This window comes from Pelmatolapia mariae, linkage group LG7, assembly GCF_036321145.2.
Source record: "Pelmatolapia mariae isolate MD_Pm_ZW linkage group LG7, Pm_UMD_F_2, whole genome shotgun sequence".
Taxonomy (NCBI): domain Eukaryota; kingdom Metazoa; phylum Chordata; class Actinopteri; order Cichliformes; family Cichlidae; genus Pelmatolapia; species Pelmatolapia mariae.
In genome coordinates this window covers 21,079,859-21,224,037 of record NC_086233.1, presented here as the reverse complement: position 1 = coordinate 21,224,037, position 144,179 = coordinate 21,079,859, and the positions used below count along the sequence as shown (strand labels likewise).

Genomic DNA, 144,179 nt, shown 5'->3' with positions numbered 1-144,179 from the left:
TTTGCATTTTTCACGCCCTGTTTTGTCTGTGTCCCAGCAAAGAAGAGCAGTGCTTTCCTTTGCATCACAATTCAAACTAGGATTCTTCGGCGATGGCTTCAGAAAAAAAAATGTCTGCCAGAGCAACCTTCTCACAAATAGAGATGCACACGCACGCTCCTTAATAACACCACCTGCGGTCAGCACATCTTTTGATTCTGAGCCCGATTTTCTCTTCTCACCCCATAATCTCATCTTTGTCCCACAATGCTCTTCCTGCCTCTTCACCTCATCCTGTTTCCTTTAAGCCGAGAACATCTCAGACTTGCTTTGAAATCAGGAAATGAAAGAAAGTCTCAGTATTTGGCAGAGTGAGGAACCATTCTTCCATAAACACTGTATGATAAAGGTTACAGAGTCACAGTAAGAGATAGAGCATCACTGTTTTTCAAGAAAGGGCTTATTCCCATTGGTGGATGGCTTTCTCCCACCGAGTAAAGCTCCCGGTGAATGATACGGCCTGTCTGTGTTGACAGGGTGCAGATAAGGAAGTGCCCTCAGGTATTAGTTGTCATTCCTTTTCACCAGGAAAAGGAGCTGAGAGTAGCTACCTTATTTCTTCCCCCCCCCCTTTCTCCTCGGCGGAGCACCTTTTCCTCCTCTTTTTGGATGAAAAGAGAAATTCACAACAACAAAGCCTTCCACTCTCATTAAGTCAGCGGCAAAGCCAAGCACCACCAAGGAGCACAATATCTGAGGCAGATGAGTAATCCCCCCGCTCAATCTAGAAGCTGGCACAGAATTTCAAATGTCCATAATAACTGCCGGAGAAGGAAGTTAGGGACGTAGACACACAGACACACACGCACACACGCGTACTGTGATGAAAATAAATGTGTTATTGACCATTAGCCCACTGCAGCAGAGCAGAACTAAAATGTCCTTCATTTCAGAATGTCACACTGTGAGTGTGAGTATGCGAATATTTGTGCTTCACCGAGGCCTCAAAACCCGTATCTTCAAAGACACAGACCTTCACTACTGTCAGATTTTTGACCATTTTAGCGGCCGGAGCTTTTAAGATGACATTTTAATAAACGATCGGGTCAGGCTGCTTGGACAGAATTAACTGCAGCGTAAAGAGATGACTCTGCCAGTACGGCTTCTTCTCACACAGTGTAGCGATGCATTTCGATACTCATTTTCCTAATTTTGCATATGGAACAGCAGACGGCAGCTATAGCCGGTGAGAGGACAGGGCTATTGGTAAAGCCATTTAGCTTCTGCACACTTTGGAAATATGGAGCTGGAATGCAGCGATGAGTCAGCTGTTTTCTTGCTGGAGGAATGAATCATTCATCATGGCCGCCAGCACGGTCCAGGACTGGGATGGAGGGTCGGTGGGGTGGGCGGGGGGTTGAAGGGAGGACCTGATGGCAAGTTCATCTGCTGACTCTACATGCAGCCCTTGAGGATGGTAGCAGTAACTGATGGCTCCTGAATGCAGCAGCTATGGATGGTTCAGTGATAAAGAAGGAAGCTGAATCCAAGATTGAGGTTGTTTTTTTTTCATAGTTTTTGGTATTTGCACCTTTTTTACCCCAGTTTTATGAGCAAAGGTAAATGTTTTTCCACTTACCACTGTGCAGACATACTCTTGATTTATAGAAAAAAAATCTAATTAATAATTACTAAAATAAAATATTTCAATCTTGGGAAATTAGCTAATTCCACCTCTAATGATGAGGATCAGGCACCAGTAGCCTTGAGGAAATTTAGGAAAATTAATTTCTGATCTCCTGCATGAAATTTAAATGGATCAGCTGCTCATCCATCATCCAGACCAGCACGCACTTTTCACCTTGCTATTCTGATACTGCATCCTTATTTGGCACTAAAGCTTTTGCAGTGAATGTAAATCATTGCATAAATATTCAATATGAGCATGATTTACAGGAATATTAGAATTTTAACTTCAATTACTTTTAGCACCAATTCACAGCAACAGTTGCCTGAAGGTGCTTTGGGTAAGGTGAAAACCATATTTGAGGAAAAAACCAACAAAGAGACAATATGCAAATGAGCAAACCCTTGATGAAGAGAGAAGGGAAGACCTCTGACGACCTCCAGCTGAACCAGGCTCAGGCAGTGACCAGTTAGAGGGTGATGGGAAAGAGAAAAGAAAAAAAGGACAGGAAAGAGAGACCAGGACAAAATGTAAACTATGGAAGAGAGAAGAGAAAATGGCACAAAAAACCCCAAACACATGGGGGATGAAAAGACAGAAGTGTAGGAGAAATGCTCAGAGCATAATGGAACGCCCCCCTCAGTCAACTGAGCCAATAGCAGGATAACTAAGGACAGTTTCAACTGATGTAAGCCTAAATATAAGCTTTATCAAAAAGGAAAGTTTTAAGTCTAATTTTAAAAATAGAAATGTCTCCTGAATCCAAACTAGGAGCTGGTTGCAGGGGAGAGAGACCCGATAGCTAAAAGCTCAACCACAAACAAGCATACAATCTGAGAGCAACTCTATTAGAATAATAAGGCACTATGAGGTCTTTGAGATGTGACAGGGCCTGATTAAGACCTCAAGACTTCCTATCTGAAGCAAAGGATTTTAATTCAATTTTAAAATTTAAGGAGCAAATGAACCAAAGCTAAAATGGGAGAAGTATGATCTTTCTTTCGAGTCCCTATTACTACCCTCTTTATACCGTGTAACTGGAGTGGCATGCACAGAGTCTGAAACCTTAATCTCCTTTTTTACAATGAATGGGAACAATCCAGGCTTTAAAAATCAAAATTATTACCTGACATCAACTCACCAATGAAACTCTGACTGTACGTCTTTTGCGAGTCATCACATCTGAACAAAAGCTACAGTAATGCTTGAAAGTTTGTCAATCCTTTGGTAATTTCTACATTTTTTACATAAATATGAGATTGGATCAGATTGGTTACTGTGTAGCTAAGCTTAATTAACTAAGCTAAACTTAATTATTTACTTATTGAACCATTATGATTAGCATTTTGTGAGTGTTTTTTTTTTTTTAAATTTCATTTGATATGCATGGATCAGTGAAAATCCGACCATCACAATGCGCTTGTGAAAGTGTGTCATTGCATGGAAAAAGTGCATATTTAAAGAGCTGGAAATGCTTATGAATCCAAATCCAAAAATCTAAGAGCAACACTGGTGTACGTGGCAGGTGTTTCAGTTCAGTTTGTTTACTAAATTGTAAAAGATCTACCAGTTGATATTAAATTAATTTGTTTCTATCACAGAGTATATATTTAAATATTATTTCTTATCACTGTAGTTAGCCTAAAAGTAAACATTTGTATTGCTTTAGGAATAATATTAACAAAACATTTTTATTTACTGTAGATAAACTGTAAAATCTAATTTTTACATATCAAATAACAGAAAAGTTCATGTTGTTTTTGACTCTAAACTCCGTGTTAATTAATAAAAACATGGCTATTTTTGAAACTGCAGTTTGTTTAAGCACATATGTTGTTCATATGTTCTGTTGGTGAAACATGGCGGCGGTAGTATCATGATTTTGGTCTATTTGCTTTATTGGGGAGAGGACAACTTGGATTAATTGACTGATTAAACAATGATTTCTGAATTCTAGTCGCAATTTCTAAAGGTAAATGTCAAGACATCTGTCCATTACCTGAATCCCAAGAGACACTGTATCGCAGTAAGACAGAAAGATATTTGTGATAGATTGGTTAGCACAGCGAGAAGGTCCTGGGTTTAATTCCACCATCTGGACCGGGTCTTTCTGTGAGCAGTTTGCACATCTCCCTTTGTTTATGTGGCAGCTGAGATAAGCTCCAGCCTGCAGATGACCTTGAACTGGAGAACCGGAATGAAATGGACAGATATTTGTAATAATGTGGCCAGTTCAAAGTCCTGACCTTCTAAGCTGAAAGTCCTGAAGGGAGCAATTTCTCCCAGATCCCAGTGAATGAAAAGCGTGCAAGTTAACAGTTATCAGAAATATTTAATTGCAGTTTTTGCTGCACACGGGGTCACACGAGTTACCAAAAGCTTTGTAAAAAGTGTACATACTCCTTTCTATCAGAGATATGCAATACTGATTCATTTCCATAATAAATATTTTTGTCTTAATTGTTAATTAGGTTGTCTTGACCTAAACTCTGATTATACTTTGAGCAGAAATACAAAAGTAGATTCACAAACTTTCACTTACCATTGTATTTCCGTATCATCTTAATGGTCATGGAACTAAAATGAGATCTCAAATCTCTTTTGGCAATGTAGTGTAGCCTGACGTCAATAATTTACAGCACAATATGGAAGTCTTTCAGCGTGTTCATGAATCACATCGTCCTCAGAAGAACCTGCCTGCTGCTATGTGCTTCATATCAGCTCCTTCTTTTCTCCTGAGAGAGAGAGAGAGGACAACATCACCCAGAGGGCTGGGGAGGGGAGTAAACCAAAAAAAAGGGAAAGGAAAGCAGAAGAAAGGAGACATTGGAACACAGCATATTAGGGAATATGAGGAGAGCAAAAGAGAGCCGAGTCGAGCTTAGGAGAGGCATCAAGTGACCTCCTCCCTCTCCATTGTTAAGGAACATAAGAGTGAGGCTGGCTAGAGGCCACCAAAGGGGTAGAATAAATCAGAAGGCAGAAAGAGAAAAGGAAAAACTGAGTGAGGCAGAAGTACAGAGAGCCAGTGCTTTTCATGTAGTAACAGCAAACATCAGCAAATACTGGCTGAGCTAATGCTTTTTACAAAGCCATTCAGGATGAGCTCTGTAATTGCAGCATAGGCCGAGCTGATTGTAGCGTGCGTGTCTTCAAAGGGAAGAGATTTGCTGAGGGAGGAAATGGACAGCGATGAAGAATGAGGATTAGATTTTTGAGAACAGGAAGAGGAAGTACCTCATGACAGTGGAGGAAATGCCTGGAGAGGACGGGAAACAGGTGGCAGCACCATGTGATGGAGGATGATCAACGCGTGGAGATCGGGCTCTGAGGAATTATGCTTCCAGTATCAACATGACTTAGATTACTATAGTATTATCTTCTCAATCCAGCAGTCTGGGCTTTTCCACCTGACTCTTCATTTACTGAAACCTGAGGAAGATGAATGGCCTCAATTGATTTTCAGTTTTCTTGTTAAGATTCAGCCCTTGTTTCTCTCCTCCATACTCTATAAAAATGCAGTATTGGACAACTTTGGATCTCACAAATCTATCCTTGCAGGGTATGTTTTTTGCATGTAGCTGAGCAGACGTGAAGGTTTCTCTTGCATTCACAGACCTGCAAATAATAACGTATCAACTGTAATCCTGGCTATCCTCTAATGTTAACTACATGACACCCTAGGGAGATGCTATTTATTTGATCTTACTGTAAATGATGATATTAAGCAAAGGAAGTTGATGTTGACGCCTTTTAATGCTTTTACATCCTAAACCTTAAAGTGTTTGTGAATGTGTGCAGTTGTGTGACCCCGTCTGTACCTATATCTATGACAAAAATATATACCACATTTTAACCCTGATGTAGTCCCCACACTGCAGAAAGCGTTTCTAAAATTGTTTGATCTATATTCTTATTAGATGACAGGACTCCCAAACCCTAACCAGAATCTGTTGTCAAGTGAAAAGAAATGTAAAAAACAAATAAGTATCACAGCGCACGAGTGAAAGTCCAACATTATCCCTGAACAGTCCTGTTCCATTTTTTTTTGTAAATCAGGGACTGAAAACATCCTCAAATCCTCCACCACAATCTGGTTCTAATCTCCCTCCTCCTACACCAAGGACAAGCTCCTACATGATGTGTGCACTGATGAGTGGGTGAATGGCTGTCAGCTGCCCTCCACGAAGGAGCTGCATGATGCCAGGGTGACAAAAAAGGGCAGGAGACATCACCACAGAGCCTGCACACCCAGGCAACCATCTGCTCTGAAACTCTTCCTGTGAGAGACAGAGCCTCCTCTTCACAGCCACCCCCCACCCCCCTCTGTAACTGTCTGCAAACCCACTTGTGTAACTGTTAACACGCTACTTACTGCAAACTGAAGCCTGTTTTCCAAATGCTACAGTGAAAAGCTTCGGCAGTGCGTTCAAAGTTTTGGTTTATTTGGATTTTGTCCTATTCAGTTGGACTTTTTCTTCACATTGGAGATTCCAGAAATCCATGGCTGCAACACGGCTTTACTAACTGTGCCGAAAAGCGAGGGGTTTTTGTGTATCGCCCACCACCACCATCAAACACGCTTCATCAAATCAAAAGTCTAAATGTTCTTTAGTTAGTTGCTTTTTAAAACTTTTTTTTATTAGATTAACTGAGGAAATCCAGCTCAGATGCCAATCCATCTGCTGCTGCTTATAAACCTAAATATGATTAACTCTAGTCAACATGGCTATCTTTTTTTTTGTTCTAAAAGTACTTTACTTTATACTCCGAAATGTGTCCTGAAATACTAAGGCCCTGACTATAGTGTCTTCATTTGTAGATACAATCCAGATTGCTTTTTTTAAATATTCTGCACAGCTTTTGCACCACTCCTGCTGAGCAGATGTGTTCCTCAGAAACCTGAAACTACAGAGATACATGTGAAGACAGAAAGAAAAACAAATAGAAATATCTCTCCAAGTGCCAACACATTTATGGCCACGCCGACAAAGTCTCTCATTACTTTCAGTCATCTTTTTGAAGCACTCTTTAGTTTCTCCGGATGTAATCCTTTACATCTGTGGCATGCATATTATTTTGTCCACCACAGCACGGAGCTCCCTGTGTTTTTGTCATCACACCAGAGGGAGCCCCTGTCACTGCTGCGCTCTCTTTTGTCCCCCTAAAGCTTCTAACTCTTTATCCCTTATGACAAATTAACGCCGGGTGATGATGACAGATATCACCATACCAAGGTAACCGCCATTATGGGGCAGTGATTGAGAGCCGGTCAACCGGAGCTGCTGTTTGTACTGTCACCCTTGTGTAAAGTTCTGATGTGACGCCGCTGTGATAACAAGGGTCATTAACTAGGAGAAGGTCAGTGGTGTTAAGCTGATACACTTAAGTGTGATGAAGACTAATGCCCAGCAAAAAAGACGTGAAATGTCTTAGTTCCCACCTGAAGTAGTTTTAGTAATAGCAATAACACACGCAAAAAACACACAAAGGTAATTCTTTATTTAAACCTTATCTGTTTGGCGTTCAGGCCCTAAACACCATAATGGCACTTATGAGTCTTTATAATGTAATTTCCAGCACTGAATAACTGATAAGTAGGAGAATGTATGTGTTTAATTATATAAAAGTCCACAGACAAATGTTCATTCAAGAGGGTTTTGCACTTGTTTTCTGTGTGTATAATAAGAGTACTGGACACAAGAAACCAGCTGACTGGAGTTATCTTCTAAGATAAAAATGTAAACAAAGCACCACCTGTTTGATAGCTTCCTTGATAATGGCTCATTCAGTATTTTACCTGACAGTGTTTTTTAATCAACGGGTGTTCACATATATTATATTGTGCAGATGTTGCATTGGTGCTAGATAGCAAAGAGCACGATAAAAGTGCTGCTACATAGTGGCAGAAACTGCTTAACCAACTGCTTAACATGCAGGGTTACCATGTTGTTCTTACCAAATCATTACCAGTGATCCTGAAAACAAAAAGTCCCCATTCCCAGAGTCACAGTGCTGCAACATCACAACAACAACATGGGCCAAGTGCGCTAATGGTCCCAGAGCAACAGTAACATGATGTTGTAAGAACTACATCACCACTGTGATATTAGGTACACCAACTTTTTCACTTTTATGCACCATAGTTGAAGTTGCCCTCCTAAGAACTGCCGCAGAGTTCAAATTGGAGATGTGATCATTAACTTCTCTGATGAGACAGCACAAACCTGGCCTTCATGGTCGAATTGGTTCGAGGAAACAGCTAGCGTTTAAACATTAAGTGCCGTGAATCAGGTCCAGCTCAACTTTATGCAGGATTGGCACAGTGCTGTGCTGCAGTTGACAGACGGTGCAAAGAAATGGATTCTGGTTCTTTACTAGTTGCTTCAGATGACCACTTTGTGCACCGGTGGCAAAACAGAGCACAACTGAAACTACAAAAACTTCCTCAATGGTCTTTTAACTGCCGAAGGAAGTCCTCTCTCACCGATTATTATATATTAAGGGGAAAAAGCTACATGGCCTGGTGTGAAAAGCAATTGCTCCAACTTGTTAGATCGTAAACTAACTGAGGTTAACCACATTTTTTTTGTCTGGCTGAAACCCTGCCTTTTCTCACTCTGTTGTCTTTGTGAAAACTATGACACACAACAAACGCACGGCTCCGAACGGATGGTATCTACATGTGTTTGTCCCACCATGAAGTGCGTAGGAGGAGCTGTGAGTGTCTGGGGGCTTTGCTAGTAGCACTGTTGGCAGTTTATTTTAAATTCGAGACAATGCTTAAACAGCATGGCTGCCATAATATTCTGCAGCGACACACATTCTCACCTGCATATTGTCACCATTTGTCTTTGCACAGGACAATGGCCCAGAACAGACCCTCAGGCTCTGAAAGGCCTATTTCACCAAGAAAGAGACTGATGGTTTGCGGCATCAGATTACAGGAGCCTCCACAATCACCTGACCTAAGCCTAGTTGAGAAGTGCTGGGATGAGCTGTGTGGGAAGAAAAAGCAGCCATCTATGAAACAGGTGTCAATCACATGGCAGCACCTCAGTGCATTTATATAGATAAGGAAGTTAAGATTGAACATTAGAAAGGTGATTTAGGTGACTGAACATGGCATGGTTTTTGGTGCCAAATGGGCTCATCTACTGGGATTTTGCCCCGACTACCGCAGGGAGGTTCTCTGGATGAAAATGTTTAGTTGATGCCAGATGTTAAAGGCATCAACTTTCTAGCTTTACAAAGTAAAGCTAGAATGCTTTCAGCTGCTAGTAAAGCCATAGTAACTCAAATAACCACTCACTGCAACACCACAGCCCATCTGAGTATTGTTGCTGAACATGTCAATCCCTTTATGATAACAGTGCACCCATTCTCTGATGGCTGCTTCCAGCAGGATCACACATTAACTGGTTTCTTTAACAAGTGTTCACTGTACTCAAATGACCTCTATAGTCACCAGATCCCAATCCAATAGGGCACCTTTAGGATGTGGCGGAACATGAAAGTTGCATCATGCATTAGAAATATTGAATTTTTGAGGCAGTAGTGCCATAAACCTGGATTATTTCAAATGGCCATCAGAGGGTGAATTTGTTTATTAATTTACGCTGTTTACCTTATAGTATAAAGCATCTTGAGGCAACTGTTGTGTGATTTGGTGTTATATAAATAGCCAGTGTTGGGGAGTAACGGAATACATGTACCGCCGTTACGTATTTAGAATACAAAATATGAGTAACTGTATTCCGTTACAGTTACCGTTTAAAAAGGTGGTATTCAGAATACAGTTACTTTGTTGAAATAAATGGATTACACGGCGGTACTTTCCTGTTTCATATTGTCGCGGGTCAGGATTGTTTGGGTTTGTTTGACAGCTACGCTCTGTTGTTCCAGGCGGCAGCGTTACGGTTGCCATGGTTACAGGGTGACGCTCTCTCTCTCTGCGTGGTTCCTGGGTGAGAGAGCGCTTTTTTGTTGTTGTTGTTGTGCTAAGCTAAAAGGCAGAATGCTACAGGCATGGCCCTAAAGAATGTAGCCTCATGGGCAGTGTAGTCCGTGCTGCAGCGAGAATGGACTACCATACACGTTATGTGTCTGTGAGCGAGGGAGGGAGAGAAAGGAAAAGTCCGAGCTGTCACGGAGCAAAAACGGGACCTGGAAGCATGTAAATATAATAATAACCACTGCAGCCAAGAAGAGTGCCTGACGAGCCCATTTGTAAGTAAGCTATTAAGACTCAACTGTACACTGTGTTCGTGTTTTCCTCCGGAAAAAATAAGTTCTGTTGGAGCAGCCTTTCAACGCTTCTCTCTGTCTCTGGCAAGCAAAGTTGACCCAGACAACAAAGTAAAGCTAGTTTTCAGCTACCAGCCCGACACGAACCCGACGTATTAGCCAGATGTCCCTTTACTGCGGTTCGGAGCCGCGGACCTTCAGTAACAGTAATAAATCACAGCAATAGTACATTCACGTAGTTGTAAACAGCATGATAATATATTAAGTAATCCAAAGTATTCAGAATACGTTACCCTCATTGAGTAACGTAACGGAATACGTTACAGAATACATTTTGGGGCATGTATTCGGTATTCTGTAATGAAATACATTTTAAAAGTAACCTTCCCAACACTGTAAATAGCACTATATATAAATGAAATTAAACTGAAATGATTTATATAAACAGTCAGATTGTGTAGAAGTCTACTGGAAAATGATCCTCTGCTCTATGATCTCAATGCTTGCCTGATGGGTTTAGGGTCTCAGTCAGCTGATTTAAGTGTTTAGGAATACAATATCAGTTTTTATATTATTATGACAATTACAGTGAAAAAGGAGCATAAATAATGACGGGATTTGTTGTAAGTCACAAGTGCAGTGTCCCTCAATTTCTAAATCAAACTCACCTCTCATTCCTATTTTTAAAGCAACAAGGTGGGAGGCCACAAAAACACCAAGCTTGACAGCAGGACTCAGTACCCGTGTCCATCTTTTATATACAGTCTATAGCTGAAACTTCCTTTGCATGTGGATGACTAAAGCAGAAACCTGTGGTTTAAAAAAGAAACCTGCATACGTATGGCCCGTCTAAAAATTCTTCTATGTGAAGCGTTATATTGTCTCTTTTCCCTGGTTTTGATAGTAGCATAAAGGAGTTGTTATCGATTTACAAGTTTGTTATATGCATCTAAATATGGTTCATAAGTTTGAATGAATTTGCTGGAGTTTGTAGACTTCTAGAAGAAATTCTGACCTTGTAACCCTTTCAGGAAATGCAACTGCGACTGCATGTTGTTTCAGGTGATCTACTAGTGAGGAAATGTGGCCATTGTGTGAAAAAGACAGCAGTTACACTAGAGGGTGTTAATTCGTCTGAGCGTGTAAACATGTATGAGTGTATGAGAAACAGAAAGTATGTCACATTGTAAGTTAAATATTTCAGCTGCTCAGACATCAGAGAGCCTGGAGGAGCAGAGAGCATGTGAGAAGCGATTATAGAATATATATATATAATATTTTGAGCAAAAACAAAAAGGAAAGTAAATCATCATCAAAGTTTACATTTATTCATTTGGTTTTAACCATCATCCAAGGTGGAAGTATGATACCTTAGACCTGAGACTGTTTGTAAGCCACTTTATTTCGAGGTTTGTGGTATTGTCGCTACTTGTTGCAGCAAGGTGTGCCAGAAGATGTTATTCTTTCAGAACAGGTTAGACTGCTAATGTCAGTGATATTAAACATTAGTGATGTATAATGTTCTCTAATGCAATTATGTTTGCTGTCTCAACACGAGATCAGTGTCAGGTTAGCCTAGTATCCACTATCACACAGGCCATAGAAGAGAAACCTCTGGTTAGCTAGAAGTTGGTTATAGTTAGTATATTGTCACCTGGCTTGCTAACATTAGGTGTCAGCAGAGAGTGTAACCGCACAGTGAGGACAGGAATGTTACGCGGGGGCTAAAACTGAACTCGCTGCAGAACTTGGGGCTTTATGTTGTTGTACATCAGAAAACATGAAAGTCAAGAGGCTTCTGTTAAATTCATCATACGGTTGCAGTACATAACTTCCTGTTTGTAACTCTCACACACATATTTAGTTGACTTCTGTACAGCCTCAGTTTAGTTGTTCTAATTTCTGTTTCCTTTAGATCACTGCAGCTCAAATGACATGAGTTTGACTGCATGACCTGTGCATGTGCAAAATGAAAGTTCGGTGTGTGGTGTGTGTGTGTGTGTGTGTGTGTGTGTGTGTGTGTGTGTGTGTGTGTGTGTGTGTGTGTGTGTGTGTGTCTTAAATGCAAAACTATGTTAAGGAAAGCCACAGCTGAAATCACAAAATCAAAATAGGGTTTCAAAAACCAGCATAATGATGAGGACGTTACCCAGTGGGGCCTTCTATATACTGTCTAGGCTTCTCTTTATATTGTCTTGTCCACCGTGTGTGTTTTTTTTAGGTTCACCAGTGACTCCTCATGCTTGGTATTTTGCCATGACCTCTCTCAGAGTACTCTGTATGTAACTCTTAAGGGAAAAGGAGATAAAATGTTTGCTCAGGGTAAAACCAGTGTTTAAAACAAAAGGGGTTATCTAAACATTAGTCACAGTCACTGCACACAGCATCACTAATCCAAGGTCAGAAATGGGTCTATTTGTTGTCTGCCGTTAGTCAATAAATACGTTTAAGTAAATAGTAGACTAGCAGCATGCTAAATCATAATGACCCATTTTGTATTTAAATATGTGAGATGTGGATGTAACAGCTGGGCTCCATAAACTAATATGTTGAGTAATCTGTAATATAATAATTACTGCTTAAATTAGTAGTAGATTACATTTGCTATTAAAATTGCCCAGCTAGAGTCATGATAAAAAAAAGTCTACCCTCTTTAATTTCTGAGGTTTTATGTATCAGGACATAATTAAAAGTAATTTGGTCTTTAATAGGTAAATACAAACTCAGATCACTACATATTACATCATGTCAACTAAAAGTAAGCTAAATGTAGAAGCAATGTGTTGAAACTAAGTACACTCTTATTGCTTCCACATGATAGCCACCAGTCTTTGATGATAGTACAATTAGACAAAGATTGAAAAGTGTTGTTTGGTAGAGTTGTCAGAAGAAAGCTTCTCCTCTCTAAAAAGAACATGGCAGCGTGACTTGGGTTTGCGAAGTTGCGTCTGAAGAAACCACAACACTTCTGGAACAATGTCTTTTGGACAGACAAGACCAAAGTAGAGATGTTTGGCTATAATGCACAGCAGCGTGTTTGGTATAAACCCAACACAGCATATTAGCACAAACACCTCATGGTGGTGGAGAGGTGATATATGGACTTATTTTGCAGCCAGAGGAGCTGGGCAACTTGCAGTCATTGAGTCAAACACGGATCTTTATTATTGTGTATTCTAGAGTGAAATGTGAGGTCATCTGTCAGACAGTTAAGACTTGGCTAAACCAGCATATCTACAACAGAATATCTCACTCAACTCAAAGAACTGAGGTGTTACAGTAGCCCAGTCAAAATCCAGACTGTAATCTGACCTTAAAGAGAGCTGTGCATGAATAAATGCCTGCAAAGCTCAATAAGCTGAAGCAATGTTTTTTTAAGAAAAGTGAGCCAAAATTGCTCCACGATGCTGGGAGAAAGAGATAAAATCATACAGAAAAGGTGGTTTTAAAAGCTGTTGTATCATGAGGTGCACTCATTCTGCATTTTGACTTAATTGTTGTTCGCTAAACCCAATGATTTGTCGTTCATCAGAGGTTTTAAGACCCACATTTTGACAAACCTCATTTCTTCTTATCGTTACTGTATTTCTGTGATGGTGACTAAAAAGCACTTGAATAAATAAAAGGGTGCTGAAAAAACTAAAGCTAAAAAAATCTCAGACACGGGGTTCAGACTCATCTACTGCAACAAGAAGCAACTGTTTTATTTTCGTCTTGAAGCTCAGTATTCAGCTCACAGCCCGCGCTGCCTCCATCTCGCCATCTCTTTACAATACTTCTCCTGTCTGTCATTTCCTCTCTTTTACCTTTGCTCCATGTCTTTCAATTATATTTATTCATGCATGTCTTGGTTGATATACAGTATGAATAATCTTATTAGATGCTGTTGTTGAGACTCATTTCTTTATGGAGCTCAGAATTTATATTCATGACCACAGATGCACATTTGAAGGTGTGTAATGATGGAGGAGTCATGTCCTACCACGGGAAGGCTACAGAGGGAATAATATTTGTTGTGTTTGCATCACCTGGAATGAGACTGTGTTGCACGCACAGGATGACACCTTGAATCAGATGGAGGAGAAAAAAAAAGAGAACTATATTGGATCTGTGTGACTCAGTGGTTTTTGATCATCTAGCCTCTCATGTTACGCAAGTCTAACGTAGGAGAGTTCTTTGCTGTGCAGTAATAAATGTTAGATAAATAAGGTGAGGAATAAGTTTGTTTTAGGATCTTAAACTGATCAGTGCTCTTGTGTAAACGTCATGTTATGTGCGGGTTTAACTGGGGCTGCTTGTTAGTGTTTGATAGCGATACCAGCGAACAGAAAAGAGGAGAGACAACGAGAAGGGAAGAGATGTGAGAAGAGGAAGTAAATAAGACTTCAAGTGTGGTGTTATGATTGTCCTGTTTATGACAGCCGGCAAGTAAATCAGAGAGTGCAAGTGATTCTCTGCTCGAATGACTCCTCGGATCTCGCATCTGAAATATTACATCTTTTGCCCATTTGCTATTACTGGTTACATGAAAAAATAGAACAAAATCTAGCTAGCTCACGTTCAGTAATTTCACTCAAGAAAAGGTCATTTCAGTGGAACATTATGTCCCCAGGGTTAAAAAAAAATCTTGCCCGGTCATTGAATTCAGGTGTTCCAATCACTTCCATGGCCACAGGTGTTATAATATCACTGTTTATGGTATTATAACAAAGTGGAAGTGATTGGAAATGACAGCAACTCAGTGGTAAGCTGTAAAATCACAGAGCAGGATCAGTCAATCGCTGCAGACCTCCAAACTTCATGTGGGCTTCAGATTAGCTCAAGAACAGTATGTAGTGAACTTTATGCAATGGCCGAGCAGCTGCCTTCATGCTCCTAACTTGGTGGGAGGATGAAATATTTACCAAGGTCACTTTTTATCTATTCTGTTCCAACATGACTGCGCACCAGTGCACAAAGCAAGCTCCATGAAGAAATGGATGAAGAATTTGTTGGGGAAGAATTTGACTGGGCTGCACAGAGTCCTGACCTCAACCAATTAGAACACCTTGAATTAGAGCAGAGACTGTGAGCCAGGACTTCTCGACCAAAATTGGGGTCTAACCTCGCACGTCTAGAAGAATGGTCAGTAATTCCCATAAACACACTCTTAAACCTTGTCGAAAGCCTTCACAGAAGAGTTGAAGCTGTTATAGGTGCAAAGGATGGGCTGACGTCACACTAAACCCTAGAAGAATGGGATGTCACTTTACTTCACATGCTTGTGAAAGTAGATGAGCAAATACTTCTGGCAATACAGTGTGTTTAGATATATAATTACGTGAATATAACTGCCATCCACTTGCTTCAAGAAAAAGCCTGAGTAAACCTTTCAACCATAAACCTCAACTTTTCAGTTTATCTGATTTTGAATGACGCAAATTTAAAACATTTAAAAAAAACCAAACTGTGGATCCTGCTCTTCTTATAATGCAGCTTGTGTTGCATTAGGGCCTAAGCTTGCTCCTCTGTGGGTGAGTATGCTGTCCACAACAATTTCTGCTAAAATACACCATTGCTCTTCACTATAGACTAAACTACAGCAGACACAAGGGGAACACTGCTATAGAAGCCTTTAGAAATTAGATGTATCACCATTTCTTACTCTTACAGTGGTTGTACCCTGCTGTCAAGGATGTACTCTTGTCTTTATAAAGATGATGCGTGCCAGTGATTAAGAAAGCCACGATAAGATTAGTAAAGAAAACAAGGAGCCAAAAGTAAGCATCTTTTTCTGGCTAGATGATTGCCAATATATCCTGATTTGTGTTGTGCTAACATTGCTTTTCTGATCCAGACAAATAGTATTTTTCAAGCAGCAGAGAGCACACTGCATCATTGTGGATTCAGCTGCAGCAGAGGCAGCGACAGTCTTTGTCAACAATCGTAGCGTCCATCATGGGACAGCTCGGAGCCAAACTGCGCCTACATGCAGCAATGCTAAATATCTGCTTGAATTCCTCAGATGTCTTGTTGCTCTATCCAAGAAGCAGAGCGAGAAGATGCGGGCCAAATCAGTCTTGCAGCAACATCTGGAACAACGCGAGTTTCCACTGGTCCATATTTGCTCCTTCACTGAAATCCCAAGATTCCCCAGTGAATTTCCTCAAATGAGCTTCCTTCATTTTTTTCAATTCCTGTGAGAGCGAAAGAGGTTGGACTGAGATCCATTTAAGTGAAGAAATCCTTCTCTGGGCTGTGCAGGAGTCTCAGGAACACAAGTTTTGGTTTATCATCTCACATCTGGAATATTTCAGCTTCTGAGTCACCAGGGTCAACATTTTCATGTGGAAAAAAAAAAATCACAAATGCAAATGCCATCAAACTTAAAAAGAAAAAAAGTATTTCTAACTAAGAAACTGGAAGAATGTTGAAACAGATTAACAGATATGCACCAGATAACTGATATGCATTAAATCAGTGTAGGTTAGCTCTTTATCTCTTTAAAGCCCACTCAGCGTAACCCTTCGGTCTAAGCTTTTTTTCTGAACTAAGTGGTTTCTGTCATATTTCAGACTGTATGAATGGGTGTGCATCAAAAAATATTGATCTCTGCCTATGCAGCTACCCTTGGGAAAAAGCTGGAAACTATTCTAAGGGTCATCAAACCACATCTTTAGTGATAGGTACTCATCATCAAGGGTACGGGGGAGGTCGTTAAATGTCATCTTTATGAAGGAAAGACAAAGACACCCACAAAAAAAAGATTCCATGTGAATAAATATAAGCAGTAGCTGTGAAAGAGTAAAAACTACCATGTCAAATTTTGGAAATCTGAGGGGAAAACAGCTCTTCACTTTTTGAAGAATAGATTGTCATTATGACTACCAGCTGCCGCGTAGCGACACCACGGTGACAGGTCTGAGATTGGAAATATGATTGGCTAATCCTGCAGGATGAGCTGAAAGGCTGTGCCTTTCTGAAGACCAAGGTAAACTTTGTTGAGGACGGGGAGTTAATTGAAGTGTCACTCCATTCCCAATGTGAATGACATCCAGGACAAATGAGAATCACAGTTTCCTTCTCTTGCACTCCCCTGCTCTGCATAAATCTCTGTTTGAAGGTCACTGACTCTGAAAACAGCATCTGGTCAGTTAGTTCACACCAATATTTTACTCACTCTCAGGCATAAAATGGCTGCTCGGCTTTATCTGCTGCCAGCGGGCTTGACTGACATGCATATTAGCTCTTTTCTCCCGGGACTCTGAAAACACATCATATTTTCCACAACTTTCATTTTCTCCATTCAAATTGCGGCCACATTGAGGTGTCTTGGTTGCATACTAATTGTGTGTGATGCTCACCTCTGAGAGCGAGCTAGACATCCGCGCGAGGAGCCAACTATTTTTCATTGTCTCTGTCGCAATAAAAAGTGTCATCTTAGACGGGCTGCAAAAATAGCAAAGATCTGTCATCATCTGAGGAGTGTAGATTAAAACACGGGCAGAATGTGATTGTTCGGGGACAAAAAAGAAGTCTACACGGTAATATAAACACAGCCTTTCTTCGTCTGCAAACCCTCTAAAACCACCTTTTGTTCCACTTGGCCTCTGATGATATCCTGAATCCCTACTGTCATTTCTTCCCTTTCCTGGTTCTAATGCTACAACAATCACCTTTGCTTTTGTTTCCCAGTTAAATGGCAAACACCAAACCCCTTGTTTCCCCGCTTCCCCTAAAGGATACGAGACAATTTCTTGGATGAATCTCAACTTCTTTCGGGATGATTGCGTTTAATGAAAAAAAATGAGAGTGACATGTCTACTTCTGGACTTCTGAAGAGGAAACAAATGTCTATGTATAATATGTACAGATTAACTGGTTAAATAAAATGTTTTAGAGAGCGACAGAAATTCAGAATAAATGGATCAAAGACCAAATTTAATTGCATGAGATGTCGTTATTTATTTTTTTTTTTTTTTGATAAAAAGGAGTTCCTAGCTGGCTGTTTTTTCACTGCAGTCTCACAGCGCTACAGACCTTTTCATTAAATATGGAGAAAATATCTCCAGGAGAAAGAGAGACTCAAAGAAAATGTAAATAAGCAGCGAAGAACTTCAGTAACCCTGTACTGTTGCTTTTTCTTTTTTCTGTGGAGTGTGTGATGAGATGTGACCTGAGCAGGCCTTGTATTTGGGATAAAATGAGTAAGATGCTGTGTGTGTTCGAGTGTGAGTGTGTGTGTGTGGTTTAGGATGCTATGAGTAGGATGGTGGAGCCAGAGGATGCATGAGTCGCACTAGAAGACAGCTGCTGTGGCATGAAGACAGACTTGAGCACAAGGAAACCTCCACATATAAAACCCTGGCCGTGAAACAGACAATTCTGTAAGGACATTGGCTGTGCAGTGATTTTTTTTAAAATATCAAAACAACTCAGACAACTGAGATGGTTAACAAAGAGGTCATAAAATGCATTTAACAAATGCACTATAATATAATGCAATACAATGCAGGAGCACAGCAAACTGTTCATGCAGTTAAATGAACTCCTTTCTAACCAATAAAAAAGGCAAACAAAGGGTTGGATATTAACAAGCAAAGAAACTGAGTATGTTATCAGAATATCTTGAGCAAACCAGCCCTGTTTTGCCTGCCACATTTGTTCTAGCGGGTCGCTGAGCACGAGTCAATAAAATATAACATTAAATGCCTGCTTTGCACCAGTTTCTGTAGTTGTTAGTGGTTCAGTTTAAGTTTGTGCTGAGTCTGAATGTGGCTGTAATTTCTTTTAGAAGTGCAAAGATCCATCATGAGCTCTGTCAGGTAAGTTTATCAGCAGATTTCTGAGAAGTCAAATGAGTACAAATGCAGCAAAACTGTACCTGCCCTCAGCGGTAGTTTCACACTTCTCATTCATACTGTATCACAGCCTGAGCTCAGACAAACACTGTGTCACTGCATAGCCCGTGTAAGCAAACACAGAGAATAAAACCTGACCTCCGTCAGATTTGCAAAATAGTTGAGTTGCTTTATTTGAAAATCTGAAATATTTCCGTTTATGTTGGTTTGGTTTTGGATTTTTAAATCGAAAGATGAAAATGAGCTTTTAGCCAAACCAGGTACTTGAATAAAAAGAAAATTCTGTTTATCATGATGTTTTAAATATCAGGACATTAAAACGATCATGTAAATTAAAATACATTTAAATTTAAATTAGGTCATTACAACCTCAAATGAACAGCAACACATTGCACTTATTTGGCAAAATCTAAGCTCAGATGGAAAAAGCAATGTGTGAAAAATTAAGTACACCCTTAATGCTTCCACGGGAATCAAGAGGCCAGGTAGCAGATAATCAAAAGCAATTGATTAACTGATGATCAGAGAGTGTGAGCACATAAATAAAAGCAGATGTTCTGAGGAACAGTAGTGGAGGGCAGCCTTGGGACCTGTGCACATTGCAGTCATTGAGTTGACCATGAACTGCTCTGTATACCAAAATATTCTGGAGTCAAATGTGAGGCCATCTGTCCAACAGCTGAAGCTTGGGCCAAATTAGGTCATGCAACAGCACAATGACCCCAAGCACAGCAGCGAATCTACAACAGAGTGGTTGAAATAGTGGAATGGCCCAGTCAAAGTCCCGACCCAGAGGAGTGAAATGCAGCGGTGGAACCTTAAGAGAGCTGTGAATAAACGAATCGATGCAAGCTTCAATGAAATGAAGCAACATTGCAAAGAGTGAGCCAAAATTCCTCTACAGCGATATGACAGACTGATAAAGTCACACAGAACACGATTACTTAAGTTATATCTGCTAAAGGTGGTTCTGCAAGCTACTGAATTATGTGGTGTGCTTAGTTTCACACACACTGCTTCTTCATGTTGCCTTCCATAAGTAATAACAATGTGTTTAAGTAATTTTAAGACCTACTGAGATCAGATTTTTGTTTTTCCTGATAACTGAAAGAGGGTGTGCTTTCTTTTTCACCTGATTTGTTTGTATTGTGCATTGTCCCTTTTAAATAAACTAACTTAATAAGAAAAGAAAGAAAGAAAATCAACTAAAGCACTCTATCCAGCACTCTATTTTCTCTTAAATCATTAAGTTATATTTTTGGTAAATGTTTTTGACGGTTTGTGTTTATGAGCAAATTTAGACACCAATAAGCATTTCTTACCTCACTGCATCTTAAGTGCTTCAGATCTGTTTCAGATAAATCAGTAACAAATTAAAACTGCCTAGGCAACAGAAGGAGCTAAAGTTATAAGGACTGAAAGAGGATGGGTAAATCAATGGAAGGAAACCAGAAACACAGCCCCGCTGTGAAGTGTATTTACCTGATTTTACCTCTTATATTTTTAACCCCTTCAGTAGAGCTGAAGTAGCAGCAGCTCTATAGTGTGCTCTTGTCACAGGTAAAAGCATAAGATGAGCCAGATTATTTGTGAATGACTGTGCAAACATGCAACAACATTCTCTGGCTGGTTCTCCAACACAGATGTCTGGCAGGTGCACGTTGTCAGAGCAGCAACCGAGTCTGCGAATATGAATATTAATGTACAGTAGAGAGCTGCATTATTATGCTAAAACCACTCTGTCCTTCTGTCTGGGGTAGATTCACAAATCAAAAATTCCTTGATGTGCTGCACACTTTGTCAATTTAGTCCATCAGCTGTTACTTTGAAAATATGTGAGAGGAAGAGAAGAATCGGAAGCTGCAGAAGAAGACATGAGAAACGTAAAGGCAGGATTATGTTGCAGCGTGCTTTAAAAGACATTATCATTTCTCTCTGGCCTGTTGCACAAAGCTTCCAACCCCTGCTGGCTTCATCTGACACATGATGTGTGTGTTTGTGTGTGTGCGTGTGTGCTGTGTGAGTGAAAAAGAGAGGGTGAGGGGGCCTGACAAAAGAAATGTCTGAGTGAAATGAATGGGGACTAAATCTGCCCATCAATAAGCTGCTTGGGCCTGTGCCATGAAGGCCACATGCCTCCCTGCAGATGCAGAACTTAAAAAAAAAGATACATCTGGATCTCAAACTGTGAGTGTGAGTGTGTGTGTGTGTGTGTGTGTGTGTGTGTGTGTGTGTGTGTGTGTGTGTGTGTGTGTGTGTGTGTGTGCGTGTGTGTGTGCGTGTGTGTGTGTGTGAGAATGTGTGTGCGCGTGAGCAAGCCACATGCAACTTGGTGCTCCTTCCAACAAGGATTAAACTCTCAGACATAGACTCATCTAATCACTGGTGGCCCAAATGGAGAGAGAAAATCCAATCCCCTCCCAACAAAGTGTGATCACAGGCACAGAGAGAAGCAAATGTGCACCACAAAGCATGGCTGGATGAAGAACTTCCTCTCATTTAGGCCAGCAATGTTTGGTATTTTAAGGAGTGGTTAACCCAAATCACTAAAAAAATAATAATACAGTCACTGACTACCTCTAGCCAGCAATGGGAAAATGTTTCAGAGTAAAAGTAAAAGTAGAAAAGAAGCAGCGTAAGAAGCTCTACTTGAATAAAAAAGGCCTGCTTGAGAAATTCTGCTTTGCAAAGTCCTCAATTCCTCATATTTTCCTGGGAAAAAACTGAGAATATGTGTGGGAATTTATTGCAACATGTAGAAACATGTATTGAAGTAAAAAAGTCAATATTTGGTATGACCACGTTTATTCTTCAGCGTAGCCTGAACTCTCTTAGGCAAGCTGTATTGTAATTTCCTTAAGTAGTCTTCAGGAATAGTTCTCCAGGCTTCTTGGAGGACATTCAAAGCTTTTCTTTGGATGGTGGCTGCCTTTTGTTGCGCTCTCTTTCAAGATAATGGCACACTGCTACAATAGTGTTGAGGTCCAGGCTCTGGGGAGGTCAATCCATGGCTGATAGTGATTTAATTGTTTGTTTTTCTATCCAGATATGCTTTGACTGCATTGGAAGTATGTGTGTATCAATGTATCTATTCTAGTGTAATTTGGCATACCTCTCAGGTTCTATGTCAGGAGTCAGCTGCTGGATTTTTTCTTAAATCTGAGTAAACTTGTCCAGTTTCTTCATATTTTTTGACAACACACTGCACACTATTCCAAGATATTCCAAAACCCAAGTGTTTTGACTAATAGCTCTTTGGAACTCAAAGAGTTTTGTGGCCCCTTTTCACCTTGTTAGTGAAAAAGGATCCCATAACTTTCAAACTGTGTTATTTTTGGAAATTCTAAAAAAAAGAAATGGGGAAAAATGCATTTTTAAACTGGGCTGCTAAAAATACTGTTTAAATTCCTTGCTAAAGGTTTTGTTATGTGTAGACACAAAAATCTAGGTTAGTGTTCATGGCTTAATTACTAAACAAAAAAGATCCTCTGAAAATGTCCTGAATTGAAAATGAAAAATTTGTAAAAACCTTCAGATTTCTCAAGGCTAGTTAAAAAAAACACAGATTACAGGAATGTCTGGCTCCTAGATAAGTAAAAAATTGTGCCTTAATCAGCTTGAAACTGTGACTTAAATTCAATTCAATTCAATTCAATTTTATTTATATAGCACCAAATCACAACAAAAGTCGCCTCAAGTCAGTGGTATGTAAAAGGAGGTTTGCAAAATTTTGCTCTAAATGATAACATCATGTTGTATCATTAAAAAATGAACCTATGCACCAGTTACGCCATTTTTTTTACAAGCAGTCCATCTTTTCTTCATCTTCATGAGAGTGCAACAGACTCTTGCTGTTATTGGGTCATTAGCCAACAAGCACTGAGCTATTGTGAGGTAACTCCAAGTTGAGATAAATTGAACTGAAGTTAGGATTATGAGAGGATCTTTCGAAAAAGGTTCACCATTGCAAGATTACCATGAACCTGGAGCAGCCAGGGATTGAACGTCCAACCTTCCAAACAGTAGAGGACCTGCTCTTCCTCTAAACTACAGCTACTCCTTATGAAAAATTATTAATTATTCATTTTAATTAGTTATTTAACTTCGAAAGCTAGAAACATTGCCATGAGACACGAGTGAAAGTGTGAATTATTTTATTACACACGTGTATCTCTGCAGAAATTATTCTTCCTAATTATTTCATATGGGAACATGTTTTTCAGAAAAAGAGGAATGCCACTGAAGACTGTAAATACAAATTTCTTTAAACTGATGAAAAACAAAGCAAAACCATGCTTCAGAAGAACTACACAGCAAAGCTGGTTTAAATCGTGATGATTTGTTTTAGATGCGATTTCATGTCTCACAGGAGAAGGCAGACAAAAGGTAAATATGGAAATGAAGCTACAACAAAGACATCTGCCTGGTGGAAAACAAAAAGAAAATCAATATATATATATATGTATAGCACACGCACAGATACACATATATCAACACACACAATCATACAAATGGTCAAAAACTGTTTATTGTTAGATGCTGCAACAGCACTGCTCATCTATCATTCATGCCAATAGAGCACAGTGAATTGAAGTGAAATTAAGAGAAATAGCAAGGGAGCAAAGGAAAAGGAAAAACGGAACAAATCTGACTTGGCTTTGATTGAATCCTGCACAGACAGTGGCCAGATACACCTGGGTTCCTCTGTTCATCTGAATCCAGATATTACCCCTGAATATAAAACATCAGAAGCTTGACAAGCTGCCTCCAGTGTTTCTGAGATAAGGTGGTGTTTCTTCAGAGGCAGATCAGATTTTTTTCCCTTTCTTTTTCTTTTTTGTATTTCACAAAGGTGCTGCTTTTTTTCCTGAGCTAGGTTACCATCTCATGCGATTACATGTGGAGGGAAGAAAAGTACGCACAGAAATACATGCAAAAAGCATTCACTGAAACAAGCAAATCATTTGAAATGAATGTCCCTTTCACTCTGACGAGATCAAAAGCATCTTAGGTAACTGGTAAAAGTTCTTCTGTAGCACGGCAGTCTCAATCTGGAAAAAAAAATGTTTCCATCACTACAAAATGAATGTTAACAAATGCAAACACATACAGAAGACTTCCCACTGAGGAGTGTGAGCCCACCTACACGGCTAAGATTACTTATTTAAAGCAGATATATTATCTCACAGTTCAAAAGTCACACTGTTCCCAACAGCTACTCGGAGCTGTCATTGTTGATTTACACTCATTAGTTCAAAAACTCACTGGATCATTAAGGTGTTGTTTTCATCACTGTTGCATTATTGTGGACACCCAAATGTCAATCTACTCAGCAAAAAGCACATTTCTGTGTGCTTGAAATACCTAATGGCATCCTTTCAACATTTTCAATAAATAAAGTAGCCGTGGAAAAAGGTGCACTGTCAGTAGAATATTAACAGTTGGGCATTTAAAGCATGTTTTACTGCACCTATTTTAACAAAATGGTTGGTGAAGAAGAGCCAAAACATATTTCCATGTGACCCTTCAAAATCGCTGGCATTTAAGCTCTGCAGCATATATAATCATACATTTAAAGCACCGTGCAAAAGTCTTAAGCCACCACGCCTTAAAAATAAAATAAAAAATATATTTTACAAGGAAAAGGGGCAATAGGTGATCTAAGTTATTGAAACATGTTCATAGTGTGTGTGTGTTTCTTTGTATACATTTATTGGGGGGGGGGGGGGCAGTGAGTTTGGGATCATACACGATCACCAACACCATGGCTGAAATGCAGCCTCAAACCATGACAGCCTCCACCTTGTTTACAGATGCCTGAAACACTCACTGTTGTACCTCTCTCCTGACCTCCTTTAGAATAATTCATATTATTCATATTATTGATGAATTGAACCAATATTTAAAAAAATATATTCATCACTTCATAAGACCTATTGGCACTGATTTGGCATTCCTCAGCCTTTCCTCTCCATTTCCTTTCCTTAAGAATGGCTACTTGACAACCACTGAAATACTTTCTGATGAACTTTGAAGATCTACTGAAAGGCCAGATGCATCTCTCAGGTCCTGTGTCAGGTCTTTGCTTGATTTTTTTTCCTGTTTCTTGACATGACTTTGGGATACTGTAGAAAAAACTAAAAACACAAGAAAGTCTGATTCCTTGAAGCAAGATATAAAGAAATGCGTAAGATTTTTGCACAGTGCATGACAGTTTGAAAGAACAGACTGTTCACTGTTTACTGTGGCAGTGCACCATGTTCCCTTTTTCTTTACTCTTTTCCCTTTTCAACCAACTAAAAGTTAAACTTGTGGAATTCACTGATTGCTGATCATTTTTCATAAGGTGTTGCCTGTTAACAATTGGTTCATGTGTACAATGTTGTTTGTTGCAATATTATTTTAAACTAAGACTTTTATTCATTAATTACGCAAAAAGAGAAGGGTGTTTTGTCATCCCCATTAATATACACTCAATAATCTGTCATTACTCAGTGAAAACATGTTTTTAGAAATATTTGCAAATTACTTAAAACTGAATTCATAAAATGTGCCTGAGGCTGTGCCACTTAACATTTTGGACAGGTCCGTCCTGTTGCTGTGTTTATCTTAGGACATGACTAGCTGCCTGAACTTTAACTGTGGTAAACTGAATAAAATGTTTTGAAAGACACAAACCTTTGCATATAAGAACCCACATTTAGCAGTGTATGTCAAGACAAAAACCAAGCCTCAAGTCTGCGTTGTAGTCCTACATGATAAGATTATGGACATCAGGCAAAACTGTAACAGTTTCTAAAGCTTTGAGTGTTCTGGGAGAAGAGTAGCCTCAAAAATTTCTAAATGGTTAAAATCTGAAACCACAACCACTTTCCCTACCAAATAAGTAACTGGCTGATTGGATCATGACATCATCATCTACTGATTTGTCTTGCTGACACTGACTTGGGCATTTTGTGCCCCCAGGATCACATCTGATCACAAAATGGCAGGGAAAATTTTTTGATCTGTGGATATAAAGTATAAATATAAATAAAACCACTGAAATAAATCCAGAACTGATATTGATACTTTTGAATTACATTATACATCGGGTGGGCTTGTGAAAGTCAGTGCTAATATTAGCTGTGTTATTGATGTTCTACAATAACTAAAACACTTATGAATCAGAGTCAGTTTTTTGGACTTTTGGAAGAGCATGAAACAGAAAATGGTGACATAGGCTACCACATAGCTGTCAGGTAGCTTAGCCTGGGCAAAGTGCTAAAAGGACTACAGGACCTGCAGAAATTCAAGAGTTTTAAAGGACATTCCAGAGGGCTCATAGTGTAGAATAAAAGGCAGATCTTGTATTTGCTATTGATGTGACTGTACTAATGAATTGAGTAAATACCAAATTGCAAGGCAACGGCCTATTTGCAAAATAGTAAAAGCTTTAATGAGAAACCTGCAGCTTCTTTCAATTCAGTTCAGCTCATAGAACAACATTCTCAATCACATGCCAACATTGATGGCAGGAGCCATTACAGCCCTGCACAATGAGTTTGCAAAGCAATTTGAAGACTTCAAAACAGTTGAGAGTGAAATGCACATGATTCAATATCCTTTCACTTGCAGTGTGGATAATGCATCCAGTGATGTTGAGCTTGAACTCACTGACCTGCAGTCTGATTCACTTGTTGCAGAACACTTCTAGCCAGGATCAGTCCTGTATTTTTATTCTTTTTTCAAAGAGGAGAGCTTTCCACACATTAGAAGGCATGCTCAGAAGATGTTGCTTCTCTTTGTTCTTCATATGTGAAAAAACATTCTCAGCAATGAAGTTTAACAAATACAGATGGTCTGTCAGTGATGATCACCTGTCCACTGCCCTCCACAACAGTCCCAGGCTTTCATGTGGACTCTTGGGATAACCGATTGCTCACCTCTGCCATAATGTGTGCCTCAAGGAGCTTCTACAAGGTAATGAATTGAGTGTCTGAAGGATTTGTAAATAAATAAATCCAAGTTTTACTTTTAAAGAAATGTGAAAAATAAAAAATCTGAAAACATGTTTTTACTTTGTCGTGATGTGCTACTGAGTTTAGATTTGTTTTTCACTCTAAATATAATCCTCTGACTACATAGTGCATAGTTTTTGGCGTTATGGTGCATTAAATTAAAACTAAAGAGCCTGATGCTCTGTAAAAATGACTCATTGCTGTTATATCAGCATAAAAAACAACAGCAAAATAAAAGCAAAACGAAAAAGTTGTGTTCAAAAAAGGTGGTTTAGATGTTTAGATTCACCACTAGAAAAACAAGTAGTCATGCAACAGAGCAACAGATAAAAAATAAATAAATAATAGAAAATATCCACAGAGCAGCAGTTCTCTGGGCAAAAATGCCTTGTTGATGTCAGAGATCAGAGGAGAAAGGCCAGACTGCTTCAAGCTGATAGGAAGACAACAGTAACTCAAATAACCACTTGTTACATCCAGGGTATAAAGAAGAACATCCCTGAATGCACAACATGCCAAACCTTGAAGCTGATGGGTTAGAGTAGAAAAAGATCACATCAGGTGGTCTAGAACCCAATAAAGAGGCTGGTGAGTGAATTATTTTATTATACTTCCCTTCCAGTCTTAATTCTGACAGTACCATTATAAAGTATCTCCATATGTGAAGTTAAGTTTTAATAGAATATTACTGAATTCAGAAACTCAAGAAGTGGGTAATTCAAGAAGAAGGTAAGAAGGTTTTAAGAAATCTGTCAGAATTTATTATTATTTATATACTGTCCAGTCACGACAGCAGTCACCTAGATGCACTTTATATTGTGACAATCCTACAAGAGAAAAACCTCAACAGTCATACAACTCCATATGAGCAGACAACAGTATGAAGGAAAACCTCCCTTTTAACGGGAAGAAACCTCCAGCAGAAACACGCTAAGAGAGGGAAATCCATCTTTTGCAACCTCTGCGAGTTAGAGGAGGGAGAGAAGACTAACTCATTTTAGTTCATTAGCATGACAATAAAAATTTGCTAACTGAAACTATTTTTGTGTATGTTTGAAACACATAAACAGACAAAAGATAGAGGACATATCCTGAATTTAGGTACCCTTAAAAAATAAAAAATAAAAAACTCTTTGGCTTCATATAAATGGTATATGGCATTCATACAATAATACTCAAAAAGACCAAAACTAACACAGAAACTAATAAAAGCAAAAACAAAAACATTTTTTAAGAACAATACAAACTAAACTGAAATGAGCAAACCCATTCAGTAAAATAACCCAAATTAAAACCCAGGAGTCAAAATAAATGAAGAAGTAATTAGAAAACATTAAACCATTATAACTCTAATGTGTTGTCTGTTAATGGATTTGTACACCAGCTTATTCCTTTATAATGTCCACTCTAAACAAAGGTCACGTTCTCTGTAATGTCAGTTCCCATAATTATAATGTGCTGTCTGCCTCCTGGATCATTTTTCTTTTTTTTACAAATCTGAAAAAAGAAGTATGTTCAATTTCGGTGCCTTCAAATGCTAAGAAAATTATCGCTATCTTTGCTGTGACATTCAGCACAGCCAGTCATCAAATCAATACCTCCATAATGATGCCCTGTGAGGATTTTGATAGAAATGGGAGAGGATTAGACTTCTGAAGACAGCTTCTTCAGCTCCATCTAACTGATTGAGAAGCCACAGGCAAAGACTGCAGTCATAATCCAGATTCAGGTACTGCAACATTGCAGCCATTTCTCACAGTTTTCTCTGATAAAATCTCATCCTACACTTACCTGCAGCAGCTCCTCTGTCATTTTCACCCAGTTACATCAGCAGCTCTAGGTGTTAAACCTAAAAGAGAGGCCCCTGCCACTTGGTCATGCAAAATTGATGATTGTAAAGTTCTGAATGGACATAGCAGTGTGTTTGCTGCTAAATGTGTACTGTATGGAGGCCTGCAAATGTGTCAACAGCCTGTGAAGGATCTGGATTATAGCTCTGCTTCCTCCGTCTAATGAGCGGAAACCTTAATCCACACCTAGCAGCTGCTAATTCCTGACTCACCTCCTATTTGCTTGTAAACCAGCAAGCTAGTATTGAGTAAGAGTGTGCTGGCACAGTCTCTCTATACTAAAGTTCAGTAGAAATTAAAATTCATGATAAGAGGTCAGTGTATACTGCATGTAAATTCTTGGTGTTTTGACCTGGATATTTAGGTCAGCTACCGTAAAGAAGAAGAAGAATCTAAGTTCACCTTTATGGGGGACCTACTGTGCTTGTTACCAGCTCTTGGAGTCTACTAGAGTAGCTATGCATGAGTCACATTTCAAAGAAATCCTTATTTGCCTTATTCTGGGTCTTGAGGCAGACCCTCAGTTCATCAGCTTTGAAAAATTTCTTTCTTTGCCTGAAATGACATTATTACAATTCACGATTCTCATGACATCATACAGAGAAAAAGTAGAAAAAACGGTCCAAAGCATGGCTTTCAGTTGATACAGGTTATTCATATTCATGTTGACATCATTCATTCAAAATGATTGATTGCAAATCCCCTTTATAGTATAAAATGGGTTTGTCTTTTTTTCATTTGCAGAGATGGCACTAGCATGCCTGGACAATGCTAGCATGAACCGGTGAAGACAAGCAAGTATACACACCAGCATACCCACATAGATACCTTTGCTCTCCAGCTTTGACACACATGCATGCATATATGCATCTATTTGCATATACATTTGCTATATGTTTATATTTATATATACATACATGCAGGGGAGCTGTCAGCCCATGCGAGAACGCTATAGAAGTTATCATATCATTCACCCATCCCCTTTGAAAAAGCCTGGCCACAAACACACCATTTTATTTGTCCTTATAATTTGGGCTTACTGCGGCTGACAAGTGTGATGTCCTTTTACACACCGGCTGAGGGGGGAGAAAGTGCTGACATGGACACTTGTCCCATGAATTTCGTGCCAGACGAGAATCTGCTGACGCCGCCAACTGTCTCAGGAAGAAATCTCAACAAAGAAGTGAAATTAAATGCCGACAACTTCTTCTGTGCTTCCTGGAGTTACAACCAGGCTTTAATATTTCATAGCCGCTTCCATATACTTTTATTGACATCAGACCTTTCGAGGATCATGTTTAAGGAATCAAGGCAAAGGACGACATCTGTGAATAGTATTCCTTTACGGATTATGACCACGAGTCTCGGCTTGTTTTTGCATCATGAAGAACCTTTTGATTTGTGTCAAATATTTCATGAACATTTAAATATCCATTATTTTGTATTTTGGAGAAAAATCATTTATTAGACAATGCACTATGGAATCAAGTTAATTGTTGTGAATTGCAAATTTTTTAAATTACATGGGTTACAAAAAATTTGTGTTATGTATTTTTATAAAATTTATAGCAAATCACTTTTCAAATAGCAAATCTAAAACATTAAATTTTTCTTTCTGCTGTTATATTATTGCTCTAACCCTGTTTGAGTGGTGAACAGTAAAACAGCTATAACAAATCTAGCATTTTTTTTAGATAAAGACTTGTTGTGACTCTATTAAGGATCAGAAAATGGTGCATTACCCACAATTGGTTGAACAATAACAGCAACAAGTCAGTGGAGGGAACTGGTCAAACAAGAAATATGGGTCACCACGTAGCCTGGAGCCATGGATCTGATTCACAAGATCTGGCCTGAAGGAAAAATTCACCCCAATATGAAATTCACAAATGTGGGGTCTCCCGTCTCAAACTGACATGGACATTTTCAAGCATCACTGCCAGTTTTCTGTCCTGAAATTAAAACACAAAAACAGTAATGATTAAAAAATCTGTAAAAGTGGTTATTTATATGAAATGTATGTATGTACGGTGATTTTTGCTTTTTCAACCAATTCACATATGCAGCATTTAGCTCCTCCTAAGCCCAGTGTTTGTTGTGGTTTTTCCCCCCTCAGGATGGTGCGAGATTTCCATTTATTTCTCTTGATTGCATGACATCCTTGGTGGAAAGATGTGACCTTGGAGAGACAGTGGTATTTTGTAAGCACCGTGAGTGCATCACAGATTTGCTCTTTATGTGCTGTATCCCCTCATATGATGGCACTTACAAATTCATGGCTTTAATGTACAACGTTATTCTCACTGCGCTTTCCTCTCTTTTTACTGACAGCTTACAAGAATGTAATAATATAGAATAGTTGGAATGAAATCTTGAATCTTAACAGGCAGAGGCCCTCAGAGGCTTGAGGTGGGGTATAGACACAGTTATTCAGTCAGTCTGCTCAGTATGCTTGATTCATGTGAGTTTCTCTGGCTAGGCTGTAGGCATGCATCTTATAGCAACATTTGTGCTGTTTAGTCACACTACAACTGTGTCTCCATGGATGACAGTGTCGGCATATTGAAACATCTGGTACTGCTATGCATGACTCTAAATGACTTCAATAATCCTCTGACTCTTCAGAGTGCCACCAGAAGATCGAAGTTTTTATTTTCCAGTCTAATGTTGTTGTTTTCTTACAGTCATCAACCTTAATTATTCAGAGGTAATAATGACTTAAATGTTCCTGTAACATTTAAGTCATTATTACTGTTCCTGTAACATTTAAGTCCTGCTGTTGTGTACAAATTTATTGGTTGGCAGAAATTTCTGCAGATATTTATCATTGGGTGTCTCTGAGATGCTGGTAGCTTTGACAAAAAGGCAATATTTGACACATTGTAAATGATAATGTACTGGTTTAACCTTTTTTAATATAATCAGCTGCAAAAGCTTAAAAAACATTCCCACCAGCCCTTCACTTTGTGTTTAGAACCAATTAGAAAATAGATGGTAAGTAGGATGGAACAAATAAATGTGAAAAACAAAAGCCTCTCCTTCACTAGTACCTACTCAGCTCAGTTTGACACGACTCAGCTCTACTAATTTTAATTCTAATTTTGGTTGTTTTCCATTACAACTGAGTGCCACGTAATGTGTGTGGGGTCATTACTGCAATGTGGCCAAAAGTCCCATGAGAAAAAGTCATTTCAGGCACAAGTAGTTTTTACCTTTCATGAAATCATTTTTTTCCTAATCTTTACTAGGTCTTAAATATAGGTAAATATAGCCTCAGATAAACAATAACACATGACCTATTAAATCATGTTATCATTTATTATTGTTATTTACTTAGTAAAGATTAAGGAAAAATGCAGAAGCTGGGTGAAAAACTATGTGCAGTCTTACAGAATCAAGAGGGTAGGAAGCAGTCAGCTGCTGCTAATCAAAAGCACTGGATTAAATGATCACCACCAAGTGTGAGAACCTCTATAAAAGCGGAAGGAGTTTGCTGTTCTGGAGTATTCAGGCATGTGTTAACACAAAGGCAAGCAGGAAATACAACAGCGATTATGTCTTAGAGAAACAGTTGTTGCTCCCCATCAGTCTGTAAAGGGTTATAAAAAGCCATTTCCAAGCAATTTAAAGTCCATCATTCTACAGCGAGAAAGATTATTCACAAGTGGAAAACATTCAAGGCAGTTTCGGTTTTCCCAGGAGTGGACGTCACTAAAAATTCACCCCAAGGTCAAATCATGCAAAGCTCAGGAAAACACTCAAGAGCTGCATCTTAGACTCTGCAGGCCTCAGTTAGCATGTTAAATGTTAAAGGTTCATGACAACCACCGGACCCTGGCATTTTGCAATCACTGAGTTGTCCACAAACTTCTATGTATACCAGCGTATTCTAGTCAGATATGAAGCCATCTGTCCGACAGCTAAAGCAGCAAAATCTCTTCTTTTTTTTATGTAAATCCTTTTGATTACCCCTGCTAACAAATTACCAAGCAACCATTCAAACAAAGTCTTCTGATTCATTGGAATAGAGAATGTCAGTTAATATAGCAAGTTTAAAACGAAATGAACTCCACCAAACTCCACAAAACTTCACAAATACTTCACAAATACTTTGAATTTGCTCGACTTCTATGCCATCTGCCAAGGTGCAACATTGTCCATGGTCAAATACTTTAATATATAGGCTACTCACCATAATGCGACATTGTTTTTCTGAATTATTTAGAGACTAAAGATAAAAATGTTGAGGATTATAAAGTGCTATGCAGTGTTTTGGCATCTGATAATCCATACAAAGTGACTTCATGTCTTATTTCCCACCCTGTTATGCAGCCACCTTCACCGCTTGCAGCTTCAAAAAGGTGGAAAACTATTACGTATCTCGTGTTGCAAGTGTGCTGCAGTGAAATATAAATGTCTGTGACAGCAGCATTTGAGTAGGAGCTCTTCCTTGGTTCGAAACTGAATTTCTTTGAGGTCCTCTTTACATGGAAATGCTTTTATTAATATCTTATAGTCACATTTAACTTAAAAAATGAAATTCAGTAGACCAGACAGTCTCTGAGTCAAGCACAGCCAGTGAACCTTCTTTAGTGGTGTGCAACACCTTGCGTGACACGCATCCGACTCATACTTATATAACCCAGCATAACCCTTGCAGACCACAAATTGTTGAAAGTAGCGTAGCTTGGATCCCGTGAGATTTTTGTATCTGGCAAGATAAATAAGCAGTGGCCAGCGAGCACAGTAATGGACAAGGGAGAAGCACATGTAAGGGAACCACCTAGTAACACCAAAGAGAAAGAAAATGAGAGGCTAAAGGAAGAAAAAGAGCTAAGACAAGAGCTAGAGAGGATGATGAAAGCTCCCACTGATGGTAGTAAATATGTCATTTACACTATGAAAATTGTATTGTTAATATATTGATATATTTTTATGCAGAGGCACTACATGTTCGCTAAATGAACAACAGAAAACAGTTCAGACTGAGCTTACTTCTTTGTGCCAAAAGAATTTCAGTCAATTTGAACCCTTTTTTATTAGAAAATAGATATGTTGGATGCTTTGGTGCTCTAAGGAAGGCCATCCCTTTATGTACACTCTTGACTCTCCAAAAGATAAAGATAAAAATATGAAAAGAATCATTCATCAAAAGCAAAAGTGACGAGTGTGAAGTTGAAAACATAAAACATTTCTTAGTGATTGTTTGATTGTTAGCCGTGGATGTTGGTGCCTTGTTTGTCTCTCTCCTACACTCTGAACTCTCCTTGTAGTAGCTGTGATGCTTTTAAGGAGGGCTGACAGGAAAATGGATTAAATGGGGTTTGCTGACGGAATACATATCAAATCTGAGGGCATGCAATTGTTGGCTGCGGGTTTTGCAAGGCTTATGACTCCTGCTGAGGGTGTGGATCCATCACTACTTGCCTGCTCTCCTCTTCTCCTTGCTATTCAGATGTGGAGGAAGAGAGAAAGAGGAGAGCTGGAGGGAAAAGGAAAGAGCTCTTGATCACCTGCTTTGTCTGAAGTGAGTCACCTTGCAAATATATGAATAGCAAATGCAGGAAAAGTAATCTGGTGGCGCACTGGTACATCCTCCTATTTGCATACCTGCCAGCCCTTGTAGTTAGCTCCTGCATTTCAGGACTTGGCACCTTAGATACGCTTAGGTATGCATGGATTTTCTTCCTTTTTTCAACAGCTCTGTCCATTTCTTCTTCTATTTCACCCTCCTTTGTCTCCTTCTCAGCCCCGTCCATCTTTTCTCCTCATCTATTTGCTTCTTTTCTTCTCCACCCCATCCCCCCACCTCACTCACCCTTTTCCCCTCATGTCTCCCTCAGACATCAGGGCGTATTTCCCCCCCGGCAGGATGCATGACAAGGGAGCAGGTGGAACGGAGAGCAAATGACAAATCTCTCTCTCGCCATCTCTCCCACTGTCCTGCCAGAGGCCCTCTTTGGCTGTTTCCTCCCTCCTTCCAGCACCTTTCCATCCTATCTGACCACATTGATATTCAAATCTGCCCCGGCTGCGTTCCATCTCCTCTCATCGTGAAGGTCTCACCAAACCAAAGAGAGAGGAAAAAAGTTCCCCACTTTGACTCAACAGTTGGATATATGAAATTGACTTGTGCTATGGTTTGAGCTTTGCAGACTCATTTCCATGTTACTAACCTAAGGTCACTGATTAAATCTGAAGGTGATTAATAAAACACTTTCAGACTGCTTAAGAAAAAAATGTCCAACCCCATTCTCCTCTGTATATCTCAGATCTGTGGGTATATTGTGTGTCCATATGTCTGTCTGCATGTAGCTGCTTCTGCAAACACAATTCTCAACTAGAGATGAGTTCGAAAAGACTGTTTGTGTGTCTGTTGCTGTTATTGACTTTGTCCCACGTGGCATGTGAGTGGAGCCACCGTCTCACATCTGGCCATGAGCAATCATTATCTTTGCCTTCTTCTCTCTGATGAATCTGCCCCAGCTCCTTGCTGAGGAGCTGGGCTTTATTTAATGGGCTCTTTCAGCCGTGGTTTGCTTGGCGGAAGCCTCTTACAAACCCATTTAAAGGAGGGTCTATGGATTTCATGGCTCCCCGGGCGCTCTCTCCTTCTTTCAATAAGGTGAAGTCCAAGGCTTTATCCATCAGTCAATGGGCCAGGGGAACAGTGGATGCAGCAGTTTTTAATCCCAGAGATGACACTGTCCACTATATGCTTGGCTGTTCTCTGATAGGAGGGCCTTCCTTGCGCAGCTCTCACCTGGGGACTTTAAAGTTCCTGTGGCAGAGCAGATTTATTGTTGCATAGATGGGGATAAAGACTGGGCACCTTGGACTGTGCCAGCAGACAGAAACATAGATAAAAGTACGAGGGAGCGACAGAGAAAGAAGATGCAAGCAGATTTGGGTGAAGTTGTATGCGTAGATTTTATATTGGCTGCACAAAATGTCTTTACTTTCTGCATTTGCATCATCTATCTACTGTCAATATCAATTTCTGCCAATAGTTGTATGTGTAATTGAGGTGGCCTATGAGACAAGGACAACATAATAATATAATACTAACAACAATGGAATGTATTTGTGTAACACCTCTTGCCCTTAAGATGTACCTCAAAATGATTTAAATGAAGCTACAAAGAGTCACAGACTACATAACAGACTAAAGAACGCTTTGAGTAAAAATGCTAGCTTAAACATCAGCATAGCAACATGTGATGAACATACTGATGTTTAGCAGGTATAATATTTGCTACATTACTATGTTCAGAATATTACTTTGCTTAGCAAACTTAGCATATATCTGCATGGCATGTAGAACAGTATGTGAAAGTCATGTCCTTAAGACATAGGAAAAAAATCCTACAGAGACCTGACACATAGCCTAAGAGATGCATCTGGCCCTTCTGTTGATCCATGTTGCCAGTGCATAGTAGAAGGTCAGGAGTACAGTGAGGTACAATAGTGTCTATGACCATCTGTAAATGTAAATCAGTAAAGGTTTGGGGCTGCATTTCAGCCAGTGGTGTTGTGGATCTTGTCAAAATTGATGGTATTATAAATGCAGAAAAGCAGTTTCTGATTTTTATCCAATATGCAATACTATTCAGTTTCATTTTTTCATCATGACAATGATCCCAAACACACTGCCAGTAGAGTAAAAGCACACCTGGATAGAAAAACACAGTGGAACACTAGCAGTCATGGACTGGCCTGCCCACAGCCCAGACCTTAGCACTATTGATGCAAGAGTGGGATCACTGTGACAGAGAACAGAACAAAAAGCAGCCAACATCCAAAGATGAGCTTTAAATGTCCTACAAGAACCCGGGAGAATGATTCCTGAAGACTACTTAACAAATGACAAGAAAGCATGGCTCTAAGAGCTCGGGCTGCATTGAACAGTAAAGGTGACAAATTGACTTTCAGGCGATTTAGAATTGTAGAACTGTACTTTTCAGAACTCTGCAGTCACCCTATATAGTCTATTTCCATTCATGTTTGTATGTTTCAGTAGATAACCCATTTCCCATCAAAATCTAAAGAAATAAGGGGTGGCTAAAGACGATTTCACAGTGTTGTATAATGGCTAAATATCAAGGGAATAGTTTTATGCCCTGCTCTATTGCTGTTTACAACAACAAATGGCGTATGACAAAAGGGCTTATAAAACATCAGTGAGTCTTTTATTATTACCAATTAATTTTACTCTCGTTCTTTCCATCAGCCATTGGCATACTAATGAAAGGCTTAGCAGGTGTGGACAGATCAATGCATGATTTAGTTACTTAGAGGCAAATATAGTGTAGTCAATTTTCTCCTTTGATAAATCAGGACTGAGAAAACTCCACACCTCTTTCAGAAATCAAAGTATTTTCTATTCTCAGTGGCCTGATTGTTCTCTGGAGAATTGCAGGGCAGTGGTTAATGGCATTATCAGATACAATCACTTCAGTGAGGTCAGAGAATGAGATCTTGAAAGCAATAAAATTCATCACAAAGAGAAATTAACCACCATCACCCACTCACGCACACACCCATAATGATATTTCTATTGTTCAAAAATATATAGCAACCCATCTAATCAGGTTTTAAACAATATCAAACAAAACATTTTCATTTGTGCAAAAGTGAACACAAAAAAGAAAAGACATTAGATTAAAATTGGCAAGTGCTACTATTAGCTGACCAGCTGAGTCAGCTGGTTGATAGAGACTGAATCATGTTTTTGAAATACCATTTATGAGCAAGTATTTGGGATGTTTTTTGTCCTTTAACCGATGACTTGCCTACTTGCTAATCATTTGAGAAATCGCACAGGATCTACCCGTGTGTACTGCATCCAGTCCTAATACACAGATTGTTCTTACTTCAGTGCCATCAGCGGGTCAGTCAGTCAACCATGAGGGATGTGAAGCATAAGCAAGAATGGCAGAGCAATCCTTCAGCCCTTGGAAAGGTAATATATTCACTGATAACATCAACAGATTAGGAGATCATAGCCAAATGAGTTATGGAAAGGTTATGAAAATCACTGGGCAGCAGTTCTCTGACAGTCTAATGCCAAGGTGGTTCTGTCATGTTCAGATGACAAATAAATGTCTTCTTCAAACAATGTATGTAGGTCAACATGAAAAAACTTCAATCTACTTAGATGTGTACCAAAATAAATTGCTTTATATGTATTAAATGTTAATTGAAGTAAACACATTGCATACTATTTGTCTAGTTCCTCTTACCTTTAGCATGCCATACCTTTCATATCTTTAATGAAATGTTTGCATCAGTCCATTATTTTGTCTGCTGTCAGAAATTGCTTGGAAGCACAAAATTTAATATGCTCTTAGTCACAAAGTCATGAGATCCAGATTTTTGATCCAAATACGGGATGCAAACTTAACAAAAAGTCAGTCGTTTATTGAGGCTGATCAAGATACACCAAATATTAAATGCAAAAACCAAATTCTCACAGAAACAAGGAGCGGGGGCATGGGTCACAGCTGGGGAGTATAATAGATACTCAAAAACAGAGGAGAAGACAGGACGAATGACACACAGATGAGGAATGAGACGGTGGTGAAAGTAATTAAACCACAAAACTTCTGGAACAACGTCCTTTGGACAGACCAACGTGGAGATGTTTGGCCAAAATTCACAAGCATTGTCATAGAGGGATCATCTTGCAGTTAAGGAACTGACCATGAACTCCTCAGTATACCATGAGCATAAATGCTAACACTTAACAAGAATGAGACAAAGAACCACAAAGACAAGGAGGGGAAAACTGGGGAGACTAATGCAAATACTAACCAAGATACAGTGCTGTGAAAAAGTATTTGCCCCCTTCCTGATTATTGCCGCCACGGATGATATGTTTTTGATAGTGTTTACGTGCACACTTACGTGAGAATCATTCTGTCTGAAAATACAATAAGGCAAAAGGTTTTGGAGAATTCGGATTAAACTTTGTAGGGGTGCAGAGTTGGGTCGTGTTGACAATCTATTAAAACTTGGCTTACATCCACCAAGGTCTTCAAGGTCAACTTAATAAGTTATTGGTTATCCATCCATTCGCTTCCACTTATTCTTTTTTCAGGGGCGCTGGAGCCCATCCCAGCTGTCATAGGGCGAGAGGCAGGGTACACCCTGGACAGGTCCCCAGTCTGTCGCAGGGCTAACACACAGAGACAAACAACCATTCGCACTCACATTCACACCTATGGGCAATTTAGATTGATCAATTAACCTATATGTCATTGGACTGTGGGAGTAAGCCGGAGTACCCAGGAAGAACCCACGCAAACAGGGGGAGAACATGCAAACTCCACACAGAAAGACCCCGGCCTGATGGTGGAATTGAACTCAGGACCTTCGTGCTGTGCAGCAACAGTGTTAACCACTGTGCCACCATGGTGTTACTGGTTAAAAATTTGGGGGGAAAAAAGCCTTATAACATAGAAATTATGATTTCTACACGCCTGTAATGTCAACATATAAAAAGTGTCACATAAAGATTAGAAATATCATGGTACATTTGACCTCTGACCTCTCAATAGATTGATCTAAAGTGATAATAAGGTTATACAGAGATATTTAAAAATGTTTCTTACTGCCATTACTTGTATTAACAACATGCAGGCAAATACAAAAGGGAATGATATATGGGGATTCTAAATATGACATTACTTTGGACCTCTGACCTCTTCTTCAAGGTCAAATAGGGTCAAACTTTCATAAAAAACCTATCTTTAAAATTACTTCCTGTTTGTATTAGCAACATTTAGAAAATGACATTATATGGGGATTCTAAATATCGGATTATACTTTGCATCCAAGTATCATGTCACACTTGACCTCTGACCTCACTTTTACATTTCATGTTTATCTTTCTTTCATGTGTCATAGCAACAGAAAGAGATTGAGCTGCCTAGTTAGTAAAAAATATACCGTAGTATAATATTATGTAATAAGTCCAAGTTGTTCATGGCCAGTTATTTACAAATCAATACCTATAATTCATTACTCCTACGTAAAGATTGTATACAAAATATAATACTATTCCTTTAAAATAAACACTGCCAGAAAGATGTTCAGGATTCTGGAAGAAAGTTAAACATTCACAAAAAAGTGGAGGAGCGCAACAGTTTCTGGTAATCCTTAAAAGACATAGAAAGACAGTTAAAGGGCTTAACTATATAAAATAGTAGTTCAAGCATTAATAATTCAGGATCATTTATCCATTTAGGCCTAAGCCGTGGTAATTTGCTGAATGCAACATCTCTGTCTAAAGGTCCTTGCAGGCAGCAGTTAGTGGGTTTATTTCCACTTTATACACATTGTAATGGTGTGTTTTGTAATTTAAGAGATCTATCAAAAATGCAATGACAGTTTAAAAGAAGTTATTCTGGGAAATACATACAGAAAGAAACGGTACAAATTTCTTTTTCTTTCATCATAATCTCGTACATTTAAACGGAGCAGATATTTAAAAATCTGCCCGACAACTGAAATAATTATTTCATTGCCTGCTTGATTACAAGAAAATTACGTCACGACAGAACCGGCACAAACAGTTCTTGTGCACTTTGTTGTGCTCATTGTGAACGTACGTGTGCTGTTGTGCTGTGAAAGGGGGAAAAACTGAGAATTTAAGAGGACACAGGCAGCATGTTTAGACCTGTAGCTGAAGGTAGATGTCCATGAAAAGTCCCATAACAGCAGCAATCATTTTATCCGCTTGTATCACCTCCGTCTATGTGTGGTCACATATCTAGCAATTTTTGCTGACCCAAATGCTGTAGGACTCAATTTAAGTGTTTCTGAGTTCCAAAAGACTCCTAAAAGCATTTAAGAACATATACAACACAAAATATCTGTTAAACTGATTATTTTTATTTGCAAAACTCTTAAGAAATAATTGACTGAATTAACTGAAGACCCTCGTTTTTACTTAGCAATAAATATTTACACTGAAATGGTGGCACGCTGATGTAAACGTATCCAAAAAGTCATCGGTCACCTTCTAAATCTGTACAACACCTCCTCTGCTCCCGCTCTCCCACTGCTCAGACCATCTGAATCCCTGACGACTGGTCTGTTTTTAGCTGCGCCGGGTGGAGGCCTGGCACGGTGTGAGGGGGAGGCCGGACCAGTGGGGATGTCCTGGCGCAGTCTGTCCCACGCTGCACGCTGGTCTCCTGGCCATCCCATATTAATCAGATTTGCCGCAGCAGCCATATGTCCAAGCAGCGTGATAAACCCCGGCTGCTACCTGGCACCCAAAGGACTCACTGTCAACAGAGTGTGTGTACGTCTGCGCAGGTGTGTATATTTCACAAGTCTTTTACTCCAGAGACATTCCTTCAAAGATCTGTTGAGACATCAAAAATGCTTGGCATGAATATCTTAGGCTTTTTCTGTTTGTGTGTGTGTTTCTTTTTCTTTGAGATGCTCTGACTTAAAAAGAAAATATATAACACAGGTTATGAGCAATAACCCTGAAGGAGGGGGAAGTCACTTTTGGGCCAAATGATCATTTGCCACAGTGTTTGGGAAATACATGGGGCTATGTACGTCACGGCGACAGAAGAACTGGCACAATGGAAGTGCATTAACAAAGGCCGAGTCCTGTTTCCATCTGTCACCTTATGCTTAACAGCACTGTATACATTTCATATTCGCACATGACTCAGCTCACAAGGTGTCACATTTTAGACACCACTTGTATCACACTGCTTAGTAGTGTTGTGGAGAATCTACTCGAGCACTGGCTCTGCTGACACGAGCAGCGGCGATGGTGATAGAAAGAGTGACTGAATATAATTTCCTAACCCAAGCTTTCTATTAAATTCAAGACAAAAAAAATATGCATTCCGCAATCCATAATTCATAACCGAACCTCGCAAGAGGCAACATCAACACTTGTCAAACATGATTAACTACGTCTGTATCTTACACAAATTTAATTCCTCTCTGTGTCTCTGCCTGTAAATCAGGCAACAATCACCAGTGAGCCTGCTCGCAAGATTTGTGGCTGAGGTTTTTCGTGGGTTTGAATGTCACAGGAAAGGAAAAGTTTCTGGAATCCAAACTACTTTTTTTTCTTTTTGCTTAATGAATAAAAGCTTAAAGCACACAGAACATCTCAGATCTTTGTTTGAACAATCAGGGCAGATGGGGTTTTCTGTCTTCTGTCTTGAAAAGACAAAACAACAAACAACCAATCTCCTGGTGCACATCATGTAGAGTGAAGTAATTACTCTGCGTGAGTATTAAAGAGTAATCACATCAGCCTTTAGATGAACATAGAGCAACTATTACATATACTGTACAGTATTAATAAGCATGTTTTACCACTATGTACACATATACAAGTGTCGTCAAGTAGATGCAATGAAAGGAAATTGAGTTTTATTGGGTGGTTTGTATAATGCATGGCTTACACACAGTGCTTGCACCAAAGATCTTCAACAACAAGAAGAACAAGGAGTCCTGAAACAGATGGTATTACCCCCTACCCTGTCCCCCCCCCCAACCCCCCCGGGGCCCTGATATCAACAACATGGAATCAGACTGGGATTACATGAAAAAACAGAAGCAAACGAGACAGCCTAAATCCACTGAAGAACCGCGACAAGGTCTCCAAGATACACAGAGCCACAGATCTCCATTTTTAATAAACTTTCTTAAAAATGATTTCATTTCATTTTAGGTTAACTGATAAGTAAAAACTACCAATGACAAAAGACGCTTGCTTTAAAGCAAATATTTGCAACTTCAGCCCAATTCTGCAGCTGTAACTGCATTTATGTGAAAAATCTATGTGCCTGACATCATACAAAGCTTTTAAATATTCAGACACGCAGTGTGTGACAATAAGCTGTTGCCATATCAGAAATATTGTGCAGAGATATAATGTAAACAACATCGATTTAAAAGAAAGACCATATATAACAGGTAAAAATATACATTTCTTCCCAACAAAAAGCCATCGAGGGAGACACATTTCCCCGCTCACATTGTAGTTACTCAACCACTCAAGGTAGACTCTTCTTCTCACTACCCACCCACCCATGCGTGCCCTTCCTGCCGCTCAAACCCCCACCCACTCACCCACCCACCCACCATTTACACTGACATACATCTGAGCAGGACCCAGCACCTTTTGTCTTGGGCTCCCTCCTTTGTTAGCGGCTGGTGGACACAGCAGCAGCAGCAGCCTGCATGCCGCATGTCTACAGTAACAGGGAAGTGACAGAAAACTGCATCTCATCAGCCATTTACCTATTTTTTTTTCTGACTATCAATCAAGTAAGCACAAAATATATATTAAAAAATATTAAATATAATATACATATATAGAATTATATATAATTAATCGTTTAATTTAATTTAAATAAAATACTTTGAATTCTTGATTTTTTATTATTTGGATGAAAACAATAAACCTTTTGTTTGTCAGTGACTGGGAGATGTTTTTTATATTCTATATTTTATATATATTGGGATGTGTAAAATATATAGTTTAAATTATATTTATCTTATAATATTGGGGTGTGTATAGTGAATCTGTGTATCTATGTGTCTATCTGTGTGTTTGGTTGACTTGGGAAGCAGCATCACCACCAAAGTGAACTGCAGATAACCTCATGACGTTGCAGACATGGTATGCAAGCCTATATAAAATTGACGGTGGCCGCATGTATCTGGTGGTGGTCTGCGCCGCTTGATAAGGCTTTGCAGACTATCTGACTTCAGTCTAGATGAAGGATGAGCTTCTCAGGCACAGACGTTGTCCATCCTGCTGATGCTCCCTCGTCTCATCGTAAACTCTTGTGCACCCTCTGGTGCTTGCTAGTCTCCCAAACTTCTTTGTGTAGCCTGCTTTGCAGATTGTCTTCCTTGTCTGTGTGGTTGCTCATTATTCAGAGACAGACGGATCTCAGGTCATCTGCAGCTGCAGCAAAGGAGAAGCAGGAAAGATGGCGATCATCCACTAGACCGACCGAGCGCACGCATGAAATACGGAGGACAACTTTTGGGAGGATCGCTTGAGGAGAACATTGTACCAGTGAGTTTTTTGTGTGTGTGCTCTTGCTCTATATTTCCAGTTTCGTCAAGATTTCGGCTGAGCTTTCAAGGTCTGCGAGAACGTCGGTATGGTAGATCATGGGATATAATTTGGAGAGCGCCTCGTGAATGACCTGGAAAGAGCTGATCTCCCCTCGTTTCTCCCCCTTTTTTTGTAGTCGAGGTCCATGCTACCACTGAGAAGGAAGTCGGGGCGAGATTTTCTCCTCTCTCTCTCTTTTTTAATCGGGTGGTCGCTCTTGCTGGCACCCGTGCAGCCAAAGTCAAGTGGGTCTTCTCGCTTCCCAGTTAATATCCTACCCAGCCTAGCGCTTCCTCGCTATGTCGCCTTTCGGTTTGTTGTCAAAGTGACACAAGGAAATGGACGCGGCGGTGTAAAGAGGCTCGCCTGCGTGTTTCGGCAGCACCGGAGCGCCAGTGTTTTGTTATTCTGACATGTCTGGTCAGGGGAATTATTGGCCCCGGCTGTGCGTCCCCCCCCCCTCCCTCTCTTCGGCCGTGCGTGTTGTTGCGCGTTAGCTTCATGGAGAAGCCATTGCACGGATTGCTCTCCTTTACCAACCAGCCTCCATTAGCGACACAGTGGAGCTGGCATAGCCGCTGGTCCAGTCACACACACACACACACACACACACACACACACACACCATGAAAAGCCATGTCCACTGTGAGGAGGCTATATGCGCTCTCCACCTCCCCTTGCTTCTCTCAATTTTTAAAAAGGAAACCTTAACGTGGTGGCGATTTTTGAGTCCACAGTGCTGGAGCTACTACACGTCTTGCTGGTCGTGAAATCAATTTAAAAGCGCAGTGTGGCTTCTTCTTCTGCTCTTTCTTTTTAGATGTTTTTTTTAATTCAAACGGGGTTTTTTGGTCCTTCTTTTGCTTTTCTTCTTGGGTGCTTCTTGCTACACTGTTAACCCGCATGTGCCCTTGCACTGTTTTGGATGTCTATTTGCTGTCACTGGTCTCAAGTCAGGTATGTCACACTAGTGAGGGCTTCACCATAAAATGGAGGAAGGCAGATGAGTATCCAAGGAGAGCCCTGGAGTCAGATAGGCAGGATCTCCCCCCCCCCTCACGCCAGAACAAAGGTTGTGTTTAGAAAAAGAAAGAAAGAGAGAGAGAAGGGGGGTAAAAAAAGAAAAGCTCGGCCACATCCTCTTCTTCCTCCTCTTCTGCTTCGTTTTCAGCTCGGAAGTTTTAGTCTAAGAGGAAGCAGAAGAACTCTAAAAAGTGAGGTTAGATCCTCCAGTGTGTGTGTTTGTGTGTGTGTGTGTGTGGGGGGGGGGGGGGCTTTCGAGGTTAACTTCTTTATTTTTAACCCCTGGCTTGCTTGTTTAACTCATCTTGATTTGAAAAACTTGCTTTTCAAATGTTTCTTTATTTTTGCTAGAGATGTACTGCTGAGGCTTCTGGAAAGTGTGCGCTTGTGATTGGCTGGCGGGGGGGACACATGGATGAGACAGGAATCCTAAGGCTCAATAATGCAGTGTTTTGACCATGCAAGTAGTTAATGTTCAACAAAAAGTGGTGTCAACACACACACACACACACATGCTCTCTCGCTCTCTTCTCTCTCTTCTGGTTGAGTGTGTGAGGGTGAAGTAATGACTGTCGCAAACAGTTTCTTAAAGGAAGTTCTCAAGATGATTCTCTTTTTTTTTTCTTTTTCTTTTTTTTTACTCCGTGCTCTGGTCAGACGAGGGCTCAGATACTGTCATGAATGTGCTTTAAATTTTGCTCCCTTATGGCTTCCCCATAATTTGCAAAGGACGCAGGAGCCTCCACTGTGTGCACGTTACTGCAAGGCTCTACAGACTTATTTGGGACTTATTTGAGATTTTGGGTCCTTTTGGAAAACTTATTTTAGACTTGCAATTGAGGTTGTTGGTCATTTATTAACAGCCTCTCGGTTGCAATGCGCTCCGCGTTCGCTCTGCAAGCCTTGGGTGACTTTTCACACATTATATCCAAAAGGTGTCTGTTGACCAGCCTGGCAGGAGAGTGTGGGGGGTAGGGGGGGCTTGAAAGCTGTAGTGTGTTTGTCTGTGTGTGGGTAGACGTTCTGTGTGTGTGTGTGACAGAGAAAGAGAGAGAGGGAGTGTGTGAGGTTGTGCTACGCTCTGCAGTTCCCCTGGCCACTGTGTGAAATCTTGCTGACAAGGAGACTGTGAGCTTGACACACTGTGCTGCGACAATGCCGGGGCTGAGAGGAGCAATCAAAATGGTGGCGAGGCTCCTTCTCCCCGGCGTGGCAGGGCAAACAGGTTCTCGAGGAGGAGCCAATAGAGGACAGAGACGGGCAGGAATCTGCTGCGGCGACACATTTGCCTCGCTGCAATGCAATGGATGCAGTCAGGTGGATGGTGGATGTTCTGCAGAAACAAGCCCCCGTGATCGCAGTGTTTTGTTCCGCTCGGCGTGTGCTTCTCCTTGCACTTGCAGTTCCTGTAATAACTTTCACAAGTCTCCAGCACATTCATGGCCTATTCGTACTACGCTGGTGGGTGACCTATAGTCATATACCAAAGCCCCCTGGACTCTGTGAGGGCCCCTGAAGTTCCCTGTAGGAATTTCTTTGTTATAATTTGGCAAATGACACTCATGTGTGGCAGTAACATATATATGTGCCACAAATATGAATTAAAAACTGAACAACGCAGGGTCCTTAAAGTGGCTCCTGTATTTTTACATAGCATGGAGGGCCATTATCTGTAACGCTCATCAGAAAATCAATCTCTCCTTGGGAAATATGTATTTTGTAAGTGGAAACTAGTGTGCTGGTAAACAAAATAGGCTTGGAATTTAGACTGTAAATAAGAGGAAACATCTTGTGCCCCTTTCCTGCTTGTATTTCTGAGACTAAGAATTTCACAGAGCCAGAATGCTGTACTCAAATTTGATCCTGGACTTTTCAGCTGCTCTGTTTAGTGTTTCACTCTTCTGCTCGCTGCGTGTCTTCAAACGCATTTCTCTGCTGGTGTAATCATCACCAGTGACGTACAGAAAACCTTGGGGCAGGGCTGTGTGGGAGCACATGTGGTGGGTCTTTGGGCTGCATGTTTCTGAATGATCTTCTAAGATTTAGCTGAAATCATGTGATGACACGAGCAGATGTGCACCATCGTGTTGGACTGAAAGGCTATCGCTGAATGTCCCAATGCGCATTCCCTTCTTCCTGTTGTCTCACTCTTCCTGTTTTATTCTGAAAGTCCCAACCAAAGGCCGTGACACTGTGACCTCCACTGCTCGATTACTGTTTGTTCTAAAGAGACTACACCTCCGGGACCTGTAGTAATTCCAGCGAATGTTGCCTTAATTTGCATTAAGTTTGAAGTGGAGAATGGCAGTTGGGCAGTGCTGTTGTTTGTTTAGTAATAAATGGTCTGAAAAGCAGATCAAGATCATCTCTGATTGGGTTCCCCTCTCACTTGTGACGTGGTACAGCAGACAGTAGTGTTTATTTTATTTTATTTTATTTATTTATTTATTTGATGGTCCACTTTCTGTCTGACTGAATATTTGCATATAGCGCACACTCATATCAAACTGTTTGAATTTTAGCGCGGCATAGAAAGAAAATTTTAATACTCAGTGTTACCATAGCTCAGCTTTAAGGTGGCGGGGGGAGGAATTACATAACTGGATTTGTTTGCAAGGTATTTCAGGATTATGTTAGAAAAGCTTGACAGAGAGGACAGAGGATCAAACAAGAGAGACTTCTGTGATGGTTTGAATGCTCGGAGGAAGTGGTCATGAAGCTCATCACCCCCCTCTACACACACAAACACGCATACATGCATACAGCTGCTCTCTCTCTCTGTCCTTCCCTCCCCTCCCTCCATCTCTCACTCACTCACTCACACTGGGTGATGCACGTCTCCATTCTTCTCTACCTGGGGCACTGAAGAAGGCTAGGGAGACTCACAAAAGCAAATTGAAATGCTCCAGTGAGTGCTTTCTTGACGTGATGCATGGCTCACAAGATGCAAGTGTAGCAGCAGGGCCAGGCTGCAAGTGTAGATCCAAAACACTACAGTCATCACAGCACAGCAGCAAGGGGGGGAAAAAACCCCTCACTATTTTCTCCTGACCTTCCTGCCTTCATAAGTAGCCACCACACACATGCATGCTCTTACAATATGCCCAAACCTGCTCTGCCCATCTGAATAATTTAATGCTGTTTAACTGTAGCGGGTATATTTGAAGAACTAAAAGGCAATATCATGTCAGGGTTTAAGTGGAACAAGGAAGTAGCTTCTTAGAGGTGTCATTCCAGTTTCTGTTGTCAGTTGCGACGTTATACTGCTGCAAAACTGGTTCCTCCTCTCTGCTTTCCATCAGAACATCAACAGTTCAACTGTGTCCCGAGGAAGAGAAAAAAAATGCTTGTGTAGCTCAGTGAAGCTTGCAGTTGTGCCCTACCTTTATCTAGATCTGCTGATCTTTTCAGCGTGCATATTTTAGGCGTGCGAGGGACTCGTTTTGTTGAAATTCAAGGTCTAAAGTGGCCGTGCTGAAGAGACAAGCTCGTCTGGTGGGATAAATTAAACAGTCTACACGGCGTCCTCAGGTTTCCAACCTAAATTCAGGATTTGTGCTGTTCTCTGCTAAGACACAGTGAACCAACTCTGTCAGTCTCGAGCTGCCTGTGGTGGGGAGGAAGAAAAAAAAAAAAAAAGGAGAAAAAAATTCTTTGGAGACGCCCGTTCCTTGGGCAGTGTGGTGCCACCGGACAAGGCCTTCATTGAGCAGAAACAGGAGTGGTCTTGTAGATGGGATCCACAGTGGCTCAGCCTCCGAAGCAACAGAACTGTCCAAGGACGATTAAATATTTAAGAGCTTGGAAAGGAGGTCTCAGTGGTAAGTTAATATTGATGGGTCTCATCTTTCCCTTCTCAAACTTGAGTTGACTCTTTAGCAGGTCTGGAGAGGAACCTACCTTCTTTTCTTCTTAAAAAACTTTGAACCTTCACAGAGTTTGTTTGCAGTGTTTCCTGCAGCTGACTTTTGAATTTTTCTGACGCCCCCCCCCCCCCCCCTTTTTTTTTTTCAGCTTCTTCCTGTGTCCTCTCATGGTCACTGTGAGACACTCCATCCTGGCTAGCTTGTAACCTCACCCAGTCCTTGTAACTGTAGTAACTGCCATGTCAGGCTTACAAGGAAGTCAGCATTGCAAGCTTTTCTGGCAGTTGTCCACTGAGCACTACTTACAAGAAACCCTTCAGTGCATCTTGCAGTCTTTTCATGTAATCCTTCCCCCCCCCCCCCCTTTCCTTACTTTTTTTTGTGAATTGGGCGAATAGAATACAACCAAAAGGCATTTTGATGTGTAAAATGGAAAAACAGGAGTAAAATTCCTGTTGCCTCCAGCCTCAGCCTCCAGCTGAGGGTAATTTTCCTGACAGTAAGGAGGCATTTCAGTTATACTAAACATTTCCCTCGATTGTAAAGTTTGGTACCTCAAGAGCAAAACTTCGGGGTCATTTATGGACAATTTTTGTGAGATGATGCCGAATTTATCTGAGACAGCAGCGGATTGATTTACGTCAGGAAATGGTTTCCTAGGAGAGATGGGCTTCAAGGCTGCACGGAATGCAAGGTTTCCTGGACCTAATTGTCCTTGTGGAAAAACACTTCCTGGTTTCTCTCCAAGATCTGTCCTTCACTTGCCCCACTCTTGTTTGTTTAGCCCATGAACCCTTATGTTTCACTTTGGAGAGATCTGACTCAAGCATATCTTCAGGCTCATGTGTCTGACTTATGTGTTGTGTGCAGAACAACTTTTTTTTTTCTGCTCTAGCCTACTTGTGTACACCACATCTTTTGTCAGGATTTTTTTTTTCTCTTTTAAGCTCAAGGGAAGAAACCTCTTGAGAAAACCAAAAATATCTACCTATTCCCATATAAAATTGTAAAAATAATCACGCCCGAGGCTATTAATTAAATTGTGCACTTAATCATTTTTGGATGGAATATTTAATCGTGTTGCTGAGGGTTGCCCCAAGTTTTCCTCTCTTATGCTTTTCAGTGTAGAAAAGAAGCTCTAACCTCTTTCATGGAAATCTTGATTAGACCACGTTAGGTCACCTATATAAGTATGATGTCGCTCGCAGAAGGTTCAGGACGCGACATCGCCTCTAAAGTGTACTCGACCGGGCGGTCGAAGGAGCCACGTTTTAGATGCACGACAATCAGATCTGGGATCTTGTCTTCACCCTCCGAAGAACAGCAAAAGGCAGGTTCGCAGGAGGCCATCTTTGCAGTTCACAAAACCACACTTTTCACTTCTGCTTTTCTCGCTGACTGCAATGACAGTGTGCAGAGGAACCGACAGGAGGGGAAGCAGCTTGCCCAGGTCTGCGCTCTTAAAGTTAAACACTTCCATCTGTGTAACAAGATAGCAGAGCAAGCAGAGGCAGCTCCACTCAGCTGAGCAGGACAGTCAAAGACCTTGAGGAGCACAAAATGGTGGATGGCCATACCACTGATTCTCCAGCGTGATTGGCTGCGTGTCTCCTTGGCCACTGTGGGGCTGGCTGTGTGAAATGGAGTCCTCTGTGCTGAGCGTTGGCCCAGCCTCAGCTCTGATGCAGAAGATAATTCTGTCAGCCTCGAGAGAGAGAGACGAGAGAGCAGCCAAGTGAGGTGACTATACTAAAAGAAGGCAGAGGACTCGAGCCATGTTTGTGTCTGCTTGCTTCTGTTTCTTATCTTCTAATCTGCTGTCCTACTTGATCTCCCGGGTTCTGATTTCTATTAATAGCTATTTAAAAATATATATATTTTGGTGCTTTTTAGCTTTAAACAGACCTGTAACAGGTTAGGAAGGAATCAGTTGGGATTTATGTTTTGGCTTTGTTTGTAGGAATGAAGAAAGTGGCTGTGTAAGAGTGTTCGGTATCTCGGTATCTAACCTTCACACCCAGCAGGCTCAAGCTGAGGGATTTACCAGACCCTTGTTTTGCTGCTTTCAGCCTTGAAGGTCACATAAATATCTCTCAGGCTCGTGATTAAAACGCAAATTCACGAGATTTAAAAGAGTGTCAGCGCTGCATATTAAGTGGACTTGTATTATTTTTTTTCTTATTGGTTAGTTTTCACCATGACAACCTGAAGACGGCAGCCACACAGCAGATAACCATTAATGCTTGTCCCCTCCTAATCTGCTTGGTCATTATCATCTGTGCAAAAAAAGGGCCAAATGTTACTACTGAGTGCTCTGCAGTCGTCCTCCTTTTTAGAAGGAACAATCTGAGCCCTTTGCTAAGCACAAAGGCTACCCTTGGTGCAAGGTTACTTGTACCATGATGGCCAGCTTCTTCTTCTTCTTCTTTTTTTCCTTTTTTTTTTTTGTTCCAATGCAGCTTTAGAGAGACATGGATTTGGCAAGTTGGATGTCTTTTGATTGACAAAGGGAATGTCTTGCTTTGCAAAGTAAGTCTATATAGAGGTCAGCAAGTACACTGATGTTAAATAGAAAAGGCCAAGTGACTGGTGATGGGTGATGTCAGGTAACGTGTCAGAGAGACAGGCTGATCCAGGCGCTGTCTGACCTTGTATTATACATGACTGTGACATAAACTAGAAAGTAAAAAACAGGAAGAAGAAAAAGTACGCTTGATATTTTTTTTTATTCTTATTATTGAGGTCTGCATTTGAAACTGTTTTCGTGGTTCAGTTTATGTTTACTTGTTCTTGGTCAAGCTTTTTGCTATAGATGTGCATGTGTTTTTTTTTTTCCTTCTAGTTTTGTTGAAAGAGAAAGTTGTCACATTTTTCTGGGCTCATCATAGCATTCCAACTAGGTGCCGTGTTAAAAGAATTCCAACTTTCCTCTTTTTGATGTGAGGATTTGCTTGAAGGCTTCAGTCACTCAAATACTTTGAGGTCCAGAGATCAAAATCTCTGGACTGGGGGGGGGGGTTCTGACTTTTATTACAAAGGTGGCGTGTCTTCTTTTTGTTGAATGTCTTGACCGTGTGGCGAGTTGGGACCAGATGTTGTATTCTTGAGTTTCGTCTTTCAGCACAATTTCAATATAAATGTGTAGGCCAGTATTAATAATTGTATAAAAAAAAAAAAAAAACTTTTTCCTCCAGTTTTATTGTTCAGAGTTGGTGTATTATAACTGATATGGTGCTGCTTGCAAAAAAGTTAACTAACTTGCGGTTTAGAAGTAAAACTCAGAGGGAAAATGTGAAGAAGCCACTGAATAACATCACAATTCGGGCTTTTGCAGTTTTGTAACGTTGTTTGCTCTTCTTTAGTTACACAGATATCATGCTGTATTGTGATACTATTGTAACTGCGTGCAGTGTATTGAAATAGCAATCAGTTTGAAGAGCAGTAATGATTTTCTAAATCTTTATCAACTGACACTAGAAAAACATATCTTTGTGCTTCATTTGGTTTCCCTTTAGTCATCTTAATGGTATGGCAGTTAGCCTACATGATCTTCTCAGTTACCCAGAATCCTTAAGGGTTGCCTGATCCTGCTGCGATGAGTTGTTTCTCTTTTACGCCCTTTGAATGTGACACTCGTGAAGGTCAGGCTGCAGCAGATCAGCAAAGCTTGCTGGATTGCAGCGTCTGAAAGGCTCTGCACCTGCATTTAGCAGTCTCTCTGAGACAAACCAGGATTACTGAGCTGGATGTTCACAAAAATCTTCACTGCTTTTCATTCATTCTGCTCAATTGCAGTTAAAGTTTAGACACAAATGACTGCTGTTTTTCTATGCAAAAATTGGCTACTTCTGCTTTGTCTGGTCTGTTTTTGAGACTTGTGCTTATGTACGGTCCAGTGTTGCTTATGTTCATTCTGATTAGAAAAAAGTAAAAGCTGATTTTCCAACGTCAAAATAGTGCAGTTAATAAGTATAAAGCGCCTGCATGCTAAAAAAATAACGTTTCAGATGGGGGGGGAGGGTAAAAAATTAGATGAAGGTTTTCTCTGAAACACAGCATAGATAGATGTCATGGAAGGAATTATAGAACCATGAGGACCACATGTAGATCAGGTCATCTTCCTATGATGGACACTTATAAAGAGGAAGCTCAAAAGGGAAAAACTACCAAGAGGCCAGCAGCAAGCTAAAAATATCTGAAGGACTATATAGCAGAGTCTGTCCACAACATGCAGTTAGCAAGAGATTCATGTGTTCTGCACACTTCTGAACTCTCTGCGGGGCAGCGGCATGAAGATTTCTCTTCTCCAAAAGGCACATTTTAATGTTGCAAGCATGTGGTTAATTCCCATGACAGGAAATGGAACTTGTGGTCCGATGAAATCAAGGTTGAATGTTTTGATCTTACTTGCCAAATATGGAGGAGTGGTACGTTTCAGAGTGCAGGTCAAAACCTTTATACAGCTGTTGTGTAGATGGAAGAGAGAATAAATTCAGAAGGTTTTAAGAGAAAATGTAAATAGAAATATTTATCATGACTCTGACTGAAAATATTCCCGGGGTCTTTGGAAAAAACTGACTTTAGGAAGGCAGGAGAATCTCAGTCTTATGTTGGCAGACATTACGTGATATTAGTCATTATCAGCTGCCGGTCAAATCAAACCGTGTAAGGCTGAAGAATGTCTTTGGTCAGAGAGATGCTGTTTAGCTGGTTATGGTTGACCTATTTTTTTGAATGCCATATGCCTCCTGAAACAGATATCTTCTCAGATTTTACGACCAGCATTTTTATCAGCCACAATGGTGATTATGGCATTGTTTTCAGGCTTTGGTGTTTAGGGCTCCGTTGCAAAATGTAGCCCAAAAGAGCCAGAACTAGTAGAAAAGCCACTCCTGGGTACTTTGGCATGTGTTTATAGGTCTGCGTGCCTGACGACAGATTTTGTCAGCATGATGGCACCATGTACAGGTGGGTAGCTGAGGTCAGTATTATGGCCGTGTTTAAAGATGGGTGTGGTCTGAAAACACATTGACTTTGTGACTTCTCCTTTAGTTATTAGTCAGATAGCTGATTATATCTTATGACAATGTGGAGGATTTCTGGTGTTCTGGAAGATGTTTGTGACTTTTCGACTCTCCAGAGTTGGCTGATTCATTTGAAACATGATAGAAATGCTCTGACTATTATGGTGGTTTTTTTTTCTTTTTTTGTTTTTTCCTAAACTGAGTAATAATGCTGGTCAAACTGCGCTGTTATTTAAAACACACTGTCCTCTTAGAACCAAAACGAAAACTGAACAGAAATGTGAAAGAAAATATTTAAGTTCAAATATATGCTAATGTTCGACAGGCAGAGCATTGCGTGGTGGCATTCCTGATGTATTTTCAGCCCTTTTTCTGTTGCCTTTCATGCCCTTCCCCATCCCTTTCATTCAATTCCAGCAGATGTCTGATGAATGTTATGACAAAATGTTCATACTGAACATTATTGATTCCTCACATCTTCTCTGAAAAGGCCTGGTTCATTGATCGGCCAGGTGGGATCGATGTTTCATCTCGGCACATTCAGACTTCCTCAAATGAGTAGGATCATGTGATCACGTCATTTAAGGAAGCTCTGTGCTCTGATCACAGGCACAGAAGAATGAGGTCAGTGTCCAACTAACTGCTCTTATCGCACAAGCTGTTGTAACGAGACAGATATGCTCATCAGTAACATAGTAGCAAGATAAATATCTGTCAGATTCAGGTTGCTAAATTAAACCTATCAATGTCATTGTTTTAATTATCAACACTGCCAAAGTAGCAGGAGCACCAATTTGAGTATAATATATGGGGTTGCTACTTTCTGATTTGGTATTTCTATTCAAGAACTCCAGACTGTGAAAGTACTTCAGCTGGGTTGTTTGGTTTTTGTTTTTGTTTTTTTCAGTTCTCATCCATCATTAATACCTTCACAAAACATCTGAGCAAGTCCCAAATATATCCTGCAGCTCCCCAAATATACAGCCAGAGCATAAACGAGCTATCTTCTGCAACAAGAAGAACAAGGAGTTCTGCAACAGACGGTAGTGCACACTTACCTCATTCCACCCCACCCCCACCTCACTCCAGAGTCCAGACCTCAACAACATTGAGTAAGCCTGGGATTACATAAAGAAGCAGAAGCAGCTGAAGCAGTCTAAATTCACAGGAAGACTGCTGAAGTTCCTGAAGTTGCTCAGGGCATTCTACAAACCAGAAAGAAAGTATGCTTAAGCACTGGTACTGTTTCAAAAGCAAACAGTGGTCACCCACCATAATGATTTGGTGCTAATATTATTTAATAATATTATACTTTGTGCCCAAAGCTGTAAACTAGTAACAAATATGTTACAAAAGAGATTACTTCATTACTTCATCTATTACATCTCTTCCAACATTGGATTGGTGCAGCTGTGCAAGTGCGGAGCGTTTGGTGTCTTTCAGAACCAGCTTTCACTTCATCAGTTTCTAAAACCAGTTACATGCTTGTTGGTACCTGTCAAACATTTGAACACACCCACTTATTGGGTATATCCAGTCATTTAAACTGGTGCTGAATGTAGGAAAAAACCCTTCCATAGTTAATGATGCAATTATTCCACCTTTGGACCAAACACTTTTTTGTGGTGCCACACTGGTGACAGATTTTGGGCACCAGTTTGTTTGTTTTTTCGGTGGAAATCACATTCTTTGAACACTGACTACATTGGTGGGAAAGAGTTAGCTCTGAGGTTGCACTTTCACACAGTTACTTTTAGCTAAATACTACTAATACTAATAGAAATAAAGTTGTTGCTTTCAATGACAGTGTCCCGTGCTAAAATAAGGCCTGTTTCATGTTAACAGTCATGCCAGGTTTGAACTGATTACTGAAGTGAGAAATAGAAATTGCATTAAATACCAAACCAGTAGGTGAGACATTTGACTAAAAACAAATGCAATCACTCTGCATGATAAGTTGCCAAGAGTCCTCCAATGTGCACCATCAATGATGGCAACAGATTTAATAGAAACAATCATGTGGTTGTTGAAACACATTAGATTAAGTGTTGAACCAACAAGCACATCGCAACTTTAGGTGCAAGCAATCAGTAATCAATCCCACATTAGCGATGCACAGCCCCTACATGCAGGATCTCTACATTAGAGTTTTACTATGCAAAAAGAAACTACTATACAGTGTTTTTCTGTCTTTCAGCATGTTAAGTCTTCTGTGATTGGACTGTGAAGGTCAGTCAGGTTGGACAAGCCTTTCTGTTTTGAGCCAGTGTTGTTATCTGCTACACTGCCAACAGATAAAACTTCAACTGTGCGGCAACAAAACTCTAAGCTGCATGCAAATTTTTTTCGTTCTTCAAACCCGACTTATATTTCTAGGTTGTATTTGAGGGCACCCTTCCAAAATGAACCAAGGCAACTTTCAACGCTCATGCAAAGTAATTCTTGATCCTTTTCAGGGGAATAACGCGCTGTGGCATATTCACACCCCATGGTTTTATTGTTTGCTGAGACCTTCAGGTGAATCTACACCACGAAAAGTCTGAGACAAGTTGCTGCTGGAACTCTGCACATTGTATTTTAGGATGTGATGCTGTGTAATCGTTCTGATTGTTTTGTGTGTGTGTGTGTGTGTGTGTGTGTGTGTGTGTGTGTGTGTGTGTGTGTGTGTGTGTGTGTGTGTGTGTGTGTGTGTGTGTGTGTGTGCAGTGCAGTAAATTTAGACGCATATGGGTGCATGTAAGCTGACAGTACAAATGTTAATTATGCTTCCTGGCTGCCCTTTGGCTGCTGTCTCGGGGCCTGTAGCATCCTGTGTTTGCTGACCCTAACAAATTAAATTAACTAATAAATGTGCGGCTTTATCACACTGTTAACACTGTTAACCTTTCTTTAAAATAACATTTTTACCTGCTATTATGATACGCTGTAAACATATCAGTGACATATCACCTTTTGAGTTGATACGATGAACGTTTAGCAAATCAGTTTTCGCTACTGCAATGCATTAATTTCAAAAATTTGGAAAAAATAAACGAAACCCCCCAAAATGCAGGATTTTTAAAACCGATAACGATATTTGATTATTAAGAAAATCCAATATACAGGCCGAAACATAAACAGATTTCCCTAACATTTGTTATCTGTAGTTATTTATGAGTGCTTACTAAATTAATGAGAATAAAATTTAAAAATAATATTGTTTTACAGTCAAGTATTAGAGAACTGGTTTACACGCTGCAGGACTGGATCAGCTGGTTGTCGTTTGTGGTGTTAATATCAACACTTATAGCATGGTTGAAGGGTGTTTCTCTCGTCTTTTATGTACTTTCAAAATTTTCATTTATCGCCCGTTAAAAAGCCAAAATTGAAATATCGTCTAAAAGCTAATATCGTACAATATATCAGCTCCATATTGATTGGGCCTCACAATAAAGTGTCTTATCTTAAAGAGTAACTTTTTTTCTAAATCCACCCGTTATACAACAAATCAATTTATTTTGAGCCATCTGAAAATTCTGAAATCCAGTGATTGCTCTCTTTTAGCTCTGTTTTTGGTCTCTTCACTGATAAATGTTACACAGCGTTGTTTTTGTTTTTCATTGAAAACTGCTACATGCTGCTGCTAAAAGCAAGAGCAATTTATAAATATCAGTGGGGGATTCAAAAATGATGTGTAGCTCTTGTGTTGGTTCTTGCTACAATAGGTAGCTCAAGGACCATTTTTTCGCTCTGACGCCATGAGCGCACACATGGTAAAAGCAGCAGTGGTTGTTAATAGTTGAGTAGGGAGCTGTGTTAAGGCGGAAAAGGTAGTCATCACAGAACAGGCCTTTTTAACGGATACGTTTTAATGGGATTTGCTAAAGCCCTAACAAAAATACAAAAATAGTATGTTAAGATTTCCCACAGATGTGGAAGGAGTGAGTCAGTTGTCCTGACCATCTAGTCAGTGTCTGTGGTGGCTCTATATGCAACTGAGCAGTCTCAGTGCTAGTGGGAGCTTTGTGTTTTTCCAAAAACTGGGTTGTAGTTTGCTCTTTGTTATTTTGCCTTTACATTCAAACGCATGCAAGTTGAAGTGGAACTGTCATAATTTAAAAAGCTTAAATGCTGTCTGTAAAGTGCTTCCCATTAAACAATTAACTCAATTTTTTAATAAAAGGGAACTAGTCAATGTTGTCTATAGTTTAGTAGCTTCTAATCACCTCTGCCTAGTATGATGTTGGTCTATTAAGTGCTGCCACAATCTAATCAAACCCACATGGACTCTATAAGGCATTGAAGGTGCCCTGTTGTATCTGACAGTGAGAAATTAGCAGGAGATCCTTTAAATCCTTTAAGTTGTAAGGAGCAGCTGAAGCAAATCAGACTTGCTGTAACAAGTCTTCCAACACCATGGTACTGATTCATGATTTATCCCATTGTCCATCTGTATGTACCATGTCCGATTGGTAAGCAACAAGCCTGTTTGTTTAAAGGTGCTCCTGACAAGTCTGTAGAGATTTAAAAAAAAAAAAAAAAAATGTTCTCGGATGTTCGGTTCATTAAAGCTGTCCATTTCAGTTTTGCTCTTTTCAACATACATACGCCAGGTAACATGAGCTCTTAATATATTAATATATCCCCTACTTTGGTGTGCACATTGCTGAACAATAACAACCATTATTTGTTTCACTTTTAGGCAATCTCTAGTCTACAAGGTTGTTAGAAAAAAGTGAGAAGGACCTTTTCCAGTTTCTTAAAAGCAAATTGTGACATTCTTAGATTGGTTGCATTGTTTTCAGGCAATATAATCTCAAATATGATAGAGCAAGTCAGCAAATCGTCACGGTATATACACCGGCATTTTTGCTTGAATTATTTAATTAAGCATCAAATATTTTCTTTCAGGAAGTTTCAGTCTAATTTAAATAGGAGCTTCAGATGTTTGTTTTTTTTAATTTAACTGTTCTCCACCACATTAGGCACCAAATCAAGTTTGTCCATTTAAATATGGTTCATCATCATCAAACTGCCAAGCTTCATTAAGTCACTACTCCTTTACATCAGCCGAGCTGGTTTTCCTGTTTGTGTCAAAACAGCTGGTGAATAATTTAACAATAAAAGACCAACGGGATCTAATACTCCGTCTAATGATTACAGTGCGTGAACAGGTGTAATATGACCACACACAAAAAATGAATCTGAGGCCTTACATTGTTAGTTTTCTGGTTTCAAAGTCTCACAGTATCATGTAAAGAAAAGGTTTAACAGTTTGGTGCCAAAAGAAATATTTCCTGCTGCTGCTTGACTTGGCCCACGCTTGCATCAGTTGATTTCAAGAAGATAATTTGAGCCTTCACCTATAAAGAGTGACTTGCAATGTTAAGGAACTGTTAGGCAGGAAAGAGGTCTTCTAAATTTTTTAATGTGTATGTACTGAGATGAAAATGGAGACAAAATCCTTTTTCTTTTTCCAAGTAAAATCATGAACCATACATTCATTCACAATGCCCTCATTCCTGTATAAACTTGAGTCATCCCAGAGGTGTTCCATGGGTTGAGATCAGGACTCTGTGCAGGCCAGTCAAGTTCTTCTACACCAAACTCATCCATGATTTTATGGACGCTGCTTTGTGCACTGGTGCGCAGTCACGTTGGAACAGGAAGGGGGCTCTTCCCAAACTGTTCCTACAATGTTGGAGGCATGACATTGTCTAAAATGTCTTGGTATGCTGAAGCATGAAGAGTTTCTTTCACTGGAACTAAAGGGACGAGCCCAACTTCTTAAAAAACAACCCCACACCGTTAACCCCCCTGCTCCCCTCCCACTCTACACTTGGCAAAGTGCAGTCAGACAAGTCGCGTTCTCATGGCAACTGCCAAACCCAGACTCTTCCATTTGGTTGCCAGATGGAGAAGAGTGATTCGTCACTCCAGAGAGCACATCTCCACTGCTCTAGAGTCCAGTGGCAGTGTGCTTTACACCACTGCATCCAACGCCTTGCATTGCACTTGGTGACGTAAGGCTTGGATGCAGCTGCTCAGCCATGGAAATTCATTCATGAAGCTTTCTACACATGGAGATGATCTCAAGGCCACATGAAGTTTGGAGGTCTGTGGCAACCGACTCTGCAGGAAGTCAGCAACCTCTGCACACTCAGCATCCCCTGATCCCTCTCTGTGCTTTTACACGGCCTATCACTTCATGTCTGACTTGCTGTCATTTCCCAGTCACTTTCACTTTCACGACTGGGCTTGTTACACAGGTGGCATCCTATCACGGTACCAAGGTGGAATTCACTCCTGAGAGTGACCCATTCTTTCACTAATGTTTGCAGAAGCAGTCTGTATACATACATGCTTGATTTTTATATTTTATCTGTATCGATTTAGACATGTAAGTAGAAGTGCCCCATTCAGAAACAATTGTTGTAGTTCAATGTTTACTAAACTTATAATATGTTCCATTAAAGATGAGTGGGAAAGCATGCAAAGGATCAAGTGAAAAAAAAATGCTTAAGGCATAATTCGATAATAAATGATGAACTGACCCATATTCATCCACTACTTAGAATTCTGTTAAATATCAAATCCTGTTATTTGTAGCCCATTATTGTTATTTAAACGGTGCCTATCAGCAACATCTTTTAGATCTGATAGGATTAACAGTTAAATTCATCAGACAAGCTTGAAAGCCTGAGGACACAATGGTGGTATCATTTAAAAAGTATTGCCTGAATTAAAACCAAGATGAAAAGTTACAGCTGCAGTTAAAATTTGCTTACATATTGTATGCCAGTCATAATTCTCCCAAGTGTCTGATCCATTTGTTCATTTGGCCTCACAGTGCTGCAGTTGTGTTTGACTAAATTTGACTACAATTTTAAACTTTCTTCATGTGGAAAAAACCCAAACACAGCTACCAAAGGCTTTAGGGATTAACTAGACAGTCATTGACTTGTCAAGACTTGTAAGATGGCTCAAGAATCGTCATTTGAAATTGTCAGCTAATAGTAAATTAAATTTTTGGTACCACTCAACAATCTGTCAGTCTAATTGAGGATCTGAAAATAAAGCCCGGTGAGTAGTGGAAGGCTATAAAAAAATGTCATGGCATTTCTAGCTTTCAATTTTCACTGTTCCACAATTTTTCTTAACAGAGGAAGTCGGGACTTAGAAAACTGCAAAAAGCAAAATCTGTATTGAATGTGTCAGCTAAACCTTCCCACATATGAGATCGGGGCACCATTCCTGTGTATAGAGCTGCTTGCAAAAACAGGGTCTACATGGAAGAGTCATCAGGAAACCTCACAAAAATCGACATAGGAAGCATGCAAAACATCTGCAAAAGCACGTTATTTTGGAAAAGGGTGGACGCATGAAGATTAAATTGCGTATAGCTTGCCAATTGTTTAGCTTGGGAGAAGAAATATTCTGCTTTAGCATTGTCTGTAACTCATTGCAACAGACAACACTGCACAGATATGAGGACGATTGGATTGCACTTAAATATAGAACAGTCTGGATGCGTCAGTCATGCAGTCATTCAAAAAAAATAAATAAATGTGAAACTGAAAAGAGACAGGTTCCCACATCGAGACGAGTTTCCAAAGCATACCTTTAAAATCTAGCATGACCTACTTAAAGAAACTCAGGCTGAAGCTTTGGAGTGGCCTTCATAGTCCCCTGACTTGAAGAACATTCAAAGTCTCTGGGTAGACATCTTAAACATGCTGTGTGTGCAAGAAGGCATAAACATATCACAGAACCTGACATGATATGCAGGGAAAAGTGGGTTAAAATTCATAGAGAGATTTTGATGGTCATGCTCTCCTTGGATTTCACAGTTCAAACAATCAGTAAACAGATAAACTAATAAAAAGGTTTGTTTCAGCTGTATGTCGGTGTGCATGATGTGCTTGCAGCTTCACTTTGTTTCAATTCAACTCAGGTTCTAGTTACAGTGATTTATATAGTACTGTGCAGAACCCTCGAGCCTCCCCTCATTTCTTTATCTTCTGCCAGTGACTTATTGAAATGTGCACATATAAATGAAAATGAAATATTTCAGAAAAAAAACAAGTTGTGTAATTCTAACAAACTTAAAAGTCAAGATTTGGTATGACCAACTCTTTAAAGAAAAAGCAAGCATATATCAAGATTGTCGGCAAACTTGTGAGATAAACGTTGGAATTTAAGTTCTCATTGTCAGATTCATTCTTTTTGGCTGAATATCGTATTGTTTAATACTCTTGATTAAATCTTTCTATTGCAGCAGCACTCTGCCGCAACCTGCCATATTTCATGAATAATGTTCAAAAGACAGGTGCATATAGACTACTGAGAGGAAAATGTTGAAGAGGAGATTACTGATTTTTTTTTCTTTTCTTTTTTTTGTAAAGGCAGTGTTTTTGTCATCCTTGTGAAAACCTATCATTGGATATAAATATGAGTTATTTTCACAGAGCCAGCGGGCCAGCATGCAGAAGCTGCTGGTTATGAACCTGCTTGTTTTGTAGTGGTGTGCAGCAGATGTCTTGTCTCTTGTGGCTCTGTGGCTTTATGATAAAACAATCATAGCAAAGAGCTGCAAAATTTGACTCCTTGTAAAAAAACAAAAAAAACATAAAATAAAACAAAGATTTCACTTGGGTGAACTAATCTTCTACTAGTGAGAGTCACTGCAGTCTGATGTATGCCCGATATGTCCAAGTTGATGCCAGGTTTTTGATGTTTTAGGTGTAAACTTAGACAGTTTATAGTCTTGGCAAATTGCTGTTAAGCAGCGACAGCTCAGCATGGTTTTCTGCTCAATGCATATAATCTTGCAACTGCAGATACATTTTGTACACTGTCTCTTCCATTATTTTCTATATACTACTGCTTGCTAAAGTGGTAGCTAACTGTGAATATTTAAAGCTCCGCTGGTGATGTTGTTGTACCGGTGTTGGGTGCTGCAGCTCGCTGGATGAGTAAGAAAAAGGTCTACTTCTCAGAGGTGACTTCTGGCAGGGTAGAAAGACCACTGCTCATGAAGCAGGGATGGAAAGGCACAGATTTTATTGATTTTTTTTTTTTCCTTTTCCTCTACCGTCCCATTTATCTGGACTAGATTTGTGGCTAGGAGTACCTTGTGAACCCTTAGGCTGGGTGTGGTTCCTGGCAAGGAGGCAATTGTGCTAACCATTACACGATGGAAACATTACATATGACGCTAGGTGCATTTTTAGAAAAAGTTACTAAAGGCTGTTAAAACTGGCTGGGTGTTGTGACAGAGTCACTAAGGTGGCAATAATGAGACGAACTGAAGTATCACTGCTGTGAAGAAGATTTATGTCAGGTTCTTAAGCTAGTTCCAAACATTCAAAGCAACTATTGTAATCCTGAAAACTAAGACATGGCTGTGAATGGTCTCCTCCTCCTGCTGCTGCTGTGTTTGGCCATTACTTAACTACTATTAACTTGCTTGAGTTTGATAAATTCATTGTTTTTCACTCATTTGCTGAGTGTGCTCTGGTGAATATTACCTTTGCTAACATTTTGCTCTTCTTCTTGATTTTTCTGGTGGTTTGTAAGCAGCATCGCGGTCCATTACCTCCACAACTGGAGTGCGAATGGGAAAATCAAACTTTACATTTACTGTTTCTCATAATAAATACCAGGAAAAACTCAGCTTTAGTACTTTGAAAAATCCAACTATATTTTAACGGTAAATTAGATTTACATGACATAATACGCCTCAATAATCTCTGTAATCTTTGCCCCATGTAGCACAACAAACATCTGTATAGAGAAGCTCGACAGTTGAATCCATGTTTATTTTATTGTTTATATTTCAGCGTCTTGCTTTGTTTTCGCTCAAACCTGTGACAGGGAGTAACTTGTTTATTTTATGAGTTACTCATAGCTGTGTTAGATGTTGCGTGCTATTTGTGTTTGAGAAACTCTTAAAGCACACACTCTGATTCGGTGTCTTGAGTTCTCCGGGTCCGCTGACATCAGAGGATGGGAGTAGACATCTTGATCTCCAGATCTCTCTTTCTCTTGTTTGTGCAAGAGGCCAAATTCTCACTGGTATCGTGACGCAACGTTTTCTCCTCTGCAAGACACAATGAGATCTTTCTCCGGCTTTTCCTTTTTCTTCTGGGTAAACCCTGGTGAAGCATTGCGGGCTAAAGAGATCAGGATTTGGAGTATTGTGTGGTTTCCTACACATTTCTGTCTCTCTGCCTTTAAAAATTTCTAAAATTAAACTAAACATATTGATTTCTTCTCTGTTGTGGTCATCTAAACTCAGAAAACACAAATAAATACATTTCCATGATTCTGTCTATCTGCTGTTATTGCCACTATCATTTTTTTCCCCCTTTAAAAAAATCAGGCTGTCGTTTTCATTCACTGGGTCATTAATTATTGAGGCTGTGCAGGTTGACGAGATGCACATCCTGCCTTGTTTGCCAGATGACTTATCTGTCGCCAGGATGCATGCCATATAATAATTTAACACATCTGTGGACTTTTCTCTCCCAGACAGCATGAGATGGTTGCGCTAACCAACAGTTAAGGACAAAAACCTCTGTACTCCTAATCAGCTTAATGCTGGCTTATTCAAAGGCCCTCTTTCAGACAGAGCAGCTGCTGTCAGCCAGTTTGAGTAGAGGGTGTGACTGCTGGCAGAGCTTGCCAATGCAGTGAGACCGGTTGGTGATTAACAAATGTCAGTAGACTTTGGAATCTGGGGAGCCCAGTCTGATGGCTTTGTCCTCTTTTGCTTGCACCGAAGGTCTTCCAGGTGGCTCCGTCATGCACTTTCACCGCCTCCCTCCCTTCCCTTCCCTTCCCGTCCTTTCCCTCTCAGATCTGCTCTTCCCTTTTTGCTTCTGTGTGCCCCTGTCTCCTCAGGGCTCAGGGTTGCAGAGCGCTCTGAGATAAAGAAGTTCAGACATGCCTCACATTTTTAGACCCCCTTGTGGAACGTTGCTGGCGGCTTCCGCAAAATGCTTTTGCCGTATTTTGCTCCGCAAAGTGCCGGTGGATGGCGCTTGCTCTGACCTACTCTTTCTTCCTTTTAGAGAGGGACATCCAGCATTTCTCCGAGAATCTCTTGATGTGAGAGATAATGTCGCCGAGAAATGAAAAGACTGCGCAAAGTCAGGCTGGCAAGAGCGTGAGATGTTTTCTGCTGAGCTGTGTGGGCAGAGAGCTCGGGTACAGTACTGTACATCTGGCAGATAGATTTCTGTCAGCAGCTCTCCAGCGACAGGCTGCCTGCCTTTGAGGAAGAGGATCAGATCTGTGGGTCCATGTTGTGTGCTGGCTGAACACCTAAGCGCACATAGTCAGCTCCTAAAATGGCTGCCCTTGAAGCTCGGCTCAGAGGAGGATCTGAGCAGCTCAGTCGCTGTCTGTTAGAGCCCCAGCTGACTAGATGAAAGCAGTTACACAATCTCACCCATTAACTTGGTGTGGTGCAGGGACTGACTGCCTGAAAAGACACAGTGAACTCTGAGGCAAATGCTGGTTGTGTACAAGGGTTGTTTTTATTTCTCTCCCACTCTCCTCCCTGGCCATCTCTCTCCCCTCCTTCTCCAACGGGATTCTCTTGATATCCATGTCAAGGAACCCTTCATTAGGAGACAACTTTGTTCAAAACAGCAGTGAACTGCCAAGAGAGCAGGGTGGGGCCACGTGGTGAAGTTGTAACCTGACCCTGAACAACAATGGCTCCCCTGGTTGCTCAGGGACATACTGGCAGTTTGGCTGGCTCTCGTGGAGCGCTCCACTGGCTGGTCAGTTGGGTGTGGGAAGCACGGTAGGATTCCCAACTGTCTCTGGCTGGATCTCATTTGAATTGCAGTGGGAGTGAGAGTGGGGGGACTGAAAACGATAGTGTTACTGAAACTAAATTTCACAGATAGCTATCCAACTTAAACCTGACATAATAAATATAAGTAGAATAAGTATAATGAATTTTTTTTCTTCTAGTAGTTCAGTTACACTGGAAGTATTTTTTTTCTTCACTTAAAATACTTTAAACTAGGTTTGGTTTTTTGGGTTTTTTGGGTTTTTTTTTTTTTTTCAATTGTTGTTGATTCAGAATTGAACTCATGAATGGGGGGGATGGGGGGGATGGGGGGGAGGGGGTGAAAAAACCAATAGCAACAAATGGTTTTGGGGAACTTTCCTAAAATAAGTGTAATTCTCCACTTAACACAGGTTAATATAGGGTGATTGTGTATTGCTTTTTATTTCCCTCTCAGTTCCATACACACACTGTATACAAGATGGATGTAGCGGGCAGGCCTGAATGTAAAACTGCTTCCTTGTTGGCTAACGTCCTATAAACCATAGAGATGGTAACCAGTGCTGTGATTGCTGGTAGTTTGTATGGAAGATGCAGACTTGTCTGCAAACACTTGCTTATAAGTTTCACAGAAAATTCACCTTCAAGGTAAAAGCTGTACCTTACCGCTAAAACATTTCAAAAGGCGCAACTTTTACTTTGATAGCGTACAGCTTCCATTTCTGATTTGCGTTGTACTCTTCACATTTCCACTTGGCGCGACCTTTGCAACTGGCTGGCGAGAAAATCTGCATCTTCCACACAGGCAACTGGTGCAACCTGCTACCAAAGCAATTGTGTAGAGGTTTGTGGTGTGGTTTCGTATACCTCTTTGTGAACCAACTTAATATTACCACTGCCAGCAACCACTGACCACTAATTGTGCCCATTGGTCCCTAGTATCCAGGTTACCAGAGGGTCACTGACCAGGCTGTAGGCCTTCGTGAGTGCTACTTTTTCTCGCAACTGGTACTTGTCAGGTAGTTGCATGCAATAATGCCTGTGCAATGAAGGCTTTAATAAATCTTAATATAATATGAACTTTTTGTAAAAATAAATAAATAAAAATCTGTATGACTTGAAATGAGAGACTGAGTCTATAAAGTCTGTAAGAGCAGGTTTACAGTCAGACATAGAACTGGATGTCTTTTTGTAACCGTGTGTATCGCCCCCTAGTGGCTGTTAATAAAGCAGGTTTAAGGCGCTTCTGCTTTGCCGTAACATTTAAGACCTGAAAGACAGGTCTGTTTTTTGATTTTCTATGGTTTCACATTGTGGAGCTTTTAGTGATCAAATGCTTGTTGTACATTTGTAGGCTACTAATGTTGCTTCGGATGTCTCATCTCTGGCTGCCGATATCTACTTTCAGATGAAGTGGCCATGAATGTTTTGCAATCTGGTGAAGGCATGATTCGACTGTGCTTTATTTTTTAAATTCATGTGGTTCTAAATACTTGGTTAACAGCACTGTTAACTGTTGTCTTGGTTTTTTTCCAAAGTACATCGCTAGTTGACATGACCTGATTTCGGTGTTTAGTCATCTGTTCCAGACCCACGCCCACAAATTTCAACTGTGGTGTTCTTGGTCTAATTTAGTCGTGTTGTAGACATTTAATGCACTGCAGCATTCAAATGAACAGGCCTAAGCAGATTAATATTTTACTAGTCTATTGTTTTTTTGCTTTAAAAATTTTTAGATTCAAGGCTTTAGGTTTATGGGATATTATTTATTTTGTGCCAGTCGTATATTTTTATTTCTTCCAATGACAAAAAGTACAGCAGTAAGATAGGATTTAGTCATATTCCAGACATCCAAGAACAGTGCAGTGTAGACTTTTTTCTTTTATTTATTTTTTTATTAAAACAACAAGGGATCAACAAGGGTCACACTGGAAGTGTGAATCATTAATCTTCTTTGAATATATTCAAAACATTTTGGCCGTCGCCTAATAGAAAACAAATGAATAGTCATTGCAAAGAAGTGGGTCTTGGAAAAGAGGCTTGATGTTCAGCTTGAAAATGTGTTTCCGTTGGTAAGACTAAAAGGGTTACATTTAACTCAATGCATACCAAAGTCGTCTTCCTGGGATGTCAGACACGGGCATACAGTCCATTGTAACCCTGACGTCCATTTGTGAATCGAGCCAGGGAGTAGTGTGGGGAATGTCACTTGTCATTCGTCATTATTAAACTGCAAAGTTGTACAACAAAGAAAGGAAAAAAAAATTATAAATTGTGCAAAAGAGCACTGTTGTTACAGTCTGGGGCTTCTTACCTCTTCCACTTTTAACAGATTCGAGCAGAAGTGGCGTGCAGAGTACGTAAAGTGTGTTTGTGTTTGGTGTTCATTTGTGTACATACCACTTGTGTGCACAACTTCCCGTGTGTGTGTGTGTGTGTGTGTGTGTTTTTTTTCTTTCTTTTTTTTCATTGTTGTTTTAGTCTTTTTTTTAATTATTTTTTTTATCCCTCCTGCGGACATTGCCATGCAGTGCTGTAGAAAAACAAAGGAAACTCATCGCACTTCATCAAGCAGGCAGTGAGGAAGGGCCACCTGTGCTTTCAGAGGTGCTTTAATCCATCCTGAAATGTTCCAGGTAGTTTTCATGAAACTCTTTTTGGTTTGAAGGTGTAATCATCCTGAAATACAGAAACAGCATGAGGAGCTGCTGTTTGCACAGCAGGGTGTGTCTTGTTCTGTGAAACGGCTGCATGCCGGTTGTGTTGAACAAACCTAAAGACTCCCACACCACAACCTTACTCATCCATACTTGTTAGACATTTGTTGGTTGTGTGTTTTTTTTGTTTTTTTGTTTTTTTGTGCCCTGTCCTTGGACACAAGCAGTTTAGTTGGGAAACTTGCCAAAGATGTCAGCTTAGATAAATTCAAATTATACAGTTCCTGTTGAAATCGGGCCATACAGGTGCTGATTTAGTACCAAAGTAATGTAATCTCTTAACCGTCGATTTGTGGCATAGTTTGCTTTTATTTGCTCACTGAGATAAACAGACCGTTTTGACGCACCTACAGGTTTATTTCAGTTTCTCAGTTTTGTCACAAGTTTTCTGTCTTTTGATTTTAGAAATCCTTTGTCTTTCATTTCAGGTTCTGAGATGTTTCATGTTAAGATCTGCTCCACAGATTTTGCAATCATGTTAAAGGACAAAAGCTTCAGCTTGTGTTTTATGAAAGCAGAAGTAGTTCATGGACGAATTCTTCCGTTTTCCCCTTCTACGTGTGCTGACACACAGCCTTTTTTTTGTTAAATCAATTGCTGCCTTTTTAAACACCAAGCATACTTATTCTGGTAGTAAACCTCAGTTTTAACCTTATCTGCCCACAGTACTCGGACAGGCATTTATGGAATGAACCATACTTGTATATTAAAAAAGAATCTCAGATTTTCTGGAGCTATGTGGACCATAACACCCTATAGCTCACATATTAGAGTTACATTTACTGAAAAGAGGAACCCACTATGAAGCTCATCCTAAAAAATGTAACATGTTAGAGAAAAACTTTGCTGTCATTTAATTTGCCGCGTTCAGGAGAGAAAATCAGATTGAATGTGTTTTAATTCCAGAGTCAAGGCTGTAAACTTTGCCCTTTTAACCATCTTTTCAAAAACCAATGCCAGCTACATGTTTTATGTAGTTTTGAGGGGGGGGGGGGGGGGGGGGGGGGAATCACTGCTGGTGATCAGAGAGCCACAATTACAGAGATTTGAAATAACGGCCACGCCGTCAGCTCTCATTTTACTGGCTATGTCCAAACTACAGAGAAGCCCAAAGACATAAAGCCATCATTTCTTAGTTGATTCATTCAATCTTATTTCAGAGCAGTTGATACAATCTGATGGAATAGTCTGCTCTAAATACTGAGCTGTGGAGCTGCTCTCCAGCTGTTGCTTATCCCAAGGTAATAAAAATGGGACAAATCAGCCCATAATCCCTCCTCAGTCCCTCCATTGTTCTTGGAATGATGCTATGCAAAAAAAAAAAAGGAACCTTCTTAGTATTCAGAATAACATCGGCAACTGCTGATTTGCCTCTGTGTCATGTTTTGTTGGCTTTGTGTCAACTCCTGTCATTTTAGCGATAGATAATATTTGTATGTGAATTTATGGCGCTTGATCCGTGCGGGTTTTTTATCAAAAGGAGAACGGATTAACTCTTTTTTATTTCTTTGTTTCTTTTGGGGGTTTGGGTTGTTGTTGCTTTTTAAAAAAATAATAATTCGGTGGCATTTTGATCGATTTTGGTCCTTTAATTGTGTCATTTCAAAGCAGTCCTGAAAGGTGTATTCAAAGGGCGGCACTTTATCCAATAAATTTCCGCTCACAGTGTAACAGGTGAAAATGGAAAGGAGGTTCTATTAGGCTGAGTTCTTTAAGCTACGAAATTAGGGTTTGCATTTGGAGCATATCTTTTGAGCTGATACACATAAGCATCTGTTCTCTTTTTTTTTTTCTTCTTTCATAGTGTTGTTATTTAGTGAAGGTGTGTGTACCATCCTACACCTGATTATTCTTTGCTCACAGAGCAGTAATCATCACTGAGCTCATTTTTTATGGAACAGCATGTTTAATACACTGAACAGGGTGATGACGGCCCTGAAGTCTAGGTCTGGACTCTCTCTGTATATACTTTCTCTGAGTCTGACAAAATTCGGGCCCTGACCTCACGTGTGAAAGTGTCAGCTCGATTGTTTTATATTACTTTGGCTTTTCTTGAAAAAGGTTCTGTGTCCTCATGATTTTTTCTCTTTGTGTTTTGCAGGTTTCCCTGATTTTCCAGGGAGTTCTCCCCAGTTTTAATAATGGAGGTGTTGCAATGTGATGGCTGTGACTTCCGTGCCGAGTCATACGACGACTTGAAGACTCACATACAGGAAGTGCACACTGTTTTCCTGCAGCCTGCAGATGCAGATGAGTCTGATTCCCTGAAAGATGAAGACGAAGAGGAAGAAGAGGACTATGATGATAAAGATGACAAGGATTATACGCCTCCTAAATCTGGAATGAGTATGCCTGCTACATTCATTCAGATGTTGCTGTTGTTTTGTTGAGGATTAGGATCATGTCTGTGTCTGTTATAAAGAAGTCTACAAAGTAAGGTGATCATACATTTTACAAAGTTGGGTAATGTAAAGAGTTGTGGATAGACTTTATCTGCAGAAACTACAGAAAGGGAAAGAAATTACAGCAAAATAATTTACTATTTTCCAGCATGTGTCTAATAATCTTTCTCTTTTCTTTCTTTCTTCTTCTTTCTTTTTAGGCCCCAACTCTACTGACAGTCCCAACCAAACATTGCAAAAGCCAACAGCTGAAACTCATCTGCAGTTTTATCAGTGCAAGTTCTGTGTCCGTTACTTCAGATCAAAGTCTTTCTTAAGAAACCACACCAAAAAGGTGCATAATGTCATAGAGCCAGATTCGGATGCAAGTGTCTCCTCAAAGACTGCAAAGCAGCCCAGCTACACTGTCATAATGCACAGTGACCATTCAAAAGTGTATTCCTGTCAGTATTGCACATATAAGTCCCCACGGAAAGCACGGATAATGAAACACCAACTAATGTATCACAACAAAGTTCCTTCGGATAGTGCTGGAGATCCCCCGGAGTGCAATGAAAGCGGTGAGAAATCGGACTCGGGTACTGAGCTCATGAAGGGAACATTTGCCTGCGAGTGGTGTGACTATCAGACCAACCAGAAGGACAGCTGGACCAATCATGTAGTGAAGGAGCACAGTGACAAGGTCAAGATAGTTTCCTGCATTGCAGAGGTGGAAGAGCAGGCAAGTGCAAGCTCCCCCAAACCGGATTCTCCCTCCTCTTCCCGTGCTAATGTTAGCGGAAAGGAGGAGTCTGTAGCAAAAACACCAGAAAACACCTTGGAGAAGTCCATCTCAGAGATCTCATCCTTTCAATATGCACAGATAAGTGCAGTTACACCCAACAGCACAGGTTCTTCTATCCTATCCAAGAGGTTTGCATCATCCGATGTCCCCAACAGTGCGATAGCTATGGACACCAACCCACTCAATGAGGAAGACTCGAGGAGCAGCTTAGAGGACGATGATGACGACGAAGAGCTGGGTGATATGGATGATCCCAGCTACACTGGAACCCTGTCTGCAGATGCAAAGCAGCTATTAACAGATGAGGATAATAAATTATTGGAAACTAAAGGAATTCCCTTCAGAAAGTACATGAACCGATTTCAGTGCCCCTTCTGCTCCTTCCTCACCATGCACAGGCGGAGCATCTCCCGCCACATTGAAAATATTCACCTCTCTGGCAAAGCCACGGTGTACAAATGCGATGAGTGCCCATTTATTTGCACCAGCCCTCTGAAACTAGGCACGCACAAACAGAGCCACAATTTTTCAGATTTAGAAACCTTGGACCTGACAGGTGATAGCCCAGAACCTCAGAATGACAGCGCAGCAGAGCCAGTTAATGAGGGTAACGTGAGTTCTAAAGTCAATGGGAAAAAGACAACCAGCACACCAAACGACCAGCAGAACCCTCACCGCTGCACCCTCTGCAGCTTCTCCACCACCACCCTGAAAGGTCTGAGGGTCCACCAGCAGCATAAGCATTCCTACTGTGATGACCTCGATTCCACTGTCTTTGAAGCCCAGCTGTCTGACCAGCCAGACTCTGAAGTGGATGCTTCTCCAATCTTCCTACAAAAAACCCAGACCCCCATTTTAGGGCTTGCCACCAAAAAGCCCTTAGTGACAGGGAAAAGAGCCAGGAAGTCCATTAATGACTTGCCTTTGGATTTGTCCTCAGTCAAAAAGAGAACCAGAATTGATGAAATTGCCAGTAACCTTCAAAGCAAGATAAGCCAAAGCCAGCAGGACACCGTCATTAATCTGGATGACATGGATGATGAAGACGCGGGAGAAAATCATGCCAGCGCTGATGAGGGGAGAAACAATGAAAACAACCCTGTCTTTGCTTACAACACACAGCAGCTTTATGCAAGAGACTCTGCCAGCTCTAATGAGGGCAGCAGAATAGGGAAAAGAAAAAGCAACCCTAGGTCCAAGCCTAGAAACATCCCCATATCGATGACTCTCTCGGACGATAGTGAAAATATCTCCGCTGATGCCAGTGACAGTGCTGTCCAAGAGAACATGGAATATTCAGAGGATCCTGGAATTACACGCTTCTACTGCAAACACTGTGATTACCACAACAAGTCGGCTCGTAGCGTCAGCACCCATTACCAGAGGATGCACCCTTACATCAAGTTTAGTTTTAAGTACATCCTGGACCCCGAAGACCAGAGTGCAGTCTTCCGCTGCTTAGAGTGCTACATCGAATACACAAATTACAACGATCTGCACCAACACTACATGGACCACCACCCTGAAGCAAGCAATGTGCTCAACTTCAACCAGCCCCATCTCTTATATATGTGCCGGTTTTGTTCGTACACGAGCCCTAACGTGAGGAGCCTAATGCCCCATTACCAAAGAATGCACCCCACCGTGAAAATCAACAACGCCATGATCTTTTCCAGCTATATTGTAGAGCAGTCCCACAAAAGCAGTGAATCACAGACTCTGAGGGAAATACTCAATTCGGGACCGAAAAATTTTAACTCTCCCACTTCGATGCCCAGGTCCACCTCAAGCCCGGTGCAGAAAGCGGTTTCCAAATCCCCTGAAGCTAGCGCTGACCCAGAACCTCTCAAAGAAGGCAGCAATGTTGTCGTCTACGATTGTGACGTGTGCTCCTTTGCAAGCCCCAATATGCACTCTGTTCTGGTCCACTACCAGAAAAAACACCCAGAGCAAAAGGCGTCTTATTTCCGTATACAGAAAACCATGAAGGTCATCTCAGTGGATCAGTCACAGCCTGTAGCCAACTCTTCGTTTAACACCAGCATGTCTTCGACTCCAAAACAATCAAGTGCAGCAGTTTATGGATCAGATGAAGAAATGTATTACTGCAAGCACTGCGTGTACAGCAACAGATCTGTTGTTGGTGTTTTGGTCCATTATCAGAAAAGACACCCGGAGGTGAAAGTGACAGCGAAATACATCAAACATGGCGCTCCTACCCCTGGATTGATGAAGCTCATGGATGAGCTGCAGATTGCAGCACCCAAGCAGTTCATGAAGCAGTTTCAAAATAACGGTCACGACGGATCTAATAACTCGAGCCCCAAACCAGGAAGTGGTGAGAAAGGCGAGGATGAGCTGTTCTTTTGCCAGCACTGTGATTACGGCAACCGCACTGTAAAAGGCGTGCTTATTCACTATCAGAAAAAGCACAGGGAGACCAAGGCCAACGCTGACCTTGTGCGCCGCCACACTGCAGTCGTCCGGAGTCAACGTGAGCGAGCGCAGATGGTTCAGTCCAGCGGCGCCTCGTCTGCCGCTGTCCCAGCTCCTCCAGACCCTGAAAACACTACGCCTCTGCGTTCCCTGAAGTGCAGGCACTGTTCCTACACGTCTCCCTACGTCTATGCTCTGAAGAAGCACCTAAAGAAAGAGCACCCTGCTGTGAAAGCCACAGCCATGACAATTTTACACTGGGCTTACCAAGATGGTATCTTGGAGGCTGGCTACCACTGTGAGTGGTGTATTTACTCCCATGCTGAACCCCAGGGTCTGTTGCTCCATTACCAAAGACGCCACCCTGAGCATAATGTTGATTACACATACATGGCCAGCAAGCTGTGGGCTGGGCCTGAAACAACCCAACAGGGGGGCAATGCAGAGACGAAACATTACAAGTGTAGGGACTGTGCCTTTGAGGCATGCACAATATGGGACATCACCAACCACTATCAGGCAGTCCACCCCTGGGCTATCAAAGGGGATGAATCTGTGCTTTTGGATATAATCAAAGGAAACGGCTCAACTGAAAAAGCCCAACAGCAGGTTTCCAAAGAGCAGACGCCTCTGAATTGCCAGACTGTTGAAGATGACGGCCCGTTGGTTATTGCCACCCCACCTCAAGAAAGCAATCCCCAGCCTCACCACCCACGCCTTTCCATCTCTAACAATCCTTATCAGTGTACTGTATGTCTGTCAGAGTACAACAGTCTGCATGGCCTCCTCACCCACTATGGAAAGAAGCACCCAGGCATGAAAGTGAAAGCTGCAGATTTTGCACAGGAGGCAGACCTCAACCCCAGTTCTGTGTATAAATGTCGCCACTGTCCGTATGTGAACTCCCGGATCCACGGAGTCCTCACCCACTATCAGAAAAGACACCCGTTGGTCAAGGTCACAGCGGAAGACTTTGCAGACGACATAGAGCAAATCACAGAGTTGCACGAAGGGGACGACAAGTTCAAAACTCAAAGGCAGGGCTATGGTGCGTACAGATGCAAAATGTGCCCGTACACGCATGGGACTCTGGAGAAACTCAAAATCCATTATGAGAAATATCACAATCAGTCTGCTTCCGACATGTTCTGTCCTTCTCTGACTCATTTTTCTTCTGGCAAAGAAACAGAGCCAGCAGGTGAGTGCAGCGCTAGTCATATATCAAGTTCAGCAAAAGTCCAGGAGGTCAGTGAGTTGGACCTTGCCCTCTCTCAGTTACCCATCAATAAGACAGAAAAACACGCTGTGTTCAAGTGTCAGCTCTGCAAATACTTCTGCTCGACCAGGAAGGGCATCGCTCGCCACTACCGCATCAAGCACAACAACGTCCGTGCTCAGCCGGAGGGTAAAAATAATGTCTTCAAATGTGCTCTGTGCGCATACACAAACCCCATACGCAAAGGCCTGGCAGCACACTACCAGAAGCGGCATGATATCGATGCCTATTACACCCACTGTCTGGCTGCTTCGAAGACTATGAACGAAAAGGTGAACAAAGTGATGGCACCCCCGCCGACAGAAGGGGACAATTCAGAAATGAGCGAAGATTTGCGATTAGCTGTGGAGAGACGGAGGTGCTCTCTTTGCCCCTTCCAGGCCTTCAGCAGGAAGAGCATTGTCTCACACTACATTAAACGCCACCCGGGTGTCTTCCCCAAGAAGCAGCATTCGAGCAAACTCGGCCGCTACTTCACTGTAATTTATGCCAAAGAACCCGAAAAGACTGCCGCGAGTGCATCAGCAGAGGACGATAAGGAAGTGATAGAGGTCCCGCTCGAACCTGAGCAGGATGGAGATGTGGACTGGCTGCCATTCAAGTGTCTGAAATGCTTCAGGTTGTCTTTTAGCACTGGCGAGCTGCTCTCTATGCACTACAACAACCACCACTGCAACGACTTGAAGCGGGACTTTGCGGTATCTCCTGGTCTCTGGGACGAGGATCCCGATTTATATCAGTGTTCTCACTGTGAGCTGAAGTTCCTAGATCTCCCCGCTCTTGCTAAACATCTCCTGAAGCACAATGAGGAGTTTCAGAAAAAGGCGATGAGGCACGAGAGAAGGAGGCAGCTCCTCAGCAAGCAGAAAGCCACAGAGCTGCCTGAGAGCAAACAGGAGAAGGTGAGCAAACATAGTCGTCCCGAAATCTCATTAAAGAAAGAATTAAGGCATAATAGAATTCTCTACCTACCATTAATGTGTGTGATGGCATACTGTGATTTACCTGAGAGTCACATACCAATGCTCTACATGTGTTCTTCATCTTCCTGTAAGATGGAAGCTTCCTTCTTTTTTTTTTTTTTTTTTACACAACCATTTGTGGCATTGTGCTAAAGCTAAAGGGTGGCTTTGCCCCTGCACTTCATTGGCAGTAAACGGTAAAAGTAATGGTAGAAGAAGCTACCTTTAGAAGACACTATTTTGTGTCTCCTTCCAGGATTGAACCAGAGCTCTTTCGCTCATTGAGCCAATTTGCAAGCCGCTAACTGTGCATGATGGGGTGGTTTCATGATCTGCCAATTAGTTTCATATTAACTTCATGTTAAATTATAGAACGGTAATATTCTGTAGTTTTTCTTGTGAAAATTGTAAACCAAGACTAAAATAATGCCGTCGTCTGACTGTGGCAGATATGTTGGCTTGTGCACACCATTCACACAACTCATGTTAAATTAGGTAGTTATGGTGCTTTAATGGTGTGTGTTTTTTGTCATATATTTTTAAATAGGACATTTAAAAAAGAAAATCGTTCCTTTTCTGTGCACAGGAGAGTCCTGTAAATAAAACTCCCATCGGATTCAGGTGTAACTTCTGTGTAGAGATACACCCAACCCTCCGAGCCATCTGCAACCACCTTAGGAAGCATGTCCAGTATGGTGAGGTCAAAGAGGGGCATGTCAAGGTAAGAGAAGCTGCTTTTAAAGCTTCCTAAAGTGCTTATAATATATGGTTATATTTCTTGCGTCAAATAAATGCTAGAGTGTATATTCACTATCCATATCCTATATAAAATAAGTCATTATTTAAAATGTGTGGCAACAATAGAAGTAAGTCGTTTGTCAAATATATTAAACAAGTTATTTTACTATTAAGAATATACATTTATCTTGCCTTCTTCTTATTGTTCTCATATTGGTCTTAAGCTTAGTTTATGCAGCAGGGCATTAGTGTGCTTTAGGGGTTAGAGATGATGAGCCAAACATCAAATATCTGCATCATCATATTTATAGTGGTGTTATGACTCTTTTAAACCTTTCCTTTTATAAATCGTGACCACATATACAGTACATGTAATTTATTCCACTGTGCTAATGTGATATCAGAGTAATATCCTCCTAACTATATTTCAAAGGCACATTTTTTTTCCTGTCCCCTGTGCTTCTGTATTATTTTCCATCTCTCATCCTCCTAGCACTGCAGTGATCTGTTTTACTGGACTGGGGTTCTGTTTCCCATTTTGTTTATTACTGACAGAGGCTTCTGGGTAGACAGTCTGTCAGCTACCCCGAGAGAAAACAAGCAGTGCTGTCCCATTGCTGTAGAGAAGCAGGGGGGTTGGAGTGGTGAGCCATAACTTTTAGGGCAGTGGCGGGTAACCATTCGAACATTAGTATTCCAGTGAGGCTGCCAGTGAGGGGAACAGGCCTAAGGACCCAATGCCTCACCCAAATGGAGGCCTGGATCTTCCATCAGACACTCAGTCTCTCTTTATGTGTCTAAGACGCCATGTTTTCCACCAACAAGAGTGATCCAGTGAAAAAGCACTGTATTCATTTTGGTAACGAGGTCATAGTGTTCAAAGATGGGAATTAAATTCAAGAACAGCGCTGGTTTCTCAGAGGGGAGCGTGAAGAGCAGACTGACGGTGCATTCAGGGACTGGATGGTAAGGCTGGGGCTGTGGATGCCACATCTTATTTATGGATTCACAAAGTGCAGGGTCAGGTCCTTCCACAGAAAGAATGAGTTTCCTTGAGGCAATAAAAAAGTCATGGTGATCGTCTGTCTGCTCGCGATGACTGCTGCAAGCAGCCTGCACTCTGGTAGATAAAGGGAGGAGGGGAAAGAGATGGAGATGTTTTTCCAGTTCCTTTCAGTAATTGTTGGTAGAACTGCACGGTTGCAAGATCTTTGTTTTTAGAAAAATTCATCTCGATTAGTCACCCCGAATAAATGCTTATGGTTGGTTACAATTCTCACACTTGATGCATGAGGCGAGGGGATAGGCTGGAATTTTTCTGTCATATTCTGCTAAATATAAGCCAAGTGTGGTTTCTCTCAACCAACACACTGAAGAGTTTTATGTCAGAGTTAAAGTTAACCAAAGTGCTGATCTTCAGATAACACAGAGATGGAAAGAAAAACAGGGGGGGTCAAAGGCAGAGTGTGAGAAACTGTAACTGAGGCCTAACTGACAATGACTGCATGAATGGAAGCAGAAGTGTTAGGCAGCTGCTTAACTGTCGCCTGTATGCAGCTAATGTAGTAAAAAATAATTGTAGGTGCTAGACTTGAAGCGATATTTATATTAAAGCGATCTCTTCATTTCAGCATTCTGCAACCACATGAAAAAAGGTGTTGGCAGATAAAAATCAGCATGAACTGAGAGGTTGCTGAACATCTGAGACCTTTCCTCTTTTTGCTTTGCAGCAGGAAGTCAGCGAGGTCCCCCTGATCCTGCCTTCAGAGAGCCTAACTAATGGCAACATGGAGGGGGATGAAGCTGCCGAAGTCGACGGCCTGGAGAGACCCGGAGCCACGCCCAAAGATTCTGATGATGTCGCTGTTACCGTGGAGAACCTGGATCCTGAGACGGACGCTGGTGAAGGAAGGGCGGCGGCCTTGGTGGCCGCAGCCAGGGCCGTAGTGTCAGAGGGCCAGCTGAAGCAGCGGCTGGCAGCAGGGGGTCACCCATGTGCCCAGTGCGATCGAGTCTTCATGTCCATGCAGGGCCTGAGGTCCCATGAGAGGAGCCACTCAGCCATGGCGCTGTTCAGCAAAGAAGACAAATACAGCTGCCAGTACTGCCAGTTTGTCTCGCCCTTCAGACACAAGTAAGTGGGAAGGATCGGGGGTTTATGACTGACACCTTTAATACCGCTTCCACAGTGCTGTCCCTTGTGTGTACTGTGGTACTGTTTTTAAAGAGTAGAGCGCAGTAAATTGAGACACTTTGGCTGAGGCAAGCACATATTCACCATATTGCTGTGTTATCTGTTGACTCTCCTTTGAACATTTTATCTTTCCTCACTGTCCAGTTCTTTTGATTTTTTGCTTTTCATTAAGATGAAGTTTTAAGATTTAGTGGCCCTTTTGCTTTGTCTCCTTTTAGAATAGTGCAAAGAAAATCCAAATGCGCATTTATATATACATAGGTGCAGATTTTTTAAGACATAGACTTTATTTAAGTGGGGAAATTTACTTGTTACTGCAACACAAGGGACAGGAAGAAAAAATGAATTAGAGTGATATTAGATAAATAAAATTAATGAGTCAAAATACTATACTGTGTACAAAAGGCTACTATATACAGTAAAATACTTAAAATTGCATATGTGTCCATAAAGCCCATCTACATGCTTAAATTTCAGTGAGCATGTTTTTTTTTTTAAAACTATACCAGTAGATTCTGGGTAAATGTTACAATATATGTATTTAAAGGCTCTTTCCCCCTCTTATATCCAGGAATCAGTGCTTTAGTGTGACTTAGATACACCAAACTTTCCAATTTTAGTGTTTTCTTTTCTTTCTTTTTTTTTGTAGCGGGGTTTGTGACTATCAAACATTTTAAATCTCAAAATATGTGTACAATTTGAATTTTTTTGATCAGTTTTTCACATTTGTGAAGCGATTTTAAAAACATGCCACAATCCCTCTTTAAAATAAGAAATACTGTATTTTGCATGCCACCAAAACGAAGCCTGTGTTGTATTCGTCCGATGTTCAGAATTAGGTTCTGGAAAAGCAAATTGTCACATATTTGGACAGATAATGGCCACTTGTCGTTAGAAAAATTGCCTTAATGTTAGCCCTTAAGCCGGGGAAGTTTCATAACGATCGCCATGCAAGCAGGATGAATGCAAAGACCATCTTCTTTAAGATGTCAGTCCTGCTTTATGGGGAGCTCTTACATGCAGCTACTTCTTGCTGAGAAGCTTCTTCCTGTTATTTGGCTATTGCTAGTGCTGTTTGGCTAAGTGGCTGGATTAGCAGATGCAGCCTTGAGGAAGTGCGATCAGTGTTAACCTCAGCGATACACATTGTGCACCCTGTGGTATTTGAATGCTCTGACTGTGAAGCAGCATTACTTGGAAATGTTTAGTTTGCGTTAGCAGTCACTTGGCAGGAGGCAGTGAGTCAGACATTAATCTATTAAAAATTACAGTTAAAAACGGATGAGTGGTTTGAACCCTTTGCAGCCCCAGTAAGCGGTATATTTAAGCTAAACGCCTCACCAGCCTTTACACCAGCTGCTCTTTAGATCAACTAGATGTTGAAGTCATTTTGTACAGAGCACAGTTTTACACCTTATTCTGTTTACCCTATCACAATCCCTTTGAATCTTCAATCTTCTCCAAGATTTCCTGCCTCCTAGGAGAGAAAGACAAGCATTACAAGCGAGGCAGACATTTTTTTTTTTTTTTTTTTTTTGGTAGCGTGATTTGTTTTATCCATCACAGAGACACAGAGCGAGAGGGGAAAGAGAGAGTCCTCATCTCCTCTGAGCTCCCAGGTGTAATCCCTCTGTACTGTATGTGCCCTGACCCAGAAAGAAGCCGCATTCCCATGCCACCTAGGAGGCTGGCATTAAAAACACAGCTACCGTCCCCACAGGCACTCACACACTCATTCCCACCAGGGGATTGTGGGTAGATGAGTTCACCCCACGGCTCCTTGTTCTGTAGTCATTGGAAATGTGCGGCTGTTGTTTGCGAGGTAAACAGAATCGAGCGCTTTAGACGCCGCTGAAAAGAAGAAGGGAAAAAAACCCCGCTGTTGAAATCATCAAAGTGGATGCTGTAGAGCAGAGCGCTCCCTCTTTCTTTCTCGTACTCCCGTCTTGTCACTGACTCTCTTTTGTCCTCATTTCATCCATTTTTCTCATTTTATCCCCTTATCTCATATCCTCCCTTATGTGTTTTGCTGTTGTTGTTGTTTTTAACTTCTTTTTTTACTTTGTTTCATTGCCAGTCTGGACCGACATGTGCAGTCTCACCACGGGCACCACAAGCCCTTCAGGTGTAAGCTCTGCCCCTTTAAATCTGCCTACGTGAGCCGCTTGAAGAGCCACCTGCATAAGGCACACACAGGTAAATAAAAAAAACATTTCCTAGACCCATATACCTACCAACTTCCTGATTATCTTCTGCAAAAAGATGTTCTGTGTGATTATCGAGCACAACTCAACTAGTGGGTTAGCCTTAGCAGCATTTTAACCATTCACTAAATCCAGGGATTTAGTTTGAATTCCTATTTTAACACTTAAAGCCCAAGTGAGCATTTGTATTTTTAATATTATGTATTAATTTAATTCTATTATTAACATTTTCTTTATTGGGGAACCTAGCATGCTACAAAAGTGAAGGTTTACTGGCCGTTGTGGCATAATGAGATTGTTTTTGTTGTTGAGGGAGCCAGGCAGCAGACAGCGATTTGAATTCATGTTAATGCAAATGCGGAAAATCTCCACCTGAGCTATCAAAACACAAGCAAAATGAAGCAACCTTGAAACTGGTGAGGCAGATAAGCTAGTCCTACAGAGGATTTGCATAATACTATGAAGAAAGATCGGTAAGACGCGCTACATCCGGGATGTCAAATATAAGGCTTGGAGGCCAGAATCTGTCCAGCAAAGACTCCAATCTAGCCCACTGTGAGGCTCTGGAAAATGTGAAACATATTTTCATAACTTTTATAGGTTTTCCTAATGATAAAGACCTCCACCACGTCCATGTATACTGATTTAACTTCCAACTTTTTTTCAATTTGTAATAAGTCAATCTGATCTGTAAAGGTCAGAAATTTTACAGTGGGTCCATAGTTTACAATTTATTTCTTACAGTTTAAGCCCAAAGATTCCTTTAATTTGTTATGGCTGCAAGTGTAGTTAAACCTCTTTACACTGACAGAAAGAGCAGTTTCACTGGTTAAGATCAAAGTGGGATGTATGTGGCCCACAATGTAAGTCTGACTTCCCCGCTCTAGATCTTTGAAGCAAACCGATGTTTAGTTACATTCAATAAGTGGAATTGTGAAAACAATCAGCATTGAATGTTTCCATTCACAGTGCTTTTGTATTGAAGCTACCAGGAATTTATATTGAAGATATTCTTACTAGAAGTAGTTCAGTGCTGTGTGTGGCAAGCCAATGTTAGAGTTAGATTTGGATCAGGATGCTGCTTCCTTTTAAGATGTTAAGCAAATACATTTAACAGAAGCAGGAAGTACAAGGCTGGAAATCCCCATGGGAACATTCAGAACATCAAAACCAAAAATTATAAAGTAAAGCTTGCACCAGTGTGCAGTTATATGCTATAATAGAGCATAAAGTAATAAAATGGGTCACTGTATTGGGCTTCAATTTGTAAATGAGAGATAAGCTGTGATAACCTCATTGTAACCTTTTGTATTTTATGAAGTACTCTTTTTGTGTGGCTCCCTAACCTGCGCTGAAAGCTTTTTAATGAACCAAGGATTACTTTTTTTATGAGCTCTTCGTTCAGGTGCAAATTCAAACTTTCAAATAGCAATCAAATCAAATTTCTTCTAAGTCTAAAATATGGGACCAGCTTCAGCATTTTTGCTTGAAGTTTAAGAAGCTTTAATAAACGCTGCAACTCAGGGGGAGCCCTGTTGCCAATAGGGTATTACATTTGCTCCAGATTTCCTCAAAGGGCTTTGTTTGTGGTCGGGGATGTGTTTATCATCACCGCTTTCCTTAACAAATGCTCCCTAATTAGCTATCTAGAACCATGTGCAGGTCTTTGCAAGCCTAGTATGTGTAAAACTTCTGTGTTGATGTAAAAATCAAGTCTAACGCCTCATGATCCTCAATATTCTTCCAGGTGAGCAGCACACATACAAGTGCTTGTCCTGCCCCTTCACTTCTATGACCATCAGCCAGCTGAAGGAGCACTCTCTGAGAGACCACGGTGAAGTCTTGACCCTTCCCAAACTCCGAGCAGCCAACCAGGCTGCGCATGCCACCCTCAGGCCCCCCCGTCCGACCAGTAATCCAGAACAGACTCCCATAGCGCCTGATGGTATGAGATCATGCGTAATCTTCATTAAGCATTGTTTTCTTCGGTTTGTCTCTGGGTGAAAGGAACAAATTATAATATTTTATCTAGTGAGATTTATAGGTGCTGGTAAGCAGCAGGTTCCTGGTTCACCACAGTCGACTACAGCATTTTCCAGCTTTGAATCTTACATTTAATGCAATTCACTGCATAGAAGTTATATAGAAAACTGCAGGAGCTCATGTGTAATGTTTATTATAGTCAAATAGGAGCCAGCATGAAGTAGCTGTCACTGAGGGTGTATGCATTTAACTGTATAATTGGTTGCCAGGGTAATCTCAGGTGTCTATATGGGGTATCATTGGGAAACAACCTCTCATGACCAATCACTTCTGTCGAAACACACATTTCAGTCACTTGAATGTCACGGTCCTCCCATCCCCGAAATATCAGACATTCTCAATGTATGCTTGAATATGCAGGCAGGAAAGTGCCGTCACATTGAGGGGGGATAGTGTTAATAAAATTAAGCGGGGATGCCTAACAAGCATAGCCATCTGTAGAAGTGAGTCTGGTATTCGTGAGTCATGCATTTATGCTGGAGAAATGCTTTAATGTAGTACTGTGGCTGTTTAGATTTGACTACGTAAGACACTGTTTTTCCACAGAATATGTTCAGACAGGGACGCGCCGTGACTCTAGGCTGGTGTAGAAGTAAACCCCTTGATGTAATGCCATGTTTGAGGTGTTATAGTGGCTTTGCAGCGGCTGCTTTAGCTTGCAGACTGTTCTTGGCAGCAGCTGTCACCTTGCTGCTGGAGCTGTGGAATCTTCCCTGGAGCTGAAGCGGGGCAGCATTCCTCAATGCACCATCCACCACTGTCAGCTGTGCCCCACCAAGACAAATGAAGCATTGAGAAAGAGCGGGGCTGACATATTGAATGTCTCTTTACTGAGCCAAACTAGCTACCTTCAGCTGAATGTCTTAAATTCAAACAGAGGGAGTTTGTCTTGTTGGCAGGGTGTCTTGAAAAAGATTTCCATTTGATTGCCCGGTATTAGCGGCAATGTTTACTTGAATTTCTTGGAAAATTCCTCTTAACAGTTGTACCTGGCAGAATTAAGAAAATAAAACCAAAAGGTCTTTGAAATCCAGCCTGATCATCGCTTTTAGCAAAATGGCAGTGCAGGCGTATTAGTTTGATCCACACCATATCTCGGTGACTACTAAACTGCTATACACGCTCATCATCCCCGCAGGATGAATAATTAATAGCTTTAGGAACTCTATAAAGCAAAGGATTAGGTTAAATTTTTTCCCAGTGCTTTAGTTTATGACCAAATACCTGCAAAGCGAGTGAGTTTCTAAAGGTTTCAGCTGTACTTACAATGTGTGTTAGCTTGCAGGTAACTCCTTTATGACTTCCGTGTTAGCTTTTCCAATTTGAGGCCGACAGCTTGGCAGTTAGTGTAGGCAGCCGCTATCGTAAGGCGTTCTCCTCCTTTCCTTTAACTTTCCCACACAGGTATTCCATCTCTAATTCAGTACAATAAATAGTTTTAGCCCTTAATGAACAATTTAAGAAGCCACATCCCCACCAAACTACAGAATCTGCTCTTCATCTTCCGTCTCATCTCCATACCTCCTCCACATCGCGGAGAAGATATTACGGGAATTAATCAAGCGTGGCGCTGTTTAATTTAATAGAGCTCTTCCGCCTCCTCTGCCCAAGTCAAAAAATGGATCTCAAGAATTTTGTAACAGCAAAGTTTCAAAGAAAAGTTGTTGAGTTTTTTTCCCCATTCCCTGCTTGCTTTCGCCTACTCTTAGTGCTGAATGAGGTATTTTTCACACGGAGAGATACTCTGTTAGTGTCACTGTAGTTTATTTATTGATGTGTTGGAGGCTCAAACTAGGACGAGAATATGAGCCGGCTCGATGATATTATAGAGGAGGGAAAGAGGCAGGGTACAAAATGACAACAGGCACAGTTACACTTCGGCGGGGGTGTGAGGGACATTTGGTGTAAGCACATCTGAACACCTCTTCTTTACAGAGGCATGAATCATATATGGCCCTTTTATTCAACGTTATGTATTCTTTCTATTGACTTACTGAAGACTTTATTAGGACCACGTACCTTTTCGTATGTGTATCTAAACAGCCACTTATTTGACAGCAGTGTAGTAGCACAATCTTGCTGATACACGTTAGAAGCTTGTGTTAGTGTTCCTCTGTGGCATAATTGTCAGTTCCAGACAGGCTGATTTGGTGGTTTGAGTGTTTTCGAAGCTGCTGATCTCATGAGATTTTCACACAGTCTCTAGAGATCACTACTGAGCACCTCGATGGCAGTCGGATATTGTTTGAATGCTACAGCCTATCGGAGGACTGTTGCTGACCTCACACATCCCTTTATGATACAGTTAACCCTCTAATAGTGACATTTAAGCATAGTAAGTAAAAGATATTGCACACTGGTTTCATTAAAATGACACAACCGTGCTCCTCGGTGACACCCCCCCAGTCACCAGATCCGAGTCTAACACCTTTGGGATGTGGCGTAAAGTGTGGTTCATAGCATGCAGCTGACAAATCTGCGGAAATTATGCGATGCATTCATGTCGGCGTGGAGGAGAACCTCAAAGGAAAGTTTCCAGCATTTGTAAATAACTGAGGGTCTGTTGAGAGCAAATCGAAGCTTTTCCCAGTGTTAGTTATGGCGCTCATAATAAACTCCCTGGTGAAATGTTTACTCCTTTAAAAAAATTAAATGTTAATGAAATGTAATCAGACCTCTTACATAAACTGAACAAAACTGGGGGATCAATTGATCCAAGTAGATAAAGTAGGTTAAACTCCACCCTGCTGTGCAAAAAAATTCATCAGCTCGACAACTTCACCGTGCGCTGGAGTCAGTCGGTAACTGATGATGATGATGAGTTGTGGTTGGAGTGGTTACTTGGTGAGGGAAGACAATAATCAAGTCCTGCCACCTTGTATACAAATCCTGTCCTATGGTAAAACATAGAACATCTAAAGATAAAGCATCAATGTAAAAAGCGATCTTACTTGCCAGACATTACATTTTCCCCATGTGTCACCTTTTATTAAACCCTGAGGTTGTCTAAATGCCTCCGCCTCTCTCTCTCAGATCCGTCATACCTGGAGCCAGTGGATGTTCGTCAGCAGCTCAGTCATTACCAGCTGGCCTCCCGCAGTCAAATGTCTTCCAGCTCGACACCTGGTGGCTCAACGGTGGCCGACAATCGTCCTGAGAATATCCTCACGTGCGAGTTCTGTGAGTTCAGCTCCGGATACATGCAGAGTCTACGGCGTCACTACAGGGACCGTCACGGTGGCAAGAAGCTCTTCAAATGCAAAGACTGTTCCTTTTTCACCTGCTACAAGTAAGTGAAAAACAAAATTTAACAGAGAAATGTAGAAAGACGTCCACACATTGCACTTAGTATTGGCACATTTGCAGGCGCTCATTTAACCTCATAAAGTCTGAACCGTGAAATAATTGCCTGAAAATTCCCTTTTGGAAACTGGAGTGTTTGCTGAAGTTTCTGACAATTTTTTTTTTTAAAGAAATTAAATATTTGCATATATGAGTTTTAATTTCCATCATTTTTGCCACAGTTGGCGCTTTTGTGGAGTTTATTGCTTAAAAACATATTCTACAATGTATTCAGCTTTTTCAGGAAAACAAAAATCTCACATCTTAATTCACAAAAACTCTCCGATCAAATATGAAAAACTTACAGGGTCTGTCTGTCTTTTAATCTGCCTCAGGAATACCTTCACCATGCACGTAGAGGCGGGTCACTACAACAACATGCCAGAGGACCTTGCTAAAGACCTGCGCTGCCCTCTCTGCCTCTACCACACCAAACGCAAGAGCAACATGATCGATCACATTGTTCTGCACAGAGGTACGCTGCCTTCAAAATGGAACCGGCCACATAGTATGCTTTTCTGTTTTTTTTACAAGTCAACTTTATCGGTGGGTCATGCTGTGGGAGACTGGTTTTTAATGCTGTGGCTCAGGTGGTAGAATTAATCTCAGGGTCAAAGGGTCAGTTCGCGTGCATATTGTTTTTTTTTTTTCTAGCACTTACCATTTAGGAGTGAAACCAGCTACAAAAGGAACGGCGTGTGTTGTGGTGAGATCTGAAGACCTTTGGTGTCGGCGCTGCTGCCAGTTTGGCGACTGTTTGCTAGCTCTTGAGTTGTTCTTTAACTCTTGTTCTTTTTGTGTAGTAAACAGACATGAGCCAGCAAGACACCATCTCCATAGTTTCTCTCTCCAGTGCATTTTCTAAAATGTCAAAACATTCCTTTTACAGCAAACGCCATTAGATTCATAGTCGGCGTCATACTGCCTGTGCTGGCATTTGCAGTGTTCAACATGAGGGAGACGGTTAAATGATATTTGAGTCAGGACTACTACAGTCAAAGGAAGATTGTTATTTCCATCTGCTGTAATTTATACTTGGCGGTATGCCTCGGCTGTGGTGTAGGACAGCACAGATCCCCCATGCAGGGGAGAGCAGGCGTTAGCGTCAGTAGATATGACACTGATGAGAGACCCAACATGAAAGGAGCTGGTGTGGAGGTGGGTTGCAGCCACAGCGAATTGTAGGCAAGTTAAAGAGGCTTAAATAAACACGCCCCATGTGAGATTTGCCAATCTGATACATAGAGGTTTCTCATCTGAGCCATCAGCTGATGTGGGCTAGCACTGTGATCAGCTGATCTGCCGGAACTGCAGCTGAGCTCGGCTTCTCGCCTTGCCTGGTCTGCTGTGCTCGACGTTTCTGAGTGATGGACAAGTCAAACGTTTAAATTTCTCCTGACAAGAATATTTTTCATGTATTTCTATTGCGAGGAATAAAAACATGCCAGTAAAATTAACGGTAACACAAGCAATACCAACAGTCTTTACATGTTGTGTGGAGCTTTTTTTTTTTCTTTTCAATAGTTAAAGCATCACTTTCTGTAAATGAAAGCGTTTAAAGTGACAGATAACAAAAGCAAGCAGAGAGAAGTGCGACTGCATTTATAGTGTTCGGGTACTTTTTATGATAGAAAACGTGTCTGTAGGGAAACTCAAGAAAATGGCAAAATCGCTTTTACCATCCACTACCTGTATTTCCTCCTTACTTTCTCCCCTTCACTCTCTCCTCTCACTCCACCAGAGGAGCGCGTGGCTCCATTGGAGGTCAGCCGCTCCAAGCTGTCGCGTCACCTTCAGGGCCTGGTTTTCCGTTGTCACAAATGCACCTTCACATGCTCCAGTGACCAGGCCCTGCAGCTGCACCTGCAAAAGCACGCTGAGATCAAGCCCTACCAGTGCCAGCTCTGCTATTATGACACCAATAGACGGATCCAGCTAGAGGACCATCTACGCCTTGAGCACAAGGTCGGTTGGAGTTCACGTATAATGGTGTGGTGTTCAAGTAAATTCATACTAGTAGTTCTGAATCATGGTGTCGTTTGGCAGACGAGAGAGCCTTGCTTTTCACTGTAAGAGTGTCTTAATAAACATGTTTGGATAGTATTTAATTATTGCTCTTCTCACTTGGTGTAACGTAAGATGTTCATCACTTAAAGTCTGAATAGTCTTACTCAGTCCCAATGTGTAAAGAAGGAAAATCTAGTATTATAAAAACATTACACACAAACACACATTCATTTTTTTAAATATTAGCATTACATTTTTAAAAATTTAAGCGTTTAAAAAACGCATTAAGCATTTAAAATATAGATTGTTATTTGGCAAGAAAAGGAGTTTCACGTTAAGTCACCAAAGTCCAGTGAAAATTATACTTACAGTACAATAAAGCAACAGATCAGGGGAACACTGTACAGTTGGCAGTGTTCTGGACCCCAGGCAGTGTTGCACAAAAGTACTGTACCTCCGAAAGGGAGGAAATAAGCAAAATAATGCATTGCTTTGTCTTTTTCTTTTTTTCAAAGCACGAGTAATTTGCAAAACATTACTTTTAAGTAACAAGAAGTACTCTTGAGAACACAAACTACCACCAAGGCAGCTCGCTCAAGGCAGTATTTACTTTTAAGGGAGTACTGTTATATTTTTTATATACTCTTTGTTGTTTCTTTGTTCTTTTTAAATGTACGTTAAGACGTTTGTAGTGCAGTAAAAATCAGAAAAGGGCAACTTGACAGACGTTTACTTTGATTACACAAACACGTGTAGGAGTAGGTAATGGTAATAAGTATTGATTTGTAAATAACTGGCCATGAATAAATTGAGCTTATTACATAATATTATGCTACAGTATATATTTCTAACCAACTAGGCAGCTCTTTCTTTCTAAAAATGGTATTTAAAGATGTACCATATTTTAGGGTCATATTGAAAGAAAGGCGGAAATGTAAAATGAAATGCCAGTATCATGCCAATATATTGCCTTTGTTTGTAATGTTGCCAATACAAACAAAGGCAATAAGCACACTTTTAAAAATAAAAAATGCATTTTATGACCTTATTTGACCTTATTTGACCTCGAGAAGAGGTCCAAGGTTACGTCATATTCAGAATCCCCGTAGATCTTTACCTTTTTGTCTATATTTGCACACAGGTTTAAATAGCTCTATATAGCATTGTCGACACGTCGTTAGCACGTTGACCTTCAGATCAAGCCTTTGACCTTGAAGGAGAGGTCAGAGGTCAAATGTAACATAATGTTTTAAATCTTTATACAGTACTTTCTATATGTTGACAATACTCAACACACTTGTAAGAATCAGAGTTTCTGAGTCGTAAAGCTTTTTCTGAGTTTTCAACCAATAAATAATGAAGTTGGCCTTGGTGTATGCAACCCAGATTTTAATGGATATTTAACATTCAGTTTTACCAGAATTCATTCAAAACTGTTGGAGCTACTGTATCGTGTTTACAGGCAGAATGACAGGAACGCATGCAAACGAATAACAAAATATAACCTCCTCGTCAGAGGTAAGAAGTAACAACCTCAAGGGCTGTCAGTGAGCGCAGCAGTCAAACTAGATGTGTACCTCTTTTTTTTTTTTTTTTTTCTCTCCCTCTGACTATGTAATGATAAGTCATATTAAAATTGAAACAACAGTAATCAGTCCCCATTAGCATATATTTGTGGTATTTGAAAAGTTGCACCAGGAATAAATAGGAAAGTCTTTACTGTTTACTTGGGTGTTGTAGGTTAACCTTATTAAGAGCAGGCAACTCACTGCTAAGCATTTTTTTATATAACTAATCAAATGACCAAAAAAAAAAGAGCCACATTTTTCCAAATAGTAGCTCAGCATGGGGTAAAATTTGTAGAGGCTGCTCTGGGTTTGACATTAAAATCTGCTCATTTTAAGGTAGAAAAAACTGCCTCAGTGATTCTGCTGACATTTGTTACGCCTGCGATTTTATTCATTTATTTTTACATGAAACCTTAGTTGGTCATAAACTAGAGGACTGGAGTGTCTGCAATTAGAATAAAAATATGTAGATGCTCTCATATTATCAATAGGCTCCATTTCAAAGTCTCCCTTTATCTATCAAGGTGTAACAAAACTAAAGAAGGGCAGTGCATTGATACATTGGGGTGAGACGAGTAGGTGTCATATTGCTACAGTTTCAGTATATTCTTACAAATCAATCCAGGAGAGGAAAAAGAGTTAATCTATTACTCTCTCTTAACCCTTTAGAGCCGAGCGTAGCGCCCCCGCTACAATTTGCGTATCTATTTTTAAATCCCTGTATCACTGCAACCACGTAAGCTAGCGCAATAATTTTTTTTGCATATGAAACCGGAGAAGTTGTACTTACATCTTATGCCATCAGCTTGTCCTAGGTCACGGTTTTCTTCCACATATAGCTTTGCAAAAACTGCATAAAAAGCGCTTGCAGCAACAAAAACATAATATTCCAGAAACACGCTTTGCCGATCCGATCAGCTGTTCATAACACTTCCTACATAGACGTCAGCGCGAACTTTCGCATGTCCGCCATTACCTGCCCGAAACCGGAAGTGACGTCATTTTCGCGGAAATGTAGTTTTTTTTACTGTCAGGGCCTCAGAGCCTATACTGGTGTTTTTAAAAGTTATCTTTGACTTTATGACTTTCTGTGTCGTTTCTGGGATGCTTAGAACTCAAATTGCACTGCTGGAAATAGTTTATTTTGATGCATATGCTGCTTTTTTGCAAATTTGCACTATAATATTTATTTTCGTTTTTCCTGCAGTATATAAAAATTGGTGTATTTCAAAAGTAAAACTATGAAGACACTTCAAATAAATTTCCTGTGGTGGGAAACTAGTTTGTGCAACTTTTTTGTATTTACAGTTTTGAGGGATAAGCCTCTTAAATTTCTCTAACTAGAAATATATGTTAAAAAAACAAAAACGATTTTCAATTTTTTTGTAGTTTATTGCACTTTTTTGCAATTTATGTAATTACTATGCACTTAATGCATACATATTATTAAAATTTGGGCTGTAATGGTTGTATTGATGTATATCAACTTGAAATGCTCCCAAAATTGGCACTACAGCATGTAAAAATATAATATAAGCTCTGGCGGACTTGGTTCTATGGTAGGTCTTAAAGGGTTAATAGGGATAAGATGATGAGATGATGTGCGATGGTAGGTGGAAAGAGCTTTAAAGGGCACCCTCTTAAGTTCTTTTTCAACCTTTACCTGAGATTTCACCCAATGCTTGTTGGGATAAAGTCAAACCCAGCTTTTAGTTGAAAAACGATTTGCTTGCTTCAGAGCCATAATTTTCACACATTTTCACACATAATTTATAATCATATCTGTTTGATTCAGCCGTGCAGTCCTCTTTTTATGAGACGTCTATAAATACTTTTTTACAATGGAAGAGGTCAGTACAGCCTTTTTTTTTCCTGCCTCTTCACTGGTTGTTGTGTATTTAACCTATATAAAAAGTCAGTTTTGAGTTTTTATATGAATTTATATGAATTCAGAGCTATTTCAGATCATCTTTGTTTTGTTTTTTCCTGTTTCAGATTAATGGTAGTTCTGAAAAACTTTCAGACTGTTAGAAGGAAGCATGACAGATCAGGTTTCTTCCTGGGTGAGGCAGCAGGCTAAGCAGGCTTATTCATGCTAAAGGATGATGTGAGTTGAGGTTTGGAGGGTTGCAGTTCTGTGTCTTCAGGGAGTATGGGAGGAGGAAATTACTCAGAAAGAGTGAGATAATAGGTGACAAGATGCATGAGATATTGGAACAAGTTTCCTTCCTTTGTTAAATGTTCTATTTTAAATTATCTGAGTTCGTCAACTAAGGATACAAAAATCTCCTTGCATAATTCTTGTGAATCAGACGGAACTTTAACTGAGAAGTAGAGCGTTCAGCAAAAGCTGTGACTGTTTAAAAAAAGACAGGCGTTCACCTGCTAAGGCCTTACAAAAACCAGACATTTCAGTTGTTTGAGCACTTTGGTCTATAAATAACCACCAAAACTCACTTTGACTGATACCAGGAATTTCTGTGCTTGTGCTAAAAATATACCGCTTTCACCATGACTGTCGTATCCCATACAGGCAGGATGTGGACTTGTGTTACAGTGAATGAATATAGGTCAGAGAAACATAGCTGCTGGAGGAAAAATTACATCAAAAACCAAATCCAAGCAGAAACAGTTAGCTTTGTGGTCTCAACCCAGATCTGGAATTTCTAACAGGTTTTCATTGTGTTTTCATTTTCCTGCTTAAAATCAAACAAACAAAAAAGGCCAAACATGCACATTCTGATGTTGTTAAAGCCTGGAAAGTTTCAACTCTGATTTCGGGGAGCAAGCAGGGGGAGCTCCTTGAAATAAACCCTGGTTGACGAACACCACACTAACCTGAAAAACACACATCTCCTGTCTCCGATTAGGTAATCCGCAACTTTGAACTGATGGGCCGGGTCAACCTGGACCAGCTGGACATGATAAAGGATCAAGGCAGCAGTGCTGAGGAGGAGGAGGAGAGAGAAACTATGGAGATGGTGTCAGATGGAAAAGTGGCCCTGGAGGAAGAAGAGGAGGAAGCAGAGGAGGAGGATGACGATAATGTGGGAATGGAAATCATTGAGAACATGGTGGAGGGCCAGACAGAGATGGACGATGAAGAGATGGAGGAAAACGTCAAAGACGAAGACGATGAGGTGGAAGAAGTAGAAGAAGTGGAGGATGAGGAGGACGAAGAGGAAGTCCAGGAAGTGGGGGAAGGGAAGCCTGCCCCTCAAGGTAACGTCATATCCAAAAAACTGTTACTTTACGACTGGCCTCTCAAATCCAAAACTATATTATTACTTCTTCTTTTTTTTTTTTAACTGCACTATAAAAGTAGAATAGACTCTTTGACGAAGACCACAGTGCAAAGGATTATGTGAAGTAAAGCTGACCTATGTTTGTGCTATACATTATCTCCTGTGTCTCTCTTTGATCTCAGTAAACATGCCCATAAGTAGGACATGCAACAATATTCTGGAAGTATGATTTATCTCGATTCCATAACATTTATCTCTTTGTCAGTTATTTATGTTTATGTTCTTTATTTGTAGGCCAGCTTTCAGAAACCAGATTGTCATTCTGAGCTGATTTTCTATAATTTTAGCTTCTATTTCACTGCACTTAACTATACTGGTATGTCTGCAAAAAGTACATCAAATATGGAAAATAATCCAATCTGATCATGTAGGTATGGGGATGTGGAGGCTTGTTTTCCGACATGTGTGAATTTACTGTATTCTGAAACAACTATTCTGAAACTCTATTTCCCAGAAGTCCTTGCATCTCCCATCAGCAACAGCAGCAGCAACAGCTCTGGGCCAAGCAGTGCAGAGAAGCGTATTCCCTGCGAGTTCTGCGGCCGCTGCTTCACAAACAGCCTCGAATGGGAACGACATGTCCTTCGACATGGCATGTAAGTCTATTTTTTTTCCCTCTCTCTCTTCTTCGTAACTGTCTCTTTGTGTGCGAGCCTGCATACTTTCCCTACCCAGTCAGCTCTTCCAGCCTACTCTTAAATGCCCTCTGTGGCCCTTTTTAGCCATTTCTCTGCTGTCATTTAGGTGCAAAAAAAAAATTCAATCAGTTCAGTTCAACTGATGAAAGGTTGTGCTGATACAAAACCAAAGGAAAAAGTTGACAAATCATTCGAGAGTTAAGATATTTGTTGACATGGTTGACATGAATTGATGAAAATGAGGTTTTTCCAGATTTTGTCTTTGGTGTGCAGCTGTGGAGAAATGTGACTTTGCTAAAGCACCAGGTGCATCCTTTTCAAAGATGTTTGCATTCAAGCGTTAATGTTACTTAAGGTCAACCCAAACCTGTCTCAACAAATGGCTGCCTCTCCCTGTGTTCTGCTGGAGGTCTTCATCTTACATCTGTAGCTGCCCAGCAATTACATTGAATTGTTTTTGTTCTTGGAGAGCAGTTGCATGCAACCTGTCTTGTTTGCAAATAATTGCCATCTAACTTATAAATGCAGAAATATTGCCAACAAATTGCAATCAATCTGAGTTCGTCTGCACAGAATCCAACTCATGTACAGTACTTTTTTGGAATATGGGATTATGAACTGTTTGCCAATATTCATATACTGTATGACAAAAGTTGCTTAGTACCTATTTCAATCTGCAGTTAAATTGCTTTCTTGCAGCAACTATGTCACTATTTGTGAAGCAATTTCTGAATTAAATCTGAGGATCTGGCTAAAGTCTGAATGTAACTAAATGCAAGAAGTTAATTCTGTTCATATAGAGTGTTTTCAGTGGGAGAAAATTTTCATTACTTATCCAAGTGACATCTTCAGTCTCAGTTGACTGCAAGTTTCTCCAACCTTACAAACAGTACTTTTGCTTGACAACTGAAACCAGCACCACTGCTTAACACTGAGCCACAAGATCAGTTTCATGATCGTTCCCCAACTCTCTGTGAATCAGACACATGGTCATTGTTCAATGGTCATGACAATTTGCATAATAAGTGATGAAAAACCAATCTCTGTCTCCAGATGAACAGAATCAACTTCCTAGGATTTCCTTACTGGAATCAAGACTCATTTGCAGAGGAATCTCTGAATTTTCTATTATCAAATCTGTCAAATCTATGGTGTTCTGGCTGGAGTCTGAATGTTTACCACCACCTAGATGCACTAAAATTGTTATAAAGACAACAACTGACTGCAAGTGGTCACAAACGTGGTCCTTTTCTTTTGAATTAGTCATTTCAAAGTTCCTTGCAAACAGTCTCAATAATTTTGGTTGTGCCACAGTCACAAACTACTGTTTTCCATAATATGACTGTAGTGTAACTGAGATATGTTACCACTTTTGTTGCTAGTCTCATTGTCGGTGCACACCACTTTGTTTAATTGCTTTATTTTTTGCAAACTCACACACTCCTTGATGTCTTTCTGTGCATCGTTCCTCTGGCTTTAGGATGGTTAACAACAGTCGACTGGACACCAGCACCACTTCAGCAATAGAGGCCTCAGCTTCATCTTCCACCGGCTCCTCTGTGTTTGCAGACACAAGACTGGACCTGTCCAGCAACAGAAAAGAGGACGGGAACCCCACTGATCTATCTTTGGCAAGTCAAAGCCAGTATGTGGAAGACAAAGAAAAGCTTGACACCAAAAAGGATCAACAGTTCGGCTGAAGCGATTGTGGCCTCTTGAGATGCTGTGCTAGAAAGTGATAAGATTGGGTAGGATCAGCGCCGAGTAGTGGGATCAGAAAATAAGATGTCAAAGGAAACAAAAGGTCGAAACATTAAAAAAAAAGAGTTTTTATGAGTTGGTGCATTATTAGATTTTAGATGTTACATATATAAGTATTAGGTTGTGCTGCATAAAACGGCTAAGCTCTGTAAATGGGCGGTCCCCTAGGACAGATTTTAATATATTGGTAACCAATAGTGAACAGAACTCTTTATTGCTGACATTCTGGTCAAATCCACAGTAAAAGTTCCCACCTAGATAAACTCCACTATTTATAAAGAATGTTGTCCAAAACGAGAAACTAAATTTTAGCATTTTATTATTTGAAGCACCTTTCACACTCCTCCCCTGCTCATTCAACACAGTGGTACTGAAATTTTACCTAAAACAAAGAGGCGTGAAAGCATTTACAGCTGTGACCCACTGTAGACCAAGCTTTTCTTATATTTTATCAAAATTTGAGAGTTTTTTTTTTTTAAATTTTTTTAGTAAAGTGTGTGGAAGTATTTTTGGAGAAATAGTGGCACCTTATGTATTTGAGTAAAATCACAAATCTTGTTCTCTCCCTCTGCAAATTGCCCCAACGTTTGATCGGAATTGCTATAATTTTTGGTCCCTTTAGTATTATACTATGTATAAATCTTTGGCCTGTGGCACCCTTTGCATTTTACTTCTACTCCTTTTGTTTTTTTTATTGTCCAAAATTTCACTGTGAAAATCGTAGAAATAATGGGATCGGCTTAAATCTCCTGTAAGATATTATGTTGAGTGTACTCCGGGTTTTCCTTTGCCCTCAGCAGATCCCACAACGCCTCTCCACAGCCAGCTGATTTATTGATTTTTGGTCCAATAATTTTAGAATATTAAATGAAACCGTGGAACATTTTACCTTCATACTTTGAAATTCTTCTGAGTTACAGCCTCTCCAAGTACATGATGGTTGCTATTGCCACTTTCTATTTCATATTCTAGCCTTTTTGAACCCCCATAACCTGTAAGGGACAGAAGGATCTTTATAGAAGAACAAAGTTATCATTATTACTTAAATTGATTTCCATAGCATGAAGGTAAAAAAGAAAAGCAGTGTATAAGTACCACTCCATTTGTCATTCACCACGTTTTTGCATTGTTTCATTGAATATACTAAAGTTATTATACCAAAAAAGGCTGATTGTGAGGGGGAAGTGACTTTAAATTCGTCATGGATTGACCTAGTGATTTGTTTAATGTGTCATGACCTTACCTGTGTCCGTTAAGGATTAGCCTGGATTGCAACTACCAGTTTTACGACCAATGGCAACTTTTCTGAGAGACAAAGATTACACTTGTCTTTTCAATGCAAAATGTGTAATCAGGTGTGCCTGAAATCCCGCTCTCTCCTCATCCTCTGCGGAGGAGTAAGAGTCCACGCCTCCGCCGAGATCAGGAGGTTCTAACCATATTGGAGTGGTCTGGTTCACTGGATTACACTGTGCACGGGGGATCGGACCACGCTACGTTCACGCCAAGTGTCAACCCACCACAGCTGTGTTTCAAAACCAGTGCACAAGTGCCTTAAAATGCAGCTCCCCTTACGGCCGCTATATGGCTTTTGATTGCTTTAACAGTAATAAGGAATACACCAAACGTCCCTCTAAAAATTCAAGTTAAAGTTGTGTGTTTTTCCGCAAGAATTTGCTCTATATGAATCTATTCCAATGTGTGCCTTATTGGCAATAATTAAGATCAGATCAGATCGAGTTAAATTTATCTTTATTGTAATTGCACAGAGCAAGTACCAGAAAAGTAAAATGTGATTTATCATCTAGCGCAAAGATATTGAGACTTTTAGCGTAACCAGATTACCAAAAAAAACCCTATTCTAATCTAATCCGCCGGATATAGTTTTAGTCACTCAACTATATAGTGCAGTTTATTTCTTTTGACCTCCCCGATCCACTGTAAGCACATGGGATTTAATTAGTTATGCTCACATTATTGAGAGTTCGATAAGGAGGATGGTGTGTATATAGAAGGAAAAGCTGCTTTTGATTATTTTTAAGTGTTTGTTTCATGTTTTCGCACCACAAATGATATCCCGGGCTAAACTGAGTATGTTTGTAGCCTTCTTTGTTTCTTTGAAAAATGTCTGGACCTTTCACTGTCACCTCTGTTGATTACATTATGGAAAGGTTGCTCTACTGTATTTGTATGTGCTTGCGTTGAGCATTCAAACATAGGCTTTGAAATGTCTCTTCAGAAACATATGGCTGAGGCTAAGGGAATGGCCCTGTTTTGCTATAGTCTCCGGCCCAGTTTTAAAAAAAATACAATGAAAAGACAAGTGTAACCTGAGCAGGAAGCTCTAAAAACATTTGTTTCCACGTGTATAGGAAAAATCTATAGGAAAAATATGAGACAATGTTAAAGATTGACTGTTTTTAAAGGTCTCAAATTCCCTGATCTTAAAGACCTCTGGAATTTTTTTTTTCTGTTTTGACGCACCTGTCATAGTCTGCATTTGTGTGCTTCTTGTTAGACAAAGTTGTTATATTATTGTTAATATTGACAAAAGGCAGAGATTGTATTTGTTGGAAGCTGCTGCTTGAATGCCCTTAAGCCTTATGAGAAGTGAATAGCAATGAAGTCAAATTCGCATCCAACTCCAATAAGACCAGCAAGAACAATTAAACAGTCTGGAGAGGGAAAAAAAGAATGGCTAATAACTCCAATGTTAAGAGGAACACGTAATAAAGCAATGTGTTCTTGGTACCAAAATATTTACCACGCCTGATGTGTTTGCTGCTGGAATCGGCTTTCATAAGCATTGAACTGTTGATGGAAATGGCAAATCTGGGTTTGGACCATAGACTTGTTCTATGGGTTGAACTTGGACGAAGTACATGTTTGCAGCCATGTATAGACAACAAAACTACTCGTTAAGTGTTTTGAACTGTGGTGTTTCAGAAAGGATAACTTAACCCTTTTTTTTTCTTTAAGTGTTGACTTTTCTTTTTTTTTTTATAAAGGGAAAAAAATAAATCTAAAGATCATAGCTAACCCTTGGGGGGCTTTGAGTCCCCAATCCAACATTATTATCCTGTTGTGCAATGTCTGGTTCCAATGGAAATGCATCCCTATTTTGTATCGTAATGGGAATGAGCAGATAGGAAGCACAGTGTGGTTGTACAATATTAAACATAAAGGAAATTAATGCAATTCTCTACTGATTAATGGCCAGGGCTTTTATTGTTGAGGAAGAAAAAAAACATGGTTGAGGAAGAGACAAGTAAAGAATAGTTTGCTTTGGGAGCATTTACCTAAACTGTTCTGTCTATTTCTGGGCTTGACCATCATCAACATCTGGATTCCAGTTCCTAGTGAGCCTGTTGACCTGCTCTAAGATTTAGCTTATTCTTGTCCAAGCCCAAATCTGACACACCGTTATCTTCTGTCCATGGCAAGTAGGGGCACCAGCTCATGTTCTCCAAGTGTACCTGTCCATCGTCTACCCACTCAACAGTAGGTGGCACTCTGAGAGTCGGACTCCCCGGTCCTTCTAATACCCTCAAACCAGTTGAGTTGGTGCTGAATCTCAAAGCCCTTTTTTTTCTGTTTTACTGAACCAGCTTGTATCCTTTTTTCTTGAAAGCAAAACTCTTTGAAAATAGTTGTTGTAGAAATAAGCTTTGTAAGGCAGCTTGTTACCCAGCTTGAAATCCCAGGGTTAAACCAGATGATAATCTGGGACAATGTGGGTGATGAAGCTGTCGACCCCAAATTGTTTGTTGTTCTGTGATCATTTTAATAGAGAAGGACTATGAATCCCTCACTGTGTGCAGTCTCTAGACTGTAATGTTCCCAGTTTACCCAAAGTTACGCCCCTGCTGACAACACACTGGATACTTGTATATATGTTTAGTTTGTTTCCAATGCATTTCTCCTTTCAGACTGTTGTCTCCATAGTTTGACACTAGAATCTCTCCTTCTTGCCTTTCCCCATATAAATCTGATTACCTGATGGTGGGTTGTGATGTTGCCTAGAATGATTGTTTACAATTTTATTCCATTTATCTCTGGATATTCTGTAAATATTGTAATTCATTGTCTTTTTTTAACTTGATAATAAAGTTATCAGATAACAGTTAATTGTTGGTTTTTTTTCTCTTTTTTCCAACTTTTTCCTTGCTTAGCACAAAGGTTTAGTTAAAATACAGAGTTGTGGAACTTGAAGAACTAAAAACAACTTTATTAGTTTTGTACATTTGACTTGATATGTTTGATAATGTTTTTTGGAGCTATTTAAATCGGAGAATTGTGCTTTCTTTATTAAAGTTTAAAGTAAGTATGCAAATGGACCAATAAGGATTAAGTGAACTAGAAAGAAAATTTTGTTTCCCTAATACAGTCTCCTTCAACTATTTTGATTTAAAGGTGTTAAAGTGACTGAAGTGCAGACCTTCAGCTTTAATTCATGGGAAGGTTTTACGAAGGTTTTGCATTAACTGTTATTATCATTTATACAGTCCCCCATTTTCAGATGCTCAAAAGTAATTGGAAAAAAAAAGCTCCAAAAACAATCTGAATATTTATTACTTGGTTGAGAATCCTTTGCAGTCAGTGACTGCCTGAATTCTAGAACCTATGAACACCAAAATCCCTGAAGTTGCTGCTTGTATGTGGGACATCCTGCAATCGTTGTCTCCAGAAACTAAAAAGCTGCTCTGTTGGGTTGAGATCAGGTGACTGACTCAGCCATTGAAGAATATCCCATTTCTTTGCCTTGGGAAACTCTCGGGTTGCTTTTGCAGCTTACCTTGGGTCATCCTTCGCTTATACTGTGAAGTGTTGTCTGATCAGTTTTGCAGCATTCATTTGAATCTAGCAGAGCATAGCCCTGTACACTTCAGAGTTCATCCTGCTGTTTCTATCAGCTTTCACATCATTAGTAAACACGAGTGACCCACTTTCGTTGGCTGCCAGCGTGCCTATGCCACAATATTGCCTCCAACATGTTTGACAGATAATGTAATATGCTTTGGATCGTAAGCATTTCACTCTTCCTCCATACTTTTCCTCTTCCCATCATTCGAGGGCATGTCCATCTTGGTTTAATGAAGTCTTTTTAGTTAACCAAAGAAAGAATTCTGCGATCATCCCACTTCACTTGTCTTCTGTGCTTTTCCAGCCCTTTTTGGTGTTGCTGATCTGGTCAGGGCATTCTTTTCCTCCTTTTTTTTTGCACAGGATTTATTGTAATAGGCTGCATGCTGCCATCAGCCCCGGCTGTGTGCTTAGGGATAATTAGCAAAACTTGGCACAACTACATGCTGCACTGAAATAGTGAAGATTATTGAAAAAATGCAGTGGCTATGTCAGCATCATCACTGTGAGCATTTTAGCTTACACTGCATGTTGGCTTTATCTGACGGTACCAGCCACCACCCAGATCCGGAAACCACCAGCAGCAGACATTTCACTTGCTCAGATGGAAGCCTGTGTTTGGATTCTTTGTTCACACATCTGGTGAATTATAATTCCAGTTATATTCTGTACTTCATAAAACTTTAATGGTTGGCACTTAACTTTAGAGCAGTGTACTCAGCAATGTTTTGGATTTCCAGTGTAACACATCTACACAGCCCCATACCAGCCAATAACACTGCCTGCACCTTTTTCACAGGAAATAGCTTTGGGCTGAGAAGGCATCTCAGTGGCCTTCAGTCTGTGTTCCACCCTTCCACCCTTCTCTCTCTCTCTGTGTGTGTGTGTCTCTACACCACTACACACCCTGCAACAGCTCCGCTGACCAAAACCACAGATCCCTGCAAATACCAGTTGTGTCTGTTGTGTACTTGTGTGAGTCCTTGTGTCTGTTTATTGCACATGCATGAAATACTGCAGCTCTGGATGCCACAAGTCACCGACACCAAAGGTACATTTAGCTACGCTTTCATGTTCCACGAGCTCCTCATTTCTCACCATTACACTGGACCAAGAGGCACCACTCCGACTACTCCATTATCGCTGTCTTCCTCCAGATAGCCTTTATTTTGCCGCATTTCCTCTCCTGCCTGCAACGTCTTGATTTCACATGTCTAACATCATCTCTTAAAAATATCTTGAAGTCACCAAGGATCAGACTGTAATCTCTGTGGCTCTTCACTTCAGAGGGGGGCTGACGGCAGACTGACGACCCCTGGAGACAGGAGCAAGAGTCACAGCCACAGTGGGAGAGGGGAAAGGAGGACACTATTGCTTCTCTTGCGGCTGCTGCTGAGTGGAGCAACATAAGGAATGCCTGATGAGCGCTCGGGCCAAGGCAGGCGAGGGCACTGCCCCCGTCGTAATAACTGGATGATAGAGGGAGAGGATTGAGTGGAGAGATAGAGGAGGGGAAGGCAGGATACAAGAAAGGCAGAAGGACAAAGGCAGTTGAGAGGAGTGGTAGATAAGGACAGACAGAGTCATACAAACAGTCATTGCAGGTAAGAGGGAGCGATATAAGAATAAGGGAGAAATGGCCTGGGGAAGAGACCCCATCGGCCTCCAGCATATTATCTTTGCACTCAACAGTCCTGTTTAAAGTCAGGGCTGGGCAGCTGGACGACAGAAGCCAATAAAACCTCTGAATGCTGAGTGCTGGATGGGTGATATTGAAATTCCTCTATGCATGCCAGAAGGACCTGGGATTGTTGAAAGGTTGATAACGGAATAAACTGCCAGCTCATGTTTAATAAGGAGAGAAAGTTTTTCCTAAAACGTCAGTCTTGAGACAAATGTAATGAACAAGCAGCAAAAACATTCAAGTAATGCATTGCATTTCAGTGGTTACATACTGCAAGCCTTCACGTCTGCTCAGATGATGTTGTCCCTGCTTTGAAAACAATTTGCATCTAATTTGAAGAGGTTAGTACTGTAGAATAAGAGTGTATGCAACAGGCTACAATGACCTTTGAAGGATTAAATTGAAGATATAGGCCTTTTTGACTTGTTTAATGGCTTACTTGGGTACTTAGTTTGTTACTATTTTAATTTCATGTGTTTGTCCTGTGGTGACAAAGCAAAATGCATACCATGAGAGCTGTTAACACTGCTGCACTGAAAATTGTTTGTGTGTCTATTGAACTATCCCTCATTTATATTCATATTTTACAAGGAAAATGGGAAATAACTGCAGCAATTTATTGAAACATATGCAGACATAACCAGAAGTAAAGTATATGAGACGAAAACTGAGTTTGTAAAATTCTAAAGACCTTGAAAGTCAATATTTGGTATGACTACCTTTTTCTTCAACAAAGCCAGAACTTAGGCAGGCTTTCTTGAAGTAGCCTTCAGGAATCACTCTCCTGGCTTCTTGAAGGACACTCAAAGCTCTTCTTTGATCATGGTCATGCTGAAAAATGAAGCCTGCTGAATGAATGCTTTCCAGATGGTATTGCACAGTGGATCAAAATCTGGTGGTGCTTATCTGTGTTCACATTCAATTCATCAATTTTGACAGATGGTTGTAGATACTCTCCTATAGTCTGTTGCAGCTGATTTTCAGTTTGGTCCAGTCTTTTCTCTCTCTTTCCTGATGAGGCTTCAGTGAGCAGTATATGGATCAACAGCTATCAGACCTTTGTCAGACCTATGATTTTTACTTCCTATTTCTTAAGAACATGACTTTCAGATACTGTTCATCTGCTGATATGTTTGGGGGGGATGTTTGTTTGTTTGCTTTCTTTTGTTTTGTTTTTAAGCTTGGCACATCTTTTTTTCCTCCACTTGTCTAGCTTCATTGAAATCTTTAAGGACACAGTGCACATCATGCTGAGATATGCCAAGTTTTCAGCTCATAGATCTTTGGGACTCATCTCATTGGTACAGAAATATTATTTCATGCCTGTCAAACTGTGTTATCTTTGGCATTTTTTGTAGATTCAACTAAAGAAATTGGAACAAATGATGTGCTTTTGTGACAGGCTGCTAGTAATAAAGTGCCTAAAGATACAATTTAATACAATTTGCCGAGTTGTCTGTTATGTGTAGAAAGACACTGGTTCATCGCTCGAGTTAGGTGTTTTATTGTGCTTAGTGAGTCATAGGTCAGTTAAGTGGTTCAAGAAACAAACAAACAAGCAAACATTCCCCTGAAAATGCTCACGTAAAAGGACTGAACATGAGTGAAAAAGCAGCCATTGTCCAAAGAAAAACTTTAAATGACCTTCAGAAAGCCAAGACCTGCTCAAGACCACTTTGAAAAAGTACAAGAAAGTCTGGCTGTTTGGAAGCAAAATATAAACTAATGACAGGTGACTCTGGACTTTTGCGCAGTACCTTACCCTGTACTGTATTACAAATAAATGAGTATAAAAGAAAGGAAAGTTTGCAAGCTCAACTGGGGACTAGTAGCTGGGGGAGTAGCTTTTTATGTGTATGCCCTTATCCATCACATGAAACAAAATGAATGATGAGCAGTAAAAATGTTCTTAAGTAATGTGCTTAACTGTACCGGGGAATTTCTGTTTTCTGTTAATTCACATTCATCTGCAGTTAATACTGAATTTGCAGGTATTATAAATAGCCATAAACATCAGCTTATAAAATATATTTTTGCATGTTATTGAAATTATAATCCACAAGACTCTTGGCTTACTTAAGTTTTTCTGCGCCATTTTGCCGATTATACTTATGTGCCTTCAGTTAATCAGCTCGCAGTGTTTCTGCATTGTAATACTTCATTGGAATCAAACGTGTTGGAAAACTCATCAACGAGCACACCTGAGCATTGTGGCCAATGCTCAGTTTACTGCAGTACCGAAGCAATCCAGCAGGAGCGCTGTGCGTCAAGTATTTAACATAGAAGAAGAAAAGCGATACGTCATGGCGGCTGACAGTTTACGATGATTTAACGAAAACAGTAAAGACTCGTGCAAGTTGGATTTAAAGCGTTTAAACCGGACCCAGGAATAATAAAACTCCACCGACAAAATGCTAATAACTTTGAAGACCTTACAGCAGCAGACTTTCAAAATCGACATCGATGAAGAGGAGACGGTGAGAGTTAATAATCATGCATTTTGTGACAGGGGAGTGGAATGGGAGTTGAGTATGTCCTGAAATCGACATGAATTGTTTTGACCATTTCCAGTTATGGCGTTTTATAGGCAAGTCTGGGTAATAACGTAAGATTCTTTTTGGATGCGTCTGACTTGCATTACAAGTTCGGCTTAATGCAGATGCGCATTATTTTTAAAAACCAATCAGGAAATTGTTTTTGTTGTCAGCATTTAGCCGTAGCCCACTTAAGGCTCCAAATGTGAGTGTTACGGGGGGCGGGGTGGGGTTGACAGGTTAGCTCGAACCTTACCATTTTAGTGTTTCTCAGTCTTTTTCTGTTAGCTTGTAAAACTTATTATAATTGGAACATTTGAGTTAAGGTAAAACAAGAAAACGTTTGTGTCATTTAGAGAAAGTAGCGATATTTAAAGTCATTAAAACATTTTGTACTTGTTATTAAGCTTGTATAAACTCCCTTTTGTCTTTGGCCAAAGATATAAATCTTTGAGCTAGCGTTAGCTTTAACGGTCGGCTACTGAAGGCCGACTGGCTACAGCACATCTCATTATAATAGGATTAACTTTAGTGCAGACACTTTTAACTTTTACTTTCGATGTGCTTGTATGCATATTAGTCGCCAGATTATAGTTAGCGTTGCACTGCTTTTAAATGTATGGTTTTGCATAATCACCGATGACACAGCTGGCACAGTTGGGTCACACTTTGGACTTTTACTCCTGTTAGCGTTGCAGGGCTGGACAAAATGGTGCCAGTAAAAAATCTTAATGGTTTTGTTGGTAAGGGATGAAAATATGAAGTAAAAGTGCATATGTTTATTTCACAGGTGAGGACATTGAAAGAGAGGATTGAGCAGGAAAAGGGGAAGGAAATTTTTTCAGTTGCCGGACAGAAACTGATTTATGCTGGTATGTTATATGCTCTTGTATCTTCTTAACTTTCTTTCTTTCTTTCTTCAAGGAAATATTAATTTTTAAAAATGACTTTATTCTTATAGCCTTTTTTAAGCACACAGTTACAAAGTGCTTCAAAGTTTGGATAAAACCACACATTAAAGATGAGCATCAAACATGCCAACATTGGCTTACATTCAGTCCTACATACACACAACTCCAATACACGCATAATGAAACATGAGTGAACGATTAAGGAAACACTAACAGTCGTTTAAACTACACTGGTCCAGAATTTAGGAGCTACAGCCTCAAAAGTATGATCACCTTGAAATTTAAAATGAGGGCGGGGAACTGTTAAAAGACCCCGATCAGATTATCGAAGAGGTTGACAGCTGTTATGTCTCAGTGTTGCTATATATGCAGGAGCTGATTTTTTTATTTTATTTTTTATTTTTTGAGTTGTAGGTAGGGCTAGGTTTACAGTTCAATGAAAAACGACCATTGCAGAGCCGTTGCTGAGACTGAAGTTGTCCCAATTTTTGTTGCTTTTTGCGTCTATGCTTTTAAACTATTATTGGTGTTTTAGGCTCTAGTCACACAAACCTAATGACCAGTTAGCAACCTGCTGTCAGCGACCCACTGGTTATCACCTGTTGCTAGGGAGAATGTGCATTCCCCGACCAGCTGTCAAGTGGTTGCAGGAAGTTACTAGCAGTGGCTATATGGAATTGGTCACAAAAAGGTATTCAGTGCTGCCCTGAAAACCTTTGAACTTTAGTCACTAAAGCCTTGATTATAGTCTCGGGGTTCGCTCAGGTCCTCGTGACATTTCATTGTCACTCTATGAGTGAGAGTTGAGGGTCTGTGTGGATGTCTTCATGCCTGGTGATGAGCAAATCATTAAAAACAGTTGGGCGATCACGTCATCACAAGGGGACCAGGGCAGAATGAACACTAAATGTATCCAGGATTAACTCACACATCTCCAGTGTGCGTGAACACATCTGTAACCATGTCTTTACATCAGTCATGTCTTAGCAGACTGCTGCGTTTGCTTGTAGTTAATATGGAAGACAACAACTTGTCTGCAAATACACTTCATCTACAAGCTGTGTGTTAAAGAAGCTGTGCGAACTGTAAACAAAACATTCACCTTCAAACTAAAGGTAGTGTCTTTTGGAACATATTGGAGTTGCAATAAAGCACTGCTTTTACTTTGAAGGCAAATGGGCTGACTAGGCTCTAGGGCTATGTGACTGAGGCCTTAATCAAGTATATTCAGGGAACCTGTTGCAATTGAAGTCACCACAAATGCTAATTTTCCTTTGTTTAAATAATTTTTGCTAGTGTCTATATTTCAAAAAGTGCAATAGAGGGAAAAGCTGCATTAAAAATATGGATTTTTGTCTCCCTCAAAACTTAAGTGACGCAACTGAGCTTTTGTGTTTTGAAAACTATTGGGGGCCCATTGCACTTTAGAGGCTTTGTCTATATAACAATACCGTATTGCCATTTAGATCTCAGGGTTTTGCTTGACCTGCTAAAAAATTCTCCGACATACATAAAGTACAAAACAAAAGCCGTGTAGCAAATCATATCAAGAAGAACAAGTTGTGGTGATAAATTCAGATGATTCATCTGTTTACTGATATAGTTTGATAGTATCTGTTGTTGAGGTTAAGGGAGGTAATGCCCCTAAGTTTTGACTTTTTTTTGTATGTGTTACAGGAAAAATCCTCAGCGATGACTCACCCCTCAAAGAATACAAAATCGACGAGAAGAACTTTGTGGTCGTCATGGTGACAAAGGTTTGGGATTTAGGAATAGTTTTAGTAAATTGCAGGTTTTCTTTGTCAAGCACATCTTGTGACGTTTCTGTAGAACACCATGTCCTTGTATATCATGAGTACAAGCTCATACTCGACTATGATTAGGCATTTCCAACCACTTGTCTGCTATTAAATATCCTCTTCTGCACAGGAACAAGTGCTCACAGCATGATCAGTACAGTATGGCGAGAAGGTCACTGTTTAGCGCTGCTGTCTATTCCACTGCATGGAAAATTAGTTGTTGTTTTTTTTCTATTGTGCTACACAATAGTCCCCTGCCTGTTAAAAATGTGTCTATAAGAAATAGGCTGATTGTAGCCTTCAGTAAGTTTGCAAACTCCCCAACCAAACTTAAAATAGATTAAAAAATAAAGTGCAGAAAAACATACAAGTATTTAATTTGTTTTATCTGCACTTTCATGTGAGCTACTGTACTCTTTTTCTCTCCACTCCTGTGCTCCCTGTTCCGCAGACTGTGTGCGGTTTACACTGTGTGTCTGTAGGCCTCTAATCTTATTTGCTCAGCAGTGCAGAGTAGTCTACGAAAAATACTGATAATAGGAAGCCAAATATTGCCCAAAATATCAGAACCCCCTCATCTACATGACTTCACAAACTTCACACTGGAGTCCTGAGGAATACAGCCGCCACAACTGAAATAGATTGCACAGTCAGAGCAAAACTAGGCCTAACAAAGGTAATGAAAATCAGTTTCTCCTAATGATGAGTAATGTAAAAGTAGCACAATTACTTGGGCTCTGATTCATGTTTGAGGCTGAATTGTAAGCCACAGAAAATGAAGGCAATGTCTTTGTGTATTTAAAACATGTTGTTGTTGTTTTGTTTTTGGTTTTTTTTGCTAAAGGCACAACTACAACACAGCAAGGACAGATATAATGGTAGAGCAAATGATGACAGTAACTATTGCCTTTAAAGTAGCCGATGAGTAAATTTGCACTTGTTTTAATGTGAGATATGATATTTGGGGTTTTTTTAAATCCCAGAAACAGGGAATTATTTTGCAGTTTGGAAAAGACAAGTCAGTTTTAAAGCTTTGAAAAATGTTCACATGGAATGTTGATTGGTACTCTTGTGTTGGTAGATGAGCAGGTGCTTTTACAGTTTTATACTTTGGAGAATGGTGTAGTTCCAAGTTTAAGATCCATGAGGTAAAATGCTGATTATGAGAGAGGAGCGACTGCAGTGCCGCAAATGTTGCTTATGTATCTAGAATCTATAGGTTTAAGGTATTAAAAAATTAGGGCTGTCCCAAATACCTACATCAATAGTGAAATTTTGGGCCTTCTAAGGATTCACATAGTCACATAATCAGCTACAAGCTTAGAACTTTTTATACCCAAGCAATCGTTCTGTGAGCAAATCCTTGTCTTTGGCTGGATATTTCCTGAGGCTGTCTTTTTGTTGCTCACACTGTCTGGCCCATAGGAGCCCACTGAGCTTCCTAAGGAATCAGTCCCAATTCCATGTGATGCAACAGCTGATCCAGCAGAGAGCAGCCTTAAGTAAAATACAGCCCAAATTTACCATTTTGATTACAACTAAAAGAAAAAAAAAAAAAACTACGAATTTGTTTTGCAGCCTAAAAAAGCCCCCGCTGCCTCACAGCCTTCAACAGCAGTGCCAGCTCCCAGCACTACAGCTCCAGCAGCACAGTCTGATTCATCATCCACTTCAGACAAACCAGCAGAGCAATCTTCTACAGACGACAAACCAGAGGAGAGCCAGCCTTCAACAACTGAAGCATCTTCCACTTCTGTCGGGTAAAGACGGGCTGATGCTTCTCTTTAACTGTTCAGTGTGTGGCTTTGAGAAATGACTTCGAGACCTAATCCAAGGTCTCCTTCTGTTACAGACGCTCTGGGGATTCAGCAAACTTAATCAGTGAAGCAGTTTCAAATCTAGGTAAGCCTGTTTTTGTGAAGTTTAGTATTGTATTGCGTTCTATTGTTGTTGGATTTATATTTTTTCTTGTTGTATTTGAGGGGAAAGATTTTATAATGGCTAAAGTCATTTTGGTACAAAGATTTATTTGAACTTGTCTTGCATGCATAACTCGGGTAAAAATATATTCATGTTTGCTGGTGATCTTGTTTGTGAGTTTATGTCCCTATTGAAACCAAACATGACATCTATATGCAGATATTGGGTCATTAAAATGTTGCACCATTGCGCAGAAGTTCCTAAGTTTACTACATTCCTCTAGAAGTGGCTGATGGAGTACTAAACGTCGGAAGGCAAAACTTGACTTTCAGTTTGTAATAACGAAATGTTCCGTCTTTGTGTTTATATCCGTACAGTGACAGGCTCTTCATATGATGCCATGGTGAATGAGATGATGCTCATGGGCTACGAGAGGGAGCAGGTGGTGGCTGCTCTGAGAGCAAGCTTTAACAACCCCGACAGAGCTATGGAATACCTCCTCACAGTAAGAGCTGTGAAATTTTTAACAGAGTATTGTATATTCAGTAACTGTTATAGCAAACAAACAGGTGTATGCCATCAATTTCCCCACAGGGTATCCCAAGCAGAAATCAGGGTAATGCATCAGGTCGTGATGCAGTGGCGCCTCCAGCGAGTGGAGCTCCAGCTGCACCTGCAGGCAATGCTAGTGCTCCTGCCAATACTAGGTCTTCACCAAGTGCTGGGGGAGGTAAATGGCCTTATATTGTTCTGCAGCTCCAATGAACAAATGTTTTTCTTTGTTCTTCTTCCTGTGGCTCTTTTTTTCCTCGTCTTTGTGTCTTTTTTTCTTTAAATTTTTGCTTGTGCTGTGTGACTCATACTTGTAGGCAATCCACTGAGCTTCCTAAGAAATCAGCCCCAATTCCAGGTGATGCGACAGCTGATCCAGCAGAACGCAGCCCTTCTTCCCGCCCTGCTGCAAGAGATCGGCAGGGAAAATCCAGAGCTGCTGCAGGTGACAGGACAGAGCCTTATGTGTCAAAAAATAAAAATGTTGTTGGAAACATGGATGTAGTAAAGGCTTTTAACATAATTCTTATTTAATATGATTAAGGGGTTAAAAAGTCAAATTTCACTTAACAGGTCACTTGACCAGTTTATACTTCTACTTACTCAATGCAAGGTTAACTGTTTTTCCAGTTTGGATATAATACACCTTCCCTTTGGATGTCTGCCAGTACTGAGAACTGATCTGATATCAGTGTTAAGTTGATAAGCCATATCCCTTACTCTGAAGGAGGGGCTCAGAGAATCACTCTTTTATATTTGAGGAAGCATCAGACTGAATTTAAGCGTTACAACAAATAATTTAATGAAATAATTCTAATTTAGTGAAGTGGTATTTTTAACTTTTTTTTTTTTTTTTTTGCATTGCTCAGTTCAAATGTATGTATTTGCATTACTTTCTTTTAGCTAGTTGGGAGTCACTAATCACAAGTGCACATCTTTACAGTGAAACAGAAATCGTATAAGTTGAAGAAAATGAGTCTTCAAGCTTACATAATGGGAATTTGAAAAGCACCATGACTGGAGATTTTCAGTTATGGCAGATGTGAAATACCTCTGCTCAAACTGCTCACACTTTGCTGTTAGCTTCTGCTATGCTGTTAGCACTCCTGCCAGCAACCGTTACACTGCTGCTGACTCACAGTTGGCAAAGAACACAGAAATGAAAGAATTGCTTCAACCTGTTGTGAGCATATCTAATCTGGCTTTTCGAGTGAGGAATAGTCTGATATACTGTCCATATATCAGATCAGTTCATTCTTAACTTGGTATATTAACAAGTTTAACCATAAGATTAGAAAAGAAAATTATATCAAAATTGCTCTACATTGAGAGCAAATTGTAGAGTGATTGTCTCCCCTTCCAGGTTGTCTCCTTACGCACCTCTGGACCATTTCCAGAGCAGTTTCTGTTTTTAGTACACGTCCTAGGACTCCAACTCTGATTACTTGCACCACTTCACCATGGATGACCAAGGTCTAAGTCAGTTCATCGAGTTAAGAATGCAACAAGGAGCTTACGGCATGAATTTGTCTCCTGGCGTCAAACTATAAACATACAGCTCTGCTGTAGCATAAAGGGGTTTCTGAGGAAGAACATTAAACTCAAACCACCTAAACTGTGACACAGGCTGTAGTAGCAAAAGCACTGGAAGTAGTGGAGTGCTGCCATGAGGAGACTACTTATAAGGGGAGCTCAGGCAAATTGACTTTAATTTTTTTTTTTTAAATTTGTTTATTTTAGAAGTGAAACTTTATGGCTTCATGTTGTGTTGAGTTGTGTGACTGCACAGCACATTCATGAGATTCCAGCTGCTTTGTGCAAATAAACCTTTAGACCCTTGGTGTTTGCGAGTCTTGTGACTCTAGGAAACTACTATACCTAATCACCTATTTTTTTCTAATTATAAAATTATCATTTGTAGTATTTATTTTTAATGTATTATTTATTTCTGCAGTAGAGAGTTTCCATTGCTATGGAGTCTTTTTTTTATCTACCACACTAGGAGATCAGCAGCCACCAAGAGCAGTTCATTCAGATGTTAAATGAACCCGTCCCAGAGCCAGTGCCAGGAGGTGGCAGCAGTGGAGCAGGAGGAGGTGGCGGAAATCAAATGAACTATATCCAGGTCACACCACAGGAGAAGGAGGCCATTGAGAGGGTGAGGAGAACGACACATGGCTGACACATGACACATTTTCCATAATTGCAAAGCTCAAGGCTCCTTTACCAAATGTGGTGGAGTATCTATGTGAACCAGTTTCCCTTACATGTCACATTTGTGCAACATTTACTCAACAAAATGTCAAATGAAGGGATATTACTGACTGGGGAGTATGTATTAACGTATTGATTGACTAACTTTAAGCTATGACTCTCTGATTCCAGCTAAAAGCCTTAGGATTTCCAGAGGGACTTGTTATACAAGCCTACTTTGCTTGTGAGAAGAATGAGAACTTGGCTGCCAACTTCCTTTTACAACAGAACTTTGATGAGGATTAAACAAGCCATCTTCATTTCGATTATTTTCATACCACTTTCTCTATGTTTTGATTGCAGATTTTTTTTTGATAAATGTGCACAATAAGCCTTTTAGTTTCCAAAAAAACTATTTTATTCACCACTTCCACATTCTTTCTTTGTAACACTGGATCTTTAGCAGCTGGTGGCTGCTGTACGAGGGGAGGATTTTGTTTGTTATTGGTTAAAAATGAAGTAAAAATTAAAGTACAATAATTTTGCATCAGAAATAATCTGTTTATTATTATTTGTTATACTTAAGACCAGTATGTTTTATGTTTTTTTTCTGTTATGTGAGATGAGTTCTGGGTTCATCTGAAAGGTTCTGACAGTATTCATGCACTCTTATTTGATTTTTGGAGTTGACTTAAAATGGAGATTTGAAAAATTAAAGTGTTCAACACAAGCAACATGGAGTTTTGTTTGTATTTTTTTTTTTTTGTATTCATCTTTGTTTATCAGCATGAAAAAACGCCATGATTAACTGCTTATCTGAGTTAGTGTTGTGTTTCAGAGGGGGATCTGGAGCCTGTCCCACCAGGGTACACCAAACTGGTGAAGCTGCAATGCACGCATATATATATATATATATATATATATATATATATATATATATATATATATATATATATATATATATATATATATATATATATATATATATATATATATATATATATATATATATATATATATATTTATTTTTCATTTATTAATGTGAAAGAAAAAAAAGGTACCCAAACTTGCCAGGCCTGGTGTAGGAAAACGCCTAATAACCAGTTGTACCACATTTGGGGGAGATGATTTTTCAGAGCACTGTATAAAGAGGGTCAAAGCTTTGCAGAGAAGTAATACAATGTTTTGTTTTTTTTTTTGCTGTTAATAAATGTGTATACTCACTTTTACATCTTTATGTAAAAAAAATAAACACACACACACACACACAAAAAAAAATCCACAATCCGTCTGACACTTTAGTCATTAAAATGCTGAATTAAAAGACATTGAAAATTAGCATATTCTTTCTGTGGCAACACACACTACAAATGACACCTGCAATTATAGCCGTCTGGTTTACGAAGTGTAATTCTTAATTAAAAGGGAGATTCTGAAGGGATCGTGCTGTGCTTGAACCAAATAAACCTATAGGGGGCAACATAGACCACAATATATTTCCGACTTCCAAGCCTGAAGATGTGTGACTGGGGGCTACCACTCACAACAAATGGAAAGCAATGCTACCCGCATGGTCTTACACACATCCTTCTTTTCCCCTTGTCATCCCTGTACTGTGGTACTTAAGTCTCTAAAGAATGCTGTAATGTCCTAAATATAGGATGTTTTTCTATAATCAGTTAGTATGTGATGTTTTGAATCATCTTATAAATTCATATTGTAAAAAATTATAATAGAACTTTTTGTATTATTCAAAGGCTGTACACTCAAAGAGCAGTAAACCTCAGAGACACAGCAGCAGCACCACTCAGGCGATCACGTAATCCTCAAAGAAAACAAATCCAATGGAAGCCACAGTACAAATTCACTCGGGATTTAATTTAAGGTGAGTCTCTGTTTTTTTTGTTTTTTTTATCGTTGCCTCACCACAACATCTGATCTCAGGCTTCACCCACCTGCCAAGTGCCACTTTAACATATGTAACTATACAGCAAATGTGTCAACATCTAAATACTTACACAAGTAAAACTCATACATGGGTTCTTATATGGTTTTACCCTTTTCTTTCTTATCAGGATGTAAATTACTTTTTTCTTTCTTGATAAATTTAATAAAATTCTTTGCAAGGTGCTATAATGTCATCACGCTACAAATCCAAATACTTAGTGATAAATAACACAGCTGTTGCAAACCCAGTATTAGATACAGTGGTAGATTTAATACATTTTTAAATTCCCCTGTCAAAATGAAGACCATCTGTATTTTAAACTTATTTGACATACATAAAAATATGTACGGTTATTATAGTCCAAATCTCTCTACGAGGTCACACTGTGAGGCCTGCACAGTATAGGTATAGAGCCTTAACGGCTCAGCAACATCACCTTTCTACTGAGCTCTTTTCAGTGCTGTAAGTCTCAGGTCATCTATCTCACCGCAGCATATCTAAGGGCTTGTACTCCTATTGTGCACATCGGTGTCAGATTTGGTGTCACCCTTGAATGTCAGCCACCAACTCAGTTGTCCTCCCAACTGACAGGTGGAAAGAGAACTCCATGGAAGTGCGACATTGTAGGAGTGAATTTTCTTTTGAAAACCTTTTTAACAGCAACATTGTGTTAGGTCGCCTGGAGTGATCTCACCATTACCACAGAGGTTAGTGCGGTAATCTTCAACCTACCTACTGTAAAACTTTTTTTTTTAATAGGACTAATGTCTTTCATCCTGCCAACTGTTCATGTCTTTAGATATCAAAGGTTGTCAATGAAATGGCATAAAGGTCATAAAGATTTTTCTTCTTATACCAAATACATTTTATTATAATGTAAAATACAAAACAATAACAAAGAATTATTATTTACAAATGTACAAAGTTCAAGATTATATTACATATTTTGGCTATAAACAAACAAATATTTGTTCAGAGTTATTCATTCAATACAAAAATACAAGCGTCTCATATAAATTATTGCACTTTGCAGCTGCAGTGCATTGAAGATTGCCATCACCTTTAAAAAAAAATGAAGTGTTTACCTGATTTAAGTCAGATTGTGGAAGAGAGGTTTCCAAGAAACACAAAAACCATATGGCACTTTTTCATTTCACCCTTTTTGTATATTTTCATAATCTTTGGTACCTTTTATTACAAAAAAAAAAAAAAAAACCCTTCAGAGTTACTGAGCACCATTCAGTATAAATTAACATTGTACCTGAAATCAATGGCATCGCAGGTGAAATGTGTATATAAATATATATGTATTTAATTGTACAGTGTGTCGTTTACAGGGCCTATGAAGACATGTTGCTGGTAGAAGGCCTCTGGAGATGTTTTTTCTGTTGCTCCTGGTTTCCCTGACAAAAATACACTTCCAGTTTGAAAAATACCCCAAAAAACAGTTGGCACCTGGTCCTCCAAGTTTTGTCGGTTAAATAACACAAATTCCAGTTTGGTCCCTTTCATAAAAAAGTTTACAACCCTGGCTGAGAGGTCTTGTCGAGTCACCTGCACAACGTGCGAGCACGGGATCAGTCTTGAGAGAAATTCTTGGCTCCAGCGCTCTTTCATTTTTGTTTCTTTTTTCTTGCCATGAACACCACAGCTTGTCTTGTTGCTTGACGCCAGTTTGAAGGCAAATCGCGGTTTAAAAGAAAAAAAACTGTAGGTCACAGGTTTGTTCAGGGTTCTGCTAATGTACATATATGTCCCCTTCCCCGCCCACTGGAGCCTTCATCCACCGACCATCCAAGTCTCATAAGTGTCTCTTCATGTGGAGAGCTAGGTGATCTGACCTTGAAAATGCCCGGTCGCATTTCTGGCACTGGAACGGCCGGTGGCCTGTGTGTTTCCTGTAGTGGCGGGTGAGCTCATCCGAACGCGCAAACTTCCAGCCGCAGCCCTCCCAGTCGCAGTGGTAAGGCTTCTCCCCTTTGATGGAAACACAATACACACAGAGCGGTTAGCACTGGCCCTGAGGTTAAAAACGGCCCAGCCTTCCCCACATTCAGGAGAAAAAGAGGTCCATCCTGTCCTGCAGCTAGTGTGTAAAGGCCAAACCACCCAGCCTGGGGTTTGTATTTGAAAAGGGATCAGTATCAACCTGTTTTACTGCACCTGCTAAACAAGTCCCCCTCCCAGCCCCCACCCTTCCAGCCCCTATTCAAACATGTTTGTCCATAATGAGCAAGTGATGTTCAACAAGGAAAATATCACTAAAATAAGAGAATAAGCTTAATGAGAGCGTGCTAAGGCTAAGAGCTAACACTAGTGTAAGCGGGCGCCAGAAGCGTCAAACATCCATCTGCATACCTGTGTGTGTGCGGTGGTGGGCTTTAAGGTGCGAGCTCTTTGTGTATGTCTTCCCGCAGCCGACAAAGTCACACGTGTGTGTCGCCACTCTCTTCCTCGGCCAGGACCGTCGACCACGTTTAGGCTTTGGCTCCTCCGGCATGCAGTCACCAGTAGATATCATGAGGGGTTCTGTGGAGTCAAAAAACAGATGTGACAATAACTGATATCGTGGTCCCTAATCATACTCCACATGAACAGAGAAAACTTATAACTATATCAGAGATGACTGAACAGTGGGGTAGGCTTATAGCCGATATAACAGTGGCATAAAAATTCAATATTTGTTTAAAAAGAATGTATCTTCTGTCTCGAACTTTGAAGGGTCTCAGAAAACATCAGCCCCTCTTAAATCATATAAAAAGCTTGTGCAAAATAAAGCTGCTATTCTAAAAGCTTTAATACTTCTCTGCAAAACACTGCACAGTGCCACAATTAATTTAAAAAACCCACCACAACAGAGAAGTGGTTAGTTTTAATGTTTTAAAGTAACAAACAACACAGATTCTATAGAAATTCAAATTCTGTATGCGGGCTAGACTTTTAAAGAGTTTTACGAGGACAAGATCCTTTTAAGTGCAACACTTTGAACCAATGGCTCGTTTAAAACCATTGACTCTGTATAAGAAAACAAAGTTTTAAGAGCTCTCTATTATAATAAATGCTCTCTAACCTTGGTACTGCATGGATGATGTCTGGGCGTAGGACGTGTACCCCGGTGGTGAACTATGGTGGTATCCCTGTGGAGGAAGAGGGATCTGAGAGTGGGAATGGCCCAACACCTGGTGTTCCCGGCTCAGGGGGTGGTCCGGGGAGAGGGAAGAGGATGAGGATAACCTGCTGTTTGTCATGGAGCGCCCTCTGCCATGGAACCCAAGATCCAAGTGGCTGGGGCGCTGCTGCTGCTGGCTTCCTCGTCCGTGGGAGTTTACTCCAGCCAGGTGTAGGTCCATGGGTTGTGAGATGGTGCAATTACTGGGGTTTTCCTGCTTTATCCTGTGGCACGCGAAGGTCGTCGAGGCACGTGAGGGAGTCGGGTCTGACACAGCGTTAACACAGGCCTTGCTAACATTCATGCCTTGGTTGTAATCTCCCATGTCCATTGTTGTCTTGACTACAAACTTCCCATGGAGGCTCGTGGGTTGGAGGTAAGCCGGATCCAGCTCGGGTCTCATGAGCTCGGCCACGAAGCCTCCAGAGGGCGAAACATCGTTGATGTCTGGAATGGTGTAGAGCAGCTCGCTGGCAGTTCCCTGAGGGGAAGGGAGAGGGTAAGATGAGGTGAAAGACCCAGGGGAAGGAGACAGTCCCTGGGCAGAGGTGCATGCCATGGCATCCTCCTGCTGTTGCTGCTGCTGCTGTTGTTGCTGTTGCTGCTGCAGAATAGAGTTCGACAAAATAAAGTCATAGTCTAAGTCCAGGTCCAGCTCTGTGTCTTTCTTGGACATGCTGGTGGCAGTGGGATGGTCTGGGTTGGGGCAGCTGCTTTCGTCTGGCACGCTGGATCTCTTAAGATGGGACAACTCCTCCTTCCATCTCTACAGGAAAGTTATAGAGGCAATTATGAGTGTGCTGGCACAATTTGATCATTTGTGTCATGTTGCTGTTTTTACAGGCACAGAGTCGAGAAAATCACACTAGGGTTTTATCCTGTCTGTCCTGCTTGAAAACAGCCCTAAAACAGGTTAATTTAGAGTGAAGGGAACCTGGAACTGCAGTATGGAGACTGATTATTATGACAGCTTAGCTACAGAGCTGAGTGTGGTGCAGAAAGTGTCCTTGGCTGTAAGTACTTCCCAAGAATACTGATTTGTAGCTGAAAGCACGAGAAGAGGTACAGGTATGTCTGGTGAATAAAGAGTGGGCCCTTTTTTTAATGATCAGACTCAGAATAGTCTTCCTTTCAATATTTTGAATTTGAACTGCATTTAATTGGAAAGCTAATCGAGCTGGATGCTCTACACGGAGCAGTACAGTAACCCATGTGCGCTTTCCGTGCATGTCTCACTGTCTCCACGCTAAAGCAGCCTGTGTAAACTGGTGCACGCCCCATTGGAGCGTGGTGTCAAGCCCTGACTGTAGTGTAACAACATGGGAGAGACACATTGGAAAAACAAACACCCTAGAAATACACTGCACCCAATTCTTTGATGCTTTTTTAAATTTTTTATTTGTGTTTTTTTACCCCACACAGTGCTATTTCTTTTTGGCATGCGCGCATAATATGAAGTGACCACAGGATACTCACTAAATTGGCGTTTCCTATAGATTTACTCTTGATAGTGGGGCCGCTGGCAAAGGTGGATATGGAGGGCAGAAGGGTTCCACCTAATGCCATCTCGACGTCATTTGGAGGCTGCCTGAAATTTAAACAGAAAAATAACGTAAATCCTCGCGGGCTGATCCCTGGGGCGAGCGCAGGCTGTTTGTAGTCCAACAAGCAGATGTTAGTCAGTCAGATGTTGTCATTAAAAGTTTGTCAGGTCCACACCTCATCGCTTAGAGTTTATATATACACATATATATATAAATGTATATATATGCGGAGTCCCTTTTGAAAAGATTCTTCTGAGGATGCGGCTGCACTGCTTTGAATATCCCCCGGGTTTTGTTAAAGTTTCTGCTCCGCGTCGCGCATTACACTTTGGTTCCAGGACATGCCGCCGCGAACGGGTTAAAAGCTGCCGGGCTGCTGCATTTTTAAAGCTGAAACGATGCTAAACGGGAAGATAGACTGGGGCGACGGGGCAGGGGGGGAATCCCTCGCTCCTGTTGCCATGCAGGGACCGGCAGTCTGAACTGAGGGAAGCGCGTGAGAGGTATTCGTCTTAAATCACTGGAGCGAAGGGAACCGCCTCTGTCGCCCCGGCAACAAAACATTAGCGGAGGGGGGAGGAGGAGGGGAGGGGACTGGAGGGAGAGGCAAGGAGAGCGAAAGATTGGAGAGAGAAGTTTGTTTGTATTCATAGCAACCGTGACTCTCCTTACTTTTTGTTAGTCGTGCGAAATGTGGTTGAAGAAACGCGTTGTTCTAAATTCTGCACACGCCTGACATGGGAATACCTGAGACTTTCGTTTAATAACAACTGGAGAGTCACCTGACGTAAGCAGGTGATATTAGGGCCTCGTTTCATTAGCTAACCCTGAGTTGTAAAAACACCAGGTAGCTCTGCTTTTGGCGTATTTATCCAATAACAACAACTGTATGTGTGTTTTTCATTGCTACGTTTGTTTCCCGTCGTAATTGTGGATTTGTTATTTAGTGGCACAGAGTAGTGCCAAAGTGGTGGCCTATCCCATGACAGGTAAATATGCAAATTATTGTGGGTAAACATTATGTTTATCTATGTTACATCACGAGCCGGCACAAGGACCCTGTGTTGGAAATCATTCGGCCACTCACTACTCCCCACTCACTGTAAAATAGGGAGCTCTGTGTAAAGGACCGCATAGGGAGTCGTTTCATATCCCCCATTAAATATCTAATTTGTGTCACGCAATTAAAGCAAATATTATGCTGAGTGCTTTTCTTCCAAATGAATCAACTTTGTGGTCGTTTTTTTCATCTTCAGAATAATGCATGATGACACTGGGCACTGAAGCTTTATAGTTTGTGAAATAATAATAATTAATAATGCAAACCTTCATTTGTATAGCACTTTAAAAACATAATTAAAAGGTGCTTTGTTGAACACAAAAAATAAATCACAGACAATACTGAGTCTTGAATACTTTGCTTTCGGACAGACCTGTAAAGCAGTGAAAACGCTATCTAGTCCTGGACATACTGAGTACTGAGTTGCTTTACGCAGCCTGTATAGAAATGACGGAAATGATGGAAGCAAGTAAATCCAATGTTGCACCCTGCTGTCTTTCCAAAGTCCTGCTGGCGACTCTTCTGTTTTTAAAAAATATGTCAGATTTGATCTTTCTCACCTGATTTATAATCTCAGTAGACACCTTCTTATTCAGTGCATGGTCTTAATCCTTAGTGAAACATCATATTTAATCCGACTCAAGTTTCATTTTGTAAATTATTTGTAAATTATAGTTTAAGATAAATTTAGTCTAATTTAAAATAGATGAAAAGACGGTATGCCATGGGTAGGATATACTCCTGTTACTTATCGACGTGTCTTCAAGAGGAATCTTTGGAGCACCAACCATCAATCACTCACAAATCAAGCTAACATATCTTTAATTAGCAGTTACCATGACACAATCTAGCTGTTACGAAGCTTTTTCATACATAACCAGGGTCTGAGTTGTTGCTCAAGAAAAGGTAATGTATTAAATATTACATGTTACTTTTCTTAAAAGTAATGACATATATTACTTAATTTCTAAATTGAGAAAGTATTTCATTGCACTACTTGTTGCATTACTAATTTATTAATAGATCAAATGACCTGAAATGCACTGTCATATTATCACCAGTAATATAAACCTATAGCTATAATCTTCTAGCAGGATTGTGCAGGATGTGTTTTTTTCTTTCTCTTCGCCCAGCACACAGATGTCTGAAGAACACTTGCAACACAAGTAACGACATAATATTAAATGTAGTGTAGTTACTGAATTACTACAGTAACACGTTACACTACTGTGTTACTGAAACATGCAATGTAATTACAGTAAGACGTTACTTTGTAACATGTTACACACGATACTGTATATAAAAGGCTTAAGTAACAGCCATCTTCTTTTAAATTTCATTCTGACCTGCGCAAGCAACCATCTCACTCTCTCAGGAATATTTTTCATGATTTCATTGGCTGGAGCATTTGATTAAACTGATTTGATTGGGTGGCCAATGACTGTGTAAGCACTATATAAAAGTATGTTTTGTTTTGTTTTTTATTCATGAAGAACAAAGAAATAGATCCACAATTCAGCCTGACCCACGTGACACTGCCCAACTCAAAATGATTGCGAAGAGAGAGCACTGAAGCCTGACGTGAATCAGTGTGAACTGTGACGTACATGTGACCTGCCTTAGGGCGTGGCTGACACTGACAGATCACTACTATGTGAGCATCTGGTATGCTCAGTTCCCTTTCTAAATTATGACGTTTGGTTTACATCAAAGAACCAAACAAAAGAACTTAAAAAATGGCACTCCACAAATCAATGAGACCACAGTGACTATGTATGTCTTTTATATATAGTCTATGGCCAGCCTTCATGCAACAAATGTTCCCACTGCTCAGCAAAATGTATTATTTTATTTTTTATAAAATAATATGATTATGTTAGGACAATATTTTTTAATAATTATTTAGAATGTTTACACTGTATTGCAAACACACTGCAGTTTATGCATGGCCAAAATTCTGAGAGCTAGCCATGCTACACACCAAAGCCAAAGGTAACGTGCGATGCTTATCCTTAAATGGGCCTTTAATATACAAAACATGTTATCGTTCTGAAACAAATGCTATGTGGTGTGCTTGAAATATAGGCAACCGGAATAAAATCCCTTTTAACATTTTACTACTATGTTTCTTTAAGAAACAAGTTAGCACATAATAATTATCTTGCTGTCACACTTTTAGCCCAAAAAACAAAAAAAACCATGAAAAACTATAAACAGCACTGTAAACTTAACCTTTCCTGTGAGCATTAAAGTACACTGCTCATTTGAGCTGCGTTTGAACTGGGCTCAGGCAGTGTTTGCACAGAACAGGAGAACTAACACAGACCTCTCTATCCAGCATAATTAGACACATTGAATCAAGAGTTCAGTGCAAGAGCAAACAAAGCACTCGCTGCTGATCCTGCTGCATCAGGATCTTGTCTGTTAGGCATGTCAACAAATGTGCCGTCATTTCAACAGGACACATCTCAGTGAATATCTTCATTCACCGTTTGAAATTGCACAAATGCATAGAGCTTGGGCTGGCAAACAAGACTCGTGGGAAAATTGCCGACTAAAATGTAAATATTCTTTGGTAAATAGCAAGTGTATCCTGTTGGTTATCTCACTTCAATAATTTGATATACTAATATTATGAGACTTAAAATCCGAACCTGCGTTGTCTTTTAAGGCCTGTAAATGTGCGGTGGGAAGTGATGGCTTCACACCAACAACGTTTGCACTACATCTTTTGTTCTTCAAGACCTGCTTCCTACAGCAGGTAGGAAGATAAAGGAACCTGTGTGAATATAGCCATATTCTTTATGATGGAAGATAATGGTGGTGAAAGTGATCCTGAAAACAAAGGCCTGGCTTTGACAACTGAGTTGCTTTTGCAATAATGACAGGCAGAGGAGGAATAGAGGAAAGAGATAAAGGAGGAGAAGGTGACACCACTGTAGGCTGTGTTCTTTTCCTGACACAATGAAGTCATGGTGATTTAGTAACTCACACCAGACGCTTGTATGGAATATGTTAATGCAACACTCACAGTATCGGCTGAGAATATGAAAGACAAATCTGCAATACCCAGTTTTAGACTTTTTTTTTTTTTTTTTGCAAGGCATTGATGACATAAGAATCGGAGGTGGTGAGACTGAGGTAATGTTTTTGTATGAGCAAGCATAACTGTTAAGTATCTGTACGGTGTAATATTTTCCTCTGATTAACTTCAACAAGTGTCCTGGTATTGTTTCTGCTTATCAACATGGATAAAGTGTGGGTGCTATGATGCCTACCTGAAGAAGAACGGGGGTGTTGTTGTTGGCTGTGCTGAGAGGGGTTTTTTTTTTTGGGGGGGGGGGGGGTTGTTTCCAAAATGTTTGTGGTACAGCTGACATAATCTGTGGTTATTCAAATAAAAAAAGCATATTTTATAGTCTAACAACACACTTGTGAACACTGAATAACAAAACGCTTAACTGCCTATCACTGGAGAATTTGAGCTTTTCTGGCATTGTTTCCACTGGTGTCCCTCAGTCAAGTTCCCCCTCCTGGAAAGCGCCCAAGTGCATATGAGTATCAGCGGATCATAACTCCAGATATTGAGGTTTGCTGTGCTCTCTTCCAGATGCTGTTCAGTAATTAAAAAATAGCTTTCATTCTTTCCCTAATTCTTGAAAGCTGAGTCAAGCTTTGTTGAATCTCAGCGCTGTACTTTCCCCACTACTCCACCTCGCATTAGGTTTAATACAATTATATATGTAGGAACTTTTTGTTTTGCAAAGCCAGTGCAAAGCCAGAGAGGAACTCAAGTTCAGATGACTTTCTGATTATTTGCTTTTGGACAGCACGAGCAACGAGGTACTGACTGTGGCTGTAATCGAATTATTTCCCCTATCACTGTGGTTTGTAGCACTCAGACAGCTATGAGTCTTAATTCCTTCATTAGAAAAAAAGCGGCACAAAAGCAGCACATGTTTGTAACGTCCGCAGCTAAACTTACCCTTACAGCGCACTATTTGGCAACAGCATCTGTTCAAAAATCCCAAACTGCTCTTTGAGCATTTCAGCTTTACAGAAAAATGTCACTAATAATGTATTTAAATTGCTGACCTATAGCCCAAAACCCAAATGTGGAAAAGACCTGAGAGAAAGGAAAATAGTAAATTACCATAAATGTTTTCAGTTAATTTTCTGCAGTTGTGGCTGAAAAAGGAATTGAGGCATTGCTATTCTGCTAGCTGGCTAATTGTTATTAGTTATTTGACTGAAATATTATGTGAGTAATATTATTATTATGTAATGTACTTAATATATTAGTTAATAGATGTTAACATTGTTTCAAATAGTTTTTCCCAAATTAAAATATATGTTTACAGTTTAAAATATTATAATAATATGCAATATAGCATCTTTTCACTGGATGTGCTTCTTACAAATAACCTTAGATTAGGGGCAGATCTGAGGAGTTGGATTCATTTTCTAATCATCTAAATCTAAATCAAATTATTGAAGGATTTAGATTTGGTGTCCAGTTCAGTACTTATTTTAGATCAACAGTATATCACATGTGGTGCTGTGGCCTTGTATGTAAATCACTGCAGTGGTGAAAATTTTTGATAGTTGATGGATAGTTGTTGGTTTACAGTTCTGTCATGGTATGCAAATGGATGAAGTCTGGGTTTGTCCGGCTGCTTTGTTTGGACATTTCCGGCCAAACCTCAGTAGCCAAACAAAGTTGCGGCTGGGCTGAGAAGCACCAACTGAATTTTCATAACATTTAATAATGTAGACCTGAGCATCCACTGGTTGTAGGAAAATGTTTCTGAGGTGCAGGGTGGTGATCGTGGGTAAGGCGAAATGGCTTCAGACGACGGAGCACTGTTAGGAAGAAGTTAGCAAGAAACAGAGTGCGAGGGAGGCGAGAGCTCCTGTCGGGCGGCAAGCTGTCCAGCCTTTGCCTGCCCTGGGATTCCAGCCTTAAATATCTAAGTTATTTTTAACCAGGCCCACGTAACAGAGCCTAGCGCCAGCCCCCTTTTAAATATTTTCTTTCCTTCAGGAGGGGAAATGGAAGGGAGCCACACTTCCTGGTCATGTGATCAAGCCTAAGAAGCTGAACATGCAACAGGAGGAGTGGGGAAGGGCGAGTGAGGGAAGGAGAGGGAGCCTGGTTGGCTACTTTGTTCTCACACCAGCCCACAGAATCAGCGCTCAGCGCCTCCTTTCTGTAAAGTTTAAACCCCTCAGCTGGCCAGATGAGGCGTCGGATGAGGCAGTCTGTTTTAATCAGATGCTCAGACGTAAGAAGCCAAAAGGACCGGGGCAGTGATTGGTGTTCGTGAGCTGCAAAGGAAATGAGAGCGTGGGTACAGCACATCAGCAGACAGAGGGGTGGGGAGAGGGCCGTGTGACGTCAGGCCAGGGACCCACCAGGATTAGAAGCCTCTAAAAAGAAAAGGCCTGGGACTGGGCTGCCAGAGCTGTAGAGAATGTGTTTCTGTGTTTGACATGGGAGAATCAGGGACTTACCATGAGCTCACCTTGTTGACATATGGAGAACTTGGACCGCTTCGTGTCTCAATCTGGAACCTGAAATCATTACCAACCTCACATTACAGCCTGTGATGTTTGTCAGATTTATATTGTGTCTCATCCAAATGGGGCTCAGTTAATTAGATGATAATGTAAAATATGTCTGCCTTAATTTAATGTAAATACATATAATTAGTGGCATGATGTTACAAACATTTTGCTTGTGGTGAACATTTCCCATGTAGGAAACACACACTTAAGTTCACTTCCCTCCCTGCACACATCTGTTCTCTTATCTGCTCATTCTTTGAGATTTAAAAACAGCTTCCCTGATCAAGTATGGCCAGTGAGACATGCAATGGGGACTGCTGTAACTGTGATCAGCCGGAAACTACCTGAGTCTAGATTGTAGTCAGGTTGACTGTAGGATATTTGTGAGTTAGTGAGCCAGTAAAAGACAGACTCACAAGGCTTTCTTTCAAACATGGACAAGATTGGTCATGTGACCTGTGGGTGATCTTTGGGTTTCTGCTTAAAACTAATTTTACGTTGCGGGCCACCTACAGCCTACTTGGATCTTATGTGGGCTGGAAAGAAAATTGTCAGCACAACTCTAGGCTTAAATTGTAAGAATTAAATGTGTGAAATTACAGAAATCTATATATTAATTACTTTGACCTAAAAGGAATGACCATGAGGGGAGATCTTTATCTCAGGAAAAGCTGGAAAAGTTATGAAAATACAGTTAAAAGTCCAAAATTGATGTTCTCCTTTACATTTTCCAAGGCCACCCAGTGGGCCGGATTCAAGTCTTTGCCAGGCCAATTCTGGCCCCCAGGCCTTATGTTTGGTTTTTAATTTTCCAGTCACTCGATATGATACAGTTTAATATTTGTCCAGCATGAAATGTAGGCCAATACAGGGTTTTACTGTGAACCTTTCTGTTGAGCGCCCACATATTTTCAGTTTAGACATCACTTTTTGCTTCCGATCGTTAATGGGAGTGTCCTTCAAGCAGGTCCTTTCAAGTGGAAACATTTTCCAACGCCTCCATTTTAACTATAACAACGATTTAGCTTGTTTGGGATTAACATCAGTTGAGCATGAGGACTAACTCAAATATCTGCCCATGCTTGCTTGGCTTTCTTTCTTGTTTTTAAGCCAGTTATCTTAGGTTTGCTTAGTGACTCAATGATCTGGCCAATCTGTGTACATTTGACTCTGTTTAAAGTTTAAAGCCCTTAAAGGTGTTTGCATAGCTTCCAATAAAATTTGTGAATGGCAGGAAAACAGGGATTTTCATTTAGAAATGAATGACATCCTTGAGTATTGTAATTATATAAAGTGCAAATGAAGGCATTTTGTTTGGAAGTACAGTACTGCACAAAGTCAAGAGACGCTTAATTTCTTCAGATTTTGCTCGGAAAATGGGAAAAGTCAATATTTGGTGTTACCACCTTTATTCTTCAGAATAGCCTCACCTCTTAGACAAGCCTTCTTGTCATTTCTTTAAATAGATGTAGGGAATAGTTTTCCGGGCTTCCTGAAGGACATTCACAGCTCTATTTTGGATGCTGGCTGCCTTTTGTTACATTCTTTGTCAAGACAATCCCATACTGCTGGATCCTGTAATGTTGATGTTCAGGCTGTGGAGAGGCTAATCCATGACTTATAGTGTTCCAATGTGTGTTTTTCCATCCAGGTATGCTTACTGCATTGTCATCAACATCATTGTCATGCATAAAAAAATGAAGCTGTTTCTAATCTGATACTTTTCAGATTAAAATCTGATAGTGGTACTTTTCTGTGTTTATAACTCCATCAGTTTTGACAAGCTCCCCACCACCACTAGCTTTTTTAAAATTCTAGGCCTGCCACTTTTTCTTTTTTTTTCCTTCACTTGTACGTGACACACTGCCCACTACGCTCAGATATGCAAGGTGTTCAGCCACTGGCTCTTTGGGAATCACCTTTTTGGTGGAAAAACACAATTTTATTTCTGTCAAAATGTGTTATCACAGATTCAGCTGTGAGTTTTCAGAACAATAAAGTGCCTAAAATACACTGGTTCATCCCTTCTGCTAGACTGGTCAGTTTTAAGTGGTTCAACAAACAAACAAATAAAAAACCCATTCCTCTGAAAATTGCCAGATGACATGGAGTGGAATGAAAATGAGTGAGAGAGCAGCCAGTGTTCAAAGAAAAACTTTGAAAGGCCTTCAGAAAGCCTGGACAACTATTGCTCAAGAGCACTTTAAAAAGTCTGGCTCCTTGGAAGCAAAATATAAAGAAATGAGGGGTGACTCAAAAGTTCTGCACAGTGCTGTAGTTTCCTTGAATCCATCTAATATCAGACTTAAATACAATGTTTTTAATACTGTTAGTGCCACTATGATTTTTGAAATGGCATCAAGTTAAATTGTCCGTATATGGTTTAGGATTAAAAGGATAGTCAAAAAATTGTTAAATAGTCACATGATGGTCATTTTGCATTGCTGAGGGTCACTCTTGGGTTGAGTCGTCTGCATAAACAAGGCAAAGTCTATAAAAAAAATAGGCAGACACACACACGCTGTTTGTGGCTAGGCACACACACTGTCCACAGCATGCAGACAACAGGATGCAGTTAGTTAACCAAGCCAGAGTGGCCAAGTCTTCAGTGCACGAGCACAAACTATAGCATGTTTACAAAGACATTGATGCATTGTTTCATAACCAGAAACACACATCTGTACACATCTGTAGCCATGCATCTTTCTGAAAAGGTTCTCTTTATTTTGTCCAACCTGCAACTATGAGTTTTAAAGTACAGGCCAGGGGAACATGAGCTATACAAAACAGTCTAATTTAATATGAGGAATTTCAGTCATGCTTGTACCATAAAAGCTAAGTGTACAGTTCAGTGAGTAAACCAGGATCTTTACAATGTTAGAGAGGTTCCATATGAGTATTAAAGTTTTCTGTTTCACTGTATGAGTGCATCAGACCCTGCGCAGCTAATATGGCAATCACAAGCACTTTTCAAATGCTTAAGAAGAACACTGGCATTGATTCAAAGGCAGCTAACAGGTCGTCGATCCTCTTGATGCAGTGCTGTTAAACCAGACCTGTCATATTTTTACATCGCTTGATTAAATCTTTATGTTTGTGAGACTTACAGGAATCTAAGATGCAATGTGATAGAGGCTCAGCGGTTCGGCGACATAGAAATGGGGCCAAAAGTTTGTGATTTACATGGCTTAGAGCTTGCATGCTATTGCACTTGGAATTTTAAAGCTTTTATGATGTGGATTAAACTCAAGAGTGGTTGAGGGCTAAATATTTGAATGCACAAGCTTTACATTTAAAACTGCTAAACTGCCAACTCATCACATCCTGATGATCTCCAGACTGGATGAACACCTTTGGCTACAGGTTTACTCTCTAGTGTTATAAAGTCCTGAAATTCATATGATAATTGTTTTCAGATTTGAGGGTAGCAGGCTCCTGGGTTCCTTGTGCACCAAGTATTCCCACTGGGAGTGGTTGGGAATGTTTGACCCCTTTCGTGTATTGCTGTTTTTCAGGTTTTTCAGATTGTCGTGCTGGAAACATACCTGCAAGTGAGTAACGTTCTGAGAATTAAAATGACACTACTAATCCAAAATATCAGCATGTACATACTGCTGGATGATCCATGGTTTGTAGAAGAGAGAAAACTGTCTTGGTGGGAAAGCCCCATTGCAAAAACCAGGGAACTCCTAATAAATTTTATGTGCAATAAGAGAGGAGAAACATAAATGTCACGACTGCGTCTCCAAACCTCCCCATGGTTTAATATTCAAGCATAAATCTAAGAGGTGCAGGGCAAAACTCTGTAACAGTTGGAAAAAAGACAACTGTTGTGAAGAGCAGAGACATGGAAAAATTAGAGTTGGAAAACTAATTAAAAGTTAAAAGCAAAAGCTGATTTCTTGCTCAAAAAGCACTTTGACTGGGGAAGCCATTTTCCTTCCTCAGTTTGCTCTGTGCATGCATCTCCAGTAATAGGCAAACAACTTTTGTGGCAACTTTTGTGAGGCAAGCACCCAAATCAAATCAGAAATGGCACATTGTGGTAACCTTAATCAAACTACAAATCATTTCAGACCCATCGGCCCGGCTGGAATGCTGAAGAAAGAACAAAACTTGACAGGCACAATTTAAGTGATGGCTTCTCCAGTCTGACGTTTTATTGACATCATGCTGCCTCTAATTGAGAAGGGGGGTTTCTGTAACTCAAACCAGATGGGCCACCAGCTCATGAACTTAAAGCCCCCCTCCCCAACTCTACTCTCTCTCGCTGGCTTTCTCTCTCTCTTACACTTACAGGGCTACTCTGGCTCAATGAAATACTTAACTATGAAATAAAATGTCGTAAAACTGACCTATTTATACTGATTGTAGGAATTTGATACTATGCCATTTATCATAAAGACGCTATGGCAGGGTAAATGGCGAAAGTACTGTCTTTTCATCTTAAAATCCTCTGATTTTACATCAGATTTTCTTGTTGGAACAGCCAGGATAGACTAATGAATCCCCTTGAGGGAATAGTCTGACATTTTGTTTTCTTGCCAACAGTTAGATACCAATCACATAACCATATGGTAAATATAGCTGGAGCTATAGCTCCTATAGCCATTAGCTTAGCTTAACTCTCTAGAAGAACCAAGAATCATCTAGCCTGGCTCTGTGAATTAAATGTACCAGCATCTCTAAATAAGATGTTATGACTAATTTAGGGCTATATGCTGGCCTGGTTGTAGGATAAACCAGGTATAATATGTTAATGTGTTAACTTTAGTGGTGGACACACAAACAGACTACTGAGGGAACCATGAACATGTAGCTCGCTCTTAGTCTGCTACTTTCAAGTTTGCTTGGAGGATGTGTTCAGGAGATTGCAGTCTATGAGAAAGCATTGTATTATTTTTTTGAAAGTCTGGGAACATTATATAAAGCCAGGGAGAATAGCTCTTAATGCATTATTACAGTGCATTTGTTTTTCCAGTATACATGTAGATGGTCCCCTTGATGTCTCACAACAAACTAGGGGGATGTACTGTTGAAAATTCTTGAGCTACCCTTAATATCTTTATATTTCACTAGGAAAATGGTAACTAGGTGAAGCAAACTTTCTTAAAATAATTTAGTATTCTGCAGGAATAGTTCTCCAGGTTTCTTAAAAGACATTTAAATCTCTATTTTGGATTGGTGCCTTTTTTTTCGTTCTCTGTGAAGACAATCCTGAACTGCTTTGATAATGTCTGAGTTCTGAGGAGGCCAATCCATGACTGATGGTGTTCAACTGTGTGTTTTTCTATCCAGGTATGTTTTTACTGCATTGACTGTGTGTTTGGGATCATTGTCATGCTGAGATTGGATTTGAACCAGAAATTTAAAATTTGGATTCATCACTCCATAACACAGTCCAGTTGTTATTTTGCACTAATTTTGTGTACCTCAGCATTTTCTCCTTGTTTGCCAAAGCCTCGTCAGAACTGGCCTAAGTGGAAGGTTGGCTGTCAAGAAGCCATTGTTAAGGAACAGTAGATGGATCAACTGAAGAGCCAGATAAATCTCTCAGGTCCTGCATCAGGTCTTTGCTGGACTTTTCACCCCCTATTCCTTAAGATTATGACTTTCAGTAATTTTTTATATGCTGTAGATAGTTTTAGGCGTCTCACTTCTTCTTTTGTTCTCCACTTGTCCAGTTTTTTAAGGATACACTGCACAGCATACCGAGATATGCCAGGTTGCCTAGTAGCTCTTTGGGAATAACCTCGTTGGTGTTTAAATTCTGTTGGATGCCTGCCAAACTATATTATTTTTGACATTTTTTGTAGATTCAACCAAAGAAGTGCAAATACATGATGTTGTGCAACAGGCTGATGGTAACAAAGTGCCTAAAGACACAATTTAAAACTGGTTCTTTGCTAAGGTGACTGTCATGTGTAGACTGGTTCATTCCTCATATTAGGTGCCTTTTCTCTGAAAATGGTCAGGTAGAAGGACTGGATTAGAAATGAACAAAAACACAGCCAGTGTATATAGAAACAATTGGAAAACCTTAGGGGAGCCCGGAGAACACCACTTTATAAAAGAAAGTGTGGCTCCTTGGAAGCAAAATATAGCAAAATGTGGGGTGGCTCCACATTTGCACTGTACTTTATGCATCTGCACTGAGGCTAACTGTTTTCTCATGATTTCATTCTTTTTTGCTAAGCTAACTGGTTCCTGGTTTCCGCTGTCTATTTGTTAGACAGTCTCAGCGGTGGTGTCAGTCTTTTCAGCACAACAGAAATAAGTGCATTTCTCCAAATGTCAAACTGTCAAAGTTCTTCTTTGAGCCCAAAGTAAAAGTATACATGTGCATGCACTGTTAGAGAGGAAGAGAGAGAACTATTGCATAGGCTGTTCATTAGACACATGGATTTAATGAGTCTGAAAAGAAAACTGGATGTTAGAAGGGCACTAAATTAGTAGGTTCGCATGGATTTCTTTAGAACCAAAATGGGAAATTTGCCACATTAGCAAAGCACTTTCATTTGCAGACATTTTTGAAAAGACATCAGAGGCTTTGTGATTTTATACCAACTGCGATCAATTGTGCACTTAGAAGGCATTAAAGTAAATTCACCAGCTGCTAATGACATTTATGACACAGCATGGAGACTATATGGCACTGTGAGCAAATAGAAGAAAAAAAACCGCTGAGACGTCCTTAAGAATTAAATTAGGGTTTCCCTGGCAGAACCTTCCACATAAATGGCCATAAAGATGACAAAAGCATGGCAATCATTAAAGTTTGGCCATTTTGTCACTCTGAACAGTATTTTTTGCCCACAGATTTTATTGATGTTTAATAAGAAAGATGGATTAGAAAAAAAAATCCACATCAGTGTTCATTACTGTATCGGAAACGCTGGAAAAAGCACTCATTAAACCACTGGAACTGATGGAACTTATAAGATAAAGCACTGATCCCATTAGCATCAGCTGCTCGTACAAGAACACTGTTAGGGGTGCACACTGAGAAAGAGCTAAAGAGATTTCACTACAGCAAAACAACTTACATTTAATGGTATTATTTATTTACTGTGCTTTAAGTCAGTTTTCTTTCTTGGTCTGCTTTGAGCACAAATGAAAGGCAGATAATCAGTTGGCATTTTTCAAACATATTTTTCAGCTACTGTATACAGTGCATATGTATTACAGTTCAGATGTCTTTCCTTGAACATATTTAGTTCTTTAGTACTTTAGTACAATTTACCTTGAGTGCTTTTCCAACAATACAGCCACCGACCTCTTTAAGAGAACTGGGAGATTCACTCTGTGGGTTTTTTCAAGCTATGTGACCTTGTTGCCCCTGCACTGGTTTATAGCCCTTACAGTCAGAGTGGAAGCTCTCCAGCTTGTTGATGGTGTGAGAGCATGTGGACTTATTCCATTATGCCAAGATACAGTATGTATGCCTGCTCACATACATGGCAGACATGAGCTAGTTACATCTGTAGCAGGGAAAAATTGATGCAGGGTCTGTGCTGTCAACATTAAGGAACTTAACAAAAAGCCAGTATGACGTGAGCATGCAAACGCCATGTAAGCATATTCCTTCACACACTTTCACACACCTCGACTCTGTGTGCTTTAGGAAAAATACAACTTTTGTTTGCCTTGGAGGCTTCAGCACCTGTTTCGCCACATTCACATACAGCACGAAAGTCATGCTGCTATTTAAAGTGCACCTGTGTATTTTCTTATTAAATAGGTTAGGGACTCCTTCCTGACTAGAGCAAATAAGTGCATGAGCTGGCTCCACAGTCTGCAGAATGACGTGAAGACAGGAACAATCAGCAGTTTGTGTACCTGTTGTGACGGAGAGGTCACTGAGACTAAACGGTGGTGTTCTTGTGCTCAGAGTTAGCCAGGAGCTATGACTATCCTCATTTTCTGATTCTACATGTGGTTGTGTGTGTCTGAAAACAATCCTTAAAGAAGACAACTGTATAGACTTAAGATGATTACACCATCAGTTTCGGTGAAGTGGCAACCTCCAGGGCTGAAAAATGAAGCCAAGGTCCATGTGCCAAAAGCCATATGTTCATTGGTTGACCAGCTCAGGCTGGCTCCAAAAGTGGATCAATCCCTATAGACTCCCATGTTAAAATGCCAACTGTGTAGGAGATATAAACATTTTTACAACCTAATATAAATGAAACTGTTGGTTTCAGTGTCTAATTGCTTAAGAAAACCAAGGGACAATGCCGAGGATAGGGCAGAGGGGGGTGCTTGCAGGAGACCAACCCGTGACTGGGTCCTTAGCCCATCGATCCAGGCCAGGCATGGCCCGAAAGCGCTACATGGGCCCGCCCTTCCAGTGATTCGCTCACTGAAAGGACTGTAGGCGTTCGGTGCTTTGTAGACCAGTTGGCAGTCAGGGGCAGAGGTCCTGGCAGTCTGATCTCCAGTTGACAAACCAGGTTTGGATTGGTGGAGTATCACATATGACCATGAGCTCTGGGTAGTGACCAAAAGATCGAGGTCACAGATACAGGGAGCCACTTTTCCTCCACATCGAATAGAAGCAGCTAAGATACTTCTGGCATGTCCTACTGGGAGGAGGTCCAGAGTCAGACCTGGGACATGATGGAGAGATTATACCTCTCGCTGGCTTGGGAATGCCTCAGTGCACCCTCAAATGTGCTGGAAGAGATTTCTGGGGAAAGGCCCCCCAAAACGGATTTGGATAGGTTGTACAAATAGCTAATTTTTTACTTTGTGAAAGTATTTCTTTAAATTAAAGAGACCCCAACAATTATGCAATGCCCTATGAGCAAGCACGTAGTGACAGAGGGAAGGAAAATCCCATTTCAACAGGAAAAACCCCCTGACAGAACCTTAGGCAGGGCCAGTCATCCACTGTGTATCATTAAGGCTACATCCACATTTATATGTGATCTGTGGTTTCACTCAAGCATCAGACTCTGGGGAGTTAAAAAGGAAACCAATACAGCACCAAAAAAGTTGGAAAGTTTCTCTAGTGGCCACCTGAGGCTGGCTACAAAAGTAAGCTAGCCCAAAAAGACTCCTATATTAAAATGCCTAGCTTTAAAACATTAAAATGGATGTTTACATCCTGGTATAAAAAAGGCTTTGGCCTCTAAGTATTTTCCCCTTCATAATGTGTCCATAGGGGTGAATAGGGTTGCATAAGAGGAATGGCTGCTTCAAGGGAGAGGCTTTCAGTTAGACGCAGCCAATCAGCATCTGCTACGACTCTTCTGCTCTGATTGAAGCCTCTGCTGCGTTCTAGTTTTTAGAGTATTGTAACAGAATTGTTTAATGAATAACATGGTCTCCCGAATGGTACTGCACGTCAAAAGAGCTCTTCACTTCATTTGTGTTATACCTGCCAACACTCCTGTCCTTCCATGGTTTCTCCAGTATTTTTGCCTTTTTTCTTAAGCAAATCCCATAACTTAAAGTGTGACCCTCACATTTTATTATGAAAAATTGGGGAAAAGAATCCATCTGCAAGCCTTGTGTTGTTGTTTAATGTTACCTAAGCTGACAAATTGTAAATGAAGTGGAGTCTACATGCACAGTCCATGCACTACATGCAATTTTAACCCATTTGTCAATGAAAGCTGGCACACGCAACCTGATTCAAAGGGTGTGTGCTGCTACTCTATGCAGGCAAACAGACCAGTCAGAGGCTCCAGTACTCCCCCAAAGGATTTTAAACATAGCTTGGGCTCAGAACCATCCAAAGTAATAATAGAATTATACATATCAAGTTATTTGCTCCAATCTGGGAATAGGCAGCCTCCTTCAAATGACCGATCCTTGCCGGTAGCACTGCTTAAAAGAAGCATTATGGGTCAAGACAGACAATGCTTTTGACAATGGTGATTTTAAACAAAGTCTAGGGTTCGAATTGTTTGAAAAAATAAAAGCAAGCAGTAAAGATTTACCCCAAAATGTTTACTCTAAACATCAAGTTACAGACTTCACTATTTTCTTACACCAAACTACTCTGCATATACAGTGACACCAAAATGTATTTAGTTGCTCACACATGCAGGTTACATTATGCCAAGACATATTTGTCCTAAATGTTCCCACCAAAGTCATTTTTAGGTTCCAGTTTGGCTCCCTTAAGCTAAAGTGGAGGATGGAGGATGTAATCAATAAAAAATGTGATCTGTTTCAAATACCACACTGACTTTTTTATATTTTTATTTTTCTCCTTTAAACAATACTTGCACGTCGCCTTGTTTGTCCTCGCATTTACAGCACAGGCATGTGCACGGTTGCCTCTCACCAGCACATCAACAATTACTTTCCCTCGTCCCATAACAGAAGAATCCTGATTGTGTAACCGTCTGTCAAACCAGTTTTTTTTCTCCTCACTACTTAAATACCGAACCACAAAGCTGCAGAGGGAGGAAGGACCCTCCCCTCCCTGTGACTCATTCTCATGAGAGCGTAAGCAGCCGCTACACAACATAGAGTAGTATTCCATGACTCCTGCCATTATCTACTACCGTCATGTCGTCTTCACCAGCATCATCATCATGGTTGGTGTTGCTGTAGTGCCGGTTCCCCGTGCCAAGCTGCTGTAACTGACAGCTATGCAAAAATATGTAGCAGTTGGGTTAGGTTGCACCTCCATAGAAATGTTCAGCTGTTGAGTTTGTTTCTTTTTCTGAAAGTGCAATTTGAGATTGGACTGCTAAGTCTGGGTAGTAAAACAATCCAAACTACATAGTGACAAGCAGCAAAAGTATGTGAAAGCAGAGAGGGATATTTGGAGTGAAAGAGTGAGGATGTGTAGATGTGAAGTCCAGGAGAAAGCCAGTGAAGGCAATCAGCAGGTGCCGAGGACGAAGAAACTCAACTCTGGGTCAAAGAAAGACTTCGTCAGGGGGATTTTCCAGTGAAGTTTAGGGTCTCTGTAGTATTATGTCACTCTTACAGCTCCATTAAGCCGTAATGAGGGTGTTACCTAAATTATAATGTCACAGTGGCTACTGCCAGCAATACTATTACACTTGGCTTCATAAAATATCAAACCTGTCACTGTATCAGCTTTTCTGTATGACAGTATAGAACACAGCTCTGGTCAGTGTCTGAAACCAAGAGGAAAAATGGCATATAGGAATGTGAAAATTTGCTTGGGCACGGATCAAAGTGTGGCACCGGCCACTGTTGGGACATGCTCAGAAAGCACGAAGGCACAGAAACCACGTCACATGCCATTGTGAGAAAAACGCTAGGGAACCGTGCCAGAGGGTAAATATCCACTTGACGATGGCGTGCGTGCTGATCTGGAGTACACACCCTCTGCCCACAGATAGGAGGAGCCTTTTATCTTAAACTATACACACACAGGCTCTGTAATGGTGACCAGACAGAAAACTAACAGCACAGAGCAATGAGAAACTGCTGATGGAGCATCTTTAGTGAACACGGAAAGTGTTAAGAATGAATAAAATGGTAAATAAATATGCATTTAAGGCCAGACTGTTTCGCATGTCAAGTGCTCGAGCTGTGGTGCCTGTCTGAAAAATGTATACGTTAATATAAATGCTACAGGGTTCAACCACTTGTCATTCCTTAACTAAACGCTGAAATAGCACTCCTTTTCTGTTCACTCCTCCATAATATGTTATTCAGCTCCTTTTCAAAGGGCGTCCTTTTTCTAAGGATCATTGCCCGAGCCGCAAAAGTTGAGAAACAGAGGCGTTTTTTGTCACTGACGGGAGCAATTTGATGCTTATCGCAATTTCAGTGCGCCACTTGGTCTCCACTCTATGTCGTGGCCAGCTACGGCACAAAATGTTACAATTTTGCAATAGGATACATTAAAGTCGACCACAGAAAGCTGGCCTCATAGAGCAGACCACAGTGACAGAATACACCTGAGGAGCTTCTCAAAGGGACTGTTTGTGACTTCACTGTCTAAACAAAACTAATAAATGTGCTCAGAGCCAAGGTCCATTTCTTAAACACACACAAGCACGCAATTATTGGCAGCTAATTGGCTAGCATAGCGTTACGGTACAGGGACAGCGCGGTCATTAAAAAGACATTTCCTGTTTGAGTTCACTGATGCTTCCACTGATAAGCACAAAGACACACTCTCATATTATCGCCGATTGCAGGCACCAGTCTAAAAGTAGAGAAGTTGAAGCTGGAAGGTGTCATAATGTAATTTTTGTTCATGCAGGCCTATTTGAGTCAGACGTGAGTGTAGTTCAAAACACTGTTCGAGAGAATCAAGGTATCCATTAAGGCAAAAGCACTCAGTAACACAAGTAAGTATGCCTGAAACAAAATCCATGATACCTAGCTACTTCTAAAGGCATAGCATGTTTATACCAAGTGAGCTGACTTCAACGTTAAAATGCCCACCAAAAATGTTGTTATAGCATAAAGCTAACGAATTAGGCTATATACTAATGCTGATTAGGAAGTTGGTTTGTTACCGTGCAGTGTGCCAATCCAGTCTATTCATATGTCATGCATTTTCTTTTTTTCTGTATAGCCTTTAAAATGCATTATGACATCATGAACCGGTGCGTGATGTCACGATGGCTACACGAATCTTTTTAAAATCTTGAATGGAAAGGAAAGGTCTGCCCTTATAGAATTCTGCAAGCTGAATAAAAGAATTTTGTATATTTAACTCTGTACAGCTATAAGCAGTGTTTGGGGTAACGTGTCCATGTTACTGTAATCACATTACAATTTTGCATCAGTGATGCTCTAATGTAATTCACTATTGAACTCAATACAAAAAATTCACATTGAGGTCATAATTATATTTTAACTTGCGTTACAAGGTTTCTTAAGTTATCTGCATAACACTCATTAAAAAAACAAAAAATATGTGTTTTTATTAATGCACACTTGCACTACAATTAGCTGATTTTGGTTCATATGCAGGGAGGAGGAAAAGGGTCGACAGCTTTTGAGGAGTAGACTACTTTTTTTATTGCATGAAGGACAAGAGCGGGAGAGTAAAATGCAAACTTCCTCAAGGACAGAAACATCTGTATTATATGACTAACACAGCATCAGCTCTCTGCAAGCATCTGCTAACACAAAATAGCTAAGAGCTGAGTGTATGCTGAACCCAGCACAGCAGCCAGAGCCTGATCTTCAATAGCTAACAATGGCAAGTCGGGCCTCCATTTCTACCAGTACACATTTCTAAAATAAAATCTCTGTGGCGATTGCTTTGAAGTGTGCTGAGCCTGGTTTTCAACTTTGTATTTATTTATTTATTTATTTATTTTGGGGGGGGGTGTTCATATGTAAACACTAAATGAAAGATCATATGTGTGTCCCCATTAGGACAGAGTTATGTTTTGGTGCTTTGGACTATAGCCTCAGGTATTTTGTTGACTGACAATTATTTCATTGTCTCATTGTATTTCAGGTCTTGTTATTCAGTAATGTTATAGTAATGTGACAAGTAGTGGTCTTACGTAATGCACTGCGTTACTTTTAAGAAAACTAATGTGTAATATGTAATACATTACTTTTTAAAGTAATGTCTGCAGCACAGGCTATAAATCATCATCACTACCAAACTGTACAGGAAATCAGACACATTCTACCTCATTATGGTGCTGCTAGCATCATCATTCTTAAATGCTGTGCATTATACGTGTACTACATTTCACACTGATCTGTCAAATAGTGGCTGCAATAGTTCCATCTGGACTAAAATGGCAACATGTGAGACTAATACTGATATTATTATTCCAGTTACTCTTTGAAGTGGCCAATCCTTGTTGGTTCTGTCCATCAGTGTGATTAGTAAATCACAACTAATGCTTTTTTTGTAGCTTTTTTTGTTGTGTTTGTTTTTTGCTTCAGCCTCTGCCATTATTTTATTTTATTTTTTGAACTATGACATAATACCTCATTGTCATTGTCTCTATCCTTACCTTACATACATTCATGCACCTATTGTAGCCTGACGTAACCTTAGACTCAGACCTACTTTCACTACATCAGAGGAAAGGAAAGGACTTGCTCGAGTGTAAGGAGGCATACCTTCGGTCAAAGGGCGATGACCTCATAATTTTATGCTGTCCACCCGCAATTATGCAACATTCCCAGCGCCACCCATGTTGGCGAGGCTAGGGAGGAAGCGCTGAGGACAGACAGATCTCCCCCTCTCGCTCTCCGGGGGCCAGGAACAGAGACAAGCCAGAGCTCAGATATGATTTTGCAGGAAGGAAAAGAGAAGGGAGGGGAGCACTGGATAAGAATGTTGCTGCTGCTTTATTTTATCCTTTCGCTTTCTTAACTCTGACCCAGGCTTGTGTTATGAATGCCACAGAGGTGGAGTTATTACAGACACAAAGGCAAGCCAGGTCTAATCTTGTTACTATTCATTTCACTAACAATAATAGGCTCCTTTTACAGAGAAGGCCATAATTCAGATCCATGTAGTTCAAGGGGAACTGAATGAAGCCAAACTTATGCAGCGTCGAGAATGGCTACTGCCACTTCATGCTAGTTGAAGTGGTTTAGTGACTGGCCTCAGCGCCTTGCGACATTTTTAACATTCCTACAGTCACCTCAAAGCCTTGTCTGTTCTCTTCCGCTTTACTTTGCAGTCCTTTACTGAACTTGTTCTCGGCTGACTAGCAGGTGATTGAAGTGCTGTGGACTACAGGGCGCCTCAGTCTAGCTAAAAAAAAAAGGAGAAGACAATTACTACATCAGGAAGCTTCTGTCAGCTGGAGGGATACACACAAGAAGGGCCCAGCCAAAAACAAGGAATGCAAACACACCCATGTAAGCCTATCTGCTTACCAGTGCTGGAGATATTTGGATCTACTCACCTTGTATTTAAAAAGTCACTGTAGACAGCATCCATGCCTACCCTAAGTCTCTCATCTCCTCCCTCATTCTTGTGCCATGACGGGGCACTTCATCACCAGAATCTCTCCATCCACCTAGTAGCAAAGATTTGACACGACGCTGGCAAAGGAAGTGGACCCACACCCTCTTGGCCAGCAATCAACCACTACAGACCTCACTACCTGTCTGCCTCGACTGTTACAGTCTGGCAGTCAGCACTCCTGCCCTGCCCTCCACAGTGTCAGCAGCTAGTATATTAAACACTCTTTTTTAAAAAAGGTAAACATTGTCGGAAGTGTAAATTTTTGCACGTCACATCTTTTTTTTGCCTTTGTTTTGTATTCTCTTACCCTGAGGCAATTTTTTCGGCTGCTTTATGCTTTGCACTAACTGCACTGGAACGCAAGCAGTTAAGAAATTGAAGAAATGGATGAACAGATAAAGAATTAAAAATAGCTGGCTTACAGTGTGTAAATATTCCTGCAATGTTCAACTAGTATGGAACACCCAGAAACCCCTTTATACCGAGAGTCAACACTTGAACCTCAAAGGCATTGTTCCTCTCACAAGTACTGCACTAAGTGCTGGAGCAGGGCCAAAACAATTAAAGTCTATCACTGTCCAAACACTTACAGACTTCCACCGTATCACTAAATCTGTATGTTTACCATAACATATCAGTTTCTGTGTTGGCCATTTTATTTTAAGACGCGTTCATAACTGCAAAGGCAGACTCTGAATAGCGCACGCATAATTTTTTTATCATTCTGTTGGGCACCGTTTCTTAAGCGGGCCATGCAAACATTGGCAGACTTATTTTTTCCTTCCTCATCCCTGACTCTCATCTACTAAAAGTTGAGCTTATAAAAGTAAATTGCACGTCTATAAACGAACCTCCTGGGTTTGTGGGGCCATATTCGAAGTTGCTTCACTGCAGCAAAACAAACCCTAAATTATGTAACATGCAGTCATACTCTCTACACCAAAAATAAATAAATAAATTAATAAATAAAGTATCAAGTTGGTTTGGGTTGCTGTGCTTCTTCCTTTATCTGTTTTTGACAAAAGTCCTACATTGTCAACAAAATGTATAAGTTTCTATTTTTAAAGAAGATCACCAAACCAAGCCACAGCTTTCTCATCTAAACCCTCAATGCTTAACAGAGCACAGTTTTTATGATTTTGTACTTTTCAAATACAAAAGTCGTTTCCACTGTGGTATAAACGACTGTTTACTCCATTCAGATCTGTTAGTCATTCTCCATTCAGTAGCATGTTAGCTAGTCAAAACTTGTCAGTGTAAGATACTAGAAATTTCTTCTGCGTAAATGTGGTGTCCCATTTGACTCTCATGTTACATTTTCTGCACTGCTAACTGATTTATGTTATTTCTTTGTATCATTTTCTTTAAGATTCTATCCGTTCAGTCCTGCCAGCTCTGTATATTTTATGTGAGTGGTCATACACATAGTTATCCATACATTTTCTGAAGTGTATAAGCAGACAGGTGAGGCTATGATTTGTGGCTCCGCTCCATGGTAACATTCCACCCATGAATACCTGTGTCTCTCGTTCTCTGACTGCCCTACTTTCACCCACACATGACTCATCGCTAGCCTGCTATCTGATAAAGACTCTTTGTCCTGGCCTCTATTTTGAGAAAACAAGTTTGTGTACCTGCGTGTCTCCTGTTACTATTTTCAAATATCCTACCCATTCCTCAAATAATATTTTTGCTTTCTTAATGCTGGCAGTACTGCATAATGTGCCTCATTTACTGTTGTCATAGCCTAAAGTTATGAGCAGCCACAGCTGCTGATATAGTCTTATCGCTTGTGGACTGCGTGGGAGGTTTGTCGTGCAATGTAGTGCCACAAGGAGGCCACGCAAAGTCCAAGAAATTATACAGGGTTTTGCTTACTGACAGGAAGGAGAGGACAAAATTAAGCTTTAAGCCAAACCCACTACTCCAGTGTACACTGTAAGCAATTGTAGAGATTAGATTAGAGTTGCTATCAAATGTATGCGGTATTGTGGCCCACGTATGAGCTAAATCACTGATTACAGATGGTTTATGAATTTCCAGTAACCTACATACTACAAGTTTGGTGAATGAATGCCAAAATGTTCCAACTTAATTAAAACTTATTTTTGTTGTGGATGAAAGACAAAAAATATTCTAATCCTATATATATATATGTGTGTGTGTATATACGTGTGTGTGTGTGTGTGTGTGTATATATATATATATACGATAGATAGATATATATATGTAAAAAGAGAGAGAGAAAGAAAATGCTATATGACAACATGCTAAACTGAGAATAGGTGTAGAGGTGTTCTGTGTAATATGTTACAGTATGTTATAATCACAAAGTGTTATACATTACAAGGTGTAATCTGTTAAAAAGTGTATTATGTTACTAAGTGTAATATGCTACCCAGTGCTAAACATTACAAGGTGTAATTTCTTAAAGCATTATAGGTTACAAAGTGTAACATGTTATAGTGTAGTGTGTTACAAAGTTATTTTACAGTGTTATACATTACAATGTACTGTAACATAGTAATGTGTTATAGTACATAAAGACTAAAGACTAAATTCAGTAATCACATTAAAGTTACAGTTGTCTTATTACTTGTGTTACAGCGGCTCCTCAAGTAAGTAGAAAGAAGCAAATAGAAAGAAACTATTTACCAAAAAAATCATCAAATATGCTTTTTTTCCCTGTGCACTTGCACTACAGTCACCTGTAGATATTCCTTTATTTGTAAAAAGGTTCAATTTTATTTTTTACTGTTATCTAAAATGCATTTTTTCCACACATTCCTTTAGTTTTCTAAAGGAAAACTAAAGTGTGCAATGAGCAGGACACAAGACGCCCACTCTCCAGTAGAAACTGCAGCACACTTTTAGATATGTTAGTTACACGTTGCTACAGTCCAACATCAGATAGACTTTGCACTTGGGACCCGGTAGGTTAAAGGGAGGCTAGTGTCCAGTCTAACTGCTTCAGACATTTTCTTTCTTACGTGCTCCTCTGTCAGGTGAGGTCTGGAAAAGTTCAGAGCTTCAGTATATGTGTGAAAACGACTTCAGTCTCTTAGTCTCCATTATCGTTTCCACCTCTAAATCAATCATCTGAGCTCTTTTCCTTCCTGCTAATCTTTCCTCTTTTCTCCTCCTCCCCCTCCACTTCCTTCTACTCCTCTTCCTCAATCTTATCCTGCTCCAGTACAAACGTAATAGTGAGTGTCCATCCAAAACTCTGACTGCAGAAAACCCCAGAGGACACTGCATATTTTCACCCTGCCCTAACAAGCACACACACACACACACACACACACACACACACACACACACACACACACACACACACACACACCAAGTACACATACCCCTCTCAGCTGCCTGTCTAATCACCACACCCATCTGCTTGACATCAGCCTGTGATGTCATCATGGGACCAACGCTGGCATGCTGTCCAGTGTAACTTCATCATCAGCAGCATCATCTTTTGGCTTGGGTTGGAAAAGTCTCAGATGGGAGGCAGCTGGATTGTAACAATTCCTTCACCCACTGCCTGTGTGTGTACATGTGTGTGTGTAGAAGAAGGGAGGCTGAAAGACGCAGTTGCTCTAATTTAAACAATCTGAGGCTTGGCTTTCTTGCGCTAATTTGTCCAGTTTATAAAGTGCTCTCTGCTCAGATTCAAATCGTGTTTGTCAATATTTTAGCTGCCTGGTAAATATCATGATGATTACGTTCATTAAAGACTAAA

General features: G+C 40.4%; 3 protein-coding genes and 1 long non-coding RNA gene across 6 annotated transcripts; 2 read left to right on the top strand and 2 right to left on the bottom strand.

Moving 5' to 3' along the window:
* Positions 1–23,261: 23,261 nt before the first annotated feature.
* Positions 23,262–28,722, bottom strand: LOC134630768 (uncharacterized). Its single transcript, XR_010094312.1, has 2 exons — positions 28,545–28,722; positions 23,262–23,804 (listed from the first exon to the last, which is right to left on the bottom strand). It is a non-coding gene; the product is annotated as an uncharacterized LOC134630768 (long non-coding RNA).
* A 14,414-nt stretch (positions 28,723–43,136) lies between these two features.
* On the top strand, positions 43,137–99,905 carry znf462 (zinc finger protein 462). 3 transcript variants are annotated; one of them, XM_063478410.1, is made up of 13 exons: positions 43,137–43,676; positions 70,235–70,479; positions 70,736–75,933; positions 76,580–76,714; positions 78,465–78,865; positions 81,003–81,121; positions 82,877–83,074; positions 86,206–86,461; positions 86,850–86,989; positions 88,256–88,479; positions 92,960–93,311; positions 93,849–93,990; positions 95,513–99,905. In XM_063478410.1, the coding sequence occupies exons 2-13, from the start codon at positions 70,275–70,277 to the stop codon at positions 95,730–95,732; spliced, it is 7,590 nt and encodes a 2,529-aa protein (XP_063334480.1). In that variant the 5' UTR covers positions 43,137–43,676; positions 70,235–70,274; the 3' UTR covers positions 95,733–99,905. The 3 variants fall into 3 exon arrangements, with proteins under 3 accessions (XP_063334480.1, XP_063334478.1, XP_063334479.1); XM_063478408.1 differs by having other exon boundaries at positions 78,462–78,865; XM_063478409.1 differs by lacking the exon at positions 43,137–43,676 and adding an exon at positions 44,367–44,675 and having other exon boundaries at positions 78,462–78,865.
* Positions 99,906–104,628: 4,723 nt separating this feature from the next.
* Positions 104,629–112,992, top strand: rad23b (RAD23 homolog B, nucleotide excision repair protein). The gene is made up of 10 exons (XM_063478406.1): positions 104,629–104,817; positions 105,665–105,746; positions 107,463–107,542; positions 109,163–109,344; positions 109,437–109,486; positions 109,882–110,009; positions 110,099–110,234; positions 110,374–110,501; positions 112,059–112,214; positions 112,442–112,992. The coding sequence occupies exons 1-10, from the start codon at positions 104,752–104,754 to the stop codon at positions 112,553–112,555; spliced, it is 1,122 nt and encodes a 373-aa protein (XP_063334476.1). The 5' UTR covers positions 104,629–104,751; the 3' UTR covers positions 112,556–112,992.
* Positions 112,993–115,127: 2,135 nt separating this feature from the next.
* klf4 (Kruppel like factor 4) lies at positions 115,128–119,371 on the bottom strand. The gene is made up of 5 exons (XM_063480626.1): positions 119,086–119,371; positions 118,843–118,954; positions 117,268–118,132; positions 116,556–116,726; positions 115,128–116,174 (listed from the first exon to the last, which is right to left on the bottom strand). The coding sequence occupies exons 1-5, from the start codon at positions 119,088–119,090 to the stop codon at positions 115,999–116,001; spliced, it is 1,329 nt and encodes a 442-aa protein (XP_063336696.1). The 5' UTR covers positions 119,091–119,371; the 3' UTR covers positions 115,128–115,998.
* Positions 119,372–144,179: the final 24,808 nt, after the last annotated feature.

Coding starts and splice junctions, on each gene's coding strand:
- znf462 (XM_063478408.1), top strand. CDS start 70,275: ATGGAGGTGTTGCAATGTGATGGCTGTGACTTCCGTGCCGAGTCATAC. Junction 83,075..86,205: donor GACTCCCATAGCGCCTGATG/GTATGAGATCAT, acceptor TCTCTCTCTCAG/ATCCGTCATACCTGGAGCCA. Junction 86,462..86,849: donor TCCTTTTTCACCTGCTACAA/GTAAGTGAAAAA, acceptor AATCTGCCTCAG/GAATACCTTCACCATGCACG.
- klf4 (XM_063480626.1), bottom strand. Junction 116,727..117,267: donor ATCATCCATGCAGTACCAAG/GTTAGAGAGCAT, acceptor TTGACTCCACAG/AACCCCTCATGATATCTACT. Junction 116,175..116,555: donor CCACCACCGCACACACACAG/GTATGCAGATGG, acceptor TTTCCATCAAAG/GGGAGAAGCCTTACCACTGC.
- rad23b (XM_063478406.1), top strand. CDS start 104,752: ATGCTAATAACTTTGAAGACCTTACAGCAGCAGACTTTCAAAATCGAC. Junction 110,010..110,098: donor CTATGGAATACCTCCTCACA/GTAAGAGCTGTG, acceptor ATTTCCCCACAG/GGTATCCCAAGCAGAAATCA. Junction 110,235..110,373: donor TTCACCAAGTGCTGGGGGAG/GTAAATGGCCTT, acceptor TCATACTTGTAG/GCAATCCACTGAGCTTCCTA.